The following is a 144179-nucleotide window of genomic DNA, read 5'->3' on the forward strand; positions in this document are numbered from 1 at the left end:
GCTCTGCCAACCACAGCATGGATGGGGTGGCCTGGGAGACAGGGATGGAGCCTCTAATCTGTGAAATCCAGTCCCATCTGATGGTCCCTTGGTGGGGCATGAATCCCTGGCAAGCTAATACCAGGAACTAGTTTAAGCTTCTCTTCTGGAAACGCTGTAGGGGAAGAAGCCCTGACAGGTACTTAGCCCAGGCTAGAAAACACAACCTGGGGGCTTCTCAGAGCCTGTGTCCCATGGTCTCTTTCTTTCCTTAGGGAAGGACTGGTCTCTGTCATGCTGGTAAGCTTTGGCCACCTGAGACCTCAAGCTGAACACTGCCTGAGTGCAGCAGCAAGGCAGCTGCCTGCCTCCCCAAAGACGGGGAGGTTGTCTCATCACCAAGGGCAAGTAGCCAGGTGCTGCACCACACTTGCAAGAATGTTTATAGCAGCCTTGTACAGAGGTCACAGTCATGGGTGGTGCCTTCCTTGGGCTGAGCACAGGGACAACACCCTGGGAAATTGTCATCCAAATGGGTAAAGAGCAGCAGAGAAGCAACTACAGCAAAATCCTGCTGTCTCCCAAAAGGGAACATGGATGGAATAGAATATCCTCTTGGTCAGCTCCTACAACTCATATTGGAAATGGATAACAGCACCCCAGTACTCCACCAAGGCAAAGACTTTCTGGGCTAGTTTTACAGTGTGAAATTATTTTTCCATTCCTGATATAAGTCTCCATTCTCTCTTCTGAATGTAGATTAAATTCAAAGATTTATTGTATATTTTTAATACCCCACCTTTTTTTCCTCAGGTGCCTGCTCTTGCATTTCTCAGTGATTCCCTATGGTGACACTCATGAAAACACACTGTTAAATAGGAATCATAGATGCCATGATGAATTCCCCAATGTCACAGCCAAAAGGGAGCTGGAGGAGGTAAGAGTTAAGGACAAGAAGTTGGTTTTAATCCTACATGCTGCAAGAAAGTATATTTTAAATGTCATTTTGGAATCTTTTGAGAGTATCTCTTTCCTGAAAGGATTTCTTGGAAGCTCTTAAGTGGCTTTGGTAAGTCTTTGCATTGCGTTTAGGCCATACATCTCTGACATGGATGATCTGGGAACTCTATCTCCTGCTTCAGAACAATAGGGCAGACTCTAAACATTGGTTTAACTATTTATCTTCTATTTGGGACAGGATCGATGCAAGATCTGTAATAATATGCCAGACAGAAGTTGTCTTGACCTGAAGATGTTAGATTGCTTGATGTTACTAGCTGTTTCTTAGCATTACTGTTGCCTGGTTTCCTGTTTACTTACCATTTGCTTTAAAGTATCTTAACAGACCTGATGTGGTAACAATTCATTAACTCCTTCTTCCTCTGGACAGAGCAGAAAAAATGTGTGTCCTCCTAACTTAGTGATGAAGACAGGAAATTTGCCATGAGAGGCTTATGCTACTGCTATGATCTGTCTCAGTCTTGAAGAAATACAACTTGTGTTGCTCTTTTAGAGTCTCCAACTCCCTTTGCCATAGGATTCTCCTGATTAATTTTTCTTTACTTACCCATTTTCTATGCTTTACAATCTTCACAAACTGTATATAACAAAAACTTATATTCAAATGTGTTTCTGAGCTGGAGCTTTCTTTTTTCTTCCATGCAGAAATCAGAGTATGGACAGCTATCTTTTAAATGACGCCTCTCAGATTGTTTCAGGCCAGCTTAATCTGGCTTGCTAAATTTCAGTGTGAGTCACAATTCAGCCATTAGAAAGGTCAAACTTGGAAATAACTGATTGACTTAAAAATAAAATTTTGAAAAGAGGGTTAATAAAGACAAATCCCACTTTCATGCTATCCCAAATCCCACTAGCATGCTATTTGATGCAGCTAGTTCAGACACCAGCATTTCAAACAGTTCTGCTCAGGCCTGACTTATGCTAAAATCTGCAAGCTCAGGGAAGCACTCCCTGTGTGTACCACTAAATTTTTGCAAGCTAACCCAAAGAAATGCTTATACAGTGCTCTAGTCAATCCTGAAAGGCTTCTAACAATACATGGAATAAACACTTAGCTGCTACCAAATAAATCAATCACCCCTCTGGCCATCTAAGTGCAGGACAATCCTATGCTAAGGATTTGTGCAACATCTCATGCAAAACTGTAAGTGTAACACAAAGAGTAATGAAGCTATTTCATGGGTATTAGCACCAGCTTCTAAAAAATGAACCTTTTGACTTCGGGTTATTTTGTTTTCAGATCCAGATTTGCACTGGTTTTATATGAAATTTCAAACCAGTGAAAACTTTGCTTTGTTTTCATTTTAAGTCTGATTGATGCACACCTATGAGACACTTGGGTCAGCAGAGCTGATTGAGATTCACCTGGGTCGAAGCAAGGAGGTTCTCAGATATCTAACTACGTGCTGCTGAGTGGGGAAACCCAAACCTTCTCCCCTACAGTTTCTCTCCTTTCTGCACAATCCCTGTTGTTATGCAGCCACATGTGGGTGCAGGGTACAGGGATCACTCCTGTATTCTGCTACATCCTCTCCTACAGCTCCTGTTAGACTGGTCCTTTTTTTCCAGCTTTTGTGCTGAGGTTTGATGGTAAGCCTACATGATAGAAACAGTTTCCCTGATAGTGACTCTGTGGTGTTTCCATGGGGCTCTTTCCATGAAGTCTGTCCACTGTCCCATGAAGTCAGCTGGATGGTCCTTCACTGGATATCTTGCCCATTCATGTTACCACATTTGGATGTGTGGCTTTGCATAGTGCTCTGTTAATTCTGGCTGGAGTATGAGAAAAGATGTTGTTTCCACCCTCTCCTCATCAGTGAGGCTGGAAACAACATTTCATAAACATAACTGTCCTTTACTGTAACTCAAACCTGCTCTTTCTGTTGGACACAGAAAGAGAGGAGAGGGTTTTTTTGCTGGGGGAGTCCTGCTGGTCAATGGTGTCCCAGTGCGAATTGCTGACTGGAGAGTTTCAGGTGAGACTGGAGTTGCTAGGGCTTGAATTCCAATTCTGGTTTGTGGCAAAGTCATTCATTTTGTTCTTGGCCCTGCTGACATTGCAAGTATCTCCTGGACCTGAAAAGTGTTTTGTGATTCTGTCAGGTGAAGCAAATACCAATGGGTGCATAAGAGAGGTCACTTTGGATTTCCATACAGACAGGTTTTCTTTTTTTTTTTTTTCTTTCTTTAATGAGATTTCAGGAGAGGGTGAGAGAAGGTGGGCGATAGAACATTATGATGGAGCTTGTAATTGCTCATACAGCTTTCTAACCTACCTATGTTAACAAGAGTGTCATGGAGGAGAGGCAAGGGGCTGACTGCTCGCTGTAGAGTTGTGGGGAAGGGCAGGGATGCATGCAGGGGTAGAGAAGGGCCCTTCTGACATTGCATGCATAATCTAATCTGGGCCATAATAATTTCCTACTGGCTCAGCATCAGTCACATTGTTAGCCTAATGCTGAAATTAGATCTTGTCTGTCACTGACATTTGTTTTCCTATCTGCACCATCTCTGTACTGCAGTACTTCCTGGCTCAATTCATGTGGGACCAACAATCCCAGTTATGTCGATACAGACATAGCAGAAAGCTTTTACTGAGCACTCCCTGCAGACAAGGCAAACCATCAAAGTGAGTGTTTCAATATGCCATTGCTCTCTTGTGTAAAATAAGAGCAACTCCCCACTACAACTTGGGGTCTTATTCCCATCCAACACCCTGCACTGATCACAAACAAGAAATCAATAATAAAAATATCATAGAATCATATCCCTTTTTGCCCTGGGTTTGGCTGGGATAGAGTTAATTTTCTCCGGAGTAGCTGGCATGGGACTGTGTTTGGATTTGTGGTGGAAACAGTGTTGACAACACAGGGATGTTTTCCTTGCTGATGAGCAGTGTTTACAAGGAGCCCAGGCCTTTTCTGCTCCTCATGCATCCCACCAGCGAGGAGTCTGGGGGGGGGCACAAGGAGCCTTGAGGGGACAGCTGACCCCAGCTGAGCACAGGGATGTTCCAGACCACAGGACCTCACGCTCAGCACATGAAGCTGGGGAAGCAGAAGGAAGGGGGTACATTCAGAGTGATGGTGTTTGTCTTCCCAAGGCACTGTTACGCTTGACAGAGCCCTGCTTTCCTGGGGATAGCTGAACAGCTGCCCATGGAAAGTGGTGAAGGAATTATTTCTTTTGCTTTGCTGTGTGCATGGCTTTTGCTTTACACATAGAACTTTATCTCAACACAGAAATTTTCTCACTTTTACCCTTCTGATTGTCTCCCCCACCCACCAAGGGAGAGTGAGTGAGTGGCTGCATGGGGCTGAGCTGTTGGCTGAGGTTAAACCACAATACATGTCTAAATCCATTCCATACCTGTGTCTATGCTGTGTGCAGTCAAGCTGAGATGACTGAGCTGCTGGGACACAGTCATTCAGTCGCTGCTTCTCTTCCTCTAAAGGTTCCTCTCTAGGAAATAGAGATTCAGTCTTTCTGGCCCCTGCATCAGACTTGGGTCATACAAGTTTGGGCTGTGATCTTATATATTAAACACAATTTAGCCATTACATTTATCAGTTAGGAAGCATCCAAGTGTTCAGAAGCAGTGGCAAGGAATGGAAGATGCACTTTGCTCAAATCAGGGCTGCTAGAACCACCACACTGAAAATGCTGCAGATACTGAAGTTTTCCTTTTTCCCAGAAAGGGAATGGACACAAAATTATATTTCATTAAAGGGTTCTTGCAATAACCAGTGAGTTTTTCATCCTTCAGAAAATTAGAGAAACCTGGACAATTTCCTGTGTGGGTCATAAATTTCTGCTGAGCCTCCCAGGGTGCAAATTTTTTCTGTACTCACTACTGATGATTGTACCTCAGGGGTGGGAGAAGGGATCTGAGCCCCAGTTTAAGCACACCCTCTTGCCCCAGGAGGTCTGCAGCTCACAGGGTGTTGGCTCTGCATCTGTATAAGCTCCAGACATTTCCAGTGCAGTTGTTTCCACTGGAGCCAGACATTGTGGGCTTCTTTCACATTTAATTGAGAGAACTAGGCATTTCTGGGGATTTAGCTCATCCTGAAGCAGACATTTAAAAGGCCAGATGAGCCCTAGAAGTGCTTAAGAGGACTTTTCAAGAACAGCTTGAGGAACATTAGCCATTGAAAAGACTGTATATTGGACAAAATCCAAATTTCAGATTATCATTTAAAAATCAAACCTTTTAAACGCACATTTTAATGTAAAAACCCCGTTCAACTTACCCTTGTTAGCAAACATAGAATTACTTAATTCACAGTTTTTAAATACCAGCCACGTTCTCAGTAGGAACTGCAAACACCATGTAGGTTATCTTCTTCTGACATCTTGTTGCCTTGTATTTCAGGAGAGCTTTGAAGAGATAAGATGCGTTCCTTCCTTCACTTCTTACCTTATCACAAAGTAATTTTGTGGTCAAGACCATTTTGAAGGACTGATTTAGAACCTCAGGGTTCAATTCCAAAAGAATTAATTTAAGATCTGGCACTCAGAAAATTCAGTTTTAGCTTAGGGCTTATTTTCCTATGAAGTTTTTAGAATCCTGGCTACTCCATTGCCTCCCACCTTGTGTTTTTAATTACTTGCCTGCTTCTGGTTACCTTCCTTCTGCCCTGTATACAAAGGCATCAGTGTGAGATAGCACCAAATATTTTGTGAAAATATTTAGAAAAAGATTCCCACATATACGCTTAAAAGGCAGCTTTCATTATGTGATTCTTTTATGACCTGGAGCAAAAGACAGGCACTCTACTTCTAAAATAGACGTTAAACCAGAGGCAGACTTAAACTTTCAGACCTTCAGGTGACACAGACACCATGGGAGGTGTAACATTTTATGTTAGCAGGGGATTTACATGCATAATGTAGTTTTAGATCATTTTTGCTGCAAATTACAGCAAATTTTCATTACCTAGACAAATCACTTTGACTTTTATTATTTACTTGTTAGATGCTCTTTAAGGGACAGCTGGAGCCAAACTGCTAGGAGATATGCATTGATCCATTCACTTACTGATTAGCTACTTTACTTCCAAATAATCCCCCCTGTTTACTTGTCTTCATTTACTTTAGATTCTGGAAGCAGCCTGGAAATTTCACACACTGCCCATTACCTCAATGGAAAGTATTGATATGCTGATTGTCCAAGAGGTGATTGGAAGACTTGGTAACAGCATAATCATCTTGCTGTTCTACATGCTCTTTATGAATACTTCCTTTGAAATCATTGGCTGAAAATATTGACATGTTAGGTAATGACTAAAACTCATATTTTGAATTAAACTCACCCATTTCCCCCTCAAGTGCAATGGATTTTTAATGAGTCCCTCCAGAAGACACAAGTACTCAGAAGACAAAGTGAAATAAAACTGTGACCTGAGTAGGGGAGAGGTGGGAGGTGAGGAGCTTTGTAAACAAGAACTTTGTGTGGCTTTGTAGCTAGAGAACTGTAACTACAGAAATTCCTAACTGATCTCCATATTTATAAATAGGTGTCTTGATTTGACTGCAGACACCAGCCAAACCCCACACAGCCACTCACTCCCTTCCCTCCAGTGGGATGGGGAAAAGAATCAGAAGAGTAAATGTGGGAAAACTCATGGGTTGAGATAAAGACAGTTCAATAAGGAAAGCAAAAGCCACACACATGAGCAAAGCAAAACAAGGTTCATCACTTCCCAAGAGCAGGCAGGAGTTCAGCCATCCCCAGGAGATGGGCCCCCTCACATGTAATGGTGACTTGAGAAGACAAATGCCATCACTGTGCATGTCCCCCTTCCACCGTCCCCAGCTTTTTTGCTCAGCATGATGTCATATGGTCTGGGCTACCCTGTGTCAGCTGGGTCAGCTGTTCCAGCTGAGCAACCTCAGCCTACTTGCTGGTGGGGCAATGCACTAAGCAGAAAAGGCCTTGACACTGTGCAAGCGCTGCTCAGAAATAATAAAAACATCTGTCTATTATTAATGATTTCAGTGCAAATCCAAGACATAGACCCATGTTAGCACTGTGAAGAAAATCACCTCCACCTCATCCAAAACTAGCACAACAGGTAAAAATAGAAAGGATGCAATAGTTTGGAAAGTGTCATTATTTTGCAATTGATTCTGCTAGTGTAGGCCCCCCTGACACTCCACAGAATAGGACTGAAAGATAAAACAGGTATCAGAACTTTCCACTAGCATTTCTGATTTTGAACACTGTCCTTTGTATCAGATTAGTTGAAATTGGGAATTTACTTGGCTTGAGCAAGCAATGTGGAATAGACAAACCGGTGCTGGCAAGTACGGGGGTGTGTGTGTTTGTGGGTGGGCGGCTGGAAGAGGGAAAACTGCTCTGAAAATGACCCAGCTGAAATTTAACATAGCTTGGAGTAAAATAAAGATGAGGAGAAACAGCTGTGTGCCACCTGAGTGATAAAAATTAGGGGTGATATCCTGCACCTTTTTGTGATATCAGGGAACACGGAGACATCACCCAGTAATACTCCCAAGTTGCCATCACAAGTAGGCTGAGTTGTGAGCTAAGTCCCTTGGTTGCTGTCAGGAAATGCTGCTACTGCCAAGGATTCCAGCCTCCTACAATGGTAGTATGGGATAGCTCAAGAACAAAAGCATTGCACTATCAGTCCTGCACTGCCCAGGTTATGGACAAATTGTCTTCACAAGACTTTTCATCTCTGGTTTCTGAGTCCCAAACAGGGAGCATTGTTAGAGCTGCAGCTCAGGCCAAACAGGAGCTGCACAGCAGAGGGCCCTTTGCAGACTGGGCAAAGAAAGAAATGAAAATGAATGGGCCAAAGCTTTGGGACCTCCCCTTTTCATAGCACTAGAGCAGAAAAGCCAATGGCTATTGAAAGCTATGAGTCTCTAACTTGCTGAGCCCAGAACCTGGCAGGAGAGGAGGAAGAGGGTTCCATACTTAAGATAACCTCATCCATACTAGCAGAACATCACAGATTTGGTCCATCATAACATACATTTAATGAGCCTCTTTCTGGAGGCTCATTAAATCCCTTTTGTGTACACAAACTACAGAGTAGCTCACATCTCTAGAGACCAGTCCTAGAATTAACCATTTGCATGCCTGAGGAAGCAGTGATGAGTGTGCTCCTGAGAGGACAGAGGCAGGCCAAAGGGCTTGGGCCTGAATCCCCTGATCCCTGAATCCAAGGCTGGTACTGCTGGAGCTCAAGGGAAGATGCATGAGTTTGCCCAGATGCTTTGTGTCACTGCAGGCTCTGGAGCCCATGGTGCACAGGGGGCAGGAGTGGCCTGTCTCACTCTGAGCTCCATCCCAGTTCAATTTGCTTTCTTTCAGAAGGTTGCCAATGTATTTGCACATGTCTCAGAACTGTCCCTTGCTTTTGTTTTGATCCTTATGTTTTAAACTGGCACAGTGATGAGGACCATACCAATGCAAACAGTTACTAGCCCTTCACATGTCAAGATGAGAGAATTAAATGAGTCATTTCAGGGAATCTGAGTGCCTGGTATGACTCCTCCTTTAAAAACTGATCTCCAACCCTGTTTTGCAGAGAGAATATTGCTTCAACATCCAGGAGAACTGGAGATCAGAACATTACAAAGCCATAATGAAGATGAATTCTCATGGATAGATGGATATAGGCTGATATGCTAATATACCTGTTTAACTTGATAGATGCTAATGCTGATGACAAGTTCATAAATATATTTGGATCCACATTTATACTTTTGCTGCAGTGTGTTAAAAATTCGATTATTATTATATTGAATCCTTCAAAAAGCTGTTGCTAATCACAGCTCCAAACTCCCAGGCTTGCTAAGTGGCAGTTCTGTCACATACAAAATATTGCAATACATTATAACAAATTTTTATCCTTAATTACAACAGTCCTGACTTTTCATCATTATCAATCCTGTCACTGAGCATGACACATATAAACTACTAGTATTAATTTTGTTCAGAGTTCTATTTACAGATTGAAGTCAGCAAATTTAGATTGTACCGAGAGAGATTATTGCATTTTGCTCTTTTGCCTCAAACCAATGTCAGCTTCCTAAAAAATCAACTTCTACCTTATAAGAATGATTGTGAAAATAAATATGGGTTGTATACTGAGCTGATTAGAAACAAGAAATGCAAAATTTGAGCTTCAGCTTACAACATGCTGAGAATTGGTATTTCCTAGAGAGGTCAGGTTCTCTTGGGGATGCAGATCCTCTGCAATGCACTTAGGAATAATAATTTGTTCCCCTAGATAAGAGCTGGCAGGTGTGCCAATGTGAGTTGTTGGAGACACTCTATGACCTGCAAAACCTAAAAAAGAACCATTTTAAACTCAGGCTTGCTGCCGCCACATCTGGAACACTGGGCCCAGTCTGGGCTCCTCAGTACAAGAAGGCCATGGAGCCCCTTGAGCAGGTCCAGTGGAGGGCTACAAGGATGTTCTGGAGCATCTCTCTTAGAAGGGTTGGAGGAGAGAACTGGGCCTGTTCAGCCTGGAGAAGGCTGAGAGGATATTTCATCAATGTATCTGTACTTGCGTATCTGAAGGGGGTCACCAAGAGAATGGAGCCAGGCTCTCCTTGCTGGCTCCAAGCATTGGGATGAGAGGTAGAATCTGATGCACTGCAAGTTCCACTCGAATATATGGAAGCATTTTACTGTGTGGGTGTCTGAGTACTGAACAGATTTCCCAGAGAAGCTCAGGGGTCTCTCTCATGGCAGATACTCAAAAGCTGTCTGGACACAACCCCAAGTGTTGTGTTCTAGGGAAATCCTACTTGAGCAGAGAATTTGGACCATATGGTCCCACCAGCGGTCCTTTTGAACCTTACCCATGTTGCGATTCTGTAATTCTGTGATCTTGTAGGAATACCAATGAGTCTTCTGTGATAAGCTTGTTTGAAGAAAATTTCCCTTTCTAGCCTTTAACCACAGTGCACACAGCTAAAAAATGTGGCTTTCTTGTAATGGATCCTATGACAACTTGTCATTACTTCAGCATAATTTACTATGAAGCTAATCTCTTTTTCAGAGTATATTCCTTGTTTTTGCTGATTATAGGCTGCATTACTGGCAGCCATTCAGAATCTAGCCACATTCTGAGCAACCTGAAATTATTTATTTATCCTTTATCTTTGTGGTGTAGATGGCTGGTAGTTTCATTGAGAGTCAAAGAATGGGTTGACAAGAGTGACTTGCTTGTGGGCACACAAAGTCTGCAGCAGAGCTGGGATCACATCTTGCTTTGAGGGACAAACCCAGAAATCTCCCCTGGTGAGAGAGGAGAAGGCAGTTCATGCAGGGATAAAGAGAATCAGAGTGTGTATTGTTGATCTGAGGCCTGTGTCTATTCACTTACACATACCCAGACTGTTTGTTTGTTGGCTGATGTAGCTGGAAGTTCACTAATGTTCACACATATCCCCTCAGAAGTGATAGTGCACCTACATGTAAGATAGCTGGAAACAGGATTTAATTAGAATATAAGATAGGCCATGGTGATCAAACACAGGGCTTAGCTAGATCTGGCCAGCCCCCTTCATCCCACTTTTCCTTTATTTTCCCACATTTTTTCCTCCTCAACTCACCTCATAGATTTCCTTCTCCCTTTCTGCATTCTTTGCCCTAAACATTGCACAGTAAATCTTGCAGGTTCCCAAAATACTGTTCCCATTGCATCCCTTCACGAATCCTATACCATAGGCAAAAATCACCTTTAGTATGCAAGGCATCTGGGAGACAGTTTCTTGGCAGACGTCTTTCTCACTAGCTACCAAGGTTTAATCAGTTTTATCTGATGTTCTTGGGAGCAGCCAGTGTTGTCTGGTCCATTTTCCCTGATGAAGTTACTGAGGTTTCTCTTCCTGTCTTTGTTCTCCCTGCATCTTTTTGTTAACAGGGATTACACTTTTAGTCACACAAACCAACATCCGAAAGGTAACGAGGAATCACACTGGACCTTTTATTCTGTGCTGGCTAAGAAACTGAGGTGTACAAAATGCTTTCACAGACGAAGAGCTTCCCACCTAATCTCAGCAAACCAGAAGATCCTGCTTCTTGGGAGCTGCTAAGGAGGCTCCCATCCCCCTTGCTTTGCCTCTGAACCCCAGTTGCTGCATGTAGTCAGGGTGAGTTGGCAGGAGCCCACCAGGTGGTGAGATGGCCACACTGGGGTGCCACACGGAGCCGGGAAGGAAGGGCAGCAGCTGGAGATCTGTGTCCTGGCAGGCAGAGGAAATTCCCAGAGCCACATCCCTCAGGAGTCAGAAACCACTCCTCCTTCTCAGACCCCCCTCTGGAAACTAGTTTCCAAGCTGACTTCTACATGGGAATTAGCTATCAGTGGTTAAAATACCACTGAAAAACTAACAGAAGCTACATCTAAGTATTCAAATAAAAGCCTTATTTTAAATAAAAAATTTAATTAATCGTTCCAAATGCTGTGAAACCCTTATCAGTAAATCTCCACAAGCTCCTCTGAGTATGTTAAACATGAATTGTAAGAATTCTGCTTGAAACATTATTATTGTGCAGATCAGCTGAGCACAGTTTTAGAAATAATTTGGCAGCTTCTTACTGCTATAAACTGGCTTTAATTCTTAGCTAAAATACCTTCGGCACTAAGCCTTCCTCTCCAGCTTTTAAATACATGCTGCAAGCATTTTAGAGAGTTAAACTTTATTCTATACACATGCAGATCTACTTATGTACTTGACACTCACACAGGGGAATACTTTACAACCAAAAGGTACCACTTAATGAACTGCTCATGATTTTTGCACGAAAGCAGAATGGCACACAGTAACGTGGGTTTCTTCCTGGTCATCATATACTGAAAAATGTTGTTCCTTTAAACAAGGCCCACTCCTGCTCCCCCTGAAACCAAATAGGGTCAGGATTGGGCCCCTAGATTGAAAATGCAACAGAAATTTCCCAAATGCTGTGTCTCAGAGCCTTACTAGGATAGTAAACCCTACGGCTGGCTCTGATTTCCCTTTGTACTTGGCACTTCCCCCTGTACTGGGCACTGGTGAGGTCAAACTTCGAGTATTGTGTCCAGTTCTGGGCCTCTCAATTCAGGAAGGACATTGAGGTGCTGGAGCGTGTCCAGAGAAGGGCAACAGGGGTGGGGAAGGGTCTGGAGCACAAGTCCTGTGAGCAGCTGAGGGAGCTGGGGCTGTTCAGCCTGGGGAAAAGGAGGCTCAGGGGTGACCTTATCACTCTCTACAACTGCCTGGGAGGAGGCTGGAGCCAGGTGGGGCTTGGCCTCTTCTCCCAGTCAGCCAGTAACAGAATGAGAGGACACAGTCTTAAACTGAGTCAGGAGAGGTTTAGGTTGGATAGTAGGAGGAATTTCTTCACAGAAAGGGTGATTAGATATTGAAATGAACTGCTCAGGGAAGTGCTAGAGTTACTGTCCCGGGAAGTGTTTAAGAAAAGACTGTACATGGCACTCAGTGCCAAGGTCTAGTTGACAAGGTAGTGTTTGGTCATAAGTTGGAGTTGATGATCTCAGAAGTGATTCTGACTGGCTATGGAAATACCTTGTCTTCTAGTTAGGGAATAAAGTTTAGAAGAGCATGCCTCAGAAGATGTAAGGGGAGGCTTTTTGAAAGCAATAAACCCCTTGGTCATTGCAGAAGGTGTTGAGTGAGCACGTATGCCCCTGCAGGGGTGCAGCTCGGATGCAAACTCTTCCAGGTGTTCCTAAAGGGTTCCTGTCCGCCGCTGCACGGCAAGCGGAGAGTTTGTTGTAAGAAACGCCAATGGCACCACAACCCGGCCGTCAAAACTGGCCGGAGGTGTCTGATGGGTAGCAGAGGTGAGGAAGATGAGGCGGCCCTTCAGCCTTGCGGACAGGGCGGCGGCGGCCGCGGGTGGGCACGGCCGCCCAGCGGGGCGGGGCGGGGCGGCGGCACCACCCCTGGGCCCTCCCCCGGGCCGGCCCCCGCACCGCCGCTCCCCGCCGCAGGCTCCGTCGGGCCGGACTGGCGGAGCAGCCCCGAAGTTTGCGGGGCGGCCGGCGCGGGGCCATGTGGCTGCTGTGGCTGCTGCTGGGCTCGGCGGGTGAGTGCGGGCGGGGGCGGTGCCCCGGGGCGCTGCCCGCCAGCGAGGGGGCGGCTCCGCTCGGCGGGGGAGGGCGCCGGGGCCTCCTCGGCACCCCCGCCTCCCTGGGCGGCTCGTGGCGGGCCGGGGGCGCCGCCGGCCGCCCCTCCCCGGGCTGCGCTCGCCGCGCTCCCCTCCCTTTCCGGCCGGGCCGGGCCGGGATGCCCACGGCGGAGGTGCGGCGGGTGCGTGTCGGCCCCTCCGCCCCTCCGGGCGTGCTCGGGGTGGTCCTGGCCCCAGCGGGGGTGAGCGGGGCTGGCGTGGGGCGAGGCGCATGGAGCGGGGCCGAACCGGGCATCGAAGTCTCCGCCGGGCCGAAGGGGCCGCGGCTCCGCTGGTGCATCCCGGGCCGGGCCCCCTTCTCCTTTGCGAGGCCGCCTCGGGGCCAGGGAGGCCGTGGCGGGTGCGGGCGACCCTGCGGCGGTGGGCCCGCGTTGGGATGTGGCCAAGTGAAGCGCTCGGGTCCTGCCTGGCTTTACTTGGGGTGCGGAAAGGGAATTTCATACTTATTGCTCATATTCGTCTGTATAGAAACTCTTTCTCCCCGCCACGGTCGGCATATGCCTGTCAAAATTGGCGAGTTGGTGATGTTTTGTGCAGCTTTGCTGCAGGTGTGAATTATTTCTGCAACATGATCTTAGCGGGCACTTTTCCAGACAGTGTAAGTAGCCTGGCTGCATGCTGCTGTGTCTGTTTCTGAATCACGCCTTGGCGATGAAGTGATGACACACAGTGTGTAAAACTCAGATTATCAAGCTCAAATTATTTTCTTTTCTTGTCTTTTAAGAGTATTTGTTGTCATGAAGAATTCGTAAGTTTCACAGCTTCTATGGTAAAAGTTTGGTGTAGACGGATAGGAAGGAGGAGAAGAGTGACAGGACTTGCACTGTTTTGAAATTAGACAACTGCAAACTTTGACTGTGACACTCATAAGTCTTTGGAGGTTTAGGTGTCTTTGTAAAACTATTTCCGCTGTTCCATTTTTGGGAGGCGTCAGACGAAGCTTAAGTTTGTTTACCTGGATTGTGTTGCCTTCTTCCTTATTAATTTCCATTCTATTACTGCCAAAATTTCATCTAATTATTCACAGCAAGTTACATGTTTCCATGTGTTGAATATATTTGCTTGTAATACCACCCTTAGATTAACACGGAGGGATCCCATCTACAAGATACTGATCTTGACATCTGAAGGTTTCCCAGCCACCCACACCCCATATTCCTGCTCCACCTTGGCTTGGGGGCAGTGACAAAGACCTGTTTCTTGTGTGGAAGTTGGTACTTCAGCTTTTTGACTACTGGCTGTGGTTCTTGCACAACGTTCTTGCAGTTACTTAACCAGAGACTCTGGTTTACTTTGGGGCAGAATCAAAGAAATTTCTGAAACTTCTTTTTTCATGTGTTCTGTTTTTCTTTTGAAAAATAAAGTAGGGGGTCTTCAGGGATTTGTTTTTTAGATGTTGCTTTCCTCTGTATATTTTGGCGTCCCTGCAAGCTTCCCACAGGGAGCATAAGTTTGTCTCTGCCTGGCCTTCACTCTGTTTTGAATTTTACTTCTGGTAACTCCTGATATAAAATATAAATACTTCTTTTCCTATTGAATCTTTTTTGGGTACAGATGGGAAACCTTGCAACCCTAGGGATGAATTTCAGTTAACAGAAGGTAAACAGAATATAGTGTCCCTGTCTAAACAGTCGTTCTGCTAGTGTGCAGAAGTAACTGTTGACTTGCAAGGCAAAGTTGATCTTTTATTTTTGTCCTTATTCATAATATTGTAGTTGTATCAAGTAGTACTTTCCATCCTGAAAAAGCCTATCTGCATGGGAAAAGTTTTACTTTGTTATGATACTCGAGTTTGAACTTACACCAGGCTTGTTAATTTCAGTTGTTAACTAACTAGTAATTGATCAGAAAGAGACTATGGATCTGAAGTTTCAGCCTCTGTTCCTTGCACAGGAGCTTCCTGGTTACCTTCCTTTCCTCTTCTAGTCCCCATCTCATGTAAGTCTCATCAAGCTCTTGGGCAGCTCACACACCATGCACCCAGTTCCTTTCATCTCTCGTGCTCTTGCCAGTATAAGCAGGTCAGGCTCAGCTCGGATCCCCTCCTGCTGCCCTGTACATGTCATAGTGTGACCCAGTTTCCAGCACTTTGCTTTGGCTCAGTGTCTGCCCAGGAGTTCCTGGATGTAGGTTAGGTCCTGCAAGGATTCCTGTTTCCAGCTCAGACTGTAACAACATTATCAGGTTAAGTTAATATAGAAGGAGGTCTGTTAGTTAGAAAACAGACATCTGTGTTTATCTTCTACTGCTTGTATGAAGTAATGGAAGCTGATCTACACACAGTTACAGTGAGTTTTGGAAAGGATTGTTTCAGTGAATTGCAAGTACACTACAGCTGAAAACCCAATAAAATGTAAACAATCCCTAACAGAAAAAGGAGTTCTGTAATCCTGACTGCCACTGTACTGTGTATTCAAGACAATTTTTTTAGTTTAAAGAAACCTAAATCCTACTGAACATGTTTTGAACATAGATTTGTGTATTTTTTTCTTTGACCTGTATATCATCCATTAAGAAGAAAAATGGCAGGAGTCAGAAACATTCAGGTAAATTAACTGCTTTTACAAAGTGAGCAAAAAGGGACACTGTTTTTACTGACAATTACACACCTTTCTGTTTTAACTGAAGAAGGTTTTACAATGTCAGTCTTTGACTGGAGAATCAAAATGCAATGCACAGCTGGGATTTCTAAGTATCATCCCCAGGAGTCAGTTCAATATAAGGGCCTTTCTGATACATTAGTCGAATATATAATGTAGATATCATGCCTCTTAAAATATACTCACCTTGCTCTGTATTAAGGGAAGCTTCTGTGTCTTATTCCCTCCAGTATTTTGGTCTAAGATTGTTAGAATCAGGACCCATTCTACGGATAGCATAAACATGAAGGGCCACACGTGTGCTTTCATTACATTTTCCAACTTCACCTCAAAATCTTGCAAAAAACCAGAACATCCCTAAAATCAGGCAGGGATAGGAGCTATTTGAAGAGTCGTGTTACCTCGTTAGTCTGTATTGTGTAATATCTGCTAACTTAAAACTTCCACATGGTGTTAAGGAGATAGCCATTATTTCCTTACATGGGTCTTCATTTGTACTGACATTCAGAGGTATTGCTAATAGTAGAATTTCTTTGCTGAAAAGCTTATGTACTGCATGGCAGGAGTAATCAGCAGTACTGAGTGGTGGTCTCCTCTGGTAGATAAGCAGAGAGAAAAAAGCCCCTGTCTACTTGAATACTCATGTCTGTATTGTATATTCAGTAGGTCTATTCTGTGTTTTTCAGGCAGTCCTCTTGAAAACTCTTAAACTGAGTCTAGTGCTTCATAACCAGTGTTTGTCTTTCTTGGTACATAAGCCAGCTGTGAGCGTGGGTAGGACATCAGTGTGGGAGAGATGGAGAAAGATTCCTGGAGTTGGTAAGTCAAGAAACTTCCATCTTGGGACAGTAATAAACAACAAGCACTGGATATTTGCTGAAGATATGAGTCTGCCAGTGGTCATAATGAGAGCAGCCAGGGGTACTCACTCCAATGCAAAGCTCCCCAGCCATGCTGAGGAGAATGTGGGATTTGTCACAGGAGCCTGTGCCCACACACACAAGTTGTTTTGAATCAGTTTCTGGTTATTCGACATTTGATGTTTGAGGCTGTTGTCAGACTTTACTCTTGCAAGTACATTTTTTGTGCAGGGAGTGAAATAAGCAGAGGATGATTTGGGGGAGGTGTGTTCTTGGCTAGATTTAAACAGATTTCTCTTACTCACTGAATGTGGGGAGTTGCAGGGCCCAGGAGCTTCCCAGCATCCCATCTTGCCTGGCACAACCCCTGCAAAGAGTCTGCAGTTGCCAGGTTGAGAGGGAGGAAGCATGACTGCAATGTTGCAGTCACATGTTGTGATAGAAAATGAAGATTGTTATAAAGAAAATAGGTAGTAAAAATGCACCCTTTGTACAAATGTGAAATAAATTGTTACAAGCATGCAGTCAGTCTGTAGTTCTTGATATACTGAGACCAGCTCCATACCTCTTTGGAGAAAAAAGTTTCCTGGTGATACTATAATACGTTTATTGTGACAATAGGAACCTGCATCCTGCTTTCGTTTTTATGCTGATTATCTACTGGGTGAGGAATAAAATGGTTCCCTTTGCTGTAAATCTGGTAGACTGTTACAGGGTTATGTTGATTTGTTAAGTAGCAGTGATGAATTGAGCTGAGATTCAAGCATCTCTGTGTTTCAGTGCAATGTGGGAAGGCCTAATTAAAAATCAATTTGTCACCTGGAGAAAGAATTTGTTTTGGTTTTTGTTTGTGTTATTTACGTTTTTTAAATTTTAATTTATTTTTCCACACTGGTACATTTTACCAGAGTAGTGTCTGTCATATATCCTATTCTGTGGTTACTCTTTCTGTCCATGTGAGCAGAAATGCAATAATGGAGTAGGCCTGAAAAATCTGTAGCTGAGATCTGCTGTGATGGTAGCCGTGCTCTCCATTTCAGTGTCTCATCTGTTGTAGAAGCTGATGAGTTTTATGAATTGCTAGAAAGCCTGGAAGGCTGTTCAGTTGTCCTGCTTGCTGCAGACTGGAGCTGTGGATATTCTGGCTTTGGTACAAGACACTGTGATAACTATTTCAACTGACATTTTCAGGGTTTGAAAGGATTTGAAAACAGCTTCATTATCAGCTGGCAGGTTTCGAAGATGAGGAAAGAGAAACATCTTGGGTCTCAATAGTTGGTTTTTGGCATTTTTGTCTTTTAGGTATTACAACAACTCTTCTGTCCTGGCAGGATCTCATAATGGGCTATATCTAAGATGCAGAAGGGAATATTTCAAGTGAAAACAGTTTTAATTATGTATTTTAAGGCAGCTCTCAAGTTAAACATAGAATGACAGATTGCCCTTTGCTTGAAATGTAAATAGATCATGGCTGGAAGTAATTGTATTGTCAGCCATTAGGATAATCAGTTTATCATACATTTACTGACTGCTATAGAATTTTTGAGGAGGAGCTCATATTTATTAAGAAACAAAAAAAAAAAACCAAACCCAAACCAACAACAAAATTGAAAATTAAACAAACAGTTTAAGAAAAACAAGCAAAAAAAACACCATGGCAGAAAGCATTTGTCTAAATTAGTTACCTCTGATAGTGAACTTTTGATTTATATGATCAATGGGGTTTTGCATTTGCAAGGACTGTGTGTGTGTCCAGATTAATTGACATCTAGAAGCTTGTAAGCTGCAGTAACTTGATCAGATGTTTAGTTTCTTTCATGCAGCCTCTTGTGCTAGTGAAACTGTCAGACTAAAAGGCATTTTAGGGCAACCTCACCTTGCATGCAATGTTGTCTATCAGGACAGAAAAATCCTTTTAGGAGAGAAGACGGTGTAATAGTAGCTGGCTTGGTGTGTGGGTGTGTTTTAACTTGCACATGGGAAATGCTGAGGCAGTGAGATTTCTAAATGGAGCCCTTGGTCTCTTGTTGCTTATAGAGATCCCCACTTACCCACTTCTTGGTTGCAAAGGAACTTGTGGAATCATGTACTTATTTTAGTTGCAGCTTATACAGATGTGTACTCTTTGGAAGTTGGAGAGAAATAATAGGTAGCTCCTGTTGGTGTGAGAAATGTGTTGAAGAATTGGGGAATCATGTGGGTGGATAATCAAAAGGCCCCAGAGGAACAAAATGAAAATTGAAGCAATTTGGGGGAGGGGGGGGGGGTGGCTGCTGATAATTTTTTCCTCTGTGTTTCTTAAGCCTTCTTCCAGCTGTGGGCTGGACAGCTGTGAACTTGTCACAATTAAAACATATCAAGCAAAGCTCCCCTTTGTCAATATGTAAATGGTTGAGTAAGTTGCTGTGTCACATGTCAGAGTGAACAGGGAGCTGAGGTAATGAATGGAAGGTGATGTGGCTGTGAAACTGCTAAAATCTGGGATCATTTAGGATTGGGAGCTAATGAACTCCGAGGTCCTGATACTATGTCTTCTTAGCCAAAAAATTTCTATTTTAAAATGGCTTTGGTATCTCTTAAGGAGCCTGAGACTTAACTTATTAAAGATTGGGAAGTCTATAAGTTTAATATGGCTGAAATATGCTGTTGTGTTATGAAATAGCTTGTTTCAATAGGGGCAAAAATACAGTTTTTCAGGTTGTAGTGCTATTTTTATTCTTTAGTAGGGATTCTGATTAGTTTTTTTCCTTCTAAATTAAAGGAGAAATCCCTAAGTACTGCACCTTGCCCTGGGTCTCTGGTGTTGTGTTATCTTTTATCTGCTTAGACAGATTCCAGATGGCTCCTAGGGAATGTGATCAGGAAGATTCCTGGTTCAGGATTCTCTTATTGAAAATTTTAGATGGAAACCAGTTACATCACATGAGGTATCCTGTGTTGGTCTATTTTGAAACTGTTGGGTTTGTTGGATGAAAAGTTAGATTTTAGGTAACATTTTCCTGTGAGGCTTTATCTCTGTTTTCATAACATGTAATAATGTTATGGCAGCAAGTAGGTTGTGGTTCTATTAAAAATTAATATGTGAATTCTGACTATTAAGTATTTGTGTTCAAATTCCATCACTCCTTGGAGTAATTTCTCTTGCTTTATGTATTTTAGATGAATTTATCACTTCAATTGTTAATGAGTCAGATGATGCTTATAGCTCCAGACAGAACACCATCGCCAGCCATGTGTATATGTGTCAGCTAAAGACTTGTATTCTTCTGGGCAAAGCTGTTCACCGTTTTAGTGCTGCAGGATCTACAGGGGGATAGAATAGAAGAAAATAAAGATTGTGTAGAAAGTAATCTTACCTCTAAGGAGTTGCAGCTGGGCCGATTAGCAAAGGTTAGGAGCAGGCCTGACTTTAACAGGGCACAGCTGTAACCAGTGAGAAGAAGAGTGCTATAAAAGAGTGGGGTGCCTGGTTGAGAAGGGACCTGGAGTCAGTGGCTGCTTTGTGAAGGAGTAGGAGTCAGTGCTCTGAGGAGCTGTCCACGAGAAGCACCAAGAAGGTATGGAACTTTTGTGATAAGGAGACAACAGTATGGAGCCCCTGCAATGAGATGACAACAGATCTGTTCCAGGTTGTGTTACTGATCAGGGTATGACTTTGGGCAAGATTTAATTCTTTCCTCACTATATTCACTCCTCTTTTATTTGTCTTTTTTTTTTTGACACCAGCTTTCTTACTATCTTTCTTTGATGCTGTTAGTGCTACCCTAGTTTTAGTCAAGAGCTATGTGCCACAAATATCAGGCATATGTTTTTACAATTCAAAATAGTGGGTTTGGCGTTTAAGAGATGTTCAGCCTTGCCTGGTGTGGATTTGATGTGAGGTAAGTAGATTTTTCTTGATATGATAATTTTTAGTCAGGTATTCCTGTTTTTTTCCCTTTCTTTTTTGTTGTTAGTGTAAAGGCATTAAGATTCCTCAGATATAGGAGTGTTAGGTGTACAAAGATGTGAAGCATGATAGAGACACACAAATTAATGTACTTAGGAAAATCCATGTATTTGTCAAGTTGCACTTTCTCTCCCTTTTATAAGGCAGGGCAGGAGCTGACAACTTGAAGTACTGTTGCTTGTCTGGGGTGCTCTGCACAGGTAACCCATGGTTCAGGACCATGTCAAACCTGCTAAATAGTGCTCCTTGACAGGGAATGCAGTTACTGCTTACACATGGCTACAGAAGGGAACACTTGAGCTTGCAATTTTGAGTTTCAAGGCTGCCAATTCAGTCTCAGGGCTGGTATTCTGCTCCTGTCTCCCAGTGCAAGAAGTTATGTTAAGGGCTGTTAAATGTTTCTGCTTCTATTTGTATAAGCTTTGCTAAAATTCTGCAGCTAAAGATAGCCATTATTTCTCAGATTGTGAATCCCTTTCTTGTCAGATTTAAACTCCTTTCTTTTTCTTTCTTTGCTTGCATCCTTGTTCTCTTGTTGTGAAGCTGCATGCTGATGACTTAGTCTTTATATGCTTCTTTTCATAGATGATTTGTGCCACTTCCTTCCTCCCCTCTGTATCCTTTTCTCTTTTTTTCCTTCTTGCCTCATGACCTCACCAAAGTGTACCCATTGATGATGCATAGAGCTAGCCATGGATTTCCTCATCATGCCTCTATACTTAAAAAGAAAGATGCTGTTATGTATACTTACAATATCTATGCCAAACTTGTAGTTAGGAATTGTCATTTTTCCGTTGCCTCTATCTATTGCAGGTCTTCTGCTTCACTCTCCCACCAGTGCTGGGCTTGCTTTTCTTCTCCCTGTCTTCCCTGTCCATTGCTTAGCTATGCTGTGTGCTAAGGCTCAGCTTTAGGCTGTGTAGGACTTTGCTGCTGTGTTTGGGAGGTGGAGTTTAGTAAGAGCAGACTTGGGACATGGTCTTACTTAGTTTCTGGTACAATTTATAAGTGAAATGTGCATCTTAAGCAAATGAGCTCTTTCTCAGGGATCATTAATGAAAGATAGGTAATATTTACGTGACACGATGAAAGGCATGATTTATAAATTGCTAAATCATTTGTGAATGCATTGTTAAATATGTGCAGTCGTGGACTAGTTAGAGAGTTAAATATGTAGAGTTGCTTCACCTGCCAAAGTGCATCAGTTCTTCATAAATTAGTAGAGTCAGCATGTGTGACCTTCAAAGGAAACACACTGCAATCAATGAGTTTCAATGGCCAAATAAGTCCTAACCTGTTAGCCAGCCTCCTGCCAATGGCACAAGTTGCTCTTGTGGCTGGGTCCAAAACTGTGAAGTCTTAAAAGCTGGGTGGAACTGCACACTCCTAAACTGAATATATGGTTATATGGAGCCTGATGTGCATGGCTTTTGTCCTGAGGAGAATGGCTGTCCACCAAAAGAGTTTGAGGCTCTGATGGTGATCTTGGATGGGTGATCTTGAAGATGCCAAACTAAATCTTCCATGATCTGATCAACAGTAAGAAATGCCTTCTCAAGGCCTTGGCATTATGTAAAATCTGAACATCTTTGCTTGTTTGTGTAACTGGAAAAGCACAGTATAGATGCTGCAATCAAGATCTGCTCAGTGTGGTAGAAAGCAGCCTGCACTTGTGAAATCCTGGAGTCTGGAAGAACTTACTGCTCAATTGCTATTAAAAGACCAAGTCCTTGAACTAAGTAGGCATAATTCAGAATTGGCTAAGGAAGATCAGTGTTTGTGGTGATTGCTGTCTTTCAAACTCAAAAAAGGCTTCTTTTTTCTTTCAGCAAGTTTTTTAAAAGGTAAAAAGAAGATGGAGAGGGGGAAAAACAAGCCATATGGCTGAAGTTCAGTACTTGGTTGTGAGTGAAATGAGAGCATAAATGGACTTACAGGTAGAATTGTGAAAAAACCAACCCAAAACACTGTGAACTTTTAAATGAGCAGATCATTCATTTTCCTATGTGACCAGGGTTCTAGATGTTAAACTTGACATTAATTGAATCGAGTCCTGTTTGAATTCTGATTTATGTTCTCTAAGAAGTGTTTGGTAGCCCTGTCTTAAAAGGGGAGATCTACATACTCTTTTTAGGCATTTTCAGTCCTGTGAATATACTGGCTTTGAAAATCAGCAAGTGTGGAGGGAAAAGTACATCCCTGTGATATTTTTCAGCTTACACATTCTTAATCCAACCACAAGCATTTGTCCTTTTGCAGTCAGATGGAGGACTTCCCTCTGTTATCTGCAAGCAGTATTTAAATTTCAGGAACCTATTCTTTTTATCTCCTCTGAAAATGGAGCTTCCACGTGCAGTATACAAATCAAGAATCTGCTTCTGTCCAAAGATCAAAGTGGTCTGTATAGAACATGAACAGAGTACTTGGAAGATAAAAAGGACATTGATAGTAGAGTTCCTAAGAGAATTTTTAAACAATATGAGTTGGCAGTACCAGTTGTACCCTGAAAATCTTCCATGAGGAATGTGAGCTTCTAAATTGCAAGTTTGAAGTAGAGTGTTGTCCGATTTTTTCCCTAATAGGGATTACTGTGAATATCATGTTTTTTGGAATGTTTTTCATTGCAACCTTTCTTTTCAAAAAAAGAGTCCAGAATAGCAGTGACCTTATTTTGTACTTGAATTATATGTCCAGTAAGGTTAAGAGCACAATAGCCATTTTTCTTCTTCAAATTTTCATAAAATGAGAGACAAAATGTTTTTCAGTGTAATTTCGTATTTGCACTGCAATTTCAAGTGATTGAAATGCCTGCCCTTTTCAACAACTGAGATATTAGACATTTCATGGAATACTCCTGATTCAGAGGTCCTGCATGTATTCTTTTTTGAGGTAGCATGTAAGAGTGTCTCTCTTAGTTACATCAACAGAGTCCACCCAAAAGTGGTGTGTAGTTGATGACATTGGTTTGCACAGCTGCACCTTTTCATCAGTCTCAAGTTTTTCAATAGAGTACAGAAAGGGTTTGCCATTCTTATGCAAAATTGTGCGTGTTAGTTACACAGGAAAGGCCCAGTGTCTCTTCCTGCTGTGGCTTTGGTAATGTTCAGGCTTTCAAAGTTAAAGGCTCTTTACTTATTAATGGTTTCTACATGAGATAGACTTCAGCATCTAATCAGATTGAATATCCTTAAAATTTCTAATGGGATCCTTGAAAATCTGCCAATGGACTATATAGGTTTTCTGATGAATTGTTTTAATTGAGCTCTGCCTTGCTATTTGGTTAACAGTCTTCAGGGTAGCCTCAGGCTGCTTACTTTCCAATTTCCTTGTGTTATCTGTAGATAAATGTCCACCTCATTGGAGCTTAATGGCCAATTAGCTGAGTCAAATAAAATCTGGAAACACAAGAACCAGTGCTGATCATTGGCAGGATATTCATGTCCTAACTGAGGTTGAATCCAGAGTTGCTGACCTGCTGACTGCCACTGCTCCTTGTGAGTAGTCTCAAGGGGAAACTGCTCAGCCACAGATTAGCTGGTTTTTCCCTGCAGTGTTGGTACTTTTGTTTCCTCATCAGTTGTTGCAAAATGAGGCAGATTTCTATTGTGAGCAAACTTTCCAGTTGGAGAAGCAATCAGTGTAACTTCCTTTGGGCCTGTATCGAAAGACCTCTGTAAGGCCCATTAGATCCTGTTAAAATTAGGCCCACATATAGTCATAGACTCACCAAGGTTGGGAAAGCCTTTCAAGACTGGCTCCAGCCTTTGACTGAACACCAGCATGTCAACTAAATCATAGCACTAAGTGTCATGTCCAGTTGCTTCTTGAATACCTCCAGGGGTGGTGATGCCACCATCTCCCTGGGCATCCTGTTCCAGTGCTCACCCTTTCAGTGAAAAAATTCTTCCTAATGTCCAGCCTCAACCTCCCCTGGTGCAGCTTGAGGCTGTCCTCTTGTCCTGTTGCTGGTTGCCTGGGAGAAGAGGCCAAACCCCACTTGGCTACAACCTCTTCTTGGGCATTTGTAGAGAGTGATGAGGTCCCCCGAGCCTCCTTTTCTCCAGGCTGAACACCCCCAGCTCCCTCAGGACCCATACTTCACCTTGTTGAGCCTCATACAGCTGGCTTTGGCACATTGATCCAGCCTGCCCAGCAGGTCAGCACTCCTGCCCAACTTAGCACTGTCTGCAAACTGGCTGACAGGACACTTGGTCCTCTCAGTCAGTTTAATGCCTCATTGATAGAGGTATTAAACAGGACTGGACCCAACACTGAGCTCTGCGGAACACCACTTATGAGTGGCCACCAGTTGGATGTACATTCCCCAGTAGACCTGGCTATCCAGCCAGTTTTTAACCTAGCAAAGAGTGCATGATTTAGACTTCTAAAATATCAGGTGGTTATCTCCAGTTTGTAAAGGAAGCATGTCTGATATGGGATGTCTCAAATGAGCAGTGGCATTGAGGAAATAGAATGATCTTTGCACCTTTGCCAGTCTGGCCCTTGAAGATGGAATATGTTGGGTGTTTGCAAACACAAGCCTTCCAAGCTACTTTGCACATTCCTGTAAGAAAACTAACTTAGCCCAGATTTAGTTACTGTTCCAGCATTGTTTACTTTGGTTTAGAAGGACTGTGTTGGCCTGTTGTGTTGGAAAAAATGCATTACTGAAATGCTGTAGTAAATGTTTTGGTTAGAGAACCATTTGAGTGATCTTAACTGTCAAAATTAAACCCTAGGTGTAAGCAGCTATACCAAGAGCTAGTCATTGTATAGTTGCAGGGCAGAGTGATTTTTGGATACTTTGGAACATACAAATTTATAATCTGTTTTCAAACAATCTTCCCAAGTTGTTCCCTTTTCCCACTAATCACATCCCAGCATTAAACAAAGTAAAGGGTATGTGCAAAAGGAAAACAGAAATTGAACCATACAAGGTGTTCTTGTTGAACCTGTAAGTGTAAATAAGAGGGCAGTTAATTTCTGTATCTAAAATGGTTTGAGTTTCTTAAGTCTAGGGGATCACTTATCTCTAGAGTTACTATGTGAACTGAATCTAGTTGGTAGTTGGAGCTGCAATTTCCCAAACTCCTTCCTGCTTATCTGTTACAGAGTGGTCCTTCCTATTTTAGTCAGAATCCAGGAACTGTGTATCAGCTGCATACCTGCATAACTCAAAGATTTTTGATTATAAAAGTATAAAAATGCGTGTTTACTGCTGAGGAATCAATGGAGTTGGCAGACAATACCAGGCTGGGTGGGAATGTTGATCTGCTGGAGGGTGGGAAGGATCTGCAGAGGGATCTGGGCAGGCTGGATCAATGGGACAAAGCCAATTGTGTGCAGTTCAGCAAGGCAAGGTGCCGAGTCCTGAGGCACTTGGATCACAGCAACCCCATGCAATACTGTAGGCTTGGGGGAAAGTGGCTGGAAAGATGTCCTGTGGAAAAGGACTTGGGGGTGCTGGTTGACTGCAGCTGAACATGAGAAGGCCAATGGCTTCCTAGCATAAATCAGTGTGGCCTGCAGGACCAGAACAGTGATTGTCCCCTGTACTCTGCACAGGTGAGGCTGCACCTTGAATCCTGTGTTCAGTTTTGGGCCCCTCACTGCAAGAAAGAAATTGAGGTAGTGGAATGAGTCCAGAGTAGAGCACTGGAGCTAGTGAAGGGTCTGGAGCACAAGTCCTGTGGGGAGCAGCTGAAGGAGCTGGTGTAGTTTAACCTGCAGAAAAGGAGGCTTTTCTGGGGGGAAACCTTACTGCTGTCTACAACACCCTGAAAGAACATTGTGGTGAGCTGAGGTAGACAGAGTAACAAGCAATAGGACAAGAGGAAATGGCCTGAAGTTGTGCCAGGGCAAGTTTATATTGGGAATAAGAAAAAAATTCTTCACTGAAGGGGCGATCAGGCATTGGAACAGATTGCCCAGCAAATGGTGAAATCTCAGTCCCTGGAAGTGTTCAAAAAACATGTAGATGTGGTCCTTAGGGATATGATGTAGTAGTGAACTTGTCAGTGCTGGGTTAATGCTTGGACTCAGTGATTATTGAGGCCTTTTCCCTCCTTAATGATTATATGATGCACAGATGGGCTTTAATATTAATAGTTTGCATTTTTTATGATATTTCTTTAAAAACAGTTTATATATTTGGCAGACAACTGATCAGTATATATCTCCAGGTACTCATCTTCTCAGCATCCAAGCAGGGTGGAAACATAAATTATGGATGCTGGCAGTATTCCCAAGGGATAGGAGAGCATTAGTAGTCCTTAACAGATAAGGAAAACTGAAGCCAAGGAAAGCAGAATAATATGATCATGTAAGACATCTGTGGCAGGGCTGAACCCTATCTCCAGTCATCTCAAATTCATACAGAAAGCTGCCCTTCCCTGAAAGACATCCTGTCTGCAAGGCTGGACTACATGGCAGGTACTGACAGTCATCTTCTGCCTCCTGAAGCTTATGTCACCAGCATTCCTGTCAGAGAGCTGACTACAAGTCAGCACACTCACATGGGTGTAGCCATTGTGGTGTTTGAAGGGACATCGTGGTGCTTCACACCAGCTGGATGACATATGGCCACTAATTTGTAAAGCTGCATCTGTGTCTGCCTCAGCTCTGGCAGCTGCTCTTGAGGGTGAAAGCTTTACAAGTGTGAGAGACTTACCTTTAAGTGCATGTAGACAATAGCCTGTCTGCTTGCTAAGTCTGATGAGAAATTGTGAAGGGGCAGGACAGATAATGTGCAATGAATGCTCACATCCTCCTTTGTCTGTTTGGTTTTTAATGGTATAAATAGATAATGGCATCAGTTGGAAAGCTCAGTTGTGAAGTATGGTAGGAGTAGAGTGAGTTCTCTTTCCTAGATCACTTTTATGTGTTAGTGATAGGAAATGTTCCTGTATGGCATTACTGACAGCCTTGAGTGGCTGGCAAGAATGTTTTAAATCTGAGACTGAATTCTTGGCTTTCTTCTGAGTTTCTAGTTGAATATATTTGCATTGGCAAAATAAGTTGGCTGACTTAAACACATGTTAAGTACAGACTTAAAGTATCTTGAAATAGTAGAGCTTGAATACCTTCTTTGCTTTCTCAAGGGCAAATTCTGCCACTGAACATATGTTGTAGATCACATTTTAAAGTGGTTTTTCCCTGGCTTCAATATTGCTGTCCTTTATTTTGAGCAGCCTTTTTCTCCCCACCTCTGAAATGGTAGTAGGATGTGGTTACTGAAATTATTAATTCTGTACCTGGAGCATTCACTGTGCCTCTCTGAAGCAGGAGTGTGTTACAAATCAAGGTAATGTGTGACCATGTGCAAACAGAACTGAGATAACATGCTAGAGATAAATGATCCTCGGCAAGTCGCAATGTCGCAGAATTGTTTGCTGTCTGCCTGGCTTTGTGCCATCTGCAAAATGGGGATAGCACTTACCCACCTCAGTTTCTTTAGTTTCATAAATGCTGGTAAGTGCTCGGTTCCCCAAAGTGAGTGTCATCAATAATTCATTATCACTTAATTGCTGGAGCTGATTTCTGATTGATTTGCTAAGTAAGACGCTAGGAAGTGGTAGCTGCCAGTGTCAGTTCCACTTCTCTGCTTTCCCAATGTTTTATGCGATTGTTGTGCACATGCCTTTTCCCTTCTCCTCCATGAATGCTTTGCCCTCAAGACCCAATAAAATTGTAGTAGCTTATGAAAAGAATGGAACAAACAGCATCAGATGAGATGGTGGATTTCTTTTTGCATCAGCAAAGAAGCAGGTCTAGGAAGGGCTGAAACTCAGACTGAACTTGGAGGACTCAGCCTTGCGTGTGTGACACACTGTCACTGTTTGTTACTTTTGCTTCTTTTCTTTGTTCAAGTAGGCTACTTCTAGACTGCTGTCTTTTCCTCTTGCTGATGCTCAAAGTGCTTGCTTGTCTCTAAGCTTGTGTGAGAAGGCTGTTTCAGTTGTCCCTTTTAGATCCCTACTTTGAATCATATGTGAGTTATTTCTGATAGTTTTTCATTATAATCAGAATATGTAGGTTGGGAGTGGATAACAGTTGTATATGTTTTGCTTTTTTACGTGAGGATTCATAGATGAGGATTTGGAGTTGTGCAGATTCTCCTTCCAGTGTGTCCTGCTAGCAAGAAATTAGTGCCTCCAGTCTCCTAGGGTGGAGCATTGGCAGATTTCTTTTTGGATGCTAGAGAGGGGAACTTTAAAATAGATGTCCTGAAAAATATGTGGTGCTTATTTTTATTAGCATAGGGTAGTCTCTGTTCTGTGTAAGATGTGAACTAAAATATAGATGAGGAGGCAGGGCAGTATCACACTCTCTGGTATGTAGAAATGAGAGATGGAGAAGAAGTATTCGTTTATCTATGTAGCTTATCCCCTGGGACATTGCAAGGGTTTTTCATCTACTTTCCTGGATGAAGGTCCAAAGATAAATAGCTACAACTGGACTTTATTCATATGTTTTCTGATTGCTTTCTTAAAATTTGGGACATTGCCTCACCTTGCAGAATCTGAACTGTTTAACAATTGTGCAGGGTTTGGCAGTGCCAAATGTTTTCAAACCCTGTGCTGCATCCTAAAAACCAGTGCTCAGTCTGTTGGAGCATGTCTTTCATCTGAGTGTGGTTTGCAAGGAGGCATTAAAGGAAAATATATGGTTTGTTTTTTGGGGTGGGTTATTTGTGTTTTTTTTTTTTTTTTATATTAACATACATAGCTTCCAGATTGATTCAGTTCTATCTTAAACACACATGAAGAATGATTTTGTTACTATTTTTATACATTCTTGAGAATTTGCATCACAATTCTTTAAAATAACCTCAATGGGTTTGTTTGAGTGCATTAACTTTCTGCCTTCAACTGCTGTGGGAATAAAAATGAATTGACATCTCAGTTCTCAGAGATGACAGAATATCCTGATTTGAAAGGAATCCACAGGCATCATCAAGTCCAGATATTGGCCCTGCACAGGACACCCCCAAGAATCACACCCTATGCCTGAGAGCATTGTTCAGATGCTTCTTGAACTATGTCAGGCTTGGAACTGTGACCACTTCCCTGGGGAGCCTCTTCCAGTGCCCAAGCACCCTTTGTTGGTTTTGTTTTAATGTGTTCTAATGTCTTTAAACTTCATTAAAGGGACCAGTCTGGAAAGAATATCTGTGTCAATCAGCTGCTTTGTGGGATTCCTTAGAGACCTACTGCAGTCTTGCTTCAGTTTCTGTTTACCAAGCTTCCTTTAAAAAGTGTTGGTTTCAAAATGAAATTTCACACGATGATATTTCGTTAAAATGAAAAAGTTAATCTTTTCAGCTTGCTGAACTTTGTTAGGTCTGTAGTCACTCTTGTCTGTCTTCAGGGAAAGAGGACACAAATGATGCTGCTGCTTTGAGTAAATAGTTTTCCATGGACGAGTTGTCAAACTCAGAGTTTTGACTTCAATGTGTTGCAGCTAGGATGTTTTGCACAACAATGTACCTGCCTCATGTTCCTAAAGCTGTTCTTCTGTTTATTAACAGGCATATTTATTGTCAACCTTTCTAGGCAGCAAATTGAGAAAGGGAAAAGAGTAATTTTCAAGTCTGTACAATGGCTTAAAACATCACTTTCCACAAACAAGAGTAATCCTTGAATCAGTGCTTTTCTCAAGTGAGATTTTAACATCTTCAGTGGAGAAGCTCTGATATAAAGGTGCAGCAGAAGGAAGAATTAAGACTTGGAAGGAGTAATTAGTTTCCGGTTTCCAGTGGCACAATGAATTTTGTGCTTTTGGTTTGGGAATACATAGGGGAAGGAAACTTTTTCTGCCATACATTTAAAGTTTTTCTGTGGTTTTGGTCTTGCCATAGAGATTTTTTCAGTGCTAAGTAAATGTTTGATCACAAAGCATCTCTGTCAGTGTGTGCTTGCTGCCAAGATGCTTCTGAAACACAGAAGGTATGTGGACATACTGGGAAAGTTGTGTCACTGCCCTTCTCTGGCAGTCGCTGTGATTGACAGTCCGTTGTGTCTGAGTGTGATGGAGAATGTCAGCCAGGTAGAGGGTGATCTGCAATACACTGAAAAATTCATAATGGCCACTCAAATGATGGCAGTGATGACACTGCAGAGTTACCTTGTGGTGGCTGTCTCTGAGAACGTCTTCCTGCTTTTTGGATGAAGCTTCCAGACTGCTGAAGGATACTCTGTACCATTTCTGATCGTATGAATGAACTTGGTGATCAGATAAGGTGAAAGGAAGCAAGAACTTACATCCTCATCCTAAGGATGTCTTTGTTAGGGGTGTTGTATTATAGGCATTTTCACATGACCTTGTCTTAAGCTCACACATGGAATAAATGGGTGTTGTTTGATGGAGGTAACACTTCAATTAAGTTTTTGTGTGCAGTCATCAGCTGTAATGCAGTCAATACGTAGTGTATTCTAAATTTATTTAGTGGAAAATCTGGAGAAAACACAGCCATAGTGCAAAGAGCTAATAGATAATATTGTTTCTCGTTGAGCCATATCATCTGCTTTGTGTGTGAAACACAACAATATGATCTAGGACACAGCTTGAACAAAGTTTCTTGGTCCTGGGTGAATCTTAGCACTCCATTATATTTTCTATGTTAGTTTTCCCTTTATACTTTGAGATTGTTCACAGAATATGGGTCAGTGTACATGGCCAAAAGGAATGTTATTTTTGTGTTAACCCCTTGAATCAGAAATATCTCTATACAAAACTTGTAGCAAAGCAACAAATGCATAAATATTTCCTATGTTATAGACTATATTGTGATTGAATATGTGAAAATTAATTGCCTAGGAGATGAGGAGAATGTGAAAGACTATAGTAATCACATTCAGCCTTTCTTGAGTGATTAAAAATGAAGTTAAATTAGTTCTATTTATTAGTTGAGCTTCATCCCTTTTTTTTCCCCCAAAGGGACTAACCCTTGAAATGAAGTGAAGCCCTGTTGCTTGAGCAGAAAGCAAACACAATTGAAGTGCTTTCAGCATAACAGAGAACTATACAGTTAATTTTTCCTGCAGCCACTCCAATTACATGGCTGTTAACAGTTAAATTATGAATGAGGTAGTCTGAAGGAAGCCTCTCCTGACTCTCAGCATCCTCTTTTGTTTGGGTTGGTCACCAGGGTCACAGGAGTCTCATTCCACATGGAGCAGTATGAGATGCAGACAGGCTTTCTTTCCGGACTTGAGGAGAATGCGACTGAGTTGTCTGTCATTCACAAATCTCAGCTCTTCTGGGTCCTTAAACTCAAGGAGTTTAGGTTCTGGTGCAGTGAATGATGAGCATTCTCGTACAGACTGATGAACAAAGGCATGTCTGGAATGATCCAGGCTGCGAGGTGCTTGCTTGGGGGTCTCTGAAAACAGATCAGCCTGATGTCTTGTATAATATATGAGTCACAGGTTAGCCAGTGACATCACCATTCTCATCATGTTGCTTATCCTGTGTCCTAGACAGTATGGCTTATTGTCTTTTTGTGTTGTGTAATGTCTCCTGCCAACAGGATGGCACAGCTGACCTGTTAAATTGAGGATTAGTGATAATAACAATGAAAACATCCTTTTTTGGAAGCATCTTGACAGATAGTGACTTTTTTTTGTGTGTAATAAAAAGAATATTGAAAGTGGTCCCAAGTTCATGGTCTTTATGACATAAGCACAGGATTTGTCTTCTTGGCTAAACATTCTTTGCTTAGGTGCTGATCTCCACATACTTCAGTAAACTGCCAGTATTGGGAAGTAGAACTGAAGAGAAAATTTAGGGAAGATAATTGTGTTAAATGAAAGCCCCCTCCTACTTGTCTTGTAGGAAGAAAGTCTTCACTCTCTTTATTCATTTTTTTTTCCATTTGCTTTACATCTTGTCTGATGCAAAGTATGTGAAACCTTTCTGAAGTTTTAACTAATTTTCCAGTTATAGCAGAGTCTCTTACCTCAGAGCTTTGCACTTCACCTGTGAAGCCTGTTTTTCTGATGCTAATGGAGCAGCTTCAGAGAATAGGCAAAGCCTCACTGTATGGGTGAGGAGTTGGAGTTTACTGGGCTTTCCAGCAGTGGAGGTGGCAGCTGTGACTGTGACCCTTCAAAAGAAGATCTGAGCAGAATCTGTCACCTTGACTTTTAAGAAAATTACTGCAGTCAAAATTAGAGAAATGAGTCTCTGAAGAATCTCAGGTGCCTTTTTAAGAACTTTATCACTCCCAAGTGTCTTCAGTTCAGGTTTCTCCAGGAGAAAACTGAATTTTCAATGTTTGGCAAGATTCCTGTTCTTTTAAATATAGGCCTGTGTTTAAAGAGAGGGCATGTGTGACAGAGGCTCTGGTGCTGAAGGACTGAAAATCTCAGTAAGTCTGGAGTAAGTCTGCTTAGGTGTTTGGTTAGAAAATCCAACTCCAAGTGAGCAGAAGCAAGTAAAGACTGTGAGTGGGTTGAGATATTGTTCTGCCAAGGAAGAATCAGAGTTGTCATAACAGCAGTGATGCACTGCCACGCTGACTCTTGGAAATGCAAAGGCTGGAGGCTGCTTTGCTTTTGTTGCACTTTTCTGTTAAGTAGGAGAAACCTTGGCTAGTGTCTGTATGCATTACACTGGTGATCTCTTTTGATGGCAGTGGGTGTCAGTCTGGCACTGTGTATTACTTAACAAAGTGTCCTTAAAAATACCTATTATGTACAGTTTTCATTGTCTTTTGAACTTCTTGTAATGAGTGAGAAGGACAGGAAGGTGCAAATGTGTATGTGAGTAGTGCTGGGAGAGCCACAACTAGAGCTAGCCAGTCGCTGATTTCTTGGGGCTGCGAAAGAAAATTGAATATTGTTGTTACAGAGAAAATATGTTCAGGTTGTCCTTGTATTCCAAAGGCATATCCTGCTGCTTGTTTTTTCTTACCAAGATTTGATAGCTGCTTGGCAGAAGTCTTGGCATTGCTTGGCACTAGCAATTCTCTGCTCATCAACTTGAAAAGAATGATTGCTGAAACTCAGAAATGCACAGTTTTGAGCTGCACTGTTTTCATCACTATCAAGTCAATACAGTTTGATTTTTCTTACTTCTTTCTTTCCAGAGATTTGGGGAAAAACCAGAAAAGCTTTCATAAAGTCTGGTATCTTTCTTTTAATTCTCATTAATCAAATACAGTCTCCAGCAGTAAAAACATGATGTGAGACCCACTATGCTAAATTTACACCCTGCAATTTTCAAACATTAGTTGCCACTAAATTTGCAGAGGGACTGGAACCAAATATACCTGCTTTGCAATTATATCTGCTGGGTTGGTGTTTGTGGAAATAGCCAACCAAGCCAACAAGAGTCAAAATTAAAATTAACCCTTATGGCAGTATGCTGAAACTGCTGTTCATTATTGTGTCGAGCAAGGTGCTGAAGAACCTCTGTTCCGGCCAGCCTCAGGTGCCACTGCAGCAATAATGCTTGCTTTCCAAGAAGCTTGAAGAAAAGATTGGCAAATTTATGAGCTTAGTGCACGCTAAGTTCCAGCTTGGATTTTGTGTGGAAACAAATGTGTCCTGCCTTGGAACCAAGTCCTGTGCACTTTGCGAGTCAAAGATTTATTACTATGTAGATTCCATGTCTTTTGTCTATGCATTTTGAGTTCTCTGGTTTACTGAGATATTAAGATTTTTGTTTAGTTGAAAATTTTCATGAGGTTCCTGAGATCTTGTGTGTTTCTTCTGATCCTAGTGTGTGCAGCTCTGTAGGTGATTCCCCAGCTCATGGGTTTTCCCTGCAGCCCTCAGCGTTTGCCAGTTTGGCGAACTCTGCCTGGACATGTCTTTGCCCCAGCTTCTACAGAATGTACACTTTGTAGCATACAGAAATACGATGGGTGCCAGAAGGAATGTGGACCTTTCAATAGGAAATGTGTTTCCTGACCTGTTTAGCCAGGAAAATGATATGTGGCATTATAGCATTGGGTTTTCGAGATCTCCTGAGTTTTGATTTGGCTCAGTGGAGAATACCTGTTAGAAAAAAAATGTTGAATGAAGCCTTAAAAGGCAAGAATGGGTTTGTAGTTAACCGAAAATGTATTCATTTTTGTTAGCTGAGTTTGTGCCTGGGATTGACTCATCTGAATGAAACACATCCAGGTTTGGAAGCTGCAAAAGAGCTCAAGTGAGACACCCAAAATATTTGGATTAGGGGCTGAAATATGTAGTCTTTCTTAACTAGAGCCTACTGGGAAGCTTTCTTCTGAGGCTTTTTGTGTCATGGCAGTTTGAGTAGGGTAGATAGGATATTTTTTTCTTTTGGGACCAGGATATGTATCTAAAAAGCAGATGCCCCCTTTTTTTTTTTTGAGAATTTTTTCAGAGGATTTTAGGAAATAAAGGAAACAGAACTGTCAGGAAGCAAAAAGTGGGGAAAGGAATAAAGTTAGTGCACTACGCACACTGAACCTTGGTCTTTTTGTTTTGTGGCCCTTTCCAGAGTCACTTGTCTACAGGTTGCATCTGCTGCTCCTAGGGGAAGTTCATTTTTCTCACACTCTTGTGAAAAGCTTTTCTGCTTTTTGCTAAATCTTTCTCTGTCTACTTTCATTCCAGTATTCTTGACTCTTTGCTGTGCTGTTAAATACAGCAGCTGTTGAAAGAGCCAAACTCCAAGATTACCTATGTTGCAGTGAGCCCCCTGATTTTACTGCTAGCTCAAAAGCAGTTTGGGGTACGTGGTGTGTGGAACGGTGTCTTGCTGTGGCAGTATTGGCTGGAAAGAATTGGTCAGCAGTGCCTTGCAGGAAGATTGCACAGCCCCACTGTGCTCCCCATGTTAATGTCCTGTTGTGTGGAGGCACTGTGTACATTCCTCTACAGGAAACAACATCACTGCTCTTGGCAGTGCTATTGTGCTTCTGGCACAATAATTGAAAGACATAAGGTGAAACTAAACTCCAGTGAAAAGAGTGAGACCCTCCCTTCAATATAATCCCTGCCATATATCTGCCTAACAGCACATTTCCTATTGACAAAATGCAAATTCTACTTATTTTTCTGGTTTTGATTTGCTTACAGAAAGCATCAGCAGTCTAATCCATGCAGCAAACACTGAGTAACTTTATCTTCTGGATAAATTTTTATTATTGCTGTATAAAGCACATCAAAGAGCTCAGTTTGAATGGGAGAAAATGGTACTTTAAGTGGTTATAAAAGCTGTTATTTCTCACTTGAAATTATTATTTTCTAGGTCTCTGGTAGTGATGATGGGAAATTTCCAACTTCAAATAAATAACCATTGCTTGCGTATGTCTGTCATTCCTGAGCCCCATCTTCTGCCCCCACTTAACTCTCTTTGAGGCTTACCTAGTGGAGGCCATGTGACCAGAGGTAGGCGAAAAGGGCAAATACAGAGTCTTCTGTAAAAGGAGAAACCTCTCAACTCTAAAGTAAGGACAAAATCTCTTCAAGTGGACCTGGAGCATGACATTTGAAGAGGCTTGTGTCCTGTGGTTAAATTAGACCAGTATGTTAGCAGGGGTCTCCAAAATACTGTGAGTGGTGAGAGCTCCTGGACTGTCTGAAGGATGTTGCTGTGACTGCCCCATGGCTTATAGGGGCATATAGGGTAGATAAAAATCAGCTGATTATATCCCAGGCTGGTGATGCTCTGAAATCAAAGCTCTGTTTTGGCTTGTCTTGTTAAAATTGGATTTCTCTAACAGGGTCCAGTTCTGCATTCTGCAGCTTGTGAGCAATGAGTTGCCTTTCTTCTTAAAGATTCAGGGACGTTCTAAGTTCATTTTGCATCATTTTTTATCACTCAGTACACATGGTCTTCATGTATGCCCTCTTTTCAGTCTCACTCCTACCTCTTTGTTGGATTTGCATGTACATGAAGAGGTTATAATGTATTTCCAGGTGATGCTTCTGTTTAGGAATACTATCCCATCTTCACTGTCTGTGTGCTGTCACTATCACATAGTACAATCTGTCCCTTTTCTTATACTATTGCCTTTCCTTGACTCTGATTGTCTTCTAGTAGTTCTTCTAATTTTAACTGTTGATTCAGTGTATTTAGAAAAATGTTCTTGTCCCTCTTCCAGATTTTTTAGGAGCCTCAGAAGAGAGGTTTCTGGTCTCCTTTTCTTTTCTTAGGGCAAGACTTCAAAGCAGGAGCTGAGTTGCCTTCCTAGGGTAGGGAAGTCTACAGATCTGTCTCTTATCCAGATGCAAATCATGGTTATCTGTCCTCAGTCTCCTCACACTTGGAAATTAGCTCAGTGTTGTTGAGTGAAGGGTATGAGTTTTTTCTTTATTGTTAAGGACAGTGTTGATGTTTTGTTTTGTTACTCTGTCCTGCATCCTGGCTTTCCTTGGGCTTGGTTCCTCTTTGGAGCCTCACACGCATCTGTCTCTTCCAGGCCTTTTTGAGGTGTGACTTTTTCATGCAGTGTCAGAGCCCAAGTTCTCCCCTCATTACCAGTAGCACAGCTTATCTTCCCCTCCTGATGTGCTGTCACATCTTAAATGCAAACTCTGCACAGGGAGGCCCCTCTGCTAATCTCTATTATCAGAAAGATAATAGCTTCCACAACTTCGTCTCAGTTTGCCTTCACCATTATTCCACAGTGAGTTTGCTTTCAGAGCCCTGCACCTTTTGTCCCTAGCACACCTTTGAGATGGTCAGTGATCAGTGCTGAGGGATACACTTGGAGCAGGCGCTGAGGGTGCAGCTGCAGTGGGAGCTGCAGGTTGTGCCCTGCCTGGGAGAAATGCTGGGAGCCCCAGACAAGGAAGGGGCTGTGACTGGGTGCTGACCCTTAGCACAGCAGAGGGCACAGGCACCTGTGGCACTAGCCAAGTGACCTGACACTGGGATGCAGCAGGAGTTAAGGACTCAGTTGGAAGACCCCAGGCTTTTGGCAGCACAGACTGAGGCTATGAAAGCACAGGAATTCCTTTGCTCAGGCTTCCTCTCCAGAGGTACCAGCTCAAGCTGGTTTTGTGTTATGCACCATGATTAAATTACTTAAAGGAACCAGAGATTTGCGAGCGCACTATGTGAAACCAGGGTTAATGTGGTAAGGAGACCTTGTCTGATGGTGTGAGTGTGGGGTGTTCAGAGAGTCAAGTGCACCCATTGGGTCACTGGAGCCACCCACTGTGTAGGGATTTCAGTCCCAGCAGTGAGGAATGTGATAGTAGGAGTGTGACTGCCAGAGTGCCTCCTGGGTGGTTGGACAGGAAAGTTCCTGTGACACCAGTAAATGTCAGTGTGGGAAACCAGCCTTCGCCATTTACACTTATGCTGGGACACAGTGGCATGTTTGGTTCTGACAGGCAGCTTTCCTTGCTGGAAAAGACTGATACACAGCTATCAAGAAGAAATTAGTGCTCTTGAAAACTTTGCTGCTTAAAGAAGCAATTGTAGCATAGTTGTTAAAGACAAGCAACTTTGTGAGACTAAGTGGTGTCTACTGCAATTGAAAATGGCAGAAGCATTTGCTCTAGGTTACCTGACTTAGCCTGAGGAAAGGCTACAGTCTTTGTTGTGTTCTTAATCTGGAGAGGGCATGCATGTTCCTTTCTCTCTGTTTTGTGGTGGCGTAAGTTCTTGAAACTTTGTGGTTGGTTGATTCAGGCAGCACTGAGACCTACAAACTCTAGGTTATGTGTTTTTTAAAGCTTGCTGCTCACCTGTGGTGGAGTTTATGCAAGTGGATGGTAAGAGGAAGACAGGAATTTATGCCTGGGTTTAAAGAAAGATGGGGCTATTTGCTCTGATTTAAATCAGCTTAAACTCTTGAGGGCATGCACCTTTAGCTAATCAGCTATGTAGAGAAAGCAGCACAGAAAAGTTTGACATGGAGTTTCTGCCCCTGAGCAGCAATAGCATTCCATGCTGTCATCATTGGAGGGACTTGGACTCTGTGGGCTCTCTATAGGTGCAGAGGTTGTAATTTTGTATGTTTGGGTTTTTTCCTTGCTGGCTGAAACGTTCTTTTGCCTTACCAGTTAATGATATCTGTTTGTTTGTTTTTCCTGTAACATGTAGCTCTTTCTTAAACTGCATTCACTTGCAAAGTGAATTTGATCACTTGATTCTATGTCTGATCTGTGTGCTGAGATGTGAGACTACAGAAATATTAAATATTGTTAGAAGTGCTGAGCAACTACTCACTGAAGAAGAGGAAAGATAACTTTGCTGAAGCACTCTTTCTCCCCTTCTGTGTTTTTGTACTGCTGCATCTTTGGGCATTGTTTTTGTATGCTGGGATGTAAAAGAGGGAGGCGTGTGTCCAATGTCAGCTACCAATTCCAAAGGACTTCAGTGGTTTTTATGCTTGTAAGTTAGTGTACTTTAACCATTGCCATAGTAAAATGTTCCTAGAGCAACTGACATTATGGAATTGGGTTTTTTTCCAGAGAATTAACACTTTTACAGCCTCACAGTTAACTTTTGCCAGTTCTTGTGATTACTTCTTATTGGAACAGCGCTTTAAGTGATTGCCATGTGACATAACAGAACAGCTTGAAGCACCACTTGCTTTTGGGAAATAACCTAATAGTGAATTCAGTTGTTTTCTCCAGACAGAGCAACTGTGGGATTTTTCTTATATTGTGTGTAAAGCCTAAATGTATTTGCCCAGCTAGTAAGGCTGAACATCCCAGAATTTGCAGAGCTAACCATCTTCTCTGAGAGCCCTGAAATGCAGGTAATTCAACACATGTTTTTAAGCAAGAAAATGTGTTAACAGCCATCTATGATCTCTTGCATCTGCACACTGCAAAAAATTCCTTGCAGAAATAAGTCTCAAAAGGCAATGAAAAGCTTTTGATCTTTGAAAGCTAATGTTCTAATTCTGATTGGGAAACTTAAACTTAGTTGTGGTAGGTAGGTTTTTTTATTGGCATAGAATGTCATGTGAGGAAGTTTAAACCTAGTCCCTCCCAGCTGTTAGAAAAACAATAGAATGCCTATAGTGCTTCTTGGTAAACGGAAGGGGCTTTTTAATCACTTCTATTGCTCTTCTGTTACTCCTTTAAATTTGATGATGAATGAATCAGACTCAGTCTTGCTGCTGTTGTATTTCAGGCATGATCTCAGTATTTTCTGGGCAGAATGTCGAGCTTGGCCTGTTTTTTGGGAAATTGGAGTAGTGTGATGGATCACATGAGCTTATTATCCACTTGTTTACCCCTACTCCCCATTTAATTTCTTATAGGCACATCTGTTTGATACAAAAACTGATGCCAGGTAATTACAAGTGTTTTATTAAATGAAAGACGGGAATAATGAAATCTAAATTCTGTCATAAGATCTGTTGTAGGTTTTCTGCATAACTGTGCATAAATCCTTTAGTCTTTTGTTTTTGTGGAGACAAAAATAATGTTTTCCTCAGGCTGTTGTAGTAACATGCCATAGAATCATAGAACACGCTGAGTTGGAAGAGACCCATCCGGATCATCAAGTTTAACTCCTGGCCCAGCACAGGACACCCCAAGAATTCCACCCTGAGAGCATTATCCAAACGCTTCTTGAGCTCTGTCAGGTTTGGTGCCGTGGCCACTTCCCTGGGGAGCCTGTTCCAGTGCCCAGCCACCTCTGGGTGAAAAATCTTTTTCTAATATCCAACCTAAGCCTGCTCTAACACAACTTCAGGCCATTCCCTTGGGTCTTGGCACTGGTCACCAGAGAGAAGAGACCTGCACCTGCCTCGCCTCTTCCCTTCAGGAGAGAACTTCAGGCTGCAATGAGGTCTCCCCTCAGTCTCCTCTTCTCCATGCTGGACAGAACAAGTGACCTCAGCTGCTCCTCACACAGCTTCCCCTCAAGGCCCTTCACCATCCTCATGGCCCTCCTTTGGGCACTCTCTAACAGCTTCATGTCATTTTTATCACATTGTGGCACCCAAAACTGCCCCCAGCACTGGAGGTGAGGCTGCCCCAGTGCAGAGCAGGACAATCCCCTCCCTTTTCTGGCTGGTGATGCTGTCCCTGATGCCCCCAGGACAGAGTTGGCCCTCCTGGCTGCCAGGGCCCTGCTGGCTCAGATCCAGCTTCCCATAAACAGGACCCCCAGGGCCCTTTCCATGGCACTGCTCTACAGCCTCTCATTTCCTATCTATACACACAACCAGGGCTGTTGCCCTGTTCTGCAAGTGCAGAATCTGGCACTTGCCCTTGTTAGACTTCACATAGTTGGTGTCCCTCAAAGGTATTAAAAATAAAATGTTTTCATCTTTGCTGCCACTTTAAGGAAGTGGTGTGGGTAGCTCTAGCTTGGATAAGAGCAGCATAAAATCTCCATTTGACCTTTTTGCTGGGGAATGCTTGTCTTTCGAGGTGCACCAAGTTCAGTAATCTAAACTATTCTTTCCTCCTTATTTATTTCTGCATCCTTTTTCTATTTAAACATGTACTAGTTTGGAGCTGTGTTCACTCTGCACTGTTAATGGCCCACAGCCTGTTTCCCTTCCATCATGATAAGTGTGCTGAGAGCCTGCAGACCTTTTGGTGTATACTCAAGCAGCTGCACTGCTGCTGAGGCAAGCAAGTGGGGAAGCTTTAGTGAAATGCCCAGTCCCCCAAATATAGAATCCAGCCATGAAGGGTGCAGGATTAAAGTAAGCCTGTTCACCTCAGCTCACTTCCTGCACATGTTGTTGCAAGGAAAAAGCAAATGGTTATTTAATAGGGAATAGTTAAGAAGATTATATTTAATTAAGGTGCTTCCATGGCTAAGTGCTGAAATGCAGCCACCTACTACAGGGTGTGTCAATTGCTTCAACTAACATTGTAAGATATTTAAAAGAAGATACTTTGTTCTATGCAAATTGTGTTATTTAAGGTGGGGACCATGATGGATTAATTGATCTCCAGTTCAACAAAGTCAGGTTTTGCAGTGAGGAATTAATGGGTGAATGGTGGACATTGGGTAGTAGTCAGAGTTCCTTGCTGCAGTAGTTTTTCTAAATGCCAAGAAGCTATCCATTTTAGTGCTCTAAGAGGGATGGTTTTCCCACTGTCTTTGACTTGCCTCAGTAATATTTAACATTTAATTTGAAGTTACCATAGGAGTTTCTGGTCTTTTGCCTAAAATTGATCCATGGTAAATCTTGAAAATGCCAGATACCAAATATACCTCATCTCATGAATAACTGAAGGAGGGGAAGTTGAACCTAATCAATGAGCAGTTCCTTGGGTAATCACCAATTGCCTACTGCTTCAGTGAAGAAACATTTTTGAGCACTTGTACTGCAGTGGGACTGTCAATCTGCCCTTACAAATAACCCTCATAACTTCTAATATATCACGTGCACTGTAATCATCAGGCAGTTTAAATGAGGATAGGGGAGTATAGGGATTAGAACTACTCAAGGGGATTTAAGTGGTCAGATAGTTAGTGGCAGGTGTCCTTTACTTGTGGCAGATGGCTTAGGTGTTGTCAGGGGTTTCACTGCAGAGCAAGAGAGCGCTTGTCTTATTCTTTGGTTCCCAAAGCCAGCCTGAATGTGCACAGGCATGCTTTTCTTCTGTTCTGGCAAGGACCTTTGCAGCAGTGCATAGGAAAGCAGATTCAACTGACGACTGGCATTTTTGCTGATTTACATGATACACTTATGAACATTGAGCTGCAGACAACTTTTTGGGTAATACCAAAGGTATTTATTTGAGACATGGAACGTAAAGTTCACCCTCATTGATGTATTTTCCTTACCCTTTTGGTGCTGTTAATGAGCAATCTTTTTATACCCTACGTGCTTGAATTCAGTATGGGTGCCTTCCTCTTCAAAACTAAACAAGGGGTGAAGTGTAATAGAGAGGTTGAACATGTTTGTCCCACTCTCTCTCTGGGTGACTGTGTAAGTCCTGACTTTCTCCCATAAGCACAAATTGTCTCTGCCTTCTGTTTCAGTGTAGTGAGCATTAATCCAAGTCTGCCTTAACGCTACTGGTGTTATCTTGCTGACAATATACTTCTGTTGCCAGTGAAGTTTGTGCATGCACACGTTAAACTGAAGTTTATAGGCAAAGCACTTTCTTTGTGCTTAGCTTTTGAATTCTTCCTCTGAATGCATCACCTGCATTAGATCTCTGTAAAGTGGACATGGAGTGAGTCACATGCTTCATGTGAACATAAAGAGGTATGAAAAGAAATATCTGTCCTGTGGGGCTAAATTCACAGAAGTAACTGGAAGTAGTTTTTTGTTCTCTGAGGATTCAAATATTGTAATAACCTACCAGTCACTTGACTGCTTATTTGCAGTCTTCTAAGATGACAGAAGAAGATCAAATAATGTTTGTTCAAGTTTGCTAATATTGCTGGCTTTTCTTTATTTGCCATGTGTTTTGCTGGTGATCAAGTATTGGCAGGTATTGAAGGTATGTCTTTTGGATGCCATCTTGCTGCAAATTCCAGTTACTGACTTACTGTAGTCTCTCTCCATTTGTTTTCATAACATGTTGCAGATTTCAGTAGAGTTAAAACAAATTTCTGATGTGCTTAAACCTAGTGTGGATTTATACCCGGGAAAGGTTTAAGCAGAAACTAAAAATTAGTATGGAGTATAATATGTGCATGGTGTGACAGGAAGGTATCATCAGTAGCCCTCAGCCTCACAGCTACATACCAATCTGATCAAAAGAATTCTCTTATGTAAAGAGAATTATATGTAAAGCTTTAAGCAGCAATCCATTGAAAGCATTCTGTGAAGATCCCATGATTCCCACAAAATACATACCAAAGCTTTGGCAGGGAAGAGTTCATGCTTCATCCTTGGTGATGGATCCCTCTTGCCACGAGGCTGACATTACTGGCTTTGTTCTTAAGGGCAATGAACATGTATGTATCCTCAAAACCTCCTTGGCCAAGCTGATTGCCTGCTCTTACTGATTATACTTTCTGATACAGCACTGTGTGATCAGTAATGATCTGTTCCATAATGTCCACAATTCTCTGGAGTGCTTTCAGGTAAAGGTGGTTTTGTGAAGGATATCCTTGACTTACTTTCTTAATACAGTGTGAAGTGCTTGCTCAGTATGACTTTTCCTTTCATTTATTTTCCCCTGATTCTTTTTTGGGGAATATTAAATATTTAGATACCAACATTTTTGCAAGTGGCTGCTAAAACAGATTGATTTTCCTTACTCAGTCCCCTTCAGAGTGAAACACGAGTCCGGTTTTTTATATTCAGCCCAGATGGTATGCTGCTTAAAGTGAGCAATGTGTTGCAGTGAAAATGGACTACTTTCCCCTTCTTTCCTTCCTCCTTTCCTTAACCGAACACATCCATGTAGCTCCTATTTGGGTTGAATTCAAAATTAATCAAAGAGGCTGCAGGGTAAATATGTCAGCTTTGGAATGCCAGCTCTGCCAGATTGAAGGAGTTTCTGCCCCTGCCAACAGGCAGTGCCACAAGTTGGCTACAGAAAGCCTGACATCTTTATGGACCTTGTTAGAAAAATGGACATGATGATGTGTTTTAGTCCTTTCCATGTCTGTACTGGGTATCTGTGACACTGCTCCTCCTTGTGCATGTGCTGTCCTGCATTGGGCTGTGTGCTGAGTGGGCAGGAACATCGCATTCCTGAGGGCTGGGAGCTGAGGACCACACTGAGGATTTCTTTGAGAGGCTTTTTAAGATCCATGAGGGGAGACTTACAAAGTGTGAGGAAAGTTGAAGGGGTAATACCATTTAAAGCAGTTCCACATGTGCCATTGTTTTGGCAGTTTTTTTATCCACCAATGGATTTTTTGGGCATGGAGTAATGCACAAAACAAGCTTCTAGATCTGTGACTCTCAAATTGCTTTCTGTAACATGCAACTCTCCTAGGAGCTGATGAAGGTCCTAGGAAGTAAGGGAAGTATTGGTTGCTTTGAAACCAGATCAAGTCAGATTTCCCATGTTCCCATTCCTCAGCAAAGCTTGGGTAGGGCTGTCTGCAAGTATCTTGATCTGCCACTATCTTTTGTTTGTTTAGTGAAAGGGTTAATAATACATCCATTAAAAGAATATTGAGGATAAGGTTATTATATGACAGAGGAAATCCTGTAAATAACTTACTGGGTAACAGAATTTGATACCTGTTCCTGGAATGTTGCTTCAGTCTAATAGGGTAGAAGTATGGCATTTATTTAAAGGAGTTATTAAAAGGAACAGAGACTTGATAATACTTTTTTAGGGAAGTTGTTTTTTGTTCGTGCTTTTTGAAACTCTAAAAATTTCTAAAATGAGTTAGCTTGGTCTAAATTTTTTCATTAAAGGAATGTGGAGATCATGGCTGAAACTTTTCTGCAGGATAACAGTAGTAGATCTGATAGGAGCTGACATTTGGTTATTCTGCACAGAAGGTGTTACAGTGCTTGTGATATATCCAGTTATGTTTTTTCCTGGGAACACCAAGATGCTTCATGGAGCAAAGGCAGTTCTGTAGCTGGGACAGGTGGCTGTGAAACCTGCTGCTGGTTCTTAGCTAGCAACTTGCCCAAGTCAAGAAGAAATCCCCCTTAAGTGTTCACAGAAGGACTTCTTATTTTAAATAACACCTATTTAAATAACACCAAGTCCTTGCTTCCATGTGGAAGGGGAGCAGGTTGGATGAGAGATATATGAGGTTAGATGAGAACGTAGTGCAGAACTATGGAGAGAGATGCCATGAGACTGGTGCCTTATTCATGTTGCTGCCTAAATGTACTGCCTTAGGTTTTGAGAGAGCAAAAGTCTTGGTAATTTCTACTTCTCATATCAAGTTTGAATAAGCTGTTTTATATGAGATTTATTCTTAGCCAGAACATTAGTTTTGTAGTATCTGAGAACTTGTTAATTCTAGTGAAAGTTAAGAAGTTTCCCAGTAGCACCATACTGTCCTGAAACTGCTTTTAGGGGTGACTGTGGAGACGGGAATTAGTTAGATTCTACTGTTGAAGTTCTTACATGCCTTATAACTAGCTTGAGTACACTGACTGAACTTCTGCATTACAGAGAATACTGAGGTATCTCTCTCCTATCTTGATCTGACAATGGCATCCTCTAATTTTGTGTTACTGTGGTAGGTTTTCTCCAGTGGCAGGCAGAGGTGGTGTTCATGCTCTGCAAGTGGCTTGCTAATAAAAGGTTGTGCAAATGCTGAGAGCTTCACCCTGCAGCTCTTCAAGTTGGGCGGTTTCTATTTGGTCGTTACTTTGCAGGTACATATCAGTGATACAAAGACTGAGCTGAATGTGTTTGGTTACTGTTCTAACAGGAAAAAAATGCCTTAAACAGCACCAAGGTCCTTGCTGTTTGAGCACAGAAGTGCAGAACTCAGTTAAGGGATGCCGTATGGCTGCCCTAGCTTGGGGGTGCTGATTGGCAGCGTGGTATCTGTTCGGTGTTGCATGGCATGAGTAGCCAAGGACAAACTGTTGCCATTGCTGAGTTGAAGTCAGGGACTCAGGCATGAGGTGAAGTTTGGTGTAGCGTTTCCCCAGGAGCTGCTGGGAGCAGTGAGGGCCCTGCCTGACTGGGATGGAGATGAGTCTGTTCCAGTGTGTTGTAGGCTGTAACAGTGTGGAGAGCCAAACCTGCTGTTTCTCCCTGGGAAGAGCAGTGATCCAGGGAATCAAACTGAGGTTTGAATGACACTGCTAGAAGATGTCTAATTGCCAGCTGCATGCCTGGGCATGCTTTTTGGTGGCTGTCACTCTCTTTCTTTAAGGTGCTACATGCAGTATGAGGGTTACAGGTGGCTCTGGAGACCTTATTTCCACCTTTTTTTCTGAACTACATGGTCTTCTAACAGCTCAGGGCAAATTTCCATTAAGGCATCTGCTCTGTGCTGGCAGATTCTTGAAACATCCCCAGGAAAGTCAGCCATTTGCAAGAAATAACATTTGAAAGGAAGTACATTGTTTGAGACAGACATAGGTTTAGAGTGCCTCCCTGAAGCATTCCTCTGGATCTTTTGAAATAGTGATGTGAAACTTAGCAGTTTTGCCTGTGTCATGGATGGAGCATTGTGATACATTGAGGGGGAGGGAGAGAACACTCTACATTTAGCTGATTCAGAAATTTCTGCAATGCCTCATGCACTAATCATGCTATAAAACTTATTATTTTGGTAGATGTGTTCTCCAAAGGTGCCTGTACAAAGCAGATTCCTCCCTGGGGCTTCAGGAATGAGCTAGGAAGAGGGGCTTACCTGAAACTTCTTATGCTGGCAATTGTGATCTGCTCTGTGCCCTGTGCAGCACTGAAGAATGGGGCTCTTGCCATGTTGTGTTCATAATAGTTTTCCTTGCCCTTGCTGGTCAGGCCTTCCTGAGAAAGGAAAGAGTTGGACTCCAAGAGCAACAGGAAGCAAGATGATGTAGGGATGGACAGTGGAGGGAACCAACTACAGCTCTACCATTCCTCCAGAGTTCCAAAAATAATGTGGTTGTCCTCAAAATAGATAAATGATAGGTAAGTGGTTAAACTTAGGTCAGCTTAGTTTGTTCTTCCTGCTTCTGACCCATGAAGGTACGCAGATTGGCAAGTGGGGACATGTTTTTAGGACATCCTTACCTGGGAAGTTTTGTATTTCTAAGGTTTTTACTTACTCAAGTATATGTTGCGTGGGACTAGTCTGGAATATGACAGGAAGATGAGGGGAAGGATATTATTTTTCTCACTTTCTGCCTTGTCTTGCAGCTTCCTCCCAGCTCTGTGACAGGTTGTGCCATTTTGATGCTTATTAAAGCCATTGGGTGTCATTGTTCTTCCTTCACTGAAGTTCGTTCACGTTTCTGTTATATCTGCATTCCAAAAGAAAATGCACAAAATTAGAAAAATGGTAGATTAAAATGGCTGACTAATGCTGTGTCTAACCTTGACAGCAGATCTCTAGGTTTCTTTCTCTTGCTGTTCTCTTGATATCCAGTATCCTGCTACTGTCCCCCCTGCACTTGGCAGACTCAGTGTGCCAGCTGCCTTACTAGCTGTGGACAAATTGTGCCAGGGGACTGTATTGACATGAAGAAGCTCAATTCTAACTTTGACCAGAAGCACTATATTTAAAACTTAATTGAAAATCTAGTATGAATTAGTCACTGTGTTACCTTGTGCATAGCCCTTGGCTAATAACAACAACAAAACATTCTGCAAGCTAAGTACTAATCTGACAAAAGCATGGGAGGATAGAGCTGAGTTTATGTAGCCTTGTTTTTTAATTCTGTTTAGACTGACCCTGTGAAGAAGAGAGAATTTTTTAAAAGTAAACATTGCTTTGACCAGGATAGAGGTTGCATGTGTGTTCCTAGAAAGAAAATAGCAAGAGGAAATCAGCAAAATAGTGTGTGAGAATGGAGAACAGATAAAATGAGAATTAAAGAAAAGGAAAGTGCTACCAAGTACCAGGCACAGGATACTGATAGGATAATGACAAAATAAGCAGGATCAGGGTCCATTTGTTTAATCTTCATTCAACCACTGATGAACAGCTTGCTCAGTGACAGCTTTTGCTGCCTTTGTTAAATCCTCAATGAACTTACCTCTCTTTCATTTCCTGCAGACAGCCAGCTGTTGCCTGGGAATAACTTCACGAATGAATGCAACATTCCTGGAAACTTCATGTGCAGCAATGGACGCTGTATCCCGGGGGCCTGGCAGTGTGATGGGCTGCCAGACTGCTTTGATGACAGTGATGAGAAGGAATGCCGTAAGTGACCATTGCTGTGACCTTATCATGCTTTTTATCACAGGGCTTGGCTAACTGGTGCTACTGCTGTGTTCTGTGTTAGAGAGGGAACAAAGCTGCTGCCACTTTGCTCATTTGGATCTTGCTGGAAAAAACACTTAATGTTTCAGGTCTTTAATGTTCTTTAATACAGCACTTGGGGAGGTACCTGAAGTGATGGATAAATTGAGATGGACTTGACTTACAATTCTTCCATGATGCTTTGTGATTTTTAGGTATCTTGTATGTACTGCTTCAGCACACTGGTGTAGTGCTGTAAGTTGACTTTCACCACATCAAACCTAGTTCCTTCAATTTCAAAATTGTTGACTGTACCCTGTGATTTTTGTTATCTCCAATCAAAATGCAATTCTTAACTCTATGAACTTTAACAATAACTTTCTAAAAAGTGGGCTAAATTAATTTGCTAATTAGTGTTTTTAAGTTTTAATCCTTCCTAAAGAACTTCTAGTTCTAGAGAGCTAAAAAAGTTTGATCTGATTCTCATCTGTGATTTCATCTCTTTCTTAGTATTAAGCAAGATTTCGTTGATGTTACTCGGCCACAACATGAAAATTCCTAGCCTACATGTGTTAACCAGACACAAAATTATGCCGTATCATAATGCTGTGATTTGAAAAGCACTTAAGAGTGAAAAAAATCAAATTTCATGTGATTCTAGAGCAACTGAGAAATTTCTGAGACATTACTGGTTTTCATGTAGCAAATGTGGTTTCTCTATGTGTATACTTTACAGAGGTTTTTGTTACACTTAAACTGAATTTATAAGAAGCTTACCTTTCCCAGGACATTTCCAAGACAACATTAGCTTTGCTGATAGAGCAGAAGGGAAAAAGAGTAGCTTCTTTCAAATTATCTGACTAGAAATACTTGAATTGTTAAATGATCTTGTTTTTAAAAACTTGATTCCTCTTCTTTAACCCCAGTAATCTGTCCCTTTTAAATAATGGGGCCTTAATACCTGTGCTGTGCAAATCTCCATATGTAGTTTTGCTTTAGGCCAGTGAGCTTTGCTCCCTTTCTAAAGAATTAAAACTATCTGTATGAAGTATCTAATGCTTTGCAGTCTTTTAAGGCACCAGGCTTGTGTTGCAGCCTTGAAGACAGGTTAATTTAATTTTTTTTCACACTTAAATGTTGACATTAAAGGACAGGCCTGTTGCAAGGATTGATCAGTGTCATGCACATCTCTTTAAACCCTAGCAGAAAATTGTATCAGTGGGAGCTCTGGCAAGAATAAAAATATCTGAAGTTCAACCTGTACCTTTCAGTGAGATGTTCCTGATGACAACAGCTGTGTGACTCAGGGTCCTTATTACTTGGCTCCTGAATAGACTGCTGGCATGACTTTTCGTGTCCTGCTTCTACTTTTTAAAACAAGCTGAATGACAGTACTTCTTTGTATTTATAGGATACACACCAGAAGTTTCTGTGTCTCTAAGAATGTTGTCGTTGTCTGGCTTGCATAAATTTTTTCATTTGATACAATTAGATGATGTTTATGAAGATTTTCCTAATGAAGGCTGGACTGGGTATTTACTCAGGAATCAGTAAAAAGAAAATATGCTTTGTGACTCTGCTGAAAAATTTCCTTACCAAAATCAGTTGGGTCTGGTGAATTGCAGACAGTAATAAACATAGTAACTGACAATAAAATATAAATAGCTGTAAAATGGCAGTTCATAAAAGCTGTTCTTGTCACCACAGACTCAAATAAACCTCAGTGATGTAGGCTATGCTGTAGCTCTGAATTTTAAGTTACTGCAGAACTGTCCTTCCTGGGTTTTTTTTTTTCAAATACTTTTATCCGGCTTGATTGGCTGACAGTTTCCTGGATGAGCAATCTTTTGATCCTCCACAAATTGATGGAGATAATTAGACTGTTCTTTCCTCTTGCCATACATTTACCTGCTATTGGATCACCCTCACAAATGTAAAACTAGCATACCAAAGAGGCTTGCAGGGAGAGCAATCGATGTGAATCCTATGCTGGCCTGTTGTTAACAGGTCAGATAAGCCAAAACAGAATGCAGATAGTGCTCATTTGAATCTCCACATTTGTAGTGTTTCCAACCAGTCTTTTAGGTTATAAAGTAATCAGAGGTTGGATAGGCTTATACATACCAAATCTGGTGTTAGATTTGTTCCTAGCTCAGAGATAAGGCATGGAAAAGCAGCCTTACATGTATATATTTTTTTTTTTTTGGCATTTTAGTCTACAGTTTTCTACTTTCCTTCCATCAGAACAGGGCTCTACTTCCTAAAACTTACCTTGCAGTGAAATTAGAGTTGTTTTCTACTGTGATTTTGCTTTGCAGTAGCTGAGCTATTGATGGTGAGCACAAAGCCATAGGAGTTGCATTAGCAGCATGAGATGGCTGAGTTCCCAGTGTGTTACTACTCGCAGCTGTACTTTAAGCTGCTTTGTCTGTGATTCCTCATCAAGTAACTATTTTGCACTGAAAAGTGTTAACCTTGCTTAAAAATGCCTCTGTGTGAGGAGGAACTTGGTTACAGGGTTCATTTTTTGTGAAGAAGAGTATGCTGTGTTGTGGCATGACCGTGAGGAAGTAGTCATGCAGACGTGTGTTGTGTGGAAAGTCTTTCTTTTCTGATTTGTCTTACAGTTGAATGTGGATGTCCAACAATATTTTATTAATTCCGTTGCTCTAGCATCTCATCCTGTCTGCCCCCGTTTAAACAGGAAAACTTTGAACTCTGGGTCTGGTTCTGGATTTCTGTGGCCAGCAAGTGGAAAAGTGATGGTCTGTGTGAGGGGGAAATGAGATGCAAAGCAGAATTACCTGCACATTGTCCATTCAAGTCTTAACTCTTCCCTCTCTTCCTTTTGTCCCTTTCCTGTTACTTCTGCAGAACCATCTCTGTTAACCATGTCACTTTGCTTATGGCCTTTCCTTCATCTCCCACACTTGCCAGAACCCACACACTCACATACCATCTGTCATCTTCTGTGCTTCCTCTGTGCCCTTACCTGTCACCTTAACACATCCCATGCCAGCTGTTTAGTGCACAGAACATTTCTCATACTCTTACCTTCTCTAATGGTGATGTGATGACTGAAAAATGTTACCTGGTTTTATCTGGGGTGGAGGGTTGAGGGAAAACATGAAAGGGAGGGAATAAGCTGAGACAGTGGCTTCTCATTTTAGTACATAAGAACTACTTCTTGAAGAACAACCTTGCTTTGTTTCTTCCTCCAAGCAACTAATTGAGCTTGAAAAGGATTAATTTAACATATCAATGTGAATGTTTTGTGAGTACTTCCAGTTCTCTGTAGTTTGTGAGTAAACGGCTGTCAGCAGTGTGTCTCCCAGTGGAGAACTGTTTTGTAGTTCATTCCCATCTTCTGGTTCTCATCGCCTGGATTGCTCCTCAGCCAGTTGTCCAGTATCTGTCATGCACATTTCTTTGAAGTGTTGCTATTATTACTGCTTTTCACCTGTGTAGATGATTTATAAAGGAAGCTGAGGCTCTTCTTCACAAATGTAGAATCTTTACCAACAGGACTTTCCTGTGAAGCTTGGAGAGATTGATTGCACAGATCCTAAATCCTCCTCTGGTTGCACACCAGGCTTTATAGATACCTGGTGTTAGTGCTTGCCCTGGTCAGGTTGGGAGCTGCATGCTGTCAGCACTCAGTTCTTTCTGTTATCAGGAATGGAAGATGCAAAATTTTGCAAAATAAAAAGCCTGAATGGAAGGAGCCTAGAAATGTGTGCTTGCATGCTTTGAAACATTTTGAGGTAAATGGATTATCTCTAGTGCTGACTTTTATACCTACCTGCTGACCTATTCCTTTGGAGCCAAGACCTGTGTCTTGCTCTTGGAAGGTTTCTCATCTTGAGATTTAAGAGTGCATTAATATTCTTAGTTAAGCTCATAATTTACTCTGTCATCTGTTTCCTCCTTCCTTTGCCTCTTTGTACATCTTTGTATTAGATTATTACAGAGAGAACATTGTGAACACAGAATGGCTTTTGTCACTAATGAGCAGCAGCTAGTGGGGAGATGGCATGTGCTGCCTTTGTCAGCTAACGAGCAGCAGATGGTGGGGATTCAGAGCATGGCACATCATCCACGCTAAGTGCCTGGCATGACAGCAGCCAGAATTAGAGACATACCAAATACCCAGGAGTCTAGATTTTCCTTTGTTGCTCTTCTGAGAGATGCCAAATTTGTATGTTTAGCTATGAGCAAATAGTGGCACACAGTGAAGCAGTGACTATCTGTGTTAATCCAAGGGCTGAAGAGTGTAGGCTGTGGGCTAGAAGAAAACTGTGTGCGAGGATAGCCTGGGGGCAGCGTGTTCTCACTTGTTTCTGTTTCCAGTTGGTGCTGTTGCTTGTTCAACACAAACATAAAGGTAAAGCAGATTTGAGTCAATGCTAAAAGCTGTGACTGGGTTGTATAGACGTCTGAACAATGGAGTATCATCCATGTTTGTAAGGATGTGCTGCCAGTGCACTCCTGGGCTGGCTGGCAAGAGCAGGTCTGTAGGAACATCCGGAACTGTGGTAATAAAAAGCTCATTTCATCACCAGCAATCCATTGTCATCAAACCTTGATCTCTGATCGTCCTTCAGACAGAGCAAGTCTCCTCCATGGGGGAGAATGTCTTTATTAAATTAAGTGCTGCATGAAAATGGTCCATTATAATTAGGATTCCCCAGACAGGTATTGAAGCCACCTGCCAAGCAGGCTTCTGCTAAAGGTCAGTTCTGTCTCTTTGCCTGAGACACATGTGCTTGTAGGGAACCCAGTGCAATCAGAACTGAGGGTTTGTAATACCTGCAGTCCTGGGTTGCACTCAGCATGGTGTGGTGAGCCAAGCTTTTCTGCAGTTTCACAGCAGTAGGCTAACTCTCAAGGTCCTTAACACTGACTTGTATTTAGGCAATCTGAGAAACCAGTTTAATCCAAGTCTCTGGTAGATCCGGTAAGAACATTTCTGTTTGTGTCCGGAAATGTAAGCCCTTGGCACCCCTGCTGAAGCCAGGGTCTGGTGACAAACACTGTAGGAACTTCTACACCTGGTAGGCTGCATGCCATAGTGCAAGGATGAAGGTGGGAGGTGGGAATGTGTTCTGGTTACACTTGTGGCCATGCTTCTGTTGCTGGTTTTGCAAGAATGCAGAAGCATTTTCACCTGTCTTTCTCAGTTAAGTAGAATAACATTTGAGATAGTCCTGTAATTACTTGTTAATTGCTGATATGTTAGCATATTAATCTTTGATTTCATCTTGTCTTGTATGTCTCTTAACTATGTTCTTGCTTTTACCCTGTAGAGTTGGAACTGTGTTTATGTATAGTAAACATGACCTATTTTGTCACATTCCATTCTGTGTCTCTTTTCTATATTGAGTATGTTTGCATTTCCATTTAATCTATCTCAGTGCACACAGGGTTTTGTATAAATGCTTTATAGTCTCAGAAGATTTTATAGATCAGGTGTCATTGGGGTGTGGAGTGCTGGGGTGGGAGATGTGGCACGACTAAGCCTGCATCATTCAAAGTGTTTGTATCTGCACGCTTGCTCTAAATCTTCATTGTCTCTGCACTGGTGAGGACTCACTGGATTAGCAGTATATTGTAGTTTGAAAGTGCAACACATAGTAACCATTTTTAAGTTTCCCCGAGGTTTGCTGTACCTTATTTTCCTTGTTTTTTCCATCTCCAATATGAAGCTTTCTTACCAGACAAATGTTCACTGCTCCCTCTGGTGTTCACTTGCAACAGGTGTTGGAGCTCCCTACGCTGAGGAGCAGCGAGGCCGCGGGTTCGTAATGATCAGCTACACACAGCCCTGGGAGAGAGAGAAAGAGTCTTTTCACAGGAATGCCGCATGAAACCCACGCTCTGCAATTAGTAGCCCGGGTTTCCTAGATCATGTGAAGAATATTTTACTGTGCTCTAAACCCTTTCATTTGGGAAACTGAAACTCTTGGAGAACAAAAGCAGTTTAGCTAGGTTTTTTTTCAGGTGAATTTTAACTGCCTTAATTGCATTCAGTTTCTACAAAGGAGGTATTTTTTAACAACTGCATCTGAGGGCTGGAAAGTATTTGAAAAAGAAAAAATCCCACTGGAACCAAAGTCAAGTCTGAGGAAGTTTGTCTGTCATTGGAGAAGCTCTTGAGTGCAAGAACTCCTACACTTGCTGGCACGGGCTGCAGTAGTAGAAAGAAGGTGGTTTGAGTGGGGGCTGCAACAGCTTCAAAGTCATGTCATATGCTTGGAAGCCTCAAATGAGGAGTGTCAGACTGCCTTGTCCTGCTCTCTTTGATGCAGGCTATATTTCAGGAGGTGGCCTTTAGATTTGTTGCTGTTTGCTGCTTTTAAAAAAACACAAAGGTAAATAATGGAGTTTGCCCTCAATCAAGAGCATGCTTTGAGTCTGCTCTACAGGAAGTTCACAAGTTGATAGACTAAGGCATATTATGTGTGCTTTTCCCTTTCTAAGTCCCAAAATTACAATTTAGGCAAAGGCAAAATTTAGTATTAAATGGTCATTACTAACAACTCAAATCATTCTGGCAACAGTCTGAATTTAGATGCGTGTCATCACCTTGTTAAGGTTTGCTCTGAGAGCAGTCAAAATCGTGACTTCCACACTGCTAAGAATAAGTAACCAGCTTTAATAGCTACTTTTAAAGACAGAGAAAAAAAAATCTTGTAAAGACAATGAGCGCTACAATCTTTATAAGGTATTTAATAAGTGCTTATTATGACAGTGCAGTTATTACAGCTGAAGACATTTTGCTTGGATTTAACCACTTAGCAGGGTCAGTCTAATGAATGGCTTTCATGTACAGGAACAAAGGGCACAAAGTAACTCTGGCTCCCATCCTTTTAAATACTAGGCTTTCAATTCAACAAGCAGAGCTCAGTGCACTGAAGAATGAGATGTGGTGTTTTGCTAGAAAAGAAAATAGAAATGTCTGCCTCATTCAGAAGGGATTGTCTAAACCAGTTGAGATCTAGAAATACAGCAGTGGGGCAGGATTAATCCTACCCATCAGTAAAGAATAGTGACTTTGAATTAATACTCAGTAGCCCCAGAAAATTATGCTTAAAGCATCAGTTAAAGCTAGGTGTAGACGAAGAGTAACTCTTGAGAAGATGAGGGGCAGGGTTGATATTTAGAAGAGATGCTTTCAGATTCCTGGGATTAAGATCCAGCGTTGTGTACCTGCAACAAGTTTTTGGATTGCCCCATCATAAATAAAGTTGAAGGCATCTCAGCTGCTGCAGTCTGTAGTTGCTAGCCAGGTGTATCTTTCAGCTTTGAGAAGATACTGTTGCTGATAAGTTGTGTTCTGTCTAGCTAATGACCAGCTTATAGGCAGTGTGAGCTAAATAGCTGTGAAGTGGTCCTGTATCAAAGCTCACTCATTTTTAGAGAAGATAAGTATTCATTTGTTTCTTATTTGCAAGTAAGTGATTTAGTGACCTGGCACTTAAAAAAAGTAAGCAAACCCCAAAAATACTAAAAGGGGAACTCCAGCATTGAAATCACTTTTTCATATCTGAGGATTTTGTTACAACCTTATGATTGTAACACAATTCAAAAGTATTATAGCTAAACTTGTAGTCTTCAGTTCATTGAACCTCTGTCTGCTACTTTGGGAAGTGTGGAGTGTCTGTGATAAGGCTCAAAGTACTTACCAGAGGATTAGGTGGCCATGAACTTTAGTCATTGTCTGTGTGTAGCTGATGACAAGCTGCTGCTGCAAATGGATGTGTACCAAGACAGACAAATGGTTGATACAAACTGGGCTTAACCCAAACCCTAAGAATCAGCCCAACCCTAGGTGAGGGGACACAAGGTGTATGGGGGTGAGGCTGGTGCCAAGCAGAAAGGTTGGGAAGGAGCCATGTCTTGGCAGTTCTGTGTTCCCCTTGGGATGCCTTTTGCAGCTGCAGTGTGCCTGGAGCTCTGGGTTTTGTGGTTTTCTAAACCCTAACCCTAGGCCTATCCCTAACCCTAAGTAGAGCAACAAAAGTTGCCTAGCTGTCAAATACTGATGCATTTTAAGTGATCTGTGATCCCCTGTGGGCATAATGGAGGTTTATACCGGCATAATGAACATGTTAAATTAGAAATACGTTAATATAAAATTAGTATGGTAAAATAATTAGTAGAAATACAGGTGATGGAATATTCCATTGGCCTGAGTAGTGCTAACATCTGTGTGAAAGGTGGAAGTGTGAGGCTTGTGGCATTTGTTTGAGAGTGTGATCTGGGAGTTCAACTTTCCTTGTAAACAGGAGTTTACTAAGAGTCTACCTTTGTGGTTGCATGGTTTACTCTACATCTCTATCTAGTGCATTTTAAATGCTTCCAAAGGAAACAGGAGGAGTCACAGAATCTGTGTCATGAAAATGATTGGAATTGGAAGGGGTTTCTGAAAGTCATAGTCAAACTCCTCTGCTAAAGTAGGTATACCTGCAGCCAATTGCACAGGATCATGTTCATGTGGCTTTTCAATATCTCCAGAGGAGGAAACTATGGAACTTCTGTGAGCAGCACTAGCTCTGGACAGAATCCTTCCAACTCAGCCTCACCAAGGCAACGTAGAGCAGCCTTGGCTTTCATCTAGAGCTCAGGTAACTCTCTTGTTCTCCATGATCTTTCAGAGGTGATAGAGAATAGCATCTTTCGACACATGTCGGTGCATCCCATTGGGGTCCATGGATTTGTGGGTGTCAAGTTTGCCTGATCTCCTACCTGTTCTTCCTCAGCCAAGGGAAAGCCAGACTTTCTCTCTTGCCTCCATGGTTTAGGATTCCCAAGGGTTGCCCTCAGCAAAGACTAAGGCAAAGAAGGCATTCAGTATCTCAGCCTTCTCTGTATTCTTTGTCACCAGGGCACCCACCTCATTCCCAAATGGGTGGACCCAAATTTTCCCTGTTCTTCCTTTTGTTATTGATGTACTTAAAGAAGCCCTTCTTGGTGTCCTTGACATCCATTGCCCATTAATTCTAAATGGACCTTAGCTGTTCTTATAGCTTTTCCTGTCTACTCTGATAGTGTTCCTGTTTTCCTCCCAAGTGACTTGTCCCTTTTTCCACTTTCAATACTATTTCTTTTTGTTTGATGTTTGCCAGAATCTCCTTGCTTATTCATGCAGGTCTTTTGTCCTCTTCACTTGATTTCTTACTCATAGGGATGAACCTGCCCCATTTGGTGCATCCCTATGAATAAGGGAAATTAAACAATCTGGAGGTTGGAGGAAGCACTACTTGAGTATTAACCAGTTCTCTTGGACCTTCCCAACTTTAGGGCCATGACTCATAGGATTCGCCTCTGGATTCCTTTGGCCTTGAGAATGCCAAAGCTAGCTCTCATGTAGTCCAGGCTGTAATTGCAGTTATTGCCTGGCTTTCTTCAGATCCCCAGCCAGTCCTTCCTTGTTTGTCACTACAAGGTCCAGCAGCACACCTCTCCTCAATGGCTCCTCCACCACCTGTGTCAAAACCTGTGTTACCATCAGTGCTCTGCAGGGGCCTCCTGGGCTCCTGTCTGCCCACAAGTTGTTTCTCCAGCAGAGATCAGGGTGGCTGAAGCTCCCCATGAGCACCAGAGCCTGTGACTGTGAGGCTCCTCCAGCTGACTGGAGAATTCCTCATTGACCTCCCCTTCCTGACAGGGTGGCCTATAACAAACACCCACAGAGTCTGTGTCACCCATGTTGTCCCTTACGTGTTGACTTCCTACCTGTAAGCTCTTGTCTGGTTCTTCACCCGGCCCGAGGCAGAGCTCCATACATCCCAGCTGCTTTCTCACATAAAGAGCAGTTCCAGCACCTCACATTGCTGGCCTGTCTTTCCTAGAAAGGATGTAGCCATCCATGACAGCATTCCAGTCATGTGAGCCATCCCGCCACATCTCTGTAACTGCAGAGGATGTGCACACAGATCTCTAATTCTGCCTGGATTTTCCCTGTGCTGTGTGTTGGTGTACTGGCATTTCAGAGAGGTAATGGTTCCTGCAGGTTTTGCTGGAGGATCTGCCAAAGCCATGGACACCCTTGAGATAGTTTTCCTTCTGGATCTCATCTTGGTAGTCAGATCAGGAACATTTGTTGTTGCTATGGTTGGCCTGGCTTATTTGCCAGCTGGATGTGATGTAGTAAATGTTGTTACTTTGGACCTCACGCTTCAGTTTAATGCCTGCTCACTGAGTTGGCCAGTCTTGGCCAAAGTCTTGCCTTTTCTAAACAGCTGGATCCCTTACAGGATGGTATATAGGTGTGGATATTCTCAGTTTGGTTGAAGAAAGAATAATTTCTCACAGGCTGAGCCTGGGAAACTTAGAGGAAAGAATGAAAATAATTCTCTCTTTCTGTAACTGTTGTTTAGAGATATGATTCATAGTTCACCAATAGTGTGAGAGAAGATTCCTAAAGGCCAATCAGGTCTCAAGTCCACCATTGTTTCTCTAAGAACTATAGATTTCTAATAATAAAGTATCTTTTCATGCCTTCTAATGATGGAGTTTCTGTATCACCTTCATCTGTCCCCAATACCCCTCCAGTGATAAATAGGCATTATTTTTTATATTGACAACTTTTGGTGGGGAGTGTGTTAGTATATGGAAGGAGAAAATCTAACAGCAGGACCTGAACTTAGGAAGAGAGAAATATTCTACCAGAATTAGCATCCTGAAAGGGTCATGGCAATGAAAAGCTGTTGTCAGTAGATTTTGTGTATTAATGTTAATAAGGATTGTCATGTGCTAGAATTCCAGCAAACCAATCTTTAGATGTCTCGTTCTTATTTAGAACCCAGTAATAATTTGTGTAAAAATCTAATGACATTAACAGTCTTTTTCTAGATAACTAGAATACATAGCAGAAAGCTAGGAATTTCTCAATGAAGGTAGTTGTATGTTGTGTAGTAGATGCACATATACACATGGAAGACCTCTGGACTTCTAGTTGCATATCAAAATCAGTAAGTGCTTTTAAGTCTCTTCCTGTGTTTCTTGCTGCTTCCTGTCATCTCCAGGTTGACCTGGAATATTTCTTGCAGGTAGGTAAAAAAGTCAGAATTCTTAAGCAAAGCTGGATATTAAACAATGCATTAAATGAGCATCAGCATTAATTGGGAAGATGCTGTAAGGCAGCTGCTGATTTTTTTTGCCACTTAACTCAGATGGCTCTCAAACTTGGAATATCAAACTGGAATTAGCTCTTGCTTTTACTCATGATTAAGCAACCAAATACTTAGTAGTTATAATAAGATTTGTAATTAAGTGACCATGGTGAATGTTTCATTTGAAGCTCAATTACACATGAGTAGGGGCAAGTGCAATAGCTGCTTATGTTTGATAGCATTTTATGCAGGGAGATCAAAAGGGTTTGTGGTGCTAATTATTTAATCCTCTTGATGGAGGTCAGTAAATAGCCCGATTGGAGAGCTTGGAATTGGACAGGTTTAACAGTTGGATGGAATCAGTGGTACAACTGAAAGAAAAAGAACAGGTAGGTAGTATCCCAGAATAGAGTGAGGGATTGTAGCCTATCAGGCACACAGTTGTTCCTGAGGAATACTGCTACTGGAGTGCTTAAGGGTGGTGTTCTGTCCTGCCTGTTTGCATCCTGAGCAAGTTAACATCTCTGAAACTGTGCTCACTTTGTCCTTTGGTATGATGTTGTTGTTCGGGTTGTTTAGTGAGTAGTAACTTCTAAAATACTTCTCTTAGTGAGAAACTGGTTTACTGAATGTGTGAAAACCAAGGTTTTTGTCCATGCTCTCCATGCTCTGACATCTCTGCTTTGTGGTGATTTTGAAGGACTAAACATAGACTCTTAGACCATGAAGGATTACTTTAAGGCCTTACTGTCTGGCAAGAATTAAAGGCCACCGACTCATAGTAATTCAGCTCTGAAGTGCTTTCTTTTTTTGCTATTTTAGAAGGAAGCCATATACTTTTCATGGCAGCAGACTCCCTTGGTTTGTTTTTTTTTGCTTTAGCATTGTCCTTTCTCTCTTACTGCTAACTACAGTGTAAACATTACTCATGTAAGTGGCTGATAGTTTACCATATTGGAGGCAACCTCTGATGCTTCCTACTGGGCTAATTTCACTACTTAAAAACCCATAAAATTGCTTCCTTTAAAATAAAGCACACCTTAGGCTCTTTTTCTCTATGTTTGCATTAGCAGTTTAAGAATAGCAATTCTTTCACCGGCCTTGTTAAACAGGGAGCAAAAGCAAGAGTGACACAAGGGCATTTTATAGGTGCAGTGAATGCTCTGCAGTTTGGCTGTGTTTTGTATCATAACTCAGTAACTTTAATAGTTGTTTAGTTTTGAATTGGAGAAGTTCTGACATAGTGGGCTATTGAGTGCATTTTGTTCTGGCAATATTACTCAAGTGCTAGCTTTTTTTCTAGATAGGAAAAAGCAAGCAGAGGAAGTGAAACTTGTGTTGTTCTGCAAGACAGCCCTGTTCTAGAGCTCTGTGAACCAACACATGATGCATTTGCCTCCAGTGGTTTTCCCATTGGGAACAGGTAGCAGTGGCTTTCCCATTGGGAACAGAATTTAAAATACTGTAGGGTCCAAACAGCAGTTAACTGATGCAAAATAACTAAATGTTAACAGGATTAGGGTTTATATCAGTTCTTGGGGTGAAAGGAATCAGATCCTGGTGCCATCCACCTTGTGTTACATGTTGTCAAATCAATCCTTCTTTGTAAATTAAAGTTGAAACCCTTATCTCCTTCATGTAAAGCCTTTACTGAAATGCTGCATCTCACCATGCATTCATCAAAAGAATCTGGTTTTACAGTGCTGTCTGATGTGGCTGTAACATTCCTTACCGAAATTACCCACAACAGAATTTAAGGTGGTTTATTATCAAAGTCAGGAAAATACTGATGTCTGTGCAATAATGCAGCATCTGCATGCAGTGGTTTCTGTCTGGAGAGTTGCTCTTGTCGCATGCAAGTAATCAAGTTTTGATTAGCTAAACAAATCATTATCTGTTGCTGAGTTGAGATGCATAGCTGTGAAGCAGCATAAAGTTACTTGATTGCTGCTTGGAGAGGCTCTAAGGCAACAATTTAGTTCAAAGATGCTCTGGTTCTGTGTAGCTTACTTCTGTCTGTACGTTCTATCTGCTGCATCCTGTTTCCTCACTTCAGATTACAAAAAAATTGAGAAACATTTTAAAACTGAAATGTTTGTAAAGTTAAAAGGAAATAAGCTTGTCTACTGGCCACATGTATGGGGTGCCTGCTGTGTGCTCTTTGCATGTTGCACGAGTAATTAGTGCCCGGTTCACTGTAACTACCTGTGAAATGCTTGAGGCTTAGATAAGCTGGCTCAACTGCAGCAGTCATAGAATCACGGAACGGTTCTGGTTGGAAAGGATCTTAAAGATCTTCTAGTTCCAGTCCTCCTGTCCATGTGCAGGGATGCCTTTCTCTAGACCAGATTGCTCAGAAACCCATCCAACATGGCCTTGAACACTTCCAGGGGTGAGGCATCTGCAGCTTCTCCGAGCAGCCTGTTCCAGTGCCTCACAATCCTCACATTAAATAATTTATTCCTTATATCCAATCTAAATTTACTATTCCCTTTCAGCTTAAGTTCTGTCACCACATGGTCTTGTAAATAGTCCCTCTCCAGCTTTCTTGTAGATCCCCTTCAGCTACAGAAAGGTCACAGTAAAGTCACCCCAGAGCCTTCTCTTCACCAGGCTGAGCAACTCCAAGTCTCTCAGCCTGGTCTCATAGGAGAGGTGCTCCAGTTCTGTGATCCATTCTCTGGCCTCGCTCTAACAGGTCAATGTTCCTCCTGTGCTGAGAACCCCAGAGCTGGATGCAGTACTCTAGGGGTCTCACAAGGATGGAGTAAAGAGGTGGAATGCCCTCCATTGTCCTGCTGGCCACACTGCTTTGGATGCTGCCCAGCATACATTTGACTTTCTGGGCCACATGTGCATATTGCTGGGTCATGTACAGTCTTGTCCACCAGAATCCCCAAGTCCTTCTTGGCAGAGCTGCTCTCAGTCCATTCACCCTCCAGCCTGTTTACACATCAGGGTTTCCTTGACCCAGGTGCAGCACTTTGTACTTGATCTTGTTAAACTTACAGTTAATACTGTTAATTATAAAATGCATTTGATGTCTTTGCTGCTTTATCTGTGAAAAGAAAAATCACCTGCCCATTGCAGATCAGTTGTAACCTTCTAATCAGGTTCCAAGTCATTGTAGCCATGAGTACCAAAATTGCTTTTATTCAAGAGTGTTATCTATATACTGCATAAGGTTTTACACAGTATTGCCAAATCTGATTTCTTTTTCTCTCCTATTGTGCATCTCTGCTGAGAAATAATAAAATGGATCACACTTTTTTAAAAATAGTACAGTTTCACACTTGAGATCCTAAAGATAGCAAAATGTTTTTCTGTTACTGCTGTAGAGCTGTGCCTGCAAACTGTCACATTGTCAGTGGAGTGTACTACTGGTCCTGATGGGAAGTTAGTATTTTTTTAGAGTTTGAAAGTAGAGGGTGGGAGGATTAGGTTCTGTGTAGCATAAGGAGCGACTTCACACATCACATGTACAACTGCCAAAATTAGTTTTTTTTTAACTTAAGCGAAGCAACCTGGAGGGAGCATTTGGCAAACTTGTACTGTGGCCAGCAACCCTCTGCCACCATCTTCACCATTTCCTTCATGTTTCAATTTTAAGACATGAAAAGAGTATTTTAGTGAAGAGCAATTTCTTCCCATGGGTGATGGAGTCATAGAGGGCTCCTCAAGTTCATGGTAGTTCACGGATGCCTCTTTTTAAATACCATGGCAATTCCCTTTTGTGTAATGTAAATACAGATTCACATTCATCTTCCAGTCCTGGGTCGCTTTTGCCATGAACAGGTAAAACAAAGAGTGGAACTGAAGTGAATTGATTCTTTTTTGATTTAGGCTCACAAATTGGTTGAATGGCAGGTTTTTTGGGGTGTATTTTGTACTTGCTATATTGAATCCAGAGTGACAGTTTTGTAAGTTGCTCTGTGGTTTCTTGCTGTATTTCATCCCTTCCTGTCCAGTGTGTGGTCTTTTGGTTTCTTTCTTTCTGGAGACATGGATTCAAGGGCACTTGCCTGCAAGTTCCTTTAAAGGAACTAACTTCCTCCCTTCCCTTTCCTTTAGCAGGTTGTAATACCTTGGATAAATAAGGTCTAACAATCCACATGCGCCTGTTCATTTTTTCACTTCTCTTCTGTCATTTCCAGATCTCCCTGTAATTCTTGATTATCCTGAGCCTGTTTCAACCAAGCATAGCAGAGAAGAATATAGATTGCAAAGACAATGCTGTTCTTGAAAGCTTATTGAGGCTAAAATCACTGAAATAGCCAAATAGATAGCTGCTGTTAGATCAATATGAAGCTTCTCACATACAGATCTGCCTGAAAACTCTTAACCTGTGCAGTAGGAGGCACAATGATGAGCAAAGGAGAAGAAAACTCTTTTTGTAACAGTCACGTAATGGGAGCTGGAATTGCAGAGGAATGCTGGGATAGTGCAGCACATGACTTGAATGTGCTGTAGGCTGTCATGGTCCTGGTATATGTATCTGTTACTTGTTAGGGTGCCAGACCTGAAGAAAATTATAGCCCTTCGTGTTTAGAGTATTTCCAGAGATCCTGCAGAATGGGAAGGTAGGTTTCTACTCTGGAAGAAATTATTGTCCTTTCCATAGGAACTTTATGAGCAGTGAGCAAAAACACTTACTTGAAAACCTTGGGAAAACTATGCCAGGGGACAAGAAGGATGTCAAATTGAAAATAAAGCTGAAATTCTTCAGTGGAGTTCTCCAGAGTCAGGGGACGTGACTTGGACTTAGCCTTTACTGGTTTCTAATTTTTTCTGCATTTGTGTACAGCATATGAAAAATGCATTTTGTGTCTGGAATTGGAACTTGGAAAACTAAGTTCTCTCTGGGAGCAAGACTTGTGTCTAGTAAGCGACTGACTGACTCGTGAATCATCTAGGTGGTTGAAATGCTCTTTTATATTCCTAGGGTCACTAGTATGAGTTTGAACTGGGATTGGTTTATATATCTTGTCTGTTGCAAGTATAGTGAATTAAATTTGAGTTTTGTTATTTTTTTCCTTCTCTCCAGTTAAAAAAAAAATAAAATCAGTGGACTATCAAAAAGGGAAACTTAGAGATAATTTGAAGGTGTTTAGTTCCTTGTTTGTTTTTGGTCTGTGGTTACTAGTATGTGTTGTTTTTTATGAACAGTTATTGTAAAACAGGATTTTCTTGTGCTCTGGCTGCTGTCTCTGGAGGAGGAGGAGAAGATAGAAAGATGTCTAGGGATAAAATGTTTACCTAAACATTATATAACTGTCTAAGTAATACTTACATTAGATAATTGTCCTGAATGGTTTCTCCCTCTTTTTTGGTGGGATATCTATATGCTTTGTAGAGAAGAAAGAATTCTTAACTTTGTTTCTGGTTATTCCAGCATGATTTTCTTCCAGGTGTGTCCAAACATTAAATATTACTTATGGCTTTACTGTGGTAGCTCAAGGCAATGTCCCAGATGTGCTTTGTACCCTTTGGGGCCAGAGCAGCCGAGGATGTTGTGACCTGTGCCTGTCATGCCTGAAACGGGGCTCGTGCACAGCTCACTGCATGTTCACTCTGCTTAGGAATGTGCAGCCACATCACCTCTTCAGAGGCCCAGAGGCTTTTGACAATTCACGGTCTGAAATCTGTCAGGAAGAATAGGCTACAAGAGTAAGAGAATGGTCCATGCTAGAAATGTTAAAAGTAAATAATTTTGAAGCCTTAATTTGTCAAGATTTTCAAAGAGGACAAAGAGCATCGTTGAGTATGGTTTGCCAGAAAGTTGATAGTCTCTGAATTCAGACTCCAAGTGACAAAAGTAAACCTGCTTGGAGAAATGGGTAACAGTAAATGTTAACAGAGGCAAAAGCACAGTTGCGTCCCTCTTGCCTTATTTCTTCTCCTTCTTGAAACTCTTGGAACTTCTTCCTTTTGTCCCCTCTGGAACCGTTCTGGCTCAAAATGCGTCTCTAAATTAAGTTGTCCAGAAGCACTTGGAGTGTGTTCACTGTAGGGTTTCAGAAAGATGTTAGCTCTTATAGAAAGATAAACAGCAGCAAAAGCACAACATGTGAAACATTGAGCACCTCTTCACGTGTGTGTGCTATTATCACTCTCTTCCAGCAGCATCTTGGCTGGCTTGTTAGTGCATTAGTACGGACTGTTTGCTTTGATGACACTGAATCTGTTGCTGAGGTTGTTTTGCTGCCTTTGTTTAAAGATTTTTGGGGGTATGATGTTGCCTCACACCTCGAGGTTATTAAATTATTTAGCTGAGATCTGTCTGTCCTAGAATTCTAACACAGAAGCTGCTCTTTGAAGTTGTGTGAAGAATTGCAGGGGTTTCAAATGTCTCTGCTGATGGTTTTCTATTGCCAGAGGTGTGAAGCACAGTGGCTACTTCAGGGTAATTTATCATCTTTTTTTGCAAAGTAATGGCTCACTTTCTTTTCCCCAAGTGGTCCTTGGGTAGTCTTCAGAAAAAGTGGTAGTTGAATATATGAAATTTAGTGATACATCTTATTTTACTTCATCATAATTACTTCATGATTCTAATTGAAAACTACTAATAAAATGAAGAAAAACACGTAAGAGAGGAACTGCAAGAATTTGATTTCAGAGGACACTAAAGCAAGTGAGAATTACTGTAGTTGTGGTTTAAAACAATTTATATGCGCTCCGTTGAGTGATGGACATAGCTAATCCTGGAAGAGAGGATTCCTTCCAAATTAATGCTGCTTATCCCTGTTAAATATACTTTTCTTTGGTCTGTACACTGATGGGACCTGACTTTTCCTGGCTTTGTAAAACTGGGCAGCTTGGTGTATTGATGTGCCTTAGGGCCACATTAAAAACTTGCCCCTTGCTGTGGTACCTGTGAGTTGTAAGCATGTCTTAGATTTGGTGTAGGAGTAGGAAACATTTGCTTAAAAGGCCAACAAGTTCTGGATCTTGCTTCTTCCCTGATGTTCTCCCATCAGTGGTGTTACCACATTGCAGCATACACACCTTCCTGCAGGGACTGCCTTTGCTTTAGAGCAGACTGTCCAAAGTCTTCAGTGTCCTGTGGTGTGGTCTATCAAGTAATAAGATAATTTTAAAAAGCAAAAATGTAATCATTTGTCTTGTAAAATTGCTTTTTTTGTTGGGAGTTGTTTTGTTCTCAGCTGGTGATATGATACCACAGTACTTAACTGGTGCTTGCCTTGAGCATCATGGTGGAACCTGTCTGCATTACTACGGCTGAGGGCAGTGTTTCTTGCTATGAAAAGTGGCTGTGCAGTAAAGTAAAAAATGCATAGCACTTGAGATCATCGTGAGATGCTGTAATCACGTGTTAAACACATTTTGATGCTATTGTTAGTATTTAATGTTTTATAAATAGCTCTGCTGTGCAGCATGAGATACAGTGGTTGTTTTGCACCCAGTTTTATATCAATCATGTTGAATAAAGGCAGTGTTATTTGTGTTTGCAGCCTGAAAAGTATTTTTGAGGGTCTCTTGTTTTTCTTAGTCGCACAAAGACGCTAATTTGCTGGTAAGGCACCTAACATCGGTGCCAACAGCACTACATAGAGCACCCTTAACTGTACTGCTACAATAGGCTCTCTAGCCATTGTAAATTGTTTTCCTCACCTCTGCCACTTCTGTCTCTTCTCACAGCAAAAGCCAAATCCAAATGTGGTGCCACGTTCTTCCCCTGTGCCAGCGGGATCCACTGCATCATTGGCCGCTTCCGGTGCAACGGCTTTGAGGACTGTCCCGACGGCAGCGATGAGGAGAACTGCAGTAAGTGGGAGCCTGCTTGCAAGTGAGGGCACTGCTGCTTATTCCAACTAATTGATGCTACTTAGAAAGGAAACATTCAGTAGCCTTCCATTTCTGAGTCAAATATTCTCCCTGTCATTTACGACCCAGACAATCCTTGGTTTTTCACTTCATGAAAATGAGTCTGCCTTTTTTTTTTTTTAGGTCCATCTCAGTCTTGCTTTGTATATGATGCCTGTGTGTTACTCCAAGCCCCTGAAATTAGTTTTAAGCTGCATGTTTGCTTTGAACACGTTCTCTGTACTCAGATGAACTCAGATTGGAGTTATATATTAAATATAATTTGAGTTGTTCCATTTTTATTTGCCTGTTTCATGTCACTGAAGAATATGATGTATTTGGTCATCAGTGCATCTGGGTTTCTCTGTTTATGCATGTTCTCAAGCAACAAAAAAAGCAAATAATGGTATATTTAGTGAAACAGGTTCTTGGAAGGAGAGGCAGATTCTTGAAGCCAGACATGCCTGCCAATGTGCAGCAGCAGGGAAGTTGTAGCAGAGAGATGATCTGAAGTACTGCTTGTTTTGGGCTAAACCCTCTGCATGTGGCTACACAGATCCATTTGTATCTGTAAGTCTAGCAGGGATATAGCAGAGCAGTAGGGAAATGTTATGTTGAATCCAGCAGCTCTGCTGTTACTATCAAGAGCTGATAAAAGCATGGGTCTCTAGGTGAAAGCTTGCAGCAAAATACTTGCTCATTCTCCTGTCAGAGGCATGCTGAGGTTTTTTTTTCAATGACTTTTAAAGGTCAGGAGGAGGACAACAGACAGCAGCTTTCAAAGATAACAAAAGGGGCAATCTTTAGCATGATCTGTCACTGTCTGCTTGTGGAGGACTTGCCTTTCTGGTTGGTGTGCTTCCACAGTGTGACCCTCTCAAGGTGGCATCTGTTGTTGTCCTGGAGAGTCTGGTTTGGGCCCTTCAAGGACTGTGTGGCTGTGGCAAAGAGTCAGTATTTCTGAGGAGAAAGTGAAGCCAGAGAAGCATTGAAGGCTAAGGAAATTACTCTTGGTTACATTTGAACACGTGGACTAAAAATAAAATTTGACAAAAGTGCTTTGACTATCCTTAAGGTGGTGGACTGACAAGTGGCAGGTCTCAACTGAAAGTGCACCAGCTTATGGAGTTCATTAGGAATGACACAATTTCCTTTGAGCTTGTAATGTGTAGCTCTAATGGGACCTTAAAGCTGATGATAACATGCTACTGATCTCTCCATTATTCTATGCCAGTGAGGCACTTGGTGTTTTTTAGCATGTCTAAATGTCTAGTTACTGCTTATGAAGAGGATCAACTATTTAGGTTCTGAGGTGACTTCAAAAATCAATGTGGTATGCAAGCGTGCAGGAGTTTCAAACCAAAGGAGTTTTAGCATGTTTGTGCTGAACAAGCTTTTGGGGAACTGGAGAAATTGGGAGTGTTTGTTATTTTTTCCTGCAGGTTATATGCAAGACAGATTTTAAAGTTGTATTTATTTATTTTTAAAAAACTCTTTAAATTTAGCTTTTACTTTAAAGCCAAAAAAGTGGAAGCCAGTTAGTATTTGGAAACAAATCCCCTTTGTTGTTGTGGTAGAGAAGCCGCTTGAAGTAGACAGGGCATCTAAGCAGCCTTTTTAAAATTTTCAGTTGAAAAGTTGCATTCTATTTCAGTCACCTCATTACCAAAACATGTTTGGAGTTCAGAGAAGAGTGCCAAAAAGTATTAAAGGACAGAGATTGATTTATGAATAGATATTAAAACCAGCTAAATTATGCATATCTCAGCTAAGTGATGACTGTGTTGAAGGATATGGTTATATATAACATATATGAGGTGTGTAGGCATTGTTCCTTAAAAAGGAGTTGAAATTTAAGCCGTGAGAGGCTGAGATTTCAGTATTGCTGTTATATCAATTCAAAATAGTGAGGAGAATGGGTAAGAGAATCAGAGGTAAATAAACCACTGCCTGGCAGTTCTCAGTCAAAATTGTTGTCTTAAAATAGGAAACTTCAGCTAAACTGAGCCTTCTGTAATGGGAATCAACAGAGGCAGTGTTTATGGTAGGCAGTTCTACCCTCCATATGTCTTCAGTGTGAGAAAATGTGGAACAGTGATCATGATTGGGCTCTCATGAAAATGAACAGAAGGCTTATCACAACTGTGGGTGGGCTAAATCTCTGCTAATTGTGATGAATCTTGCATAAATTAGAAGTTTCAGCTCTCCCTGGTTAGAGAGCCAGGGCTGGTTTGATTGCCAAGTTACTCCCACATACCCATGGAATTGACCAGCTGTTGAGTTGTGACCTGTGGCTGATGCTTATCAGCTATTTAACTGCCTGAGCAAGAGAATTCCTAATGAAAGGTCTCACTTTCTCTTTTTGCAGCAGCAAATCCCTTGCTTTGCTCTACTGCCCGATTCCACTGTAAAAATGGTCTTTGCATTGATAAAAGCTTTGTGTGCGACAGTCAAAATAACTGCCAAGACAACAGCGATGAAGAAAGCTGTGAAAGCCCTCAAGGTAGGTACACAGGTTTTATTCTCCTCTGCAATATTATACCAGCTCAACACAGAACAGGGTCAGCAGCAAATACGATTTTGTTGGCTTGCTCTGTGTTGGCTAGCGCTGCAGATAGTGAGAGAGAAATGTGTAGAGAGTGTGCACATGCATACATTGCATTCTCAGTGCTCAGCAGAGTGGTATCTTTCTCAGGTAGTAAAAATACACTTTTGCAGGAAGCACTTGTAATCTGTGATCCAGTGCTCACTGAAGTTGCTGGGAATCCATTTAGTCCTTCTGGCAGATGGATTGGACCTGGGGGGAGGTTGATAGTAAAACCTGAGTTGGAAGTGAATCTGTCTGTTTACCGGATGAGTAAATCTTGTGTATGCTTAAAGCTTTAGATCTTCATTGCTCAGTTACCTTCTGAAAGATGTTTAACTGCAGGACATGTCTACAATGAAAGCATTTATTCTTACCCTTCTCCTGAAGACAGGGAAGCAAATTTTTATTTGAAAATTTTTGTGTATTGAGTCTTGGGAGAATCTTAAAACACAGTGACATTTTTATTCTTTTTAACCTATTATATATGTCTACAGGTAGTGTTTCTCAGTTTTGTTTTCTGTAACTTAATACCACAGTATTTTGTAAAACAAGAAGTATGTATGAATGACTTGAGGTTAACACACAGTGTATATTGGGCATCTGTTGCTAAACATTTTAATGTCTGAGTTACTAGCAAGAAGCGGGAGTAGAAAAAATGTCAGAGATGGTGAATATTTTCAGGGGAGATGTGGTGTGCTTCAGCCTGTAGAAAGCAGGACAGATGAAGAGAGATAAAGCAGCATATGAAGGAAGTTGTAATTAGTGAAATTGAAGTACAATTACTTTACTATCTACTTGCACTGATGTATTAGTCCTTTGTGGAAAATAAAATAATCCTGAGCTGAAGATGCTGATAAAACATAATTCTGAGCTTACAAATATTCTTGACAACTCACAGAGGAAGAGGAAAAACATACAAAAGCAATGCTAACAAAACAGGGGTTTATAGCAGTGGTGTGTGACAGACTCTTCTGTGTCACACCTCTGCTTAACCTGTGAGCTCTTTTCTTGGCTCCACATGTAAAGGTTGGAGGGGTCACCTTGCTAACTCTTCTGGGTGCTGAGCTACATCACAGCCTGGGAATGTAGCTGTGCTGGGAGCAGAGCCTTGGAGAGGGGCTGGCCTGCCCCTGCTCTGTCAGGAGCGGGATGAAAGGGCTGCCAAGGGCCTAGCACGTGCCCAGGACTGGGCTGTTCTTCACTATAGGTCTAAGGCAGCCTAATCACATTCATGTGGGTGGTCAGGTTTCTTTTGCTTTCTCTTTTTATTTTTTTTTATTTTGGCTTCTGAAGCTTAAAACAGCAGTGCTATTCTCTTAGATTGGGATGACTGCTTCCTCTGCAGATTAATTGGCTGGATTGCCTCCAGGTTGTTTGTTGTCATGACAATCTGCTTTTGGAACTGACAGTCAGGCTTAAGAGAAGAAAAGAGCTGTATTTCATGAAGCTGTTACTTTTGTCTTCATATTTGGTCCTTCTGGAAATGTTAGACTAGTAAGAGGGTAAGCAAAGTAATTTTTTCTGATTATATGTGTGAAAGAGACCCAAACAAGGAAGAAGAAACTCTGTCCATTAGGACAAGAACAGCCATGGTTGTGGGCTAGTTTAAAAAAACAAATGGTCAAAGTATGGGGTTGGGAATGAGGCGTTCCCAAAGTGAAATGCTGGCTGTGGGGAACCTGTGTAATTGGCTTTTCCCTTTGGCAGCTCAGCCTCCCTGAACTGCTTTTTCACCATCTGTAAGTGGACAATGTGTGGGTACCTGTCTTTCAAAGCTAGGATTAAAACAGTGCGATGTGTTCAACTTTCCATCTGAACATAAATGACGATTCCCTCTGGAGCTTGCAGCTATGGGTATGTCTGTCCTGGCTTGCAAACACAGCAACTACTTTGTGTTAATTGGGAATTAGATGCTACTGTGGACAGTCCTTAATTTCTCACAATTCTTTCTACAGCAGGTCTAATTGCTGTAATTACAATGTGTTCATGTTCACACAGTACTGAAGTATCCTGGTTATTAACTAGAAGTCAAATGCTGTGGGTACTTAGGGACAGAGCAAGGCAAATCTGTAGGGTGTTATTAAATGAAGATAGAGGGGTTTCTTCCCACTGGCTGTGTTATGTCAAATGTGGTAGCTTTAGTTCAGTGTAATTGAGTGTAATCTGACATGAGATTGTCCTTGTGTGCTGTTTTTCTATCTGTAAATGTGTTGATTTAGAAGTCACTAAGCTTCTGAACCACAGCATGATAGTGTTGTTATCACCATTTAACAGATGGGGAAGAGAGGGCATAGATCAGCTAAAGGAAATGCTCCTGGAGTGCCATCCTGGCTGGTAGGAATAGAGCTTCAGCCGTGCTTGCCTGCTTCAGGGGCATGCCATTAGACTTAATCAATGTTTGCAAACTGTTTTGAGATACTATGACAACATGGGAAATAGAAGTGTGAATTATTAATTGCTACTTTGCTCTCCTTCTGCTCTTGGGTATACTGACAAGCTTTTTAAATTATCACCTCTTCCTGCTCTTCCATGAACTTCAAAGGCTCCTTTATCCTGCTGTCATTAGCAGAGCTCCAGTAGTGTATCAGTTTGATTTGTGTCAGATACTCGTCCATGTGTAAGGATCCTTTCAGTCAAGAAAGGTCACTCTGCAGACAAGGAAAACGGGAATGTGGCCTCCTACTGAAAAAGTACTGACCCAGCTTTGACATGGAACACTTCAAAAATGTGCCATCCTCGATGAATAACAGCTTTGCTAGCATGCTGCAATTTGAGATGAACCTGAAGACGTGCATTTATAAAGATTAATTTTAGTCACAAATAAGAGCAGATTCATTTGACAGGAGGGAGGGCCCCATGATTTAGTTGTGAAAATGAGAAGATCAAATTTTGGAGGATGTTCCTGTCCTCCTTTCTCCTTAACACTTGTAACTGAGTGTTGTGTATTTTAGAAAGGTCTGTGTGTCATGAGGAATGTGTCAGATTAAAAAGTGCCAATTTAGCAGCAAGTCAAAGAATTCTTCTCTAATTCCTCACAGAAGTTATCTGTAGCTCTTGTTACTGTCATTATGAACTTCAGAGCAATTCTTTTAATGCCACTCCAGCTATACTTTGGTCATCTCAGTTTTCCTGCAGCGAAGTAGCATGGCACAATATTTCCCTTAATCTGGAATGTGATATATTCATCAAAGTATGTGCTTGAGTTTTGGGATTGGATGGAAGTTATAATTGCTTGGATTATCCACACCAATCAAATACATGAATTACTTTAGAACTGTTCTTTCTAGGGCTTTACTCCAGGTTTAACAAAACCACCAGTTCTGCTCCTGTTCTGTGGTTTTTTTATCTCAATTCAGAGGAAAGTTTCTCTCCCCAACACACTTTTCTCCTATGCCTCTATTTAGCTGACAGTGTTAATCATTCATAGCATCTACTCTGGGTGTACTCCTTAGGCCTATCTGTTGCTGGGGGGATTTCCTGTTCTGTGACAGGCATCCACTCAATCTGGAAGGAATTACTCTTTTTCAGTATCTTCCAAAAACCATATAAATTTGTTCAGCTCTAGGACTGTGTTTAATTTATTCTCTTAATTAGTTTGGGGTTTTTTAAATCTAAATGTGTCCTCACGGTGGTTCTTTTCCTCCTTTTTGTAGTTTTAGTTTAGAAGACTCCAATGCTAACAAAAGCATACTGGGTAGTTAAATTCAAACCCATTTTTCTTTCACAGCCCTTCTTTTTTCTCCATCTAAGTTGCTAAATACCTTTACTAGCTTTAACCCCGTTGCCTAGGAAAGGGAGTTTTATTGCTGCTAGTCTGTATTCGCTCTGTCTGCTGCTGTAAAGAGAGGCTCTTGACTTAAGTTATATTCCTGAAATTCTAGCTCTGCACTTGTTTGTAAACAGTACTATTGTGGTCAACTTATAAACTAAATGTTTTGCAAGTGTTCAGAAGTTAATTCTTGGTCTATTTTGTAATGTCCACTGCTGTCCATGTGGATATCTCCTAATTTTTTTGTGTATCTTTTCATTGAATTTGCATTATGATTTTTATATACCCCAGTATTCTAAAACAGATTTAGAAGCATACATAGTTTTAGAAGTCTGTTCTTTTCTCTGGGGCATTTATAAATAAATTGCTTATATAAAACTTGTAGTAAAAGTAAAAAATCTGACCCTGTGTCGAATAGGAGGAAAATAATTCAAAATGATAACCTCCTAAAATGAATCTTTAAGTGATAATATGAATTTCGTGATGATAATTTGTGTGGATTAAGTTATAGGCAAAGCTGGAAGTGGACTGGCTGTAGAAGTAAACACCGAGGCCATTACAACTGTTTGCATGATTGAGTCACAATGCAAAGTGGGTTTTAGAACTGACAGCTGAGTGGAATACATGTACTCTAAATCTCTAAATTTCAATGAAATACCACAAAACCTAGTTTATGAAGCACAGATAGCTCCCAGAACATCCTGCTCTGTATGGAGCTTGTAAACAGCCCTTTGCACATGATAAATTGAAATTCTGAAATTCCCAAATGCTATGGCATCACTTAGACATCCCAAGGCTTTGTAGTCTGATCCTGTCTGTATACAGAGTTTTATTGAGTCTCTGACTCATTATTGTCTCATTCTGTAAACTGAAGCTCAAGTTGCAATTATTGTGCATAATCTTAGCCCAGATTCAGCGTGCAGCAGGAATTTAATACTCAGAGGTAGACTGAATAGAAGCAGAAGCATAAAGGACACAAATAAAATGTCACCAAATGTTTTATTAAATGAAGGCTTTGCCTGACCATATTTAGCTCTCTAATATCCTTCTTTTCTAATACTTACTAATAGAAATGGTTTTGTTAGCTGTGAATTTTTTCTTTCCTATGTTTCTCCATTCTCTGAATCCATGCTTCCTCTTCTTTCCCTTTTTTTTCTCCTCAAAAGATTATTTATTTGAGAGGGTTCTTGTCATGGAAAAAATGTATCCATCTATTTGGGGTGAACATGGGGTCTAACAGGTAGGGTGAGCTATTGGAGGCAGGTGTTCCTGTGGCTGGTACTGACCTTTCAGGTGACGGGTGAGTTCATCTCTGTTAATTTTGACTGCATGTGGACTCTGTGGTCTGTGCTGCCTCCCAGGGCAGGCCGTCATTTGTAAAATGGATTGTTGATCACTTGATAAGAACAGCTGATAATAACCAACTGTAGATGGGCCCAGACTCATTCAGAAACATGGTATCTTCTGAGTTGGGTTGAGAGAGGAACTCTTACTTCTCTGTGCATGGAGGCTTTGGACTTAAAGCAGTTTAAAATAGATGTGGGGACCTTAGGGAGAGGTCCAGACAGCTGGTACAAGTGGATTTGAGTTTCTATGCCTCTCAGCTCCCTGAGCTTGTGAGTATGACAAGGTTTTGTTGCAGAACAGGCAAATGTAGATGAGGAATAGTCTCCTTGTAGGCCAGCATGTTGCTTCTACAGGCCTGTCATTTTGGCAGAGTAATAAAAGACGTGCTGCCAAAATGTTATGCTGCCCCTGCTTGGAGCACAGATGTTCTATTAAGGGCAACTGTAATGTGATGATAGACAAGCAATGACTTCAAGTCTTCAAATGGGCAACAAACTTACTTTAAAAGGTGTTTCTAGATCTGGGAGGTGTCCAGACTCTCTACTTAATCTCCTGCTCAGCTCACCTTTGACTTCAAGTCAGATTTACCAGCAGATGATGACTTGGCTACTGTAAAAGTCAGTTTTATGATCTAGATCAAATCTTGGATGGGTTGTTGTGTCACTGGGAGTCACCATGTTTACCAACAGCTTTATCAGAGAGAATGGGGAAGAAGAATAGGATCTGGCAACAATCACCTTGACCTGAAAGCAATTCCTTGAAGATAGTAAGGATGGAGAAGTACCATGGCGCTTCCAGCTTGTGTTAAGTATGTTCTTTAGACAGGTATACTTCAAAATGCCTTCCCTCAAGGCACACCTTACTCCCATCATGGAAGTGCTGGTCTCACTGGAATGCCTCACTGGACTTCTATTGTAATACCATGATTTTTAATTTTGGTTGGTTGGGTTTTTTGTTGCTGGAATTGAAATTGCAGTTCTCGGGCTACTTGCAAAAATAGGAGGTGCAGGGATACTTCTCTTTCATCAAGTGGCTGATGAGAAGACCTGGGAACTGACTCTGGAAAGGCATGGGGTCTTCTCACCTGTGCAGAGATGAAATGTGAGCTCTGAATGCTTGTGTCCAGATATTCTTACCTTCACTTTGTGGCATTTATGTCTAATTAAAAGTTCCCAAAAGAGGTGATGACATGGATATCCAGTTTCATTGCCCGTGCTTCAAAACTTCAAAAACAGGCTATAAAATGTTACACTTGAGGAAGACAAGTGTGAAATAAAGGACATTGTTTTTCCCCATTGATCTTGAGGTTCATTAAATTCTCTTGAGATCTCGTTAGTAAAAATAAATAAATTCCTGTGAAATACATTTTCCACAAGTTTATAACATTATGTTGGTGTTTGAAATACACTGTGTGTATTGGCATGTCATGCCATGCCCTGGCTGCTGAATCTCATTAACTTTTCATTATGTCAATGTGATCTAATGGTGCAAAAGGCTCCTGTTGCTGGACTCTAGGTGCCAGACCCAAGTCTTTTTGCTGCCACTGGGGGAAATCCAAATAAAAGGCACAGATGTTAATCTTTGACTTGCTGTGAAACAAAATCAGTTCCAAAATCACCAGGTAAGGTGACCAAATGTGTTTTCTATAGTTGCTGTAGAAAATGATTATAGCATTTGTATTTAAAATGAAACCTTCTGTTGTTGCAGTTTCAGTACAGGGGCAACCTGTTTTTTGTTGGAAAATGGGAGTTGTCATAGCAAACATTTGTCATGGAAGAGCCTCCACAGAGGTTTCCTGGGTTAAGTACTGGAGAGACACTCTCAGTAGCAGAGTGGGAGTTGGCTTGGCTGTGTCTTCTGTTTCATGTTCTAACCCTCATTCATCACTGGCCCGCCCCAGCCTGTAATTCTACTTTCAAGCCCAGCTGGGAGCTGGTCTGCATGGCTCTCCCACCAGGTCTGGCCCCATCAACCTTGCACTTTTACTAAAACCTTGCTGTTTAGCCTGATTAGTGGCATTAATCTCTGGTAGTAATAATGCTTTAGCCTAAATCTAGCTTTGAGACCTGTGTGCATTAACCAGGTCAGCAGAAAGAGTGAGGTTAATTTATGCTTAAGTGCCCTTGTTAATCTTGGTCTGGCATTGTCATGTGTGTAACCACTGGTTAGAAATGATTTCCCAAGATGAACTACTGAGGAAGGTGGCTGCATTCAGCAGTTTGCACTGGGACTTAGGCAGAGAGTACCACTGTCCCTTTCTTTCTTTTTAGAAGTTGGACTGTGTTCTTTCTGCAGCAATTTTTTTCTGGAATTGGCAAGAAGACCAGTTTGTTGCATATACCTGGGAGGGAGGGGTGGGGAACAGATCTCAGCTGCTTGAGTGTGTCCAACTTTGGGGTAGTTTTTTAGGTTTTGGTTGGTTTTTTCCACCTCTAGCTGCCAACAGTAAAGTTGGAAGATGTGGCTCCTAAAATGTCAGGCTACAACTCTATCCCCAGCAGTAACTAGTTTTGCATGTGGTTAAAATCTGTATATTTTCACTACTTCAGTTATATCTAGGAATAATTTGTGGCATATGAGCTCTGGCAGAGCTTGTAGTTTTGTTCTTACACAAAGCTAAAGCCACAAGCAGAGCCAACATGGCCAGAGTAAAAGGGTCTCCATTCCGACTGTGTAGCAGTTTAGTACATAGCCAATTATGTGATTGCCCTAAAGCAATATGTTTTCAGTGTAGACAATCCCCTAGAGCAGGGTTACCAGGCTCTGCTGAGAAGTTTTACTGACATTTGCTCAACAACAAGGTCAGTGGCTCCAGGTTAGCCAGATTCCTTTAGCTGAAGTCTGTGCTGCTGCAATGCATTTGGTTTGTAGGGAGGAGAGGAGGTAGAAATGCAGAATTGTCCCTAGAAGTGCAGGTGATCCTATGAGTGCAGGACCTCAACAGACCTTGGCAGTTTGTGTCTATTACTTTGAGAAATCCTTGTTTAGGGTGGTTCCTGTTTGTCTCTAAGTGGCTTCACTTCACTGTGCTAGCATAGCTGCAGTTTTATTCTGCCTTACAGAAAATATGATTTTATATGATCCTATAGGAGAAATAAAGGTATGGAAAACTGAATTGTGGGGGATACCAAATCACTGAGGTGATATTAATGTCAAAGTGTATCTACCAGGTCTTACCAATCTTCATGCCCACTCCTTCCACGTGCTGGTCCCAGCCAGGTCAATGGAAGCAGCTGAAGGCATTTGTTTCTTTATTATAGATCACACTTAAGTTGCCATGCCAGTGTGCTGTATTCACTGGAGCACACATTGCTTGAGGATGGCTTTAAAGCCCAAACCAGTTGCCAGCCAAGGTTCCAGAAAAACTGGAAATATTCATACTGGCTGATCTAAAACTAAATGAAACTTGAGGAGTATGTGGATTATCATGAAAAAGGAAGTTTCTTGCCAGGCTTTAGATTAAGCTGAGATTCATCCTCAGCCAAACATTTCAGTACCTGTAAATGTGTGAAGGATGAGGCTGTCGAATTCTAGATTTTCCTTCTCTGTTGCTCTTGCATTCAGTCTTGTGTCCCAGACTCTGATCAGGCTTCCTTGCAGAGCTGGGAACTGCAGTGGATTTTCTTCAGCCTGCTGAAAATTGTGAAGTGATGAGAGACATCATACCAGTATTTAGTGTTCATGGTGCTCCCTGAGCTTGGCGAAGTAACTCATGCTCTCATCTCACATGACCAGATTTTTGGTGCTAATTTGCTGTAAAGCATTGTGTTTAAAAATCCATATTTATGAGGGATGTTAAAACATAAAGTAATTATATGGTTTTCAATTACATAAACATCAACATGCAATGCAAATTAGAAGCTGAATAATTTTCTGTTTATTTGTAATATAGAGTCTATGCAAACAGTAAAACCTGGAGAATGAGCAGGGGGACAAGTATGAAGAGTATGGTGCCATAAAGTGCTTTTAGAGTCTCTGTTCAGTTCAGATGTCAAAACAGGTATGGGCTATTAAGGAAGGTCACAACCTGGTGAGTGGCAGCATTGGGTTCAGAACTCCTGTTGATACATATGCCCCATTGTAGGGACACACTTTGTGATAATTGGGAGTGGGGCTGTGACTGAGCCTCATCCCCAGTGGGTACAGCTGTGAGGAGCAGGTGAGCAGCACTGACAGCAACGAGACCTGGAGTGCCCAGGGGCACTGACCAACCACCAAAGGGAACAGAGGGCACACAGGTGCAGTGCCTGAACATGAGGGGTATAAAGGTTGGGCTAAAGAACAAGAGAAGCAGATGCTTGCAGCCTTCTGAAGTAAGTTTGCTCTGTATGAATAGATGCCTGAAGCCTTCTGATGTGGTAAGGTGTTATTCTGTATGAGTTGAAGCTTTCTGAAATTGTATAGTGATACTCTGTGTACTGTGGCTGTCTCAACTGTGACATATGCTGTGGCATCTTATGATTAAATAGTGCTTCCATTAATGTGGCTGAAGGCAGGGACACTTGAGAGTGCCTGTTCTCATGTCCTGAGCATCTCTGATGCTCACTGCTACTGGTGTGGTAAATAACCTTGGGCAGTTTGGGTTGTATGCCTTATCTCTATTTTGCATGGGAAAAATACCAAACTTTCAACTTTTAAAAGGTGTGCAAAATATTATTAAGCCGTTTGAAGAAAATAAATTATTCATAATTTCTGAATATTGTCAATCAGCTGCAGTACACCAGCCAGTCACTGTTCGGTCTGGTCATTGGTGCTGAAGTACATCCTCTGGGGCTTCAAAGCAGAGGCTTTCAAAGCTTCTAACAGCATTAATGCACTACAGTAAATGCAATTATTATCGAGCTCTTAAGTGGACGTAATTTTGAGGATCTGGTGTTTTTGTTAAGGGGCAGGAAATGTGTTACCTGTGGGAATTAAAAACTAACTTGTTCCATTTGTTCAAGGGTTTTTTGCAGATTGTAATTTCCCTCTGCCTCCTTCATGCTGAATAGTAAACAAACACTAGCCTTGATTTAGTGATGGCTGTTAGGAAAATGCTTTAAAACTTTTTGAGCTGTTTTTTTCACTGCAAATAGTGTTTATGGTTTTCTACAGAAGACTAAGAACTGTGCTGCAGCACAAGTTCTAGACCTCAGAGGTTTTCTGAACTAAAATTTGAACTGTTTTGTCAGTCACCTTCAAAGTCCATACTGGCTGGAGCCTGGCTGACTGGTTTGTGAGGATGTGGTCTGGAGTTAGTTTGAGGGAAAGGGAACGTTATGTGCAATTAAAATGGAAGCTCTGCAAGGTAGCTTGTGCTGATACTTGTAAGAATCAATAGTTGTGGGAATACTGCAAGGGAATATTGTATGGGTCCTTACAGTAAGTCACCATCAAATTTAATTTTTTTATTTCATACTGTAGAATTAGAAAACAATAAGTATGTGACTTCAGGAATGCAGTGCTGTGAGGGAAGTTGTGTCCTTGCTTAGAAACTGGTCAACTGTGATCAACCACAAAAAGGGGAATGAGAAGACCATATGTTCCATTCAAAACTGAACAAATTCGAGGTTGATTTTCTTTGTTGTTTTTACTTGCTATTAAAGCAGAATTTTTCTGTCCAGATTGGAACAGGTGTGTTTGGGATAGATTTGATAGCGAGGTTCTTCAGAGATGGGCTCAGACAGGGAGGCTGCAGCAGGAATGAGAGGATGGAAGCAGCTGTTGTGATAAAGGATGAGGCCTGGTGGCAGAGAGCAGAGCTTACTGTGCAAATAGTACTGCACAGCTGTACATCACAGGTAGAGGCTTAAGCCATGCTCCTCCTTTTTTCTTTTTTTTTTTTTTCTTTTTTTTAATTACATTTTATGAAAGGCTCAGTTTGCCACGGTCTTGTCAATTGCTGTTGCGTGAGAGGCAGCTCCTATAATTAAGACTGAGGTGGTAGTAACATGCTGTTCATCTGCACACACGATCAGTTGATCAGTTTTGTGATGAATTAGCTGCCAAGGTTTACAATCCTGAGCCCAAATTCTTGCTTTTTTTATTGAAGTCACAGCAGTGTGATTGAATCACTCAGTGTTTGTGGAAGCCACTGCTGGCCTCTCCCTTGTTTTCCAGACTACCTTTTGCACCTCTTGATATGTAAATCCCAGTTGATGGTTAGTTGGCAGCCATATGAGATCAGGTTCTAGCTATGACTGATAATTGCAAGAAAATATTCAGGGAGTGCCTTCCTGGCCAAGGTGGATGTAATTCAAGACTCTGTATGTGAAGGAGTGCTGGCTGGAAGTGCCTGAGGAAACGTGCAGATGTGGTGTTGTGAGCCCATATTTTGGAGACAGATCCCAGCAGATGCCTCTGCAAGCTGTATGGCCTGTCTGAGGTGGAAATCAAGCACCTGGAAAACCACTGTGCAATGAGTTAACCTTTGAATAATGCATTTCCCAGCAAGGTACCCAAATGCTTTTGGTTTGTGTCCCTCTTATCTGTACATCAGCAGTATGGTCAATCTTTCCAGAAAGCCTGATGTAAATACAGGGTAGAGGAAACATACTGAACCTGTTTCTCCTGTTTCTGTGCTTTCATTCATCATTTCACCTTTGCCATATTCTCTACTTTCTTTTGTTGGAAAAACTCTTCAAGTAAAGAAATTAAGTCAAACTTGTGCTGCTCCCCTCCATCTTTTTTTTTTTTTTCAATTGCCTTCTTTCCTGTAAGACATCAGGGGCTTTTCCCCATTTGTTTCTGTTTGTTTGCTTTGGTTTCTTTCTGTCTTCAAATTTTGCATCTTGCTTTTTTGTTGCACATTTGTTTTTGCCTTTTCTGAATGTGTTAACAAGGGGAACTCTGCACTAAGCCATATCCAGACTTCTCTATCATCTCTAGTTAAAACATCGCAAAGTTTTGTTGCTCTGTACAGGTAAATCTCTCCTACGTAATAATTGTCCTCCTATTTTAGTGTCACTTTGGAGGAGTAGGAGATCATCTAGGCTTAAAATATAAACAAATATAAGAAAACCCTCAAAACCCAAAGGCAGGAGCAATCACACATCTCCCTGAGAAGACTGGGTATAAGTTCTTTTCTTTTCCATCTCTGGACCACATCTCTTCTCTCCAGTGAGATTGCCAGACAGTGGCCCTCTACAAGAACATTGCCCCCTGGCAGTATGCATAGCAGTTGTGTGTTTCTTTCAGCAGAGATTTAGTGTAAGTTTAGTGGTGTCTGCAGTTCACAATCAGGTGAGAAAAGGAGTCAGTTTCTGCTCTGGTTGTGCTATAGCTGTTAGAGCTGGAATTTCCTTTCTGCCTTTTTTACCATATTATTTGTACTGCTTGTATTTTATGGCCATGATTTATAGCATATGTCACGAGTTTCTCTGATGCTGCTAGCAGTTCCCTGCCTGTGGTTTGCTAGGTGGGGGCAGTGTCCTGATGCTTTTGACATGAGGTGTGTTTGTTGGCTGCAGTACCTTCCCTTTGGACACCAGAACCAAGCCCTTGCACTGGAAGGAGGTGATGGGGGGAATGTCTTGAAAGAAGTTAGTGCGTTAAACATCTGCTGGAGGAGGAAGTTTCCACAAGAACTGGGTTTATAGTCTGCTTCTGGAGTGTAAGCTGGGGCAGGCCTTTGGCCAACCCCAGTCACATGCAGCACGCAGCAGCAAACGTGGCTTTGCAGAGATTGGGGTGCAGAGCAGGAACTCATACATTAAAAGGGAGGAGGGGGAAGAAGCCTTTGCAGCTGGCCTGAGTGCAGGCTCCTGCCAGCAGTTGTCCAGAAGCATCCCTCACTGCCCTGAGTTCTGAGAGTGGTGCTTCAGAGAAAAATCTCCCTGGGCTTTTGTCAACCACAAGTCTTTGTCATGCATAACAGGGTGGAGTTCTCTGCTGTGCTCTTCCCCAAGTTTTTCAGTTGTGGGAGATATGGGAGGGGGAAAAAATTATTCAGACTTCTTAAATTTGTTCTTTTCCAGGGGCTGCAGGACTGCTCCTCCAAAACCATTATTTTACATTATGGCAGTTGTCTCTGGAATTGCAATCGCATCATATTCTGTCTCTTCTCCGGATAATTTCAACAGACTTCTTTAGCTTTTTGCTTTTTCTTTCTTTTCTTTTCCATACCCTTTTCCCTTCTACTTTTACTATGCAGTGAGAAAGCCAAGGAAATTAAGAGGGTGCTGCACACCTCTGCCCTTTTCACATTGAGAAAGGAATGTGTCTCTTTTATGTGTGCTATGGCTCTGTCCCAACAAGAAAGCCAAAACTTATGAAGTGGTTTTTTTTTTCCAAAACATATGTTTAGATGCACAAGTAAGGTCAACTTCTAGTAGGTTCTGTATTCCTAGGCAAATTTGAAAAGATCACCCTTTTATATAATGTCAATATGGGTTTTCTTTAAAGGAGGTAAATAATGAAGCACCAAAGATAACTTAATACAAGCAAGGCTTCTCCCTGATTGAAAGAATGCTGACTGGAGCAGATATCACAGAGTCCTTCTTTCCACTTATTTCCTTGTTAGAGGCTTCAAGAAGAATCACCATACCTTGACAATTCAGTTTGCCCTATCCTGTACGCTGTGCTATGCTTTGTTCAGTCTAAATTTCAAGGCCTCAGGCTGTGAGGATTTAATTACTGTTTCTAGGGGATTATTGTAACAGCAGCTCTCATATGTTTTTCTGTTCTAACCTCACCTCTGCTCTAAAGCCAAGGAAAACTCAAGTGTTACATAGCCTATGTGGTTTCAAGGCCTCTGCAAGCCTGTAGTGTAGAATGACTCTTAACTTTTACCTTTCCTTTGTCTTTTGCATCCAGAATAAACTTTCTAGATCATTGATTTATCCTGAATGGGATATTCAATTTATCTCAGTTGTTTTGGATGAAAACTGATGCTGAGATAAGTGAGGTTTCCCCTTCACTGGGCTGCTTCCACTCTTTCTGTGAACTTTACATTAAATGTGCTTCCTGTTTTTAATGAACACTCAATGCCAGCTGCATTTTTTTAATTAAGGTCTTGTGGACCAGTTCTTGCTGAGTCTTGCTAAATTACTCTTGCAAGAAGATTCACATTGGCTAGAGGTAGGATCATGTAGCGCTGAGCTTGTCCTTTAGCTTGTTACTTTTCCAGTGGTTAGATCAGCTGCATTTAGGTCCATTTTGTCATTAGGAAGTTATGAAATTGCTGCTCTGTGGCTTCATCTTCAAACATCAACCTTTCTGTTGACATTTTGTGCATGGTTCAACCTGGCCTGATCTCATTCTGTCCTCTGCATTCTATGTGACCTGCAAGTCTCATGTGTTTGCATAGGTGCTTCATTTCAGAGGAGTACAGGAGGGATACAGATGTTATGACTTCATTTTTATTATTTATTATGCTGTTTGGGCTTTTTTGATCTCTGGAACTCACAACAATGATCAAACAAGGATTCTCTTTCATTTTTCTTGGCATTAGTTTCTCTCTCCGTGGATGTAAGTAACTGAGGTCAGTTTTCAGAGTCAGTGACTGGTAAATCACATTAATCCATCCTCAGTCCAGCTGAATTTATTGCCTATTTGTGTTTTTTGCTGGATCTCAATTTCTAAACCTTGCTTTTGCCCTACATAGTTTACACTTCCAGTTTGGAACACTAAATGTATCTTGTGATCCTGGGAGTAAATGCTTGGTGTTTCCTCCTCCCTATTTAGCTGCTTCCTTGGGCAAGATCCAGTTCCAGGCCCTTGTCCCCTGCCTGGCCCAGGGAATGGCCAGGGTTTGTTGCAGGGAGGGAGCTCTGCCTGGTGTCCAGCTGTTGTGGGTAGAGGTAGCTCTGCTGCAGCCTCAGAAAGTGCTCAACAGCATCTGTTTTCTTAGGCACTCTCAGGCTGCATGAAAATTATTTCAAGCAGCAGAAAAGCATTTGTACTAGCCAAGTATTGCATGAAAGATCCAGAAAACAGATCTGGCTAGGAGACCTTCCATGGGAGGGTAGAAAGAGAAGAAGAAGAAAATAAGAGAAACTTTCAGAGGGAATTCAGTGAGGTAGAAAGGAAGATCTCTTTGGCCATAATAATGAAGTTTGAGTCCTACTTTTCCTTTCTTCTGCCCCACCAGTATCTCTTAAAACTTCTAATTGTTGCTGCTGCATGTTAAAAGGTGTTTCCTTTCTGTCATTCTTTGCTTCGTCTCACATTGATTCACTGGCAATGCTGTACCAGCCCCGTCTCACCCATGCTGGTGAAAATCCTTTCCTTTGCCCTTTGGGCAGAGAGTCTGAAAGTGCAGGTGGATGTTCAGTGCTCTTCATTTGCTGAGACATAGGGATGCTCTGCTGAAATGAGGGAGTATGTCACCCAGTGCAGAACGCAAAAAGGAGTGGTTATTGCTTGTGATGGTTATTCTGAGGGCTTGACTCTCTTCTCTCTCTAACTGGGAAAAATTCTCTGGTGTCCTCTACACCAGCTTATTTGTAATTTTCTGATGAATTTGAAAGGGATGCTGACTGTTGCACAGTGTCTCTTAGCGACATGAGAAGCTCTAGGTTTTTCTGCTGGGCCTTGTGGGCTTGGCAGTTTGGTGTCACCTTCCCCTGGGCAGTTTTCCCCCTCTGGTGATAAATGGTGTATGGTATGGCTGTAGTTTGGCTGATGTGGTTTTCGTTCTGTTGGTGGAGAAGAAGTAGGAAAGGTGCAAAAGTAGATGTAAGTGGGAGACAAGGTCCTTTACCACTATGCAGTCTAAGAAAGGAGAGGGAGAGGTTTGTTCTCTGACAGTAATGTGTGAGTAGGAGCATTTTCAGAAGAGATTATCAACCTGTTTTTTCCCTCTTGATTTCATGCTGCACCTTAGCCATCTGTTCTGTCAGCTCTGGAGAAAGCTGCTGCTTTCCCGAGTTTCACTTGCTTACCCAAGGTTGTGAAAGTTTATTCCTTGCAAGGACAAAGCTCTTGTCTGTTGTCATTTAAAAGCATTTGCTGTTATGAGTTATGATGCCCCCTATGTTCTGCCCAAGTGGGCTTTAAATGAAGCACAGGTTTGGTTCATTGAAGTACAGCTGTCACTGCAGCAGGAGTCCTTAGTGTTGGTGTAGTTCTCATTCCTACAGGAGAGAGAGAATTTCCCACTCTACAGATTCACCATCATTTTTTACAACTTACTACTACATCTTTAAAATGCTTCCAAATGGGCTTCTGAAGCTCAAGCTTTTCAGTCTGTCTTTGGTTAGGTACATCCTAATATCAGTTTTTCCTTGCAAACTATCAGTAGCTAAATTCATTACACAAGCTTGCTTGGAGAAGACATGTTCATAGAAGTCCAAAAGGCAAAGTGAGAGTCCTGAGAGCTCACACAGAAGAACTGCTTTGCTCTCTGTGAACACTCGGTGCTGTGGTAGTGCCAGCTCTGGGGTTTGTTTTGCTTTCCAGAGAAATTGCAGTGAGAGTGATGGGGCACAGCCTAAGGGAAGTTGTAATCTGGGTCCTGTGAAAAGTGCCAATAAACTGCAAATCAGGTATTGACACTTAAATACAGGAGTATATTTCAATGAGGATCTTGTGCTTTCGTCTGAGACAAAACCTTGAATATTGTGACTCTTTTGCCATGGTGGTGTGGCAGTATTCCTGATGAAAGTGAATTCCTATTTCTACTGTTGGCAGTAGCTTTTTGATTCCCTTTTTTCCTGTCTTGCACTGTCACAAGCATCTCAGGAAAGTCATTTACCCTAATCCTGTGTTTGACTCATGAGACCCGATGAGCTAGTAGCTTGAGAATAAATTGCTGTAGAAATTGCATTCATAAATATCATGAACAGCCTTCTTAAAGTGGTGTTTGATTACTTGAGACAAAGCTTTCAAAACATTAAAACAGTTTAAAATAATCACTTGACTAAAGCAATAACATTCTGTGGATGCATTTCATTTTTCACAACCCTCTATTTCCCTTTTCAGAAAATGGACAAGAAGCCTGTATTAAAAAGTAATTAAATCTGCAACCCAAGCAAGACATGGAAAATTCAAAATTTAATGCTAATGCACTTTTTGCAGATGACTGTTGCCCACTCACATGCACACAAGTATGCACATCATTAACATTGACAAAGAGCTGACTGTTAACTTTGAGATTTTTGGTTTCCAAGAGTTTATTACACAATCCTATTATGTAAATGTGGTTTTGTTAACTTGTGCAATTGCCAGGAGAATTAGTGTCTGTCTATACAGCTGCATGAGATGCATCCGCAAAAGCTGGGTAGGACTCTCTGTTCTGTTGAAAAAGAGTCAAGTTGCTTTGATTTATAACTAATCTTTACAAGTTAAAGAATCCTGACAATATAAACCAAACAAATCTAACAGTGTGATGTCAGTGTTTGGCAAATGAGACCATGTCCTGCATGGTATTGTGTGTATTCCACTAAAGCTTGGGGGGTTACTGCTGCATATTTGCTGACTTTCTTTAAGGAAAGGCATGTGTTGTGAGGCTGTGTGAAAATACATAGAACAAAAACTTCTGGCTATTTGGCTAAAAAAAAAAAAATTAGTGTTGGGTCCCTAATTTTTTCTAGTACATTACAGGAAGTGTTTGTCAGGGGAGTGAGGTTTGACAAAGCCTCATTCCTGTTACACCTGGAGACCTGATGTATTTGTTCTTGATTGTATGTCTGATCCAACATGAGAACACCACATGAAACATCCTACTGCTTGGAACTTTCCTGGCTGGAGGGCAGCTCTGGGAGTTCCCATGTCAGGTAGTTCACCTACCAGAAAATAGAATTAGAAGGCTTATTAAAGTCTAGTTGTGGGTGTTAGTCATGTACAGGCAGAAGCTGGTAGGGACAGGTGATGTGCGTGGGAGGATTTATTTACCCTGGGAGAATACTGTCCTTCTGTGAAGGTACAATGTGTGGTACATGGTACCAAAACTACTTTTTGTGAGTGCTGTCAAGTGCCATTGGAAATAGCATTCACAAATTGTCCCATCCTTCTGTGAAAACAAATTCCTTCTAGCTCTCAGGGTTGGGAGGGGGGATTCAATAGGCAGATTGTTCAAGACCTTACGTCGAGGCCCATTAGTTGACCTTAAAAGGTTGTCAGTTTATGAATTCCGACTTTGAAGCTTGCAATGGATGAAGTTGGGATTGCTGTTCAGGATGGAAGAGAATTTGACCTGTTAAATTGAGAGGTTTGTGTTTGGCAAAGAACTTTACTCCACAGGTCTGCGTTATGCTGAGAACATGGACAATGCAGCTTCTTAGCACTTCTAAACTTGTAGTTTGATTTTTGCACAATATTTAATGAATTATATATATACCTAGAGGTCAGGGTCAATTTTTTTAAGTATTAAATCTGATCACTTCCATGTGGTTTTAAGCTTAGAGTGAAAAGCAGTAACTTGATAATTACTCAGTATATCCTTTGTAATGTCTTTACAGCACAGTCTGGTTTGAACATTGCTTTTCCTCCTCACACCAGCAAGATAAATCAGTTGCATTTTTTGTTGTCCTGGCATCTGCAGCCAGACAGGGATGGAGATAAGGCTTCATCGTGAAGCAGTGAACCATCACAGGTTCGTCACATCCCAAGTGCTGTCTCGCTGGCAGGGGAGGCTCCTGAGCTGCAGTGTGAATGTTCAGTGGTGAAACCTGCCACCTTCTGTAAGAGCATGGCCTTGGCTTCCAGAGAGCAGCAGATCCAGAGCATCTCTGCTACTGGTGGGCTCATTTTCCATGATCTGGTTCATGAATATTCAACTCATGACTATGGGCTTTAACAGTCAAAGCTTTTCGTTTGTCCTTGTCCAATAGAGATTGATTTGGAAGCTGAAATAATGTTGGCGTGCTTCCCACATTTTGCCCCAGATATTTTGCTATGGATATTCCTGTTTCATCACATTTTTATGACTTGAAAATAGGCCACTTCAGACATCTTCCTGTGTAAAAATTGAGCTAGACCTTTTTCAAGATGAACCTTTAAAATTAGAAACTTCACACTTGAATGTCAGAGTTGTGTATAATTTCCTGTGCTGACAGCTACATTGCCTCTGTCAAGGATGAGTGAAATGTCTTGAGCTATTGCTAAGTAAGTTTGTGCCTGTTTCAAGAGCTGCTGTGCCTCTGTGGCACAGATAAAGAAGTTATCTCTAGGTTGTGTTGTGGCTGAGCTTTTCTGGTGTGTTACAGTCACTCTGCAGGGATTTTCAGCCTTTCAAATAATTGTGCCATGCCAGGGTTATGCTAGTTATATTTTAGTTTCTGTTTTGCTGTTAATGGTGTCATGTAAGTGCTGAGTTTTTGTGTTTAAAATTGTTAGAGCAAAAGGAAGATAATTTTTCTGTGGGCTGCACATAGAAAACTCTGGAATAACATGTTTGATTTTCTATCAGAATAGCTTGCCATAGCCTCTGTCACTCCAGTGGGTAATGTTTTCCCTTCTGGTTCCCATTACTATAATTAAATGCATTCAGAGCATTCTGTTTCTGTCTATTAACATGTAATCATGTGATTGATTCTTGTATGCCAAGTAGATATTTTTTCCAAAGGAAATATTTATTTACATCAGTTTTCAGATCAGCTATGTAGTCAAGTGCTTATGAGTGGCATTTTCATGTGCAGCTTGAACACTGGTATTTCCAACTTCTGTCCTCTGCACTTCTCCCTCATGTGCCTCCGCAGCTTTCTGCTGCTTTAATTGTTAGTTCCCTCACTACCATGCTTAGTCAGATGTTCAAAGCACTGGTTATTTAACTTGCCAAGAGAAGATATTACTGTATCCTGTGGATTTTTTTATTGATCAGGATTTAGTGGGAGGCTGACTTGCCTCTCTGAGCAGATCGCTTGTGTCAAGGAAAGCTGCTGACCAAGGATGTTTTTAGACATTGTTAATGATCCAGAGAATGTACTGTCAAATATTTTCTTTTCAGTCTGTTTTATTTTTTTTGGCATCACATCAGGTTAACATTAAGCTTTTTGTGTTTGCATCCTTTCATACTATAAATTATTTGCCTTCTTTGTTATAACTGTCTATGCCAACCTTGTGACTCTGTTTCTCTGCTCTCAATTACTTTTGTTCCCTGATCCATGGGAATAATACTGCCTCTGAACTATAGTAGAATTTCTAAAAGTGGCCAGTAACTGTAAAAATGAACAAATCTAAAGCATTCATACAAACACCCTATTTTTCTACCCCAAAGAATTAAAATGTATGCCCATGGATAAGGCATTGATGATCAATACTGTTTTCCTTCAATCTGCCTTGTGTCAGAGGATAGGATCGGTACGAGACCATGGTTCCAGAATTGTTAATCCTGGGAATGTTTGCTGTTCTGTCAGTCAGAGGTACAGATTTGGCCATGTTTTTGTTGTTAACTGCAGCATTGAGTTTAGGTCAGTTGAAGAAAGACTGGTGATGTCTATCCAGCACAATGTTTTCAGATGCAGGCATTTGTTTTTAAATTTCTTAACCCAAAGTAACACTTTGCATCATGGCCCAGGCATTTTTGGTTTCAGACTGCAGACTTGTGCTGGGGATGCAGTGGCTCAGCAGAATGTCACTTATCTAGGAAAGGTATTGAAGCCCCATCTGTGAGTAGATACTCATTGCATGCTTCATTTACTGCCATCCTATGCTGACTAGATTTCACCTAAAAGCAGGAGCTGTCTTAATCTTCAGAGATGTAAAGAAGTAATTTCTTTATGCTGAATTTTCCAGTCCACTGTGGCTCCAGAATTTATTGTTGTTTGTACTTCGGACCAATTGCAGAGTAAATGGGAGCATCCCAGCTGTTTGTGCTGGTGTAGCCATGGCTGCATTGACAGACTCGGGAGCACAGTATTGCTGATAAGTCTTGTGGTCCTAATCTGCTGTTTTATTGATATTGTAATGATTCTAATGATTCCTCTATACAGAGCATCTTCCTAGGGAAGAAGGATTTTCTAGGTATATTTGTGGAGCTTAGCTTTTTGAATGCATCCTCCAGAGAAGGAAGAGAGCTGCTGGAGGGAGTCTGGCATTTAGTCATGCATTTGACAGTGCAACTGAGTGCTTACTTGCTGAATATGTGAAGGTATTCCCTGCTCTTGATCCCTCTCAGTGTTACTAAAGGGATCTGCATTGTTGGCAACCGGTTTTGCAAATCAAAAAACATTGTTTTTATTTTTAAAAATACTTTCTATTCCTACTCTGCTTTTAGCTAGAGGAGAAATACAGGAATGATCTGTCAGAAGGCTTCCTGGCACACTGGAATCATCACCAGAGATCATAAAGATTAAACAAGGCATCCTTGACATTTGGGCCATCTAATCAAAGGATTGAGAGAATAAATTTAATTCCTTGATCATCTGTGATCCTACTATGTGACTTACAGCAAGTTTCTGTTGAGATAATTTTTCCCCCAACTTTTTAAGTTAGCAGTTGCACTTCCTTTATCTTCAAAAGGTATAGTTAGAGATTTATGTAAACTATTTGTTGATTGCTTACTTAATCATGGAATCATTAACACCAGTTTGGGTTGGGATGTCAAAGATCATCTAGTTCCAAGCTCTCTGCCAGGGGCAGGGACACTTCCTGCTGGATCAGTTTGCTCAGAGCCTCACCCAGCCTAGCCTTGAACAGGGTGGTACATCCATGACTTCTCTGGACAGCTTCTTCCAGTACCTCACCTCCCTCACTGTAAAGAATTTCTACCTAATACATAATCTGAATCTGCTCTCAGTTGAGAGCCACCCCCTTTGTCCTGTCACTATATGCCCTTGTAAAAAGACATTAAAAAGACAGTAAGCATTAGTATCTTGTCTCTTGTATCCAGCAGGACAGAAACATACTGTCACAAGTTCACTTGATGACATTGCTCAGGAAGAAGTTGTGAGTCCGATTCTCCTTTGGACATGCCCTTGGAAAGGTTAGGAGTAGATGCAGTTTCCCCAGGCATCTCTGACAAGGTGTTTGGAAGTAGGGTGATCTTGACTGGATCCTGCTGTATGTTTGCAGTTCAGTTCAAATCATGTTTTTCCCAGTAGATTATTTCACTTCTAGCAATGAGGTGCTCCTGTATGTGGAGTTTCCCAAAAAAGCTTTTAATACTTCATTATGCTGACACACAGAACTGTTGTGTGGCTTCTGCATGGGTGAAATGGGCATTTTTCAGCTTGTGGAACATACTTGTATCAATCAGCAATTTGAAGGGCAATAGGGAAAATATTGTTCCCCTTCTGATCAATAGAGTCTGATTGTAGACATTAGTCTTTGTTTTCTAGCGTGACTAATACTGAAGATCCATTTCACCTAGGAATTCTTATAAGAACGCTTTAGAGTTGTATAAAAAATAATGTCACAAGAGGAGATTTGCAAAATAAGTATTTACATTATGATCTCAAAATACTTACTCTGGCCTCTAAATCTATCAAATCTTTTTATCTATTTTCATGTATTTACATTTCCATTTGAAATTAGTCCAGTGATTAAATGGAAGTATCAGAACACCAGAATACAATTAAGTCACTCTTTTGCTTTGTCTGTGTAAGTAAATAATGATGAATCAAAGTTTATAATTTGTCTCTTACTATCTGTTTTGTTTTGGGACGTTTTATTGGGTGGGGGTTTTTTTGCTTACACAGGTAATTTTTGTCTCCTGGATAGCCTTTTTCCTTTTTGTCGTCTTGACATATAATTTTAATGACTATAGGTGTATTATCCCTGCTTCTGGTTTTTTGTAGGTTTTCTTTTCATTAAGCTTGGTGTGCATTAGAAAGTCAGATTTTAGTTCTTTTGAAAGACTGTCCTTATTAATTAAATCCACTAATTATCAGGAAGAGGTTAATATTTTCTCACTAAAACAATGCAATTAAAAGTGTTTGCAGGGTATGCTTCCTCAAAAGATAAGTTTATGCTCATTCAGATCTGCTCTTCTTGGAAATAGAGAAGGAGGAATTTTTGTTGCAAATCAGTGATAAAGGCCAAAAGATGAAATAAACATGAGAACAGGGAAGGCAGTGAGGCCTTTTTTTCTATTACAGAGGTGGGGGAGAATTTTTGCTAATTAACCACAGGAAGAAACATCTGGTGTTCTATTGAGACTTTTTACTTGGAAAGTAATTTCTTTGTTGGCATCTTCATAATGATCATGCTCACACAGTGTATGTGGTAGCCTCTGTTCCCCTGAAGTTACAACGTACAAGCCCCATGGAGTCTGGGGGATGACACAAGTGCTGTGGAGGTCCTAGGGAAATGAAACTCATTGCTTCTTGATTTATTGGCAGTCCAAACCTGGCACACTCCCGTGCCCCCTCAACTCAGCAAAGAACAGCTCTTGTTTGTTAATTGCTTATAATCAATATCTGAGAAGACACTGTTTTGTTTTGGCATCTTCGGAAGTGGAGTCTGAAAGGAAACTGCTAACCCATTAAAATTAAACCCATTTACCATTCTGAAGACAATTCTGAATTTTATATGATTCTGTACATACTGAAAAGAATTAATATAAACTCTACATCATGTAAAATATTATGTATGTTATGCAGTTCATTGATGTGAATTCTGTGTTCAGTGCTGCTCATTCAGCTGCTTCTGTTCAGTTTCTCTGCATAGCTAAGTGCAACAGTCCTCAGGTTACCCAAATTTAAAAGATAATATTAATTCTGTCACAAATAAATGTGATAGAAATACAGTGTCTACGACTTTAAATCACCAGTTCAAAGAAATGACCAGTCAAGCTGAAAATCCAGCGAATGGGGTCAGTATGTTGTGTGAGGCAAAAACATTGTTCCCTTAAAGAGTATGAAAGCAGCAAGAAGAATAGAGGCTGTGGAACAGTTATTAACATTTATAGTAGTCAATGAGCAATAAAACAGTTTTCTATTTTCCTAACAAGTATGATGCATGTATTGTATGCACAGCTGTATAATACTGAGCTAAGCAAAAATTAGAGCAATGCAATAATCAGCTCTGAGGAGGAGATTGGATGCTGGTGGTGACAGTGGTTTTTCACTTTCCTATTTGGGTGCTCAGGGATGCCATCCTGAGTTCCTCTGGGTTGTGTGATTTCAGAATTGTCCCTTTTGCTTGAAAAAGAGTATATTATTACAACTTTTGTACCAAGATAAATATTGGGACTTGTATAAATGAGATTTTGATTTTTTTTTCACATCTGTAGAGGTGTGGGAGAAGGGAAGGAGAAAAAGAAGTGCAAGAAAAAATTAATTTATTTCAAGCTTCCTGAATGCCAAATTTTGAGTAATTTTCTTTCTAAGGAGATCTGCAGTGTATGTCATCCACCCATTTCCTTTTAACACAAATCAAAGAAATGCATGCCTTGTGCTTTAAGGGGAAATGTGCTAAGAGGAAGATTGGTGTTACTCCTCTCACAGGCCAGGTGAATTTTATAATAGTGTAGAGAAGACCTGGCTGACTGTTTTCCTTATCTTATAAAATGAAGTATTGATAATTTAAAGATAGAGACAGCTGTTGGCCGTAAATGAAGCCAAGCGATGAAGGAAAATGAAGCTGTACAGGTTTATGTGTGTGAAGACATGCCCAGCAATACATTGGTACTGACATGGTAACTTTAAACTCAGCCATACATGTATGTGCGCCTCAATTTCATATTCAGCTGGCAGCTCTGGGATCACTTGGGCTCAGCAGGAGGGGAGGAGGCTGTGCCATTGTCTAGGTAGATTTCTACCAAGGGTACCTGTGCACATGTCCTATCTGGAAGCTGTTGGCTAACCTGCAGTCCACAGGACTGGTTTCTCACTGAGATGAAGGCTGTCTAACGTCAGCAGCACAGCACATTAAAAAAATTTACATTTGCATCAGTGCGAAAACTAAAATGTGTCTGTTGTTTCAAGCCTCAGCAAGTGCTTGGAAGTACCATACTAATATTGGAGCATGAAAATGTTAGCAAGTACTGATCAAATTTGTTGTGAATGCTTGACAGCCAGTCTTTAAATTTTGTGGGTGGTGTTGTTTAAAAAAAAAAAATTGAAATAATGGCTTTGTAGATGTCCTTAGAGGAATTCTGCAAGACTAGATGCCGTGAGGGAATCAATATTAAGATTGTCAAAATGTTAAGGACCTAATCTGAGTATAACATACTCCATTTTAAATGAATAGTAAGTCATCTGGTATTGTAGCAATTAATCTGGTGTAAATGAGATTAAAATCAATATCAGATTAGGGGCTAATGGGACCCACTGATTGGTGTGGGTGTGATTTCAGGGACTGGGGAGAAATTCCTATGGCCTATTCTGCTGTGCAAACTTTCCTTTGTTCTTTCCCCTGTTTTCTACTGTACTTTTTCTCTGTGCCTGAATTTGCAAATTCTCATAATTTATAATTACAATTTAAGAGCTCTCCTTAGGAGGGAGCATTTCAAAATTGCCTTGTAATCTCTGCTAGGAAAGATAAACCTGAAATCAGAACAGATGGGGAAATTTTATATTTATTAAATAGGTGTTACAAACTCAAAATCTTTCTGCCTGATATTGATGCAGTTGGCTTATATTCTTACTGCTTTTGTTGAGCCCCAATTCTGTCTGATTTTCTCACACTCTTGCTTTATTGTTCCATGTTCCTTGCATTCAGGTTGCAGTGCAGCTGGCTGACAGATGAGGGGGAATTGCATTTGTTTTTCTTTGAACAAACTGTATTAATTATAATGCCTCCCACTGGGCTTGCAGTTTGCTTTAAGTAGCACATATCATTAGCTTTTAAAAACTGACAGGATCATAAACTTCATATTATTTTATCTTAAATGGTGTATGATTTAAATGCACAGTATAACCACGAGGCAGAACAGCAAACCTGCGCTCACAATTCTGTGTGTTACAGAAAAAAAGTGTTTTTTTTCCTGAGGAGAAAGCATCTGTATTAACTAGAAGGGATAGAAAGTTTGGGGTTTTTTATTAGTCCACAGTGCAGGTTAATTTTTAACTGTCTGTCCAGAGCAATCAAAACTGAACATTAATACAGTCTTAACAGATGTGTTCTTTTTCATATACATGTACATATATTACTGTAGAACAGGTTCCTGGCATGTTTTCTTCCTGCCAAAAAGCTTTTGGTAATGAACAACAGACTTCATCCATGGACATGTTGTGGCTTGAATAGTGGAGGTCTGTATCTTCTGTTTCTGGATTTTCAGCCTAGCTCAAAATATTCTTCTAGACAGGTGAAAGCACTTGCTTGCATCTTTTTCTGATATTTTAATGATCAGGAGTTTGTCAGAGCAGAGGGGTGAAAGGAAAATTCCAGAATACCTGGTTTACTATAGGGTATCAAGAAAAATAGTTAGGAGCATGTACTATGTGCTTTATAAGGGTGTCATTAGTTACAGGAGAAAGTCAGAACCTTGGGCTACGTTCATACAATTCAGTCTGAGTTGGGGTTTATTTAAGTCACCCCTTGAAGTGTTAAAAATTCAGGTGTAGGATGGAGAGGAGCTGGAAAAGAAGGAATTTCCATAAAGTATTTAAGATGTTTATCACACACCATGTGTTGCCATGCAAATACTTATGCTTTGTGGCATGCATTCAGCAAGTATAAGTAAGTAGAACCAATGAAGTTGGTCTGTGGGCTTCATATGAAAGCAAATTCTCCTTGTTTAAGAAAGTGTTTGCCTTGTATGATGTAATGCAGCAGATTTTTCACTTGGTCCCTTATTTAAAAATAGTGCAGTATAAAGGATTGTTAAATAAGGATGTACAGTTCATTGAGTGAAATGCTGTATATCCTGTTAGCAGTGGAACAACAAACAACTAGTGAGCAAATGAATTAGTTTCATTAGAGTTTCAATAAAGAAACTATGCCAAAGACATAGTCAGAAAGAAAGTTTGTTGCTAATCTTTCTACAATACGCTGATGATAATGGTGGAGATAACTGAATGAGAAGGATGTGGTTTTGAAAGGTCTGTGCCACTGTATAGCAAGCAGTTAGTCCAAAGAGGGACCTGGATTAATGCAGCTGAAGTGTTCTGTATCTGCTTCCATTTGGATGGAGCAAAGCAGTTTGGCTTTGGTTTCACACATGTCTCTGACTGAGATGCTCTCAGCTGGAGTTCATTTATCAGACTCCCAAGGTGAAGGGCTCACGTGCACAAACAGGATTAATTTCCACCAGAAATGTAACATTTGCATTCACTTACCTCAGAAATACTCAGGATAAGCTGAATTTCCCTTTCATTCTCTATCAGGGTTAGTTAAATCTTTGTTGGAGAATGGAACACCTTGCTGCCCTCATCCTAAAATGTTTATGAGCAAAAGACCTTAAGAGAGAACCTTGAACTCTACAGCTTCAGGGTATATGGGTGGAAACACTCTTTTTATATCATTTTATTGCTTTGTAGGAGGGAATTGGAGAGTCCTTGGGTTGGTAAGGGAGAGAAAGAGGGAGGATGATCCAAAAGAGGTGTGGGAGGAGGCAGCTCTGTGTTCCAATCTCCATAAGTAGGGTTCATGTATTTATATGTATAGGAAAGCATAAGCAGTCCTTGCAGAAGAGATGAGACTTGGCATCTCCTGTTTCCTGGGTGAACTCTGTAATTGTTTGGTCTCAACCTAGACGGTAGGTTCAGTAACTTGGGGAGATGAAAGAATCACAGCCCCAATTGCCTTTGTTATCAGATGCTAGTGAAGAAAGAGAATGGAAGAATACTGATTTTGTGTTGAATGTCATAATGCTGCAGTTCTGTTACAGAATTAGCATGCAATGAGGAACATGCATAATATTTGTTCTGTACAATGAGTGTCAAGTTTGGAGTGTTTGTGTAAGATGCAGCATTAAAAAGAGGGTGTGCAGCATAGAATGTCATTGTTTTCTCCTTGATCTCTACAGGTCCTATTACTTCAAAACTGGTTCAGTTATTTTCCTGGATATGATCTCTTGGTACTCATCCTTAAAGCATCATGGGTTTGTTCCCAAGGGCAGAAAACCTTTCCTTTACTGAAATTTGGCAAGTCACTTTCAAAAGAATGCAATTTTTCTGAGTCTGAAAACCTGATTTATTGCTGAATCCCCACAGAGGATATAGAAAGTGTCATATGTTATACATTCTATGGTGTTTTTGTCTAGACAGAGTATTAGAGTAGGGTTGCAAAGATACTCAGGAACATCTGCAATTTTTAAATGCAAGAGGACTCTGTTACTAAGTACCTTCTCGGCTGCCAGTTGCTTTTCACTGCATACTTAGGTTTTTAATAAATACAAACGTCTGTAGTTGCCTCCTACTAAACAGCTTTGCCCTGTTTTCAACTACTCAGATCTGTCACTAAGCGGGTAATTGCCCTCATTGCTTGAGGTTTGCCCAGAACCAGAATCACTGTCTGCATCTGACATAGAGCCTTTGGGATTCTTGGTCAAAAATCTTAGTGCAGAAAAAGGATGAAGGTATACACAAATCATCCTTCAAAGAGGTCTGGAAATCAGTGGGTGGGTTTCAGATTGCTGGCAGCTATCCCAGAAGTCCCTGCAGGACGTAACTCAGGAGACAACAGAACTTCTTACCGTCATTGTGGTGGGTGTGTTCTTGGTCTCTTTCAATCCCCTGGTGTGAACAGGACAAGACTCTGTTTAAGGTGACAAGCCTCACTCTCATGTCTGATGGGAGCTGCTTTGAACTGATATCATGTGGCCTGAAAGACTCCTCTTTTCTTTCCCCTTTCCTGTACCACCCATTGTCCCCAAGAGAGCTCTGACCATTCCACTTGAAGTAACCTGACCCTGACTCCCACACTGAGATGGCTGAAATGGTCACAGTGATGAGTCAGAGGAGAAAAGTATCAATCAGACATGAAGAAGTCTGGGGACTTCTGCATCAGGTCCACTCTTATTGGGCTGACAAAGTTAATGCTGAATAGGCTGTTTCCCTAAAAGAGATTGATTTATTTCCTTCAAATATTCAGTTGCCATAGACCTCAGGTATGTTTGGATTAAACTTGTAAAGCCTGTACTTCTTTGTGAGCATTGTATTACTGAGAATGATATTTAAACTGTGCCATAAGGGACAAATTTGTGTCCAGCATCCTGCCAGACTGAGGATTTTCCATTATACTGAGGTCATCCTGCTAACCTTCACTGGCTTCAAGGGAAAATAAGCTCATTTTAAACCACAGCAGTAATTAAATCTGCATGCCTACTTGACTGATTTAATGTTTAATTAAAGCAGAAGTATTGTGGTGGGGTAGTTGAAATAAATGACTGTCAACATGTGTAACACTGACAGATTTTTTTTTTCCTTGTTCTTTTTAAGTTTTAAAAATGCTTTTTAGTGTAGTATGTAGGTATGCACTGAGAAATCCTTAGAACATCTGAACTAGCATGAAATTTTTGAACCGTGTTTTCTGAGGCTCAAATAAGAGCATAGACGACTTTCATCAGATAAAGATGCAGAGTACAAAATATCATGAATTTCACACCAAATCATTCATTGTATTTTTGTGTATACATCTGTGTAACACTTGCTACCAGAATGAAGTTTCTTTGGTTAAGAAAATGTGAGACTGATTTACAAAAAGCTTTGCAATTTTATGTGGGTAGAAGTATTGAACTATAGTCAGTCTATGAAAATGGGTGAGTGAATTTGTGTTTTGCTTCAACTTTTAAACTGGACATAATAAACAAGTAGGGTTTTTCCTCATTGAAATGCAAATTATCTGTAAAACTGAAATCATTGCTTTCTGACACTGTACCAGTCTAGTTTGTTCAGAACCTCATAGCTAATAACACACATGTGGCTCACAGGTTCACAGCTACTCACTGGCAGCTCTTAGTCTACTGGGACAGAACAAATATTGTATTCATTTACTGGTAAGGGATCACTTGTCATAGGTCTTTGACACTTGCTGAAAGAACTTTCTTGGCATTCTTGGACTCTTGACTTTCAGTGATTTTTCTTATTCATTACCTTTTTAATTACTCCCCAACCACCCTGATTTTTGTTGCAACAAGATATTGAACTAATCTACAGAAATTTAAATATTTCTACAGAATTGAAAGATTCTAGAGAAATTGAAAACAAAAGATTGTAAGGGAAAAATTACCCATGGAGTCATTGGCTTATGGAGATTTATAGTGAAGGAGTAAGGAACAATTGCTCTCCTAGCAAAGTTCCCTTATGCTTTTGAAAGTCTTCTATCTGATTAGAAATTTGCAAGATTTCTTGACAGACGGAAAAAAATAAACACAGCAAGATTGAAGCTTTGAAGTTACGATTGAAAAGGTGTTTAAAATAAAGACGTTGTTTTGTTTAAAACAATAATGAATTATTTGAGTGGGCAAAACCCACTAATATTGCCACTATTATAAGATCCTAAGGACATGGGTTTAAATGAAAATAATACTGAAATAATAAAAATAGTGGGCTGAGTTACATGGGACTATATGGTGTTGGCCCCTGAAATATCCCCTGGTTTGCTGAGATGTGTCACTGGTCCTCTTTGCGTGCCAGTTGTGTTTTGGAAATTGCTGGGATCCCCATCCAGGGGCTCTGCATCTTCTGTCTGTTGTCACAGCATGGCATCAAGATACTTCCTTAGTTGACAGGAAGATTTTGTGTTGTTCTTCATTAAAGGCACTCCCAAATCAGTAAATCACAATTGACTGCAGAGACTACCCTAGAAAACGAGGACACTGTGTGCTTCCTGGGCTAAGTCAAAACTTTTTGGGCAATTATTTTTCTGGATCAAGTCAAATCTTGGCTCTTGCCCTCTTCCCTACCTCTTAAGGGAGGAAATGTTCATTACTTTTTCAAAATCAGTTGTAGAACTAGACATCCAAAATCAATAGTCACCCTTAAAATATTAGCACAATGCTTAAACCATAGTCAAATGAAATTCCATTTGAACTTTATCTAAGCTAAGTGTGGCTGATAGCAGTCTCTGCCTCAAGGGATGACATGCTAATGCACTGCACCAGAGGCCAAGGGCCACTGGGCAGGCTGAAAATTCTATGGAAAGTGTAGCACTACCAAGCATATGGTACATATGCATTAGAGCAACGCTCTCTTATTTTAAATGATAACATTTACACTACTCCCCTCTGCTGTATTACTAAAAGCCATTAAAATAGCATTTTGGTTATGGCACCATCTGAGGTAAAAGAACCATGCTTTCAAGAATGACTGGTTTGAAAAATTTTAATTTTCAATTAAGCTTGAAAGGACAAAGTGCAAAATTAACTAACTTGCAATTAATTTCAGTAGTAATTATGTAAAAAATTCCAGGCATACAGAAGATGAGAAGCATGGCATAATTAGTTGTGGAGGTTTTTACTGCTGTAATTACAGTGATAAATATGTATGAGGCTGTTTGGGGAAGGGAAGCACAGCAAGCAATTGTATTTAATTAAACTTTTAGCTGGCTTAGTTATGGAGACTACTCTTTGTTTTAATCCCTTCAAAACTGCAGTGACACTCCCAAGGCAGGATAGTTACACCCCAGTGTGTGAAAATGGCATTTTAGGTTTTATTTTTCCTAGGTAGAGGTCTCCCAGGTCATCTGTCACTTTATGAATTACAGGTAACCAGTATGTTCCAGTTTTACAGCTCTTGAAACTTTTGTGAAAAGCCTGATGAAAGCAAATTGCACAATTTGTTGTATGTGTGTATTTAAAATATTCAAAAATAAGGATGTAGAATTGCGCGGGTGAGCATGATGCAGAGGAACCATCAAGCACAAGGTAAGAGTGACTGCTAAATAGTTATGTTAGAATCAGTCAGGCCTTCAGCATCCAGAGGTCTTTGTTTATGGGGTGTTTATCTGCAGCTATAAAATCTGCTGAAAAATTAACACTGTTTGTAAAGGGAGCAAGGAGTCATGCAGACCAGTGTGTGTCTGTGGTTTGTTATGCATTTTTATTCAGTATTTTTTAGATACTTAATTTGTTCCACTTAGACTAGAATCCAGTGTGATTTGGTGGTTTTTTTTCTTTTAATTTTCTTTCCTAATTTGAGTTTAAACAAGTTTTTAAGCTGAGACATAGGCATATTAAATCAGCCTCCATCTTTAATGTGTGAACACTGTATATAGACAGCTTGTTAAAATACCATAGAGTGCTGGGGAGGACAGGACTGGGTTGCTCAAGGATAATTAAATGCACCTTAAGAGTAAAGTAATAAAGCTGCCTCCTCTTTGATAGTAAAGAAAAAGTAAATAATTCATTAAAGTCTTTGTGTGTGTGGAGAGCAGGGTATGGCTGATGGAAGCTGAGAATTCCCAGTTTCTGATCCTGGCTGACAATCTTTAGCTCTGCAACTTGAAGTGAATTGTTTTATTAATTTAAGTCTTGCTTTTTAGGTATGGAATAGGTTTACCTATCTTGTTGGATTACTGTAACATTTATGTGATTTGTCTTTAAATACTTAAAGGAATAGTGCTAAAAAATACTGTAGTTGGTCATTTGTATCTGTACTATAAAGGAGTAGTAGTAAATGATTTTGTTTCTTCCTCTTTCAAATTAGATAAACTCTTAACCTTTGTTAAGAGTGATTTTTAAAATTGCAGCAGATGCTTGTGTGTGTGTAAGTGGAAACATGTCTCAGCTATTACAAATTAGCTCCCTAGAAGCTTTTACCCAGCCCACACAGTCCCCCAGCTTTTGTTTAAATTTAGTCATGAAGCATCATTTTACCTATTTTCTCTTCTTCCAGAGAAGTGTTTCATTAAATTTGTATTGCATCTTTTCCCTTTTACCCTTGTTCACCTTTAGTTCTGATCTGTCCAATAATCTAAGAATTAGTCACTGAGCTTATTTTTTATAACCAGAGGCTATTATAAATACCTCAGTCATATCTCCTCTTAGTAATATTTTCTCAATACTAAATAAAGCATGCTTTTTTCTCTCTTGATATTTAAGCCCTGTTTCCCCCATTCATCATCTTTGTTTCTCAGGCTGCACTCTCCATCAACCTAATTCTGTCTTCAAGTAAGCTGGCCAAAGTAGGCTGCCAGTGTTCAAACATGGTTTCATTGGGGTTTTGCAGAATCATGCCATAATGCAGTTAATATCCTTTCCTTGTGATAAGCCAGTTTTCTATTAACCTTCTTTACCACTGCTATGCATTAGCTGAAGTTTCTGTCAATAAAGGTTCATTCTCATGTGACACATTAGCTAATTCAGTGCCTTTTAAACTATGCTAAGCTGTACTAATCATTATTATTTGCCTCCAGTCTTTTCAGGCAGAACGAGAACTATAAGTATGCCACCAAAAATCTCTTCATTTGCCCTTGCATACAGTAATTATCTTGACATAGTGATTAATAATTATGATTCTTGCCTCTTAATACAAATTTTAAAATACATTTTTCTTTCTTGCATTGTACACATGCTTTTCATATCAAGAATTGCACAATTCAGTATGACTAGTTTAGTCAGTCAGCCAGGGTCAAAGGGAAAATAAATGTTTCCACAATCTCTCTGGAAACAAAAAGCAAGACTACATCTTCAGCAATAATAAAATCTGGCACTCTCACATTCATTAGGCTGCATTTGTCAGTGCTGAATAAACAGCCTTTCATCAAGTGCAGCAATTTTCTCTGTTCTGTAATTAAAGATATTTTTTTGCTTAATTTATTTGTATGAAAACTTGCTGAAGTGAGACCAAAATTTTTATAATGCATATTTCAAAAAAAAAGGTTCTGGATCAAGTCCCAGGTACTATAATATCTTGATTTACTGTCTGAAATATTATACTAAGTCCATTCACAGGGTAAAGGTGTCCAAGTATCCTCTGCACTCTAAAGGAGGGGCTGAGCTCCTCCTTCCGTTCCGGACGCATGGTTAGCTTCTAAGGCTTACAGAATTTATTGATTTGTCAATGAAGTATGAACTCCTACTGAACTTGGGAGAATAATGGGATCATGTAACAAGTGATATAAAGCTCTTTACAAGAGGGCCACCATCCTCATTGTTAGAAGGTGTTTTTCGTATTTTTTCTGTGCATCTGAAGACAGGTTTGGTGAAACAAACACAGGTGTGTCAGCTCACCAGGAGAAATAACCCAAATTTAGGTTCTTTGAGGTGTTTTGGGTTATTTGATTGGCAGGGTGAAAGTGTTGTTATTTCTGACTGCAGGCCAGTGTAAGCATTCAGGACTGTCAGAGGTGTCAGGGTATTTCCAAAGCACAGCTAGACCATTGCTAGCTCAAGGGGATCTGTTCCAGTGCTGCATTCTCCTTGCCACTTTCCAAGTTGCACCTCACACCAGAGCTACCCATGTAGGTAGTAAGTTACTGTGGTGCCTTCCCTTTGGAGGTCAGTGGTTCAAATTCAGCCTGGATTGTACATACTTTAAATTTATAGGAATTTTTTTTTATATTCATCAGAAAAACTTTAAGAAACTCTCCTGAGGACTTACAGGAATGATAGTCCCTATGGAGTGATCAGTGTAACTGGAAATCTAGGCATGGAGGCACATGGTGCTACTAGTGTTTATTCACTGACAGAGGTGACAGCTCTAATCAATTAGATGTGTGAAATAAAGCTATGATTTCTCACATTAGTAATTTGGGACACTTCAGTGTTTGTTCAAACACTGCAGTGTTTGAAAGCCATGCGCTTACATTGTTATAGCAGGCATGGTTTTGATTCTCATTAATTTCAAACTTCTGTATTGTAACATATTATAGGCTTCCCTGCAATGTTTTCTTCAGCCTAAACAATCCCTTCTTGGTAGTTAGTGTCTATGTGGGCATCTTCATGTTGTTCTCCATCAAGCTATGATTCACCTTTGCTCTTTTTTTTAAAGTGTGATGTCCTGAGCTGGATATATGCTTGAGCACACACCTTGCTAGAGCTAGATTCTGTTGGGTTTGTATTTTTCACTGCCAGTGAACATACCGTTCCCTGCTGACACCTGACTGCACGTGATCCTGACCATTTCTGCTATTTTAAAATAAGTTTTAAATTTTATCTCGTCTAGCTGGGTTGATGTGCCTAACAGCAAGCTGAATAATCATTCTCTGTCATTCAGGTAATTACTGAATAGTTTCAGGTTCAGAGCAGAGCCTTTTGGACCCCCCTGAAAAGCTTTCAGTTTTCTAATGAGCCACAGCAGCCACAGCCTTTGAATGTTTCCCTCCCACTCCCTATTTTCAGTGTCATCTCTTCTGATCAAGTGAGATTTTTATCAGAGGGTGAAAAGCACATGTTTATCTTCTTCCTGGTGTTAATGCCTTCCAGATGCTTGTTAGCGTCCCATTTGTGTACACTAGCTTTCAGATGCAGCTTTTTTCTTTTTCTTCTCTTTGCCTCATTTGCTTCTCTGTTCTTTCTTCCTCCCTCTCTCTTTCTCTGGCATTTGACAGTCTGGGTCTTGTGATCAGGAAGGCCAAAAAGGGTGGTGCAAGAGCTGCTTTCACAGCCAATTGCTGTCCTCTCTGCTGTTGTGTTTTGCTCTTTTTTTTCCCCTGTTGTATGTATGTGCATATAATATGTAAGGAAATATTTAGAATTTGGTTTGCAGCCAGGTGCAATGTTTCTTAAGACCTTCCTGGAACCTGAACAGTGAAGCTACTGAGGCCACTGTTTGGCAGGAGTTTCTTGAGTTTACAAAACTTGTGCCTAAGGGAAACATTAGTTTGTATGTCAAACAAATGTAATGCAAAGTCAAGATAATTTTAAGAGGGAAATCATCTCAGAATGTAACTTCACACAGGTGCACTGTCTGTTGGAGCCAAGCACTGAGCTAATCTTGCTTTGGACTCAGTGTCTACCCACATTGCTCAGTTGTTGTAGTCTTTCCTTTCCTCTCCAGTCTCCTTTTGATTCGTCGGGCCAGAGGGTGGCCTGCAGGCTCTTGCTGGAGTGCATTTGCTGCTGGTTTCTTCTGTGGCATCCTGGAGCCAGTCATTGAAGGGGCATTGAGTAGGTATGAATGAATGGCTGATGGAAAGGGATTAGGTGACCTGGAAGGTATTCTCTGTCTCTGCAGATTTGTTTCTTTTTAATTTGGGATCACTACCTGCTCATGGTTTCTAGATTGTTAGTAGCTTCTTGAACAAGTGAAACTATGTGTACTGTGTATCTGGCAACATCTCCACAATTCTGGAAAATAAGTAGGATTGACAATATTAATATGTAAAATAGGACATGGATGTTGTACCAATACTTTTTCAAAAATCAGAGCCATTAAAATACAGTTCTTGAACAATTAGACTAAATTTATAAACTGATTATAAACTTACTCTAAAATAGATTTAAATCACATTTAAGCAGTATTTCTTGCCATGTATACCTGACTGCAGGCTCCATAAATCCTGCGCTGTATTTCTTCAAGCCTTATTATCCTTCTTATGCTCCAGCTGTTCATAGCACTAATCAGCACCCAGGAAAAAGTTAATGTGCACATTCTAGCTGAGCACTGTGTGTCTCTTCTTGCCAGCCTCCAGAATAAACACTATAAAAATGCAATTCAGCTGTCCTGCACAGCACCCCACATTCAGCTTTTCCCAGACATTCTGCTGAAATAACATGCATTTTTTCCAGGCATATAGATCACTCAAGATGAATTGGTAACAGTTTTGCAATGGGTGTAATTTCTTTTCACAGTTGATAGATGATAAAAACACAAGCATTTCATCCACAAATTTTCATTTTAATTAGTTTAATTTCTGTTTTTATTTGTTGGGTTTTTCTGCCTCCTAGATATTCACATGATTCCAAGGAATATTAGTGGAGTATGTCACGGAAACTTGGATTCTAAATACTTAGAGAATAGGAAAGGCACAGCCACCCACGGCCTTTGCCAAACCTGTTTTCCATAATACTTTTGGCTTAGAATTGTACTGATGACCTTTCAAAATTAATCAAGGTAGGGCATGCCTTTGCACTGGCAGGGAGCTGATACAATGTCCAGGTTCTTTCCTGGCTCAGAGCTCCAATTAACCTTTGCAGAAGACAGCACAGTGCACTTGCACATACATTTGCCAGTGATGCCAAGGGGTTTTGGTAGAAAATAGTATGCTTTAGTTAAAGTGAAGATGAAGCTGATGTTACAGAATCAAAGAATCACTAGGGCTAGAAGTGACCTCTTGAATGTCTCCAGAGAGAGATGACATAATTTCCTTGGACAACCTATTCCAGTGTTCTGCCACCCTCAATGTAAAGAAATTCTTTTTCATGATGAGGTGGAACTTGTATTCTAGTGTATGTCCATTACTCCTTAAGTATTGGAGACTGAGTATGCTTGGGTCTTGCTGGTTGGGTTTTATAGCTCTGTTAACATCCCCATTAAAATATTATATTGTTTTAACTTTCAAGACTGTCCTATACTACTCACTAATGGTACACAAGAGATTACACAGCAGCCAAAGACCCCAAACCTGGACTTTTTATGCACTTGAAGAATACTGTGTGAGACTGGAATATCTCTTGGGAGATTGGAGGAAGGAGCAGGCTATGCTTCAGGATCAGTGGCTGTTATCTTCAGCTTAGGCACCTTGTTTGAAATGGCGCTAGAGCCTGGGAGATGTGTAGTTGTCATGTCATGCTCAGCAAGAGCACCAGAGCATGTTTATGCTATGAAGATAATACTGTTTTTCTGTCTTTGAAGCAGATTCTTGATTTATTTTATAACTTGGTCTACTAAAGAGCCTTCTGGTGGGTGCAGTTAGAGATTTTCTTTCTGCAGAGCAGGTTTAATTTAGTGCTTGGAGGGGCCAATAGTAGCACAAGCCCTTAAAGCTTTCAGTGCCCCATACTCTTCCTGAGTGGCATCTTCCTGTCCTAAAATGTTACCAGAACTCTATAGTAACTAATTTCATGGTAGCCTTGTTAATGGTGACCCTACATTTACTAACCAGATATTTTACCCCTCTTTTGGGCTGGGTTTTTTTAGTGGCTATGATTTAATCAAAGTACACCACTATCCTATCATGTGTCCAGGAACTGCTGCATAGATCAGTGCTGGAGTAATTCTAAATTACTTCTGAGTAACACTTTAATTTCCTCCTTGGGCTCCCTCCAGCTGCCAAGCCTGGACCTTTTGTTTCTGTGCTTTATGGCAGGTTTTGGCTTTGCAGGTTTTTACATTGCTGCCAAGTTAATTTTAGAACTTTGGTTGCTATGACTACTGCTAAGTATTTCTTAGTTCTCCACTTATTTGCTCAGTTTGCTGCTTTTCTTTGTGTGTGTGAAGTGCATGGAGTAATTATCCTGCCCTGCAGAAGATAAAGGATGGCATGTGAGAGGTGAGGCTCTTGATCTTCAGGCTGACTCAGCTGCTCATTTAGAGCAGCTGCAAAGACTTGAAAGCACAGCTCTTGCAGCGTGTGGTCAGGAGGAGGATTTAAGTCTGGGGAGGAAGGCACTGGTAATGCACCCATTCTGGTGCACTGAATGAGACATGCTGGCACTGTTTCTAATTCTGCTGACTGCTACTGTCCTTAAGTTTATCTGTGTCTTGCTAGCTACTTTTATAACTATATATAGTTCCAAGTCTTACACTTAGCTTTACATTCTTGGGAGCAGTAACCATTATTTTGCTCAGAGCCTCTAAAGTGCATTATGCAGAGAATTTATGTTTCATTGCTCTGAGCTGAAGTTGCTATACTAATAGCAATAGTGATGTAAATATATAAATATATATGTACAGCTAACTAGTTCTTCATATCAAGAGGTCCTGCTGTGTTTGTGCAGGCTTTCAGATGTCTTTCCAGTCATCTGAAAGAATAGGTAAAGACAGAGCATCCAATGGTATTTAAGACTTTTGACTGATATTTGAAACACTTTTCAGGAAAATGTAGTTCTTGTCAGTATGAAACAGCTTTGGAGAATGTCCTGGGAACGTCACTATCTAGTTTTCAGGTGAGGCTAGCCAGGCAGAGGTGAAGAAAATTACCTGATGGGCAACTTCAAGAGCTGGGAATAGATCCACCCTTTGCTCCAACTTCTTGGATGAAGGGCTGTTCTGTTTGCTGTGGTTCTGGGCTGTGGGCATTTGGGACACTTGTGATTAGCAGGGAGTTAAGCACAGGATAACCTTGGTGCTATTTGAAGCCACGACATCTGTGCAGGTGCCTGTTGTCTGTCTGTGCAGCCATAACTTACAGACATACCTGAAAGGAGATTCATCCTGATGCCTTCCCAGAAATCTTACCCATTTACCAAGTACCTGTCAAGCAAAAATGTAATCATATTGTATTCCTTTGGCCAATTCCCATAGATAAGATCTGTTTAGTATGTGTAACACTTCCATTAGTGAATCTCTATTCTGTGCCTGAAGCAGAGAAAGCCATAGCAGGGCAAAAACACGCTCTGAATGCAGTTGAAAACAAATGCTTGTCTCTGGTGTCTATGGGAACTGAGAAGCTGTTCAGGAGGGGAACAGTGGTAACCTAGCAGGAGGCTTCATGAGGTCAAGGTGCTGTGTTGTCTGAGAGAAATCTTGTTTGTAACACTGAGAAGGGTAATAGGGAAAAAAGGTAAGTCAGTTAGAAAAACATAACTAGAATAAAGAACATTCTGAGAGTTCAGTGCACAAAAATCTATGAAAGGCTCATTTAATGGTACATAAAATCATCAAGGATGAAAAATTTAATAAGAGTTTTGAGAGACTTAGCTGGATGCCCTAAGAACTCCAAACACAAAAAGTAAATAATGTGCAGAGGCTCTGCCTGTCTGCATATGATTTTTGTTCTTTAACCTTCCAAGCTGCAGCTCTGCACTTTAACCAGTTGGAATTTAAATGTGTTGTTACAGTAGCATCTTTGTTGGAGATGGACCGTGACTCGTGCTCATTAAGGCTACAGATGTCTGCTCAGATTATGTATTCAAAAGCTTTTTCTCCAATGAACTGTGAAAAGCCAGGCTTGAGCAGAGGATTGTGAAAGATAAAATAATGGCCTCTCATCCCTGTGTCTGGCAGACTTAATGCAGTTACTCTCAGATCTTTTTTAAACTTTGAGACAGCAAATTTGTTCACGGTCAATAAAATAGACTTTTAAGCACAACCTGCTATGTTTCCTTTATCAGTATTTTCCTAAATTGTTCACAAGGCTTTTTACACTCCAAAAATCTTTAATCTGTGAATTTGGCATTTCCCAGATACTGGGGTTTAATAGGCATAAGTGGCATTGATAAACTGTTTATATGTGGCATGATAGAAAATGGATCTTCTTAAGGGGAAAAAAAAGGCACAAAATAGTAAATACTCCATGAATTTAAATGAAATTTGTTTGCCCACTCACTGTTTTTCATACGTTTGCGCTTAGTAGCAGAATAGACAGAGCTTTTTAAACCTACCTGGATAATGCCTGCTTCTCCTGGGAGACGATAACTGAATTACCAAGAAATTCAGTTAAATTACTTCTGTGATGTGTAAACATTTGCTGAAAGTTATTAGAGCAGAGCTAAAGAGTCATGGATTTTGTTTCCTTAAGTAGTCATGCATGTCCTACAGACCGTTTTCAGGTGCTCTCTTTATCTCACCTTCTCCCTTTTACATCGAGTGCCAGATGGATAGAGGTTCATCAGGCAGTCTCAGCTCAGTACCCCTCATTCCCTTCCAAACCTCTGAATATTCACCAGGCTCTACAAAAAAAACAGAATGTTATCAAGGAATTCTAAAAAGTTACTTATTTAACATGATCAGGTACATAGGAAGACAAAGCAAAAACTTGATGCAAAAGTCTCCTGTATGCAAAACTGTCTCTTAGTTCTCTACTATGTTTTGTTTTAGCTATGCCATAGAGCAATGTTCTTGTCAAACATTAATTTGGAAGACCATTAAGGGCAGTTCACCTCTCTAGGACTGTAAGCCAAGCAGTGCTGATAGGCTCGGGTAATGTTACTTTCATCTTTTGCAGGCTTGGATTTACTGGCCTTGCTAGAAAAGAGAGATTAGGTACAGGTTGGTCTTTGTGGAATAAATTATATCACAGCAAAAGTGAAGTGCTGCTGGACTTCACTTGTGAGTGTGGATTGCTAAGGGACCTTAAGGTTATGTCTTCCTGGCCCAGAAAATCCACCAATAAGGTAAGAGTAATGTTGTTTTTGTGGTGAAAAAATATTTAGTTTCAGTGGTAGCTAAAGCTTCCTGGTTAGAACTCCATCTCAGGTACAGTGTGTTCCTGGACAAGTATAAAGACTATGCATGTCTAGGGAGCTGGATTCTTTGTGTGGGGAGGGTGTCTCTGTGCAAATCCTCAGCTCTGCCTGGGGTGCAAGAAAGAGCACTTGACAAATGAACCACATTCCTTCCTCTTCACAGAATATATCTGTACTCCTCTGTGCTGCTTCATGTTGGACACACATGGGCTAGAATTAGCTGAACTGATGCTAATTCCAGTCCCAAATGCAATATTGCTGCTTTGGCTGGTTCAAAGGTTGCACCAGCCAGCACTTTCAAAGCAGCACCCTAATACCTCTGCTTCTGGTTCAGAGACCTCTACAAAGATCTGTAGGCATGCCCTTAGATTGCTCTGGGTTTCAGAAAGACAATTAATTAAATGGGAATATGAGAAACAGATCTGAACACCCAAAAAGGAATAGAGTTACTGGTAAATAAATGTTGCATTAGCCACAGTAATCCCAAATCTCCAAAACAGCGTGTTCGCTGCAAAGTTATCCCAAATCTCTGCAAAATGTCTATGGTTGTTGTATGAAAAGGACTGTAAAATCAGATAAGAGATGTTTTGTTTCACACTGTTCTGAAGCTGGTCATCAGATCCCATCTGACTTTTGACAAAGCAGTTTTTCTTCAGCAGTCTAGTTAACTTGTTTGGATTTATAGAACTGGTTCTTGTAGGACCTAGAAGATGTTATCCTAAACAAGTGGATAACTTTAAAAGTTTGGGGAAAAAAGTTGATGGATAATTCCCTTCTCATTTTTCTCCCCTTCTTAGTAAGATGGAGATTATACAGAGAAGAGTCTGTGCTGCTGCAGAATGACCCCATGGTAACTAGCAAGGTCTCATCAGGTCTGCAAAGGCATCCTGTTTTCAGCCTTATGCCAATGTACTGTAACCAGTGAGCCAAGTTGAGTGAGAGTCTTATGGTGTTTTACTGGGATGTCATAATAGATTTACCTTCCTTGCACTTGCTGCAGGTATTAGTATTCATCCATGGGTCAGTCCTTGCAAATAAACTTCTTGATACTTGCATAAAAATGATCTGCTTGTCATTATATTCCCTGCACTGGCCCTTGTCTGCAATGTGTGACATGAATTCATTTCTCAGCTGTTGAATTTAGGGAGTATATTAAAGGAGCCAGAGTAATATGTGATGAGCTGTAATTAAAATTACTAATGCATGTCAATTCCTTTCCTTCCTTCTGTTCTCATTTACATTCCTCATGCAGACTTGGTTCACTTTGCCGAGTGAGCCAGAGACCAACTGTTGACTGGAAACAGTGATTTCTGCTTTCTCTAGCACGGCTGCACAGGGAAATAAAGTTAGCAAAGATCCTCCCTGAGGTGTTACACTAAGTATCAGGAAAAGTCTGGCTTGCATCTGGTCTGTGGTTGCAGTGGCATCGTCGGTGGAACAGCTCTATCTGAGTGGTAGTTTTCGTAGTTGGTAGCACGATCAGTAATCACAGAATGGCTTGGGTTGGAATGAAACATAAAGACCTTCTTGTTCCAACCCCCCTGCTGGGAGCAGGGAAGCCTTTCACTAGGCCAGGTTGCTCAGAGCCCCATCCAGCCTGGCCTTGAGCACTTCTTGGGATGGGGCATCCATAGCTTCTCTGAGCAACCTGTTCCAGTGCCTCGCTACTCTCATAATGAAGCGATCATGGTTTCTTCGTTCTGTTATAGTCTTTTTTTTCCATCTCATCTCTTCTTATGAAAGTATGCTTTAAAATGGAGATGTTTAAAGGATTAGCCATTTTAGGTTGTATTGTTTTACTGACAAATGCACAAGCTGTTTTGACTGATGCTGGAAATTGTGGTTTGATGTTTAACCATGGAAGTGAACAACCAAAATGAAATAGAGAGAGATACCTAAAGCATCTTGGATGAAAACAATGGGCACTTGAGTAAATATCTTCCATTATGCTGGGCACAGTGTATATTTCATTATCTGTTGTTAGAGAAATATGTTAGTGGTTCTGTTGCAATTCTGAATGACTGAAAAGCAGTTTTGCTTGATAAGGAAGAGAGAGGAAAATCACATGCCAAGACTTAACTGTGCCAGCCTTCTGCAGTAGGAAATTAAGAATTTGGATGGATCATCCACAATTGTGTGGATTTTGAGGTTCTGTTTGGTTTGGTTTTTACTCAGCCTCATATTTTTCTTGAGGTAGATGAATGTCAGAATAGCCTGTTTGAGGCTATAAGGAATTACAGGCTGCACAGAAAGAGAAATTCCTGCCCAAAAAAATATATTGCTCAATGGCTGCATGACTTTGTGGATGTGGGGCTTAAATAGTGTCAGGGGAATGTAAAGTAAAAAAAAAAAAGACAGCCAAAACATGTTGCGCCTTCTATATATCTGGTTCTAGTGAGCTTTGCTGAGTGCAGCTGAAGTATTGTGCTTATGGCTTGGAACTGGGTATCTCACCTCTGGAAACCAAGGCTGTGACTGTTAGGTATGGGTGGGGGAGATAATCCCATGATAATGCTCATGCTTCCTACTACAATGTGTATTTTCTTCTTTCTCAGCTTGTCTCTCCCTAGTAATTTACATGCTGGCACTACTGTGGATGAGGATGGACTGAGGGATACTTTACCATCTCCAATTTGCATGCACATGCTTTTAATGAGCTCATTTTTCACAATCTGAAAGAAAAGGGAAAAACTTTCTTTGTCACGCAGCGTGTTAGCAGAAAACACAGCGTAGGACAAAATCAATTTTATATTGAAACCAATCTCAGGCTTCCTTTTCCTTTTGTCTTGCAGAGGCAGGGAGCGGCCAGGATTACGTGACCTCTGAAAATCAGCTGCTTTACTACCCGAGCATTACCTACGCCATCATTGGCAGCTCTGTCATTTTCGTGCTCGTGGTGGCCTTCCTGGCCTTGGTGCTGCACCACCAGCGCAAGCGCAACAATCTGATGACGCTGCCGGTGCATCGCCTGCAGCACCCGGTGCTGCTGTCCCGCCTCGTGGTCCTCGACCACCCGCACCACTGCAGCGTCACCTACAACGTCAACAACGGCATCCAGTACGTGGCCAGCCAGCCCTACCCCAGGCCAGTGGAGCTGGACTCCCCACCGTCTTACTCAGAGGCTGTGCTCGACCAAAGGTATGTACAGGAGCTGAGTGTGGCCTCCCCAAAGCATCCCTCTGCTGGTGGTCACCTGTGCTGCTGCTCCCCACTTACTGCTGCTGTTGACAGAAGTCCAGTGCTGTGCTTCTCTCACCTGCACAGAGTCAAGCTTCAGTAAATCTGAGCTCATTCTGTGTGTGAAAAATTCTTGGTCCTCAGGTCGGTTTACTGTTACTGATATTAAAAGGGATTTGAGGTCAAGTCTCTTAGCACATATTGGTAGTAAGATTTTAAGAATGGCAGGAGAATGTATAATTTGTCTAGTAGTGATAACCTGTGCCAGTCTGAAATCAAAATGTGAAAACTGAATTTGGAGTTTCACCAAAAAAACCCCAGATAAGTTGTAGGTCATAGCACTGAAAAAAATACAGCCTTGTTCATTTATGATAAGTATATAAAGGTGACAGCATTCGTCAGTTCTTTTATAAAGAGCTGTATTATTCTTCTGCTTTGCACTGTTTTACCTTTTACCAAGAGAAGAAAAGAACAGAACTCTGGAAAGGACTCTTCCTAATTTAAATAGCTGAAAGTGCTTTGAAGTTTGGTGTGGGTGTGGCTTGTATGTGATGCTTTTGGAGTTATGTAGTTATGACACTGGTTTAATTTGTAGATAATTAACCTTCATTTTATCCTCTGTCTGTAAAGTCTTTCCAAACAAAACTTGTAAGCAGACATCCCCTGTACCTAAAAAGGATATGGTACAAACTTTAACAATTCAGATTGTTCACTATCACCCTGTTGGTATTTACATGCAAACTATGGGATTGAAGAATAATTGTAAATTCCTATTCTCTGCTGCTTTTGGCTGCAGGTCCCTTGTCTTAATGTTGACTTTCATAATTATGATATATTTTCATTATTAAGGACAACTAAATGAGCAGGTGTCCAGATTGTAATCACTTTTCACCTGAGCTGATAAAACCATCAGCAGTTTTGGAGCTAATTGCTCCCAGTGCCTGTTTCCAATCTGCTCAACCCTTACTTGCTTGCTATCAGAACAATGCAGTGCTGAATGCAGTGCTCATCTTTCCTGTGCCTGCTTAACAGTTGTTCTGCGTGTGATCTCATGACAGCCAAAGTGATTTGTCAGTGTGGAGAATTCAGTTTGTTATTTATTTGTAGACTGTAAGCCATTAATCTCTGTCACTTAGTGGAAGTTTCCTTGGAGCTTTCTTCTGCTGGCATCATCATCTATAGGTGTAAATTCACCACTTAATGTGACTTCTTTTAGTGTTTTCTCTGGAGTAAATGTTAAACAGAAAAGTTTTTTGCCTCTTGCACAGCTGTCTTTGAGCCAGCTTTGTTGGCAGTTCACAGCCATCTAACTCAGCGTGTGGATTGTTAAATTGGTTGGCTGTAATTACTATATTGCACCTTGACCAGAAACCTTGCTTCCTAGTGGTGGTGTGGATATTTTGAAATTACCTGAATAATGTGAGCAGGTCTGAGATCTCTTGATCTATGTCATAACTGAAAAGCTGAGAAATACTGTTTGTCTTTTTCATCATTGGAGTACTGTGTACAATCTCCTGTCCCACTGTTTTCAGTAACTTCTTACTCTGTTGTGTGTCTTACAGCAGACCACCTTGGTTTGACCTTCCTCCACCACCTTACTGTTCTGAATCTGAACCCCCTAATCAGGCAGACCTTCCTCCTTACTGCTCTCGGTCGGGGAGCTTGGCCAGCACTGACAGCCCCGTGGCAGAAAGCCCTGTGGGCACATCTGACAGCTGGACAAGAGATGCCCATGGCAGCGTGGATGGGCACAGAACTCTGCTGGAGAGGACAGTAGATCAGAGTGATCCTCTGATCAGCCACACTGCTGAAAGAGAAGTGTAACTGCTCCAGTAGTTGAGGCGGCCAGAAGGCATTTACTGTCTGGGTATATCTGCTGTGGCTAATGGGTTTCAGGGGGACGTGTGCCTGCCTGAATGATGACTTGTTTTGAGTTCACACTGAGTTAATATTTGAATTCAGCATTTTGGGCTCATCAAAGGCAGAGCAAGGAGACCTAAATGTAGAGTTGCATCATCTCTCCAGAGTATTTCTGTGAGCAAGTTCTGGTTCAGAAGAGAAACATCAGTGCTTTGTCAAAAGAACTGATGTGGTGTATTTATTTGACTGCTTACTGTATATGAATGTATATATGTGTGTGTATAATATTTACAGAAGTTGCACAGGACAACTGTGCCAGAAGGACTTGTTTTCAGACTGCCTTCCATCCTCTCAATGTGGGAGCTGTTTCTTGTTACTGTCTGGTGCCAACTGGTGGTTACTGAAGCACATGAGAGGCACTCATGCTGCTTGGAGATCTGGAGCCCAATGCCAGTCTCCTGGCAGTGCCCAAACTGCAGAAAATCTCCTATTGACCCATCTCTGCGTGGCCTGGAATGTTCTCACTGTGAAGGAGGTTTAAGCTTGTGAGGATGCAGCAACTCTAAGTCAGGTTTTTTTTCCCTCAGATGCCAGTATCTAGGCCAAATTTGCATGGATTGTCTCAGCAGCACCACAAAGGTTGGCTTATCTGTCAAATGTCAAGGCTGAGTACAGAGGCACTGAAGCGTCTCAAAACAACAGGGCAGGGCTTCTTTTCCTGTGTGGCATAACATTACTCCATGTATTCCCTTTTAAAAAAACCCACAACTGAACAACAAAACAAGCCCCCAAATTGTTCCAGCAAAAGCTTCAACACCAAAACTGCTTTGAGGCAAACACCCAGCACAGAAAGCTTTAATGTAGCTTGCTACATTAGTAGTTTGCTATATTTGTAAAATACCTGAAAGCAGGTCATGCAGTGAAAGGTGTGGGCTTGGCATCCCATCTACAGCGTGTGTGTGAGCAGACATGGATACCTGCCTGTGTGTAGGTATGTACAGAGTGTATCACTTGGGTTTAGTTCTTCTACACCACAAGAACTCTGATGTCAAAGTGTTGGTTTTGATAAGCTAATTGCTTTTCACAGGGTTTGCGTTATTCACGTTCATTTGGTTGAAATTGTAGCTTCTGCAGCAGAACTGTTTATGTCTGTTCTGTCATAAGTCTTGTAATGGTCTCCTGTCAAAAGTGTTTCAGTGCACCTTGGTGAATCACCATGTGAAAGCACCTCTGAGGTTAAAGGTAATTAGAGAGGCAAGAGGGAAGAAGCTGTGAAATTAAACGCCGCTGCAGTGCTGTACTTATGCTCAGTATACAGAACACAGTGCAGTGTCTTCCTCTTCTCTGGAGGGAAATTTGCCTTGAAAAATTATTTGTGTTTGTTTATCCCACATTTCCCGCTCTTTCTATGTAAAAAAGAATAGTGTCATTAAACAGACTCTGCTTTATAAAGGAAGCTGACTGCCAACACCTTCTGCTTTCTTCCTCCCCATCTTTGCAAGGTAGATTCTTTTGCCCAAAGGTTACATGCTCAGAACCCAAGAATTTGGAGTGTAGGTGAGGCAACAGCTCAAGTTCAGTCTCTGTTCTTACAAATACACCTGATTTTTCAGGGAGGGAGTTAGGGTGTTGTTTATTGGGTTGGTGTTTTTTGGGTTTTTTTTTTCATTTCCAGCTTTGGAGTCTGTTGCCACAATATGCAAGAGGCAGGGACCAGATAGGTTTACAAGCACAGGTCATTCCAGGACTGAGGACATGGTGGGGAGTCCTGGAGAATTCTAATGCTGATGGGCTAGGCTGACTTTGGAAGCAGATTAAGGGCAGCTTTCATTACAGGCTTAGGCAGCCTGTGGTGAAGTGCATTGGTGGAGATGCTCCTAGGTCCTTGCAAAGTAATGTATAAGAGTGGCTCAGATTTCATCCTTGCTGAGAACTCAAGCAATGTAATTATGCTGTCCTGCACAAAGCAGGATTTAGCTTTATTACTGACTGACCAAGGTCATAGGCAGGCTGTTGTCATTGCACAGAGCAGACAGCTATTCTTTATTTTACAGGTAGATCAGACTCAAGTATGTGAATGAGTTAATGGTACAGATGGGTGCAGGGACATCTCCTGTGATCACTGGACCCTGTCGTCCCTCTTGCCTTTCAATGAGGTTCTGCTTGGCCTCTGTAAGACAGCTGTGTTATGCTGTATTAACCTTAATGGTTTTCTGTTTCAGTTTTATAAACTTTGTATTTGCCTTGAAAAGACACCATTGAAGAGTTTGCAGTAGTTTCATTGTAATTAGGTATCTTTTTTATCTTAAAGTTGCCTAAAGCTGTATTAGTGAAACAAAAGCTTTGTGTCTACTACCCCTCAAACAAGCCTTCCACAGCGGATTGCATTTCACCATGTGTGTTCTAAGACCCCAGAGGGTGTGCAGCCCAAATACTGTGTGCCTATGGCATTTGAAAAGTGTTGCCTCGCATTGCTAAGAAGTAGGAAAAGAATGAATATAGCCTGTTTCTTCTGTCTTGTATCAGTCACTGTCATATATGTACATATATATATTAAAAAATAAAAGATACTCTTTCAGGATGTATATATTCATGTAACTTTTGCATTAAGATAATCCATTTGGACTTTACCAAAAAATAAGAAAAAATGTTCTTAATGGTGTGATGTTTTCCCTTCCAGCTAAGGGTGTATTTATCTTTGTATAGGAATTGTCTAGTTTTTGACAACACAACTTAAAAGGAGATTGTGCCTTTCTGTTTGAATGTTGTTTGGAAAAGCTGTTACCTGCATTTCTGGGTGTTACGTGTCATTGTGTAGAGATCCAGAAAGAGCAACAAGTCTTGTCTTCCTCTTCCTTGTTACTTGTGGGGACCGCTGAACTTTAAGGACTACAGCAATTCAGTGTTTGTTCAAAAAAGGTGTGCTAAAACTTGGGCTGGCTCATCTTACTCCAGTTTTCTGGTTTGTAGAACAGGTTTGCTAGGCTATTTTCTTTAAAATTGCTGAAATTACACAGAAATTGTTTATGGTGTATCACTTCTAGTATGTTAATACAGCATTATGCTGCATTATTCAGTGGGATCCTTGGGAAAAGTGCTGATGAAATTAAATATTTCATTGAAAATCCCGCAGCTTGTAGGGCTGAAGTTAAATGTTCATCCAATACCATGTGGTAGGGGGTTTTTCACTAGCAGATAAAACTGGAATTGATCATCCTGTTTGCAATTGTTCTTAACCTTTTAGTTTGATGTTAGTCATCCAAGAGCTTTCCTTTCTACTTAATATTTAAACAAATGGATGTTATTTCACAGACTTATTCATACAAAAGTAAATTTAATTAAAGTTCTCTTCAAGAGCCAAATTCTGTTTCCACATCTGTACTGAATGGTGACCACTGTATTGAGTAGTTCTCAGTGCAGCTATTAATGTATTTGAACAAAAGAGTTTGAAAAAATGATTACTTGAAGTAAATAAAGGCATTTAAATGAAAGGTCATTTAAATATAAAAAAAAAAAAATAAAATTCAGGAGCTTCAACTGTAACCTCTGCTGAAATCAGCATGCTGTGTATTTAAAATGAAGCCATTAGTGATTCTGCTTGATAGTAATCTGAAGTTCCTTGTAAGGTAAATTGCCATTTACCTCTCTGGTATTGGAAATGGAAAACTGGCACTGATGCTTTTAAAAGAGAGCCTGTAAATAATTTTCTTGGCTCTTGTCTGCAGTGACATATACAAAAACACTGACTGCATTGCAAGTTTTAAATAACTGCATTCCTTCTTCCTCTACTTTTAAGCCAAATCAGTTTTATTTACACCACTTCACTTTGATACAGCTAATAGGGCCCTTGTGATAGATTTAGGAACTGAGTGGAAGAAAGAGATGACTCTCACTTTAATTAATACTGCAGCTTGTTAATCTTGTGCTCTTTCCTTTTAGAAATTGTAGCAAAGACAAATGGTTTTAGTAGATAAGGAAAACTATTAACGATGAGAAAGATGGAGGGACACTGATTCTGATTTTTAATGAATCTTTAAAATTGTATAAATGAAGAAAAAATTGAATGCTGTGTTTTTTCATGTGGTGATCAAATGACAAGTACTGTTTTTAACTGTTGCTTATTGGAAGCTACCTTGCATATAATGCCTGGAAATAAAATTGTAAGACAAGGGCTTTTCTTGCAGTTCTTAGTAGATCTGCAGTATTTTTTTTATTAACACAAGGTTATATTACACCCATGGACTAAAATATGGACTGCAGGAAGAATTTCAATACTGTGCTGGATTTTGTCTGAATGTATCCCAGTACAGGACTGTGGCCTTCATTTGTCTTTTTTTTCTTTCTTTGAGGGGTTTTGTCAACTTGAAATGGAGACGTTACTTAAATGGTTTAAAAGAGGTTGTATGTCGAAAGCCAGCCTTGTCTTAAACTTTTGTAAACTGGAAATCTTCAGAAATGTATTCTGTATTTCTGAATAAAATTGATGTTTTAATACTGTTCACAAGTGGGCATGTCCCCTGTCTCATAAAGTCTCAGTTGTTCTGGTTTTATAACCTCCTGCATGAGGCTTCTTACAATTTCTTTTACATTCCATGTTAAGTTTTGTTAATTCTTTTGGGTTTTAAATATATTTTTAAAATGAAGTTATATTGGAAATCACATGTACCTGTATGTATAAAAATCTACTGATCCATATTTATACAAATGAAAATTTCTTAATATTATAATTTCTCATTTTGCTATCAAAGACAAGGTGTCAGAACCAGTTTTGTCTGCTTTGTTGCAAAGCTCTAGAGGCTGCAGCAGAGGTTGTGCTCTGTGCTGGCTGCTGTGTATGGATTGACCAGCAGAGCTCAGGGCTGTCAGCACTGGCCTCATGCTCCCCCTTTCTGCCTGCCACTTCCCACCCCTCGTGTTCCCAGCACAGTGTCCCTGTTTATCTCTGGTCTGGCATCCACGTGCCGGGTGTGTGAGCCAGGTTTGAGTGCAGATGCTCCACGGAGGCCGCGTGTCTGCCTGTGCTCCTGAGTCAGGGCTCTGCCCCTGGCAGATGCCCCGTGCAGGCACCACCACTGTCAGGGGAACCATCCAGACCCACCAAGTCCTGTCACTCAAAGGATTGCTGTAAGAAGTACCCCAACGTTATAAAGTTCTTTTCCCAGACTAAGGAGAACTAATTCAAATGTTGTGTCTAAATTGTTGAATCTCTGTAAGTATCCAGAAGTTGACATATTCCACTTCTGTGATTCTTTTCCTCTTGCTAACTTCACAAAGGCGTGCCAGTTTTATTGTTATCCTCATTAATTAAATCACATGCCCTGACTCAGATTCTCAGATGGAAGTCTTTGTTTGGTGCTGGCAAACTGCCCCAAAATAGCGGGATCCAGAATTCTCCCCAGCAGCACAAGGGAGATGGAGCTGTTGAGGCTGCCACAGCGGGCTCTCTGCAGGAGAGGGAATACTGGGCTCTCAGGGCTGACTCATTCAGTCACACCCAGCAAAAGCTGTGCTTGAAAAATGTTGATAATAAATACTATAGTCTCCAGCTAAGCTCCTAATTAGTCTTTTTTATTCTCTCTGCTTTGATTTGTTTAAAGATCCTAATTTTTACACCTTAAAAATTAAATGGGCAGCAGTGATTTCTGAGTGCAACATCTTTTCTTGCTGGTTTGCAAGCAGTCTCTTAATCAGTCGGCCTCAGTTATCTGTTGGAGAGAGAACTAAGCAGCTTTTCACTGTTTGGGGAGCTGTAGTCCAAAATGATATGCTGTTATTAATTGAAGCAAAGACATCTTCATGTGGAAATTCACAGCTCTTCTTTGCTTTTCAAAGCAAAGTTGAGTGTATGCATATTGCATAAAGCACTTTGGAAGAGTACTGGATGGATCTCTGTAGGGAATTATTTTTTCTGTTTATCTGCCAAACATACTATGAATAGATAAACTGAAACATGATTCTCTGCTCCCCAAAATCCCAGTAGTATTCCTTACAGCCTTATTGCAGGGACCACTGGAGAAGAAGCGGTAGAGCAGTTTTGGGGCTGATCTGACCCTTAGCATTTCTGTGGGAATGGGGACAAAGTGTTTCAGTAGGTGTAGTTGCTTTGATGCTGGATACTGTGCAGAAGACCCCCATTCACTGAGAATTGATTTGGGACCGTCACTTCCTATATTCTTCTCAACAGCCACTGTACAAGTGCCTTTTTTTTCCCCCCTGGTCTCTTACCCAAGGTTAATTCCTATCAGTTACCCTAAGGTAAAACCTTTCATCTGTCGTTATTTGATACCACAGCCTGTAACCCCTTCAGATTTAAACCACTGTCATTTTTCAGCACACAAAAGTACAATAACCTTCCCCTGTGCAGGAGCAACAGGAGTAACAGCCCAGCTTCACCCAAACCTCTCACTTCTCCAGGAGCACTCTGGCAGCATCATTTTGACTGAATGAGTCCAAGTCTCTTACATTTATTTGCAACACCTGCTATTTCCTTGACAGATGTGGGTCCTGTAGTGGCACAGTGATGAAGAAGTATGATCTTGTGTTTGACAGAGTAGATTTTTCTTCTCATTTGTTGGTGAGAGAGTTATTTCAGAAAATGCTCTAAATGCTTCTTGCCCAATGCTGCATCCAAAGCAGCACTATCTCACAGAGGTGTGGGGCAAGGGGAGGACAGTAAGGTTGGCTGTTTAATGTGTATGTATATATATATATATATAACTGCTTTGGAGATTTCTTACGTGTTCCAGCTCTTTTACCTAAATAAGAAATATTTAAGTGCTGCACAGTAAGTGAATTTGCAGACTAAGGAAGTATGGTTGATACTTGGCTGCTCTTTTGCTAATTTCTGTTTACTCAAATATGATGCATAGTCAAGAGCAAAAATTCTCCATGCCTCTGTTGCTGTGTTTATTGTTCTCCCTTGGCAATCTGTGCAGAGCAGAGGAGTTAGCAGAACCAATGAATTACCTGAAGTGGATTTGGAGAGTGCTTTGCTTCAGAAATAAAGGAGCTGGCTTACATATCCACTTGCAAGGTGTCATGTTAGATATGCTGGTTGAGACACAAATTACATAAAATAAAATCGTACCTGAGCTTCTACAGGAAAAAAAAAGGCAGCAAACTTGTGAATCTGAGAGATGCAGCAGCTCTTCATCAGCAAGGCCAGTCTGGGAGCTGGCTGCAGGTCAGGGTTAGAAATTCCTGCACTGTAACTCTTTGTGAAGCTGCAAGTGCAGCACTCAGAGGAAAAACCAATGGTTGTTTCAGGTTTGGCAGCATGAGTTAGTCTCTCTAGTATCTGATACCTGAAATATGTGAAAATCATTCCAGACCAATTGTCAGCTTCCTTCAGGAAGCTACATGGGAATCGTTTGGTTGCTTTGTTTGCATCATGTTTTTCAAGCAACTAACCACACTCTCTTCCTTTTTATCCATTGCAGGGATGGCAGGAAGATTTGCACTGTTTAAGTAGGGACAGCTGAGGCAGGGAGAGACATCAAAATGAGTTTCAAGAATAACAGAATTTGCATCTTCCAAGATCCAGCTTCCTGACCACTGTATAGTGTTGTCTAATCTATGTATTTGAAATCTTTTAAATCCATTCCATTTAAAAGAAGATTTTTTGCAGATTTATGGACGGAAAATAAAAAAAAAGAGGTAAGTCTGGAGATGCAGGTAACTGTTTTAAGTTCTTTTACTTTTTGTGAAAATTCTTGTAGTAATCAAAAAAATATGAACAAATGTTTGAATTCCTTATTTTCTTCTATCTTTTAGGTATCTGTTAGCCCTGTTATTTCTGCAGACTCATTGAAACAGTTACTCTGTATAGCTCTTCACATGGAGGGAAGATCTTGCTCTAGAATAAGATTCCAGGCTGGGTCTTACCCTAGAGTAGGTATTTCTGTAGGTTTCCACAAAGGAATAACAAATAACAAATATGTGGACTCCAGCAGGGAGCTGGGGGAGTGTACTGGAAATGGTTTGCTGTAAATAATGCTGGTTTAAAGATGCACACTGGAATTACAGTGTGTGGGGGGAGGGCCACAGGTACTACAGGCCCTGAAGGAACACGTTGTCAGGTGGCTGGCACCAACATTTTCTGCTTTATGGAACAGGGGAAAGGAGGGGGAGCAGGTGGGAGGGAGAAATGTCATTTTGACCCTGAGTTTATAGGTAGCCCAAAGAGATACAAGGAACTACAGAGAGAAGAGTGTGACCTGGCTGCCTTTCATGCTGACATTTGAAAAATTAGCTCAAGATAGTGCTTTGAAGGGTAATATTATTTAAAAAATAAAAGAAGTCCCCACTTTCTTTTCTTGATACTGATATCAAGAATGAGATGGCTAACGTAGGCGAGAGTGATTCAAAATGATTTTTGGATGGCTTTTTTTCCCTTCCTTTGAAAATTTAGGTGAAGTTAATTATGGAATGGCAGCAGCATCCTAACTAAAGTGAGTGCTTTCATCTCACCTCCTGCTTTTAAAATAGCTGTGCTCTTATCTCTGCTTTGAGAAAGGGGGTGTGGGGGGAGAGCACCCTGGTGCTCTTGTAGCCTGACAGTCACCAGATGAATGAAAGGCCTTAGAAGACCTGAGGCCATTAAAACCTGCCAGCAAAGATATTAAGAGCCTGCCAATGTGCTGATAGCATGTTTTGTGTTAATCTGATGAAGTAAGCAGAGGAGCTGTTTTCAGCACAGGCCAGGTTCAGTGTAGGGAAGCATTTGCTGTGCTCAGCGGGATGGGCTTTGAGCTGCTCTGGGCTGGGAAGGGAAGGTGTGCTGTGACACCAGGACAGAGGACCAAATGCAAAAACCCTAAGAGGATGAGGCTGTGGCTGAAAAGGCAGACAGGGACTTGGAGTGCTAATAGCATTGCTGCCTGCTAATCCCATCAGGGCAGCCCCTGCTCTTGGCTTTTTCCCTGGGGGTGTATGTACATGCCACGTGCCTGGTGAAATCCCGGGTCAGGTGAGAGCTGAGGGCAATACAACCGTGTCAGGGTGAGCCTCCCTTCAGCTGCTGGGTAATGAGCCTTATAACCCCATTGTGAGCAGAGGCTAATCCTGCCTCATGGTGGGCTGGTAGCACCAGCAGCTCCAGGGGCTATTCATTACCTCTTAATGCACAGGGCATGCCTGCACAGGCACATCGAGGGTTTCACATTCCTTTGAAGAAACAAGCACTTATTTCAGTGGATGCAGTGTGATCTGGCATTCTGCAATCACCTGCAGCCGATGGTTCTGGGATCCATGTGAGGAGAGATCTTGGATTGCTAAATATACTCAATACAAGGGCTTTGGACTTCAGCCCTCCTACAGCGACTGAGGACAGTAGCTGAACCTCTGTGGCAGCCCCAGGACTAAGTCTGTCTGAAAGCCCTTAAACTACATTATGGGATCCAAGTATCTCCTAAAGAAAGCTCCACAGATCATTTTTGCCAAATGGACTATGACAGGTCTGAAGGCAAAGGGGAGGAAGGGGGTATAAGAATATGAACTGTCATCTGGAAACAGGTTTGTGCTGTACTCTTTGGCAAGTGATTTCACACCATCAGTCACCTATGAAGGATCCCTGATACTAGGGGAGGCTTCCCCTCACCACTACCAGCTGTTAGGAAAATGCCAGAGGATCTGTCTGGCATTATCTCTGTTCAGTCTGAGAGTTTATTAAGATGCCTTGAAGAATTTTGGATTTTATTTGTGTCTGTGGTTAGATCTCCTTTGTCAGCTTGGCATTACATGTCCATTTAGTGGAGGTTTGGAGCTCCTGTGCATGCTCTGTCTGAGGGTTGCCTTCTGCCCTTGCTTTCTCTTCAGCTTACATGACTGCTTTACAGTGCCCTGCTGATGAAATGTAATTCAAGGAATTAAAGTAACCTCTGAGCTTTTACTGGATATTTTCACAGCCCAACATTCACCTGATATCCAATCTAAACCTTTTCAGCACAACTTGAGGCCATTTCCTCTCATCCATGTCACTTGTTAGCTGGGAGAAAAGGCCAGCCCACAGCTCTGGCTACAATCTCCTTTCAGGCAGTCATAGAGAATGATACGGTCCCCCTTGACCCTCCTTTTCCCCAGGCTAAACAATCCCAGCTCTCTCAGCTGCTCCTCACAGGACTTGTGCTCCAGACCCTCCTGTTGTCCTTCTCTGGACGCACTCCAGCACCTCAATATCTTTGTTGCAGTGGGGGTCCAGAACTGGACACAGCACTTGAGGTTTGACCTCACCAGTGTACTCACCAGTACAGGGGGACAGTCACTGCCCTGGCCCAGCTGGCCGCACTACTGCTGAAACTATTCCTAATATTTTTGTCCCAGAGCTTGCCAGCATGGAGGTCTGGCTGCACTGTTGTGGCTTGACCAACTGCTTGAGTGTCTGCTCGCTGTCTTTAGGAGCCAGTGGGAAGAAGCAGCTAAGCATCCCTCTTCTGAAGTGGCAGTTTGGGAAAGCCTCTCCCTAGCAGCACTCTGCTGCTTGCTTGGTAACTCGAGACATGCCTGGCATCTGAGGCACCACTGATCCCAGCAGCCATATTTTCATCCAGCAGCCCATGCAAGGGGCAGTGTACTTCTCTGCAAGCAGTGCTCTGCCTTCAGAGAGATGAGCAGTGCATTGGTTATGATGTGTTTGTGGTTTTCAAGTGTCTTGTTTTTTCCAGTGGGAAATTAATAGCTTCAGCTGTAGTCTGGTGAGTCTAGGAGTCACAACTTCGGGAAGAACCTTTCAAAACCAGGTTCCAAACCAATCAAACATCTCAGATGGTTACTGCTGAGTTAATGACGCAGTGAATAAACAAATCACTGTGTGACCCTTCATGTTTCTAGTCTGCCTGATCTTCCTTTCCCCCCTGCAGCCTGCATCACCCAAAAATCAAACACAAGGCAGTATAATCAAATACAATGCAGTAGTCCCCTTTGCCTTCTCTGGCAGGGCTTGTTTTTCATCCTGTGCTACAGAACAAGGCGGGCATGAAGACAAGAAGCAGAATTTGTTGCACCCCCTCTGGTTCAGCAGGAAATTACTCAGATTTTTTTCCAAGATCAGTGAGTTGCCATCGTGTCCCAACAAGCTTGCACTCCTTGGTAGAGACATGAAAAATGATCCTTTGTCTCTCATGTGACACTGGCACTGTGGGTGACAAACGCTTCCCTCTTCATGCCTGCTTATGTTTCGGCATTGTGCATTTTTCTAGATAAGCTGTGTGGCAGCCCTCTCGTCAATCAGATGTGCTGCTGGCCCATGAACTGCAGGCCTGGAGCACTCCTGGCTGGATTTGACCCCACTGAAAGCAGGGTAGAAGGAGCTGGCGCTTCTGGGGGGACTGGGATCATGTCCAGTAGCATCACATTTCTTTGCTAAAAGCTGTGTGCTCAGATAAATAAGTGGACCTGTGGAGTATTAGCCTGATTGTTTAGCAACCTCTCCTTGAACTGTGTGAAGCATTTAGTCTTTAGTCTGCAAGTGAACCAGTGATTCTCAGTTAAGGTAAAAGAGAAGGGGAAAGTATCAAGAAATTGGCACTGGGTTGCTTTTAGACAAGCTTCTGGAAAATGCCAAAGAGAAGCACTTTATCATTTTCTGGTTGAAGAATATTAGTTCCAAGCTTTTAATTTTGTAATGTTGAATGACCTCCTCAACACACCCCACCCCCCAAATGAGACTGCTAATGAAACAAACAGATGGTGATTTGAATAGAGTAAAAGACATCATAAGGATGTGCTTTGTAACAGCCAGACAGAACAAATTACACAGGAGACAATGGAAAAGAAAGTGGTGGAAAACTGAGAGCAAACCACCACAGTATTCATGTAGTTCACCAAATGGCCTAACATGTGAATGGAAAGCTGTCTAATTATCTTCCATAATCTGATATGAAAAAACATTTTCTATGCAGAAAATGTTGAGCTGATAGTTAAAGAACTGTAGCCTGGATCAAGCACACAGAGGCCAGTCGCAGGCATCTGTCTGTGTCTGTGCATCTCACTGCTGTCTCCAGGGCTGTGCATGTCACCAATGACATTTGTTTGCTTTCTATTTTAAGCAATGCCTGGGAAAAAATGAACTTTTTTTGTTTGCCTCTCTCCCAAACTAATGCAGTTTGAAATGCTGTGCCAAGGAGTCTGGAAGGCCTGAGGCAAAAGTTGAAACTGTGACCTTCTGAATATTAAACTGTATCAGGGCAAGCTGAGCATCCCTCAGTTGGGGAAGGGGCTCGGGAAGATGGCCCTTGGGCTGGTTGCTTCATCACTCCCCTCTTTCTGCTCCCTCTGCCCTGTGTCTGAACTCCTTGGGCTTCATGACAGCACTGGCTGAGGCTGCTTGCTGCCCTTTCATTGGTACTTTCTCTCTGGGAATTGCTGACTGCTTTGCAAACACTATGACTTAGGCTTTATAAGCAGCTGTGAGGAGAGGGAATGACAGAACCACCTAATTTACTTATTTCAAGTTCAGAGTAAAAATAGGTGGTGAAATCTGCCCCAAGACTGCAGGCTGAGGAAAAACCCTAGACTGATTTTATTTCTGCTCTTCCCAAAGGCTTCTGGTCCTGAAGCAATGGATTGTCTCCCTTTTACACCTATTTTCCCTGTCCTAGTTCATTGCAGCCTGGTTTGTTGGCCCTTGCCATGGCACTGGAAGAAGTTACCTAGGTATTGAACACTTAGGGATGTTGGAAGTGATTAATTCAAACTGAGATGAAGTCCTTCAGGATGGGAAGAGGGAAGGTGGCACTTTCTTTTGGGCCCAGCTACCAAAGCTGGGAGAAAAGGAATGTGGTACACTTAACTGCAGAGTAACCCCTACCTCATCTGCACTGACTACACGTGGAGGTGGCAAGTAAATCAATATCCAAGCAGCACACATCTCCAAAGCTTTGATATCTCACTGTCTTATGTTCCAATACTTTCAGTAAAAAATTAATTGTGCTCTTCTGTTGACCCAAGTCTCCACAGCAGCCTCATTAACACACAGCCAAAAGTTTCTCTCTTCCAACTTGAAGGAAGTAGAAATCAGTTTTGTTTGCTTGGCTGGGATTTTTTTGCAGTGAACAAAATGCTTCCTTGTTTCTACTGTACCTGCAATTGCACCCTGAAAGGAGGAAGGCAAACAGCCTTCAGTCTCTTCATAACCATCAAACAACAGTATTGCAGTCTTTGAGCATCATTTTTCACCTTCCCTTGCTGTATGGCAAGTTCTCTGGTTCCCTCCAGCTTCCTTCTGTCTGATTATTAAAATTGTGATAATCATATCTCCCACAGCAGAAACAAGTAGGAGCTGTGGGTACCCTGATGGCCTGGCTTGCTGCTACTCCAACACAACTGTGGCAGCTGCTCAGTCTCAGAAACAAACTTTAGTGTCATTTTGTGCCTTTTACTAGATTTAGTGAATAATAAATATGTAACTAAAGCAAGAGCAGATTCCTCTCCTGCAGACACACATCAGTTCTGTGTGCATGCACCCACTCCTGTCTCTCTGGAGAGAAACTGAAACATCCCTTCAGTCAGTCCTGCCTCAAAATCCTTATGCAGGCTATTACACAGTCTCTTACAGAGAACTAAAGCTTTTCAGCTTCTGTGTGTAAGCTAGCAGGAACTTATGATCCTGCTTTTACCCTGGTGTACCTCATTGGCAGGGAGAGGTGAAACAGCCTGAGCACAAGGCTTGCTGTGTGAGCCAGGACAGGACCCCTGGATCCTGGCTTGCTCTTTCAACATCTGGATTGTATGCACTGGCTTCAGCTTAAAGTCATGATGATGGAGAGATCTTTGAAAGCATCTGAGGGATTTAGAAGTGCATTATGTACTCCAAAATGTAGCACTTCATGCATGGTCAGTATGCCACTGGCACGGCTCTGTGTTACTACAGAATGTGTCAAAACATACATTGCCCACAATAGTTTTGAGGACTAAAGGTGGATTATCAAACACTGGCACTAAGTGAGTGTCTAGTCAAAAACCTGATCAGCACATGGTTGTCTTTCATTACGTGGAATCAGCTTTTTGCTGGTCTGGGCATCATAAGCTCAGTCCTGCTGACAGTGCCTAGAGAGCTGCTTTTAGCAAAGGAAATAGCTCAGTTTTCCTCCCATCTTCACTGCCTGCTACACGCCCTGATGGCCAAAGCATCCCACCAGCCATTCACTAGTTCCAGCTCTGTGTGTTGCTGCCTTTCTGCAAGGAGTAGGGAGTCATCCTAGTGATGCTGAAAACTGAATTTTGATGTACTTTGGAAGATTCTTGGGCCAGCAGCCGAGGTCAAAACCTCAGACTAATGTGATTTGAGGTTGGATTTATTGCTTATATTTTCCTAGAGGTTTCTGTGCAATGCCACTTCTTTTTAACCTCATTTCAGTTTACCTTGCTTAAACAAACTTTCCTGTGGTCTTCCTGAAGAGCTAGAGCCTGGCAGGACATCTCCAGGATGGCAGAGGCAGAGACCTACCGAGTTTTCAGAAGTGTTACCTCATAGCCTCTGATGGCAAATGACTCCCTGAGCTGGATTGCAGGTGAGGAGCAGTGTCTGCAGTGCCCAGAAGGAGAGAGGGGAGTAGGGACCACAAACCTCTGTGGCCAAGAGCACAGATCCAGGGGGAAACAGGAGTTTGCTTGTCAATGGTAGCAGTGGTGTACTAAAATACAGCAGCTGGCTCAACTGGCAGAGCTGGTCTCCCTCTGCAGTGGGGCTGGGATGGTGCATGGGGTGCCTGCCAGGCCTCACCAGTCTGTGTTGCCTTGGCCAAGTGAGCTTTCCGGGCAGGGAGAGGAGGGAAGACCCTTCCACTGGGGCTCCCCATTGTTTCCACCTGTGGAAATGGCTCTTTTCTTAGGGGTAATAATTGCTGTGGGGATTTTAGTGAGGCAGGAGGCAGTGTGGGATGGCAGCAGCTAAAATGAGACTCTGCAAGGGGCAGGGGGAAGGCAGATTGCTCTGAGCCTCTAGAAGGATGGTGAGGTGTCAAGGTCAGAGTTGCTCCCCCAGGTGACCTTGAGGAATTCATTGTGTCAGTGCCTGCTTATTTCAGAAGGCCCTCTCAAGCAGCCTCAGGAGCTGAGAGGAGACTTCAGTGGTCACAGGAAGGGGGGAGAGGGTCCCTTCATCCCACCTGGGTGGGATCAGAAGCAGTTGGCTGAAAATTCACATCCAGGTTGGGGACTGGGAAAAATAAAAATACCTTTGTGAAAAAGGCAACAAGACATGGGTTGGGCTGCAGGAAATGTCTTGTGCCAGCTGAGGGACCATCCTCAGAGTCCTGCAAGTGCCTTCTGCCCAAGTCCCTCTGCAGCACCTGTCTGCCAGACTCCTTGTGAGCTGTGGTATGGCTCTGACCACTGCTAAGTCATTGATCCTGTCCTGGTGCTCCACTGGCTGTGGAGTCTTCTCCAGACATCAGTGCTTAGGTTGCAATCTTGCTGTCCTTTGCAGATGCCCACTTATTTCATGGCTTTCAGCCAGTGGTGTGTTAAAAAACAGAGCCTGGTCTCTAAAGAAACATTTTCCAGCCTTGGGCAGTTCCCAGCCTCATCTGGTGAGATGCAGGCAACAGTGTATGGGAGAAGTATTGCAGCCCTAGTACAGGGTTAACTACTGACCCTTTCAAAGCATTGTAACAACCCATTGATGGAGAAAGGATAGGGAAAAAATCAAACAGTCTTTACACCAAAGGAGGAGAGAAGCAATTAACATGGTCAGATTTGGGAAATTTGACAGGGGAGATGACCAGAACCAGAATTTGCACTGATATCCTTCTCCTATCAGTCTTGCCAGGGAACTTGACAGGCAAGAAAAGTCAAAGAGCAGCCGAGGAATTCTGAAATCAAAGGGCTTTGAAAGCTGGATCAGAGAATAGAGCAGTTTTTCCATCTGCTTTGAATTTATTGTTGCTAATGAGGAGGCACACTCTGGTCTGAGTGAACACGTTTGACCAGAGGGGTCACTTGATGTATCCATCACATAGGTATAGAGGGACTCTCTCCAAGTTAACCCTTTCACTGTCAAGTACTTACAAATGAGCAGTTCAGAGGAGGGAGAGACATGCTCTTTGGACTATCAGATCCTAGTTATCCATGTGACTGGTGGGAGCTCCTGCAGGCAGAGCTGAAAATCCCAGCACCAGCTCATCCTGCAGATTGTGTCACAAACAGGTGTGAATATTCTGCTTCCCTGCTGATGTCAGCTGTGGTCAGTCTTATTTAGCTGTGAATCCAAGATCATGACTGAGCATTACTTTGCTCAGTAACATACAGTTCATTTATATACAAAGCTGGAAGGGGTTGTTTCAAACACTTATTTACAACAAAGCCACCTGCTCACTTTGGATGCTGTCCCTGTCAGCAGGGGTTGTGTAAGGGGACTGACCTCCCTTCCCCAGCATCTCCATCAGGGTTCCTAAGCAGTGGAGACTACAGTGCATTTGGGTGAAGGAGCAGATGGGAAAGTAGGCTGATGAGAAAAAGAGGAGAGTTGGAATTAATTGGAGGCCTTTGGCAACCCATGAGAATTTATCTTGAAATTGGTAGCCTCATTATCTAAATACCAAACACCAACCTTCCCATTCCAGATTCCTAAAAACTCTTCTGTGTTCTGTGCCCTTTCCTGCCCTAAATGCTGATGCTATCACATCTGATTTTCTCTGACTCCTGATAATGCTGAAGGCACAACAGCCAGAGAGGAAAGCCATGGGGATCTGCTTGCTGAGGTTGTGATCCCCAATCATTATTCCAGGCTGCTGCCTGTCTGCAAGGCAAGAGCTGTAGATGAGGCTCACAGAGCTGCAAATATTCCGAGTGGGACAGAGTGTGCATGTGAGCCACATCTCTGACTCATCACTGAAGAGATTGCACAGGGACCCTCAGTTAGAACAGTGAGCTTGGTGGCTCACACTGCCGAATTACACCCCATTTCTTCTCTTGAGCACTGCAGAGCTCTGAGCGAAGCTGGCCATTGGAGCAGACATGGGTTGCAAAGATAAGTTCAGAGGGTGTGTTCAGAAAACTTGTAAAGTAGGTGAATGGATGCTTGAGTGGGTCCATCTCCTGTGAATCCTCTTCTAGCTGTTGTGTTAAAAGTATAGAATCCAGCTGATCCTCAGAAATCAGAGGGCTTGGGTGTGGCTGGGCTTAATTTCTGATTAGTCTGGTTGCATTTAATAAGATCCCAGATGCATAAATCTTGTGGGTCACGCTGTAAATCTGGTCACCTTTACTATCACTGCTGCACAAATAGTGCAGTTTCTTGGAACAGCAGGTTACAGATTACTGTGAGGTTGCTGGTGATAAATTCACCAGACTTGCAAAATATAAATGGATAGCACTATGTACAAGTGTTCCTGGGAATACTCCAATGCAGTCAGAGGCAAAATCTGATGAAAGAGGCTCCCTGCTTTGGGGAGGAGAGAAGAGCAAGTTGATCTGTCTGCAAGATAGGGTTCTATTCTCATCCTCTGCCACTGAGGATTTCAAATGTCCCTTTTTACTTCTGGCAGAAGTGGAGGTGAAACTGTAGTTGAAACATCCTGTTATTGCCATCGTAAAGGGGAGGGGGAAGGCAGCCATCTTATGTGTCAGTGAGGGATATGGAGAATTACAAAGCAAGTGATTACACAGTCTGGGGTTTGTGCAAGGTTAGAACAGAATCCTGATGTGTTAGTGTCTCACTCTTTCTCTCTTCCAGCAGTCCCAGAGAGAAGGGTCCTCCCTCCTGATAAGCTATCAATCAGCAGGCCATCATGCCCACTGTCATGCCAACATAATCCCTTCACCACATAATCTCTCAGCAAGTCTGATGTAAATCCTTTCACTATTTATCTGATGGCATATCTCATTGTTTTAGCACTGCAAAACACATTTAAACCTTTAAACCACATTTGAAGCACAGGATGAGACAGATTAGTCCCATCCATTCAGAAGGGGTGCAGTATGGCCTTAACTTGGCATTTCCAACCTGACCTGTCCTAGGTGAAGGGTGTTGCCCTGCCTATGGCTGCAGATCAGGTCAGTGTAGCTGTGTGTGCTCTCAGGCACTGGCAGCAGAAGGCACAGTGAGTTAGCATGGTTCAGCTGATGTGCAAGAACATTAAAAGGTGGTGGGCTGGGCGTGTGGCTGAACCCTGAGATTTGCATGAGCTTACACCCATGAAATAGAATTACTCTCTGGGGATTCATTTACAACCAGTTTCAGTTTGTGATCAGGTGAAGGTGTGTGACAATGTCTTTACTGTACCTTGTCATCTTTTTTCTCTTCTGGAAGACTGCCTTTTCTGAAGTATTTCTACTTTAGTTGTCTCCTTGAATGTCAGAATGTGTAGTTTTAGGGCAATCTGTCATGTGGCTTCAGCAGTGTTGCACAGAGTCTCTTAACAGCACTTCTGGGCCTGCTTCAGTGGATGGTGATAATGTGGTAGATATCAAATAGAAGACGATCTTGGAGTAGATGAAGGGTGTTGTAGCCATTGGTTAATGAGATATTTAGGATTATGTTTTCAAATAAAGTGTTGGAAATTAAAGAGACAGTGAGTTTTCAAGGGCATTTTATCTACTGGGAGTGTTTAAACCTGGAAATACACATTATTGATAACACAGCAGGATTAAAGTTTGCTGCATCAGATTCAGCACAAATTTGTTTGTCAGCTAGCAGATAGAGCACAAAGTCCTTAAGCAGCAGTTAATTCTCTTATTTGGAGGCTTTCTGCTTGCTGACTGCTAAACTCCAAATACTAGCTGACAATTGTCTGTTTAGAACACTGTCTGTTCTTAAATCTCCCTTCCAAACTGCTGTCCTGGGTCTGGCTCACTGAACAGCTGACTGAACTCAGCACTGAAATCAGCAGGACCAGGTGCATTCACTGCATACTCCAAACATGGCATGGCTTGGGGATCTGGCCTTTTGGGCCAGAATTAGTAGCTATATTTTTAACACAAATTGTTTTTTCAGCTGAATATAGGTATTGTTCTTCTAAATCCAAGGCTTTGCTGAGTCCAACTGGAGTTAGATTAGTTAGCAGTCAGGTCACATGTGTTAAAATAGTCCCATGGTGTGGGTTGCTCTCAGCCTGCAATTTCTCATCCCTAGGGTGACTGGAGAACATTTTCAATCTGGCTGCTTGCAAAGAGCTGAGCACAATTGATCCCTCCCTTCCCTGCATCTCTCTCTCTCACTTCCTTTTCTTTTTTTTCCCCTGTAATGCACCTAGCACCAAATAAAAAAGGGAAGCTGTAGTCACTGGAGCAGTATTGATTTTGTCATTGCCTTCCTAACAGCACCCACCTGGATACAGAGCCCTGAGCTGCCTGCAGTCCTGTCACAGGTTAATTAACACCAGACAGCCCAGTCCTGTGTCCTCACAGCAGAGCTGCCCTCCAGACAGGAAGGTGCTGCCATGGCATGAAAAACAGCAGGGGGTAAGGAGGGAGAACCTGTGGAGCTGGCTTGGGTTTGCCTTTGTTTTCAGAAGTGCAGTAGGACTGTGTGGTCATGCAAAGGCAGCACACAATGACAGGGACTTTGGGGACAAGGGATCTTTTTGGTGATGCGTTCAGAGGACTCCTGGTGGAGGGCTCCTGAGAGGAGGAAGAGAGGCAGAAACACTGGTTAAGGGGCTGGTTTATAATTATAAAATGGCTTGTGACATTTTCTTTGGTAGTCGACGTACAGCATATCTCAAGGGGAAACTAACAGACCCATGAAGTTCTTTATAGGTCAGCCCAAATAAAGGACAGCACCTGAACACAACTAGCTCATTGCAGACATTTGTCTGTCAGGTGTGGAATGTCCAAATATCATAAATGCTATAAGAAAAGTGAGTTAATAAGGCAATAAATGGCAATGATGAAGTCCCTGGTTGATTTCAGAAGAAACAATAAATCTGTATTTCTATTTCAGTTAGGATGGCTGAAGGCCCCTTCGCTGTTCCCTGCATCTGCTTCATTTCAGGTTTATTTGAGCAATACGTCATCACTCCACCCATGAGACATCTCTGGTGTCTGCAGGCTCTGTAAACCTCCTAAAGGCCTGCTGAGGCTGTACTGTCTCCCAGGGCACATTTATTCTGTACCATGTCCTGTAGTAAATGCCTGGAAACCAGCATTTAAAACAAAAATAAAAAACCAAAACACCCTAGGCAAAGGTACCTTAGATGTGAAAATGAAATTAATGTCAGTGAATTGATCAGAGTCATCCAGGCTTGGTTCATTCCCTTCCCTACCCTGCATGCACATGAGCTTCATACAGCAGGGACTTCAAATACATGGAATTTATTTCCTGTGCCCATTCATCTGCTCAGTCACAGCTACATGAAAGGAGAGACAAAATGCTACTGGATAAGATGCTGCTGGAGAGGTGGAGAAAGGAAAGGAGGGTAGCAGGGAAATCGTCTGGATAGTTGCCGATTTACATGGAAGGTCTGAAATTGAGACAAAGCAAAGGGGGTTCTTCCTAAACAAACAGATGGGCTGGTCTTTCACTGTGGCCTTTATTCACAGTTTCCTTCTGAAGCCTTTCATATGGATGAGGTAGAAGGACACACTGTTAAAGTGGGTCAGGGAGAGGTGAAGAGTTGCAATCAGCTGTAAAGCCCAGCAGGATGGGATTCCTTTGAAGAGCGTTGTGATAGTGATTTAGGTCCAGGAATTGAACCCCGTTGTATTTTCAAAGATGTATGGTACTGTGATCCTGAAGAACTTGTGAGAGAGAGAAATTCTGCAAAACACTCTTTTCTTTGTAGGCAGCAGAAAATCATTGCAGCCTTTGCTATCGTAGGGAACACAATACCCCAGTTTTGACGTCTTTGTCTTGGCAAAATGCTCAGTACACCTGTAGGTTCCTTTACCTACACACTGCAAGAGGCTTAATACCAAGTGGATCAGTTAGTTATTCTATCACCACCAGAATAGGTGTAATGTAGCTTTTTACCTGCTAGGCAAAGTCAGAGGTAAAGTGAGATATTCAGAGACACTGCAGAGACAAGCACTCGGCTCAGAGGTCTGTGTTTCCAGGCCTCACTCTCACCCCCACCTGGGCTGCCTGCTTCAGTTTTACTGTGCTCCCAGAGGTGACATCAAGGCCTCCAGATCTGCTGTGAAAGCCAAACTCAGTCCCACTACCCAGCCTGGAGAGCTGCAGCTGCTCCTGCACCCTGTTTGTTTCTGCAGCCAAGGAGCTGTGAAGTTTGATTTCTTGTAGAGCAAGCAGAGCTCTCAGCAAAACCAGGCTGTGGTCCAGAGCTGCACCAGTGCCTGCTGTTAGAACAGCTCTATGCTAGAGGGTCCTCCTTCCCCAGAGCACTGCTGATGTGAGTAAGCTGCCTGTACTTAAGAATAAATATCAGCAATGACCAGTGTGTTGATTTTGTATGCAGAGATTGTCCCCAAAGATTTTTTCCCCTCTCTAGAGAAATGCCAATTAATTGAATTTCATCACCTGAAAGTCAAGTTCATTTTCAGTTACTAGAAGGCTTCATGCCTGTCTTCACCATTACAACAAAGGACAGTCTGTGTAATTTATTTTTTAATTTTGGTGCTTTTCATTTATTACTGAATTTTTGAAATAGGATGCTGTTCTTTCACTGCCAGAGTGTAATCTACTCTGGAGTGAAGAATGACAGTGTGTATGATACAGAATGATATAAGGAAATAGAATTGAAGAGGAAGAAGAAATTTTAACCAAAAATACCATGGCAATTGGTTCTCTTGGGGGAAATTGTACTGAGATCCCCTCTGATACTGCAGATTAGATGGGCTTAGAGAAAGGGTTATCAGAAGTATATCAGCAGTAGCTGAAGTTCCAAATTAAGTATTCCACACCTCTGAAAATTGGACCATTTCTCTGTGAGCTGCCAATGGTGACACAATCCACCCATTAAACTCCATAGATCAGCCTTTTTTATCTAGGGAAAGATAAGACCGCTGCTGTGTCAGACAACTGGAAATCTGATCCTGAAATAACTGCAGTATTTTGGTGACACCAGGGGACAGAATCCTTGGTGATACTGATGGAGCACCAGTGGCAGTCAGTCTCCTGTATGGGGCTGTGAAGACAAAGTCTCTGCCTCAGACAATGTGCAGTCTGGAGAGGTCACCTCAAACCACAAAGTGGAATGAAGGTTCACCTTGATTAGATTTCTTGCTTAGCTGTTTTATTTTATTGTTTTGAAAGCATAGGAAAGGGATTTTATTTTTTCCTTGCCTAAGGACAAGGGGAAAATGTAGCCAGCTTTCATTTTGTTTAAAGGGTCTTTGCTTTATTGAAAGCTACGTTACCACACCCACAAGGGAGTGTTGAAAGTGTCTATTTCAGTGCCTTTAATATTAGCCAGAACTTCCAAGACAGCACCAAAGGGAGAAATGAGGTCACTGGAAAGCAATGGCTAGAAATTGTAAATAAGATTCTTACAGGGCTTATGTGGTAGATGGGAGTGATAGTGATGTTTGAAGTTTACCATCTGTGCCCAAGAAAAGGAAAACATCCTGAGACACAGATGGCCAAGTACACTTTCATGCTGTTCTTTTCAGAGAGGAAAAACAGTATTTTCTAAATGCAGTTCTCTTAACTTTCAGTTATGCAGTGCACTAAAGACATGCTTTGTGTTTCTTTGATTTCACTCTGATCTTCTGATTATTTATTTGCCATCAGACACAAAAGTCTATCAGTTGTCTGTTGAGATCCAGTTCAAACTTTGTAGACTTTCTACCGTTCTGGCTTAACTGAGCATGGAGTAATACTGGCTGGCACTAGTGGATTGGAAAAAAGAAAACATTCACAAGTAGGCAAATGCAGAAACAGGCTTGGGAATGAGGCCCCAATATCTAAATGCTACCAAGCACTAAGGAACCAGAATAGTTCAGACAGTTGGTCATTTACTGATTCTGGTCATAAATCCGCAGTGAACTTTATGTGGGTTGAGCCCTGCCACTGTGTGGAGTAGAGATACAACCTGGGGAGCCTTGCTAACCCGCACAGTGATTTGTTTGGAAGTGAAGATACCATTTGCCTCAAGACTTACTGATACAGAAAGTGTGTTTGAACACCCTGGACCTAGAGTCACTGATCAGTTGTACAGAAATCAGCATTTCCAGTTACCCTGTCAGTGCAGAGTATTGGTACACTGCAGTTGTCTCATCCAGGTTTCTTATCACTTCTTTTCAGCACAGTGCAGAATGTCAAAGCAAACCTGATTTTTTAATGTTTTTTTTTTTCCCTAAGAAACTAAAGGGCCCACTGCAAGGTCCAGATTTTGTGTGTAGAGTTTCTCCTGCATCTTATTTACAAGGCTGAGTTATAGCCCTCTAAATTACAAACAAAAGCTCTGGCCAACTCTAGCTAACAGCTCTGATGGATGCTATTATATTTCTGCTGCTAGCTGGCACTCAACCCTCACTATCTCATCAGCATAAAGGGATGCTGTCAACATGACAAATTGTGTCTTCCTTAGAGGGGGGGGGGAAGCCGTACCTACTATTGTTCCAAAGCAGCCTTTACAAGAACAGTGACTGGAAGAGAGTAGGGATGAAAGCAGGGTACTATTTCACTGCCTCTGTTCTGTGTGTTTACTTTGCATATTTGACAGCACAGTGTGGTGTGTCAGTGTTGCTAGTGTGCATTAGCACTTCCCCTCCCAGAGTGGCAAGATGATGCCTCCTGGGAGGAGGGGGTGCAGAAAGGTCAGCAAGGGGAGGGAATGCTTTCATCCCAGGCCTTGTATTAACAGCAGCAGCAAAAGTGAGTGGAAAAGCAACAAGAGCATTTGTATATACATTGCACAGGATGCCATTGTGCTTTGTGCACTGTTCTAAATTGTTTTCTAACATGCTTGAGAAAGAAGGAACTCTCCTTCCCCCCATCTTACTTCTCTCTCCAGACATGATTTTTACAGTGTCCTGCTCACCACTATTTAAAGACAAATCTATGCAAAACTGACATTTTCTGAGAGAGGCCAGTTTGGAAGCATTCAAAGTTGTCCTCATCCCTTTAAATGCAACGTTGTTCTTACCCTTCTAAGTGCCTAAGCTCTCCCTGGAGGACTATGCATCCAGCCTGGGAAAAAGAAGGGAGAGTTCCTCCTTCTTGGTGTTTGAAATGACTGGCACAGTCCAGAGAACCATCTGCTGCTTCCATCTCTGCCAGCTTCCCTAAAATGTGCTCAGCTGCCTCAACCCGCGACTGTGGGAGCAGTTGGGAGACCTTTTGCTGAGCAGTGAATAATATCCCCCTTCTGGTTTGGTGCTGTTTGGACTCCGGCAGGCATTGATTTGCTCCCAGATTCTGAGGAGGACAGCCCAGACTGCTGTGTCCTGCCGAGAAACTGAGGAGGGAGGAGAAATGGGAGACCGAGCTCGCCATCTCCTGGAGAAAAAGAATTTGCGCTGTCAGGAATGTTTCTTTTGTTGTGGCATCCTTTGAAAGATTCTCGCTCTGCTTTCATTCACACCTGCCCAGCGTGTCGGCGGGATATGTCAGGTGCTGTTCCGAGCTGGGCCAGCAGTACCAGTTTAGAAGGCTGGAAATACTCAGCTAAATGGTTAATTTATGAAATTCTCTCAGTGCCATTTAGGCTTGAGTGTTTTAGCTAACCAGGAGGACTGTAAATCTAGGCTCATTTCCTAGTCTCTGTTGAGTTTAGCCTGGTTATTTGGAAAAGGTTCTTTTTTTCCCCAGGGGGTTGTTGGGCACTGAACAGGGAAGGGGCCATGGCACCAGCCTGACAGAGCTGCAGTGTTGGGACAACGCTGTCAAGCACACGGTGGGATTGTTGGAGCTGTCCTGTGCAGGGTCAGCAGTTGGACTCCATGACCCTTGTGGGTCACTTCCAACTTGGGATATTCCCTGATTCTTTCTTTGCTAAGGACCAGTGTTACAGAAAGCTTAGGAAGCTTGTGAGCTTGCAGTGCCTGCTCTGACTCTGTTGTGGTCCCTCTTCTTCCTGTGACACTCAGTAAAATACACCAGTGAGTTGTCACAGGGGGGGTGTGCTGTGTTGGTATTTTTGTTATGTATTTCATGAGTACTTCAGCAGCAGCATTGTCAGTGGCAAGACTCTTAGGCACTACTAAGTCCAGACAAGAGGTTTATAAAGCATCAAGCAGCAACAGTCAGGTTCTTATATGCTCAAAAGTGCAAGGGCTGTTTGGCCACTGATCCTTACAGTGAGGCTTCTAGTGCATACCTTTGATTTTTTAGTGTAGCTGAAAAACTCAAGACCTGTAGCACATTCTCATCAGCCTTGCTATAAATGTGTCCCTGCTGGAGTTTGTGAGGTTTAATTCACTGGTGATGGCAGTGCAGCTGCCTTCAAGCAGGGGCCAGATGAATGTGAATCATGAGAGCAGATGGAAATCCTGGGCAGGGTGAGCACATATTGATGGTGGGTAAGCCAAGGTCTTGCATTGTAATGATACAGGGCTGTGTTGGTGCAGGGATACTGGAGACTGAATTACACAATGTTAACCAAGTTATACCTTGGAGAAGTCAGTTAATAAAGCAGGCCCAAGCATCACAAGCATTATTAATCTCTTACATTAAAAACAAAGCAAAAAATCAGCAGCTACTTGCACAACATTTGTGCAGACGGAGGGAAAAATACATGAGTTTGTGTAATTACTGTGTCATGGACTAAAGTTTCTGACTAAGGGGTCAAAATGTTAGGAAAGGGTCTGGGAAGGTGGGATTCCTCAACTTCAAGTGCTGCCACTCTACAGCCTAGTGAGATTAATCTTTTAAGGGTATGTAAAAAAGAGTGGTAAATGTATTAAACTGCTACTTTTGTAGGGGTTATTTTAATTCAGAATAACCATAGTTATAGAACAGCTGACAAAATTACACCACTAGGTATGTTGTTGCTTGTACCAAAAACTGAGATTAAGCTGGACTGTTGTGGTTTTTAAGAGAGATGTTCATTTAACAAGAGGGCTATCCCAGATTTGTCTCTTGATCCCAAAATGCCTTCTTCAATCTTGATCTGAGCAGTTAAAGAAACTTTATTATATCCAGTGAAAATTAGATTGCAAAAAAATAGAAACAAACATTTTTAACTTAGGTCAAAACAATTCTAAACCAGATTACTAGTAACAAAATAACTTGTTTGATGTGAAACAGTAAGACCTCAGTTATAAACAAAGCAAAAACTTTGTATACATGTTAGTTTCAGAAGAGCTTGAATACATAAATTTCATGTATTAAACTCAAAACTTAAATATGGAGTAATTATTAGATCTTTACCAAACCATCATGAGTCTTAGAAAGTCTTCTACAGTTTTAAACCAGAGTTTAAAGATCAGTAATTGAAGTAGAAGCTAGGAACCTTAAAGGCATTTTCTTTCTAAGCTTTTCTTGCTCTCAATCACACCTACACAATTTTTAGTCTGAACACCCTAAAGTGCAGAATTTCTTGCAACAAAAGCTAGCATTGTTTGTGTTGTTTTGAATAATACAAAGTAGGCTTTATTGTTTGTAATGCTTTTTCAACACTTTGACACAGATTCAACACAATGTCTGATTGTGAAATTACAATTTGAATTTAACTTGCATACTGTGTTTTACAAATAAGTTTATCACTGTTTTTCTTATTGTAACAGAATTTGCATCATTACCAAGTGTACATGTAGAAAGTGAATTTTCTGTTTCTCAAATACTGGAATGAGGATGGAGGTTTTAAGCTGCACTTCACAATGAAGGCTTGTGGTTTCCTGGCAGGACTTTATTCAGGTGATTCACATACTATGACAGTTCATTGTTTAGTAATGTCCTCGGACAATCCTCCAGAAACACTTGTGGTGATGACCCCATTCAAGGGAGATGCAAACTGTTAAGTGAAGAATGGCCACTGCAATTCTGAAAGGCACAGAATATAGAGCTTACAGGGCTTAGTCATCAAAAGTGGTCAGGGATTTTACTGCTTCTTAAATAGGACTGAAAAACGGAAAGGCAAGAAAGAAGTAAGCAGAAGAGGACAGTATTGGCACAGTAACAAACTGGTAACAGAGATGAATCCATCATCTCTTAGGCTGGCCCTACCAAATAGCAGCAATATGTGGAGGGAGGATGAAAATCTAACTCATTTTAAGAGAGCAATAACTTTATGAAAAAGATCACATATGATTGCGGGCAGTAGCAGGCAATTTATTCTCTTTCTGTGTAGCAGTCTCAATAAAAAGGGCTTTAATGTGAAGTTCTCCTGCTGTCTGGGTAATGACAGTCCTACTCGGCCTCCTTTGTTTTATGTACCTTTTTCAAAGCAATCTCAGCTCTTCTGGCTAAGGAGATAAAGAGTCCACAATAAAATACCTAACAATTTAGGCAAAGATTTGAAGGCAAGCTCCCACAGCATCCTAAATATTGGGTTAGAAAATACTAGTGTCTTCTTGCAGAATGACTTGACATCTACCCCTTGCTTGGAGTCACCAGAATTTTGGCATGTCTCTGGTTCAGTGGGCACACTCCTTTTTGTTAGACTCCACAACCAACTTTTAGCTACCTGCAGAAAGCTCCACTCTGCCACCAGAAAAGCCTTTTCAGTTTTAAATCTTCCTTTTCTTTACAACTCTTCTATAGTTGTATAATTGTTCTACATGAGAACATCTATCAGTTCTTCATTGCATTGGACCCTACATTTTGACTGTAACTTTAGTATTTACCTCAAGAATTTCCTCTGTGTTTTTACTTCCTCAGCTCCTCTAACACTGCAGTACTTCATCCTGAATTATTTACCTCCTCAGTGATTCTTACCTTCTAAGACACTACTACATAAACTATTAGTTTTTGGGGGTTTTTTTAAGGCTAGGATGCAAAGGCAACAAAATTTCCTCAAACTGAAGTACTGTTAGAGATGTTTTTCACAGCTTGAATCTTACAGAACATACTCTTAAATATCCATCTCCTCCATTGAGATGTCCCTATTATACATGAAATGTACCAGTTTGCCTTGATACCATACTAAGCATTATAATCTTTGCTCAAGACATTAACAAGGGACGTGCCACTCAGTTGATCTTGATGCATGAGCTGCATTTCATGAGCTCCATTATCTTTTAAAGGCACAGCCTTCACTTACATTTATATTCTAGCCTGCACTTTGGGGGAATGGGTAGAATTAATTAACAAAGTTCTTGTAGTTATGCACACTTCTTGAATGATTCTGTGTTTCCAAACACAACAAACAATGTTTGTGTCTTGAAGGAGAGCCTGGTGTTGCAGAAAAGATTGGATTTTGCCATAAACACATTAGGATGTAGACTTCTATA

General features: G+C 41.6%; 2 protein-coding genes across 4 annotated transcripts in view; one reads left to right on the forward strand and one right to left on the reverse strand.

Moving 5' to 3' along the window:
* The first annotated feature begins 12995 nt into the window (after positions 1-12995).
* On the forward strand, positions 12996-120559 carry LDLRAD3 (low density lipoprotein receptor class A domain containing 3). 3 transcript variants are annotated; one of them, XM_059475245.1, is made up of 7 exons: positions 20154-20200; positions 46869-47018; positions 48106-48252; positions 67068-67193; positions 69601-69735; positions 113705-114050; positions 115652-120559. In XM_059475245.1, the coding sequence occupies exons 2-7, from the start codon at positions 47012-47014 to the stop codon at positions 115911-115913; spliced, it is 1023 nt and encodes a 340-aa protein (XP_059331228.1). In that variant the 5' UTR covers positions 20154-20200; positions 46869-47011; the 3' UTR covers positions 115914-120559. The 3 variants fall into 3 exon arrangements, with proteins under 3 accessions (XP_059331227.1, XP_059331229.1, XP_059331228.1); XM_059475244.1 differs by lacking the exons at positions 20154-20200; positions 46869-47018 and adding an exon at positions 12996-13081; XM_059475246.1 differs by lacking the exon at positions 46869-47018 and having other exon boundaries at positions 20130-20200.
* Positions 120560-141893: 21334 nt separating this feature from the next.
* COMMD9 (COMM domain containing 9) overlaps positions 141894-144179 on the reverse strand; it is a 7086-nt gene continuing 4800 nt past the window's right edge. The window contains exon 6 of the mRNA XM_059474048.1: positions 141894-144179. This exon is cut by the window's right edge and continues 1304 nt beyond it. The gene's annotated coding sequence lies outside the window, so the exon portion shown is untranslated.

Source organism: Ammospiza nelsoni, chromosome 6 (assembly GCF_027579445.1).
Source record: "Ammospiza nelsoni isolate bAmmNel1 chromosome 6, bAmmNel1.pri, whole genome shotgun sequence".
Lineage (NCBI taxonomy): Eukaryota > Metazoa > Chordata > Aves > Passeriformes > Passerellidae > Ammospiza > Ammospiza nelsoni.

Bases quoted from the DNA above. Each gene is read 5' to 3' on its own strand.
- LDLRAD3 (XM_059475244.1), top strand. From the start codon at position 13,048: ATGTGGCTGCTGTGGCTGCTGCTGGGCTCGGCGG. The intron at 48,253-67,067 runs GTAAGTGACCAT...CTCTTCTCACAG, and splicing joins CAGTGATGAGAAGGAATGCC to CAAAAGCCAAATCCAAATGT. The intron at 67,194-69,600 runs GTAAGTGGGAGC...CTCTTTTTGCAG, and splicing joins CAGCGATGAGGAGAACTGCA to CAGCAAATCCCTTGCTTTGC.